The 144,179-nt window shown below is 39.4% G+C and overlaps 1 protein-coding gene and 1 pseudogene across 3 annotated transcripts; one reads left to right on the forward strand and one right to left on the reverse strand.

Moving 5' to 3' along the window:
• Positions 1-3,004: 3,004 nt before the first annotated feature.
• On the reverse strand, positions 3,005-119,757 carry GLCE (glucuronic acid epimerase). Of its 3 annotated transcripts, XM_047861786.1 has the most exons (5): positions 119,574-119,757; positions 36,841-36,888; positions 16,389-16,985; positions 12,922-13,167; positions 3,005-6,978 (listed from the first exon to the last, which is right to left on the reverse strand). In XM_047861786.1, exons 3-5 carry the CDS (start codon positions 16,969-16,971, stop codon positions 5,954-5,956), a joined length of 1,854 nt encoding a protein of 617 aa, XP_047717742.1. In that variant the 5' UTR covers positions 16,972-16,985; positions 36,841-36,888; positions 119,574-119,757; the 3' UTR covers positions 3,005-5,953. The 3 variants fall into 3 exon arrangements, with proteins under 3 accessions (XP_047717742.1, XP_047717741.1, XP_047717743.1); XM_047861785.1 differs by lacking the exon at positions 36,841-36,888; XM_047861787.1 differs by lacking the exons at positions 16,389-16,985; positions 36,841-36,888.
• Positions 65,948-71,121, forward strand: LOC125168033 (peptidyl-prolyl cis-trans isomerase A-like; annotated as a pseudogene).
• Positions 119,758-144,179: the final 24,422 nt, after the last annotated feature.

The raw sequence follows: 144,179 nt of genomic DNA on the forward strand, positions 1-144,179 counted from the left end.
GAAAAGCAATATTTTATCCCAATATTGCTAACTATTTGTAAGTTACAATAATGCAGACTTGAGAGTAAAAAAAAAATTGTCATTAAGCAAATCTTACGACTCGCAATTTTGATACACTCTGGATCTATTTATCTATTTTTGATCCCTCCGAGTTCTGTATTCAGAGAGGCTAACAGGAATGGCACTGGGTAGGAAGAATAAAAATCTAGTAGCTAATGTTGGGGTCTGTGTGTGTGTGTGTATATATATATATATATATATATATATATATGTTATGTATATTTTAATTTTTTTAATGTTTATTTATATTTGAGAGAGAGAGACAGATGCAAATGGGGGAGGCGCAGACAGAGAGGGAGACACAGAATCCAAAGCAGGCTCCAGGCTCTGAGCTGTCAGCACAGAGCCTGATACGGGGCTCGAACTCATGAACCGTGAGATCATGACCTGAGCTGAAGTCAGATGCTTAACCGACTGCGCCACCCAGGCGTCCCTGGTCTGTACACTTTTTTAAATGCCACTGCTTAAGTTTAGTGGTGACAGTTTACTAGTTTATAAAAAACTTTAAGATTGATTACTCTTATTAGACTGTATTACCAAATAGTTGAGGTCCATGGGGTAGAGCAAGTTCCTTATGCTAACAGTGGCCAAGCCCACGAGCCCTGTCTCTGGAGTCTCAAGTGTAGATGTCTGCCCACCTACTGTTCCCCAAAGATCTCAGAGTTTTGGGTTTTAAGCTGGTTATCAACTAACTAAATGGCACCCCTGGCTAGTTCAGTTCCTCTGCACTGAAGAGTAAAGAGTAGCAAGGGGAGCCTGGGTGGCTCAGTCAGTTAAGCGTCTGACTTCAGCTCAGATCATGATCTCACGGTTCATGGGTTTGAGCCCCGCATCAGGCTGTTGACAGCTGGGAGCCTGGATCCTGGTTCAGATTCTGTGTCTGCCTCTCTCTCTCTGCCCCTCCCCTGCTTGCACTCTCTCTCTCTCTCTCTCTCTCTCTCTCTCTCAAAAATAAACATTAAAATTAAAGAGTGAAGAGTGGTTTTTATGAGCTGATTGTGTCCCCCTCTCCCCACCAAATCCACGCTGAACGCCTAGGACTTCAGATTGTGACTGCGTTTGGAGAGAAGACCTTTAAAAAAGGTAATTAAGGTAAAGAGGTCATATGAATGGGGCCCTAATTCACTACGACTGGTGTCCTTATAAGAATAGGACACAGGGGTGCCTGGGTGGCGCAGTCGGTTAAGCGTCCGACTTCAGCCAGGTCATCATCTCGCGGTCCGGGAGTTCGAGCCCCGCGTCAGGCTCTGGGCTGATGGCTCGGAGCCTGGAGCCTGTTTCCGATTCTGTGTCTCCCTCTCTCTCTGCCCCTCCCCCGTTCATGCTCTGTCTCTCTCTGTCCCCCAAAAATAAATAAACGTTGAAAAAAATTGTTTTAAAAAAGAATAGGACACAGACAACACACAGGGGGGTGACCAGGTAGGGGCACAGCAAGGCAGCCATCTACAAGCCAAGGAAAGAGGCCTCAGAAGAAACCAAACCTATCGACACCTTAATTTTGAACTTTTAGCCTCCAGAGTTGTGAGAAAAGAAATTTCTGTTGCCTAAGCCACTAGTCTGTGGTATTTTGTTATGGCAAACCTAGCAACCACAGTGGTCCGGACTGGGGGGAAATGTATGTAGAATTTACATTATACATTTCTCTATAATGCAGACACTATGTTATTAACTAGGGCTTGTTATTCTAGGTAACAGAGGTCAAATCTGGCCAACCTAAGCAAGCACACATTAGGAACGCATCCTGAGGAGACAGCAGTATCTCACGGAACTGGAGAAACGCAGCGGGCCCCCGAAACGCACTGCATGCAGGGCCCGAAGCAGTGACAAGATTCTGTTCTCATCTCTGCGTTTCACGATGTATCTACTTCGGTTTTCTAATCCATCCCAATTTCGGATTCCCGGGGCAGACATTCATGGGCCCAGCTTGAGGGACTCACCCCTGGTCTCACAGTCCTGGCTCGAGGCAGCAGGGTCACGTGGCACAGTGGCTGGCAGAGTCCCGTGGAGAAGGAGGCATTCTCAGGTCACACGAGCTCCTCAGACTGTGGAATAAGTCCTCTGGGGCTTGGACGGTCTGTTCCCGCTCAAGGACAATGGCGGAGGCGAACAGAAGAGGTTTAGTGTGCTAAAGCAGAATGGCCGATGGGTTAACAGTTTGGCTCTAAATAGCAAATCAAAGCAAGAGCAGCCTGAGCCCTCATCCAGACCAAGAACTGCTTGCAACCCGTGGCTGTCTCCCAACTGAGGATGAGAGAGAGAAAAAAGAGATGCCAAGGATGTGGAGTCGTAGCCTGTGCACCCATCAGCTAGAGAAGTTGCTTGGGGATCCACCGGTAATCCGTCACACAAACGGTGTGCAATGTGTCTAACCCAAAAGATAACGTGCAGGGAAACACAACATAAACCCGGACTGGTCTCTGGTTTTACATGTACTGGGGAGGGTAGATCATTACTGAGAAGAAGGGAGGGGCGGAGATTCAATACTGCTTATTGTTCTGGAGAAGAGGCAAGGACAGAAAATACAGGAAGGACAAACTTTCAAATAAATCTAAGTCAGACGAAATTGGTTACCAGCCTGAATCAGCATGGCAAAGGGCACCCTGATTTTGCTCGTTGCCCTTTCCTCTTCTTCGACTCGGCACCGGGAACTGAAGCCCCCAGGGAGGCACTGTCTCCTCCACAACACCTTTCCTGACCAACCACAGAGTCTGGCAGTTTACTTTTCTGAAACTGTTCTGTGGACACCGTGTCCCCCTGTACAATAAACCTCCCAGGGGTTAAGACCCACGGGACAGGCCCTTCCCCACTTTGTCTTAAAGGGCCCGATACACCTCTGATGAATATTTACTGCCTAGTTGTCACCGGTTGAACAGAAAATCCTCAGAAGTCCACTTGCTGGGCTCAAAAAATCTTAGATTAGAGAAGGAAGAAATCTCCAGAGATATTCCTTTTAAGATAAAAACTTTATTTTACAATTTTATAAAGCAGCTTTACATTAAGCACAAACAATCCATTTACTTTGTATAGAAACAAAATACCTTTCCATCTGCAAAAAATCCAGTTTTGCTGTATAGAAAACTAACATGTGCACATTGTGCTTAAATTGCCAAGTCTGTACAGCTTTACAAAGGACCGCCCTTCAGAAGGGCGTCCTGTAAACACTTTATTGCATATTTAACACATGGCATCTAACCCACATGGACAATGGAGGAGAAACAAGAAAAACAATTACAACAAGGATGAAAATAGCAGCTTTCAGTGAAAGTTTGCACACCGACAAAGAAAAGGCCTCTGCCACATCTGGAAAGTTGTGCTTGTGTGTCACTTCTGTATTTGCTCACAGACACTGGGTGGTTTTTGGGTGAAGCCTTTATGTACAATAATCCTAAAGGGCCAAACTTGACCTTTATCTGGAAACTTTTGGCTGGTTTTACAACTGAAGTGGCAACAGATTTAATTTAACATCAGAGCTAACTCAAGATGAATGCAAAAAACAAAGACCCATTATCTTGAAACAAAGACAAATCAAAAGAAACAAAACAAAACTAAAATACCTTCCCCATTCTTCTAAGCTGAGAACAAGTAAACATTTCACATGGTTTAAAACCCTAGAAAACTCTGTAGGTGTTTCGGAACAAAAACGCAATCGATGGTCTTGGGCAGTGTTCCTCCACGTCTGCCCCGCAGATCACCTGCATGAGAATTATCCGAATGCTTGTCAAAAATGCAGATTCTCATGCTTCACGGGCAGATTTAGTGAGTAACCGGCATCTGAATTTCAGGAAGCTCCCAGGTGATGCTGAGGCACCCTGAAGTTTGAGAACCACCGGTATATGCTGGCGGGGCTGTCGCAGGTTCAACTCATCCTCTTAGAAAATTCTGGAATCACGAGAAAAATCAAGTTGCTGTTGCAACGTGGAAGGCAGTGTGAAACCAACAGCAATGAAACAGCAATGCCATTTCTAGATCAAAATGTCTTTCCTTTTTCAGTGGAAAAGGACAGCCACATCGTTAAGGCACTGGTATCTGTCACGGAAGCATACCATGCTGTTTTTGCTGATTCCCTTAGTCTGAAGTACCAGTATGCAAACACAAGGCAGAAGTCTGGACCGCTCTAGATAATAACAGAGAAGATGAAGTAAAAAGGGTTTCCAGATTGGAGAAAGTTTATTTTTTGAGCACTGAAATTAAAAAGAAAAAGAGGAGTCCAGGTATTTTTGTTGAGACATCTGATGTAGAACTACAAAAGTCAAATGCTAGGGGGAAACTGAATAACCCGCAGCTCTTCTGTTGTGGGAAAATAGAGTTGTGGCCACATAACTTGGGAGTTGAAGCTTACTTTTCCGTAATATCGTCTTCAGTGTAGATCTATATTGTTTTCTCGGCTCCTGCTCCCTTTGCCACTAATATATATACTTTGCCTTTATGTTACACTCATACACATGTATACATTTTCTGACTTCTAAGTTGTGTTGGTAGGCTGAGTTCAATTTAAGATGCAGTATGTGGGCAAGTGCCTTCGTGGCTCTTGATGTGCATTTAATACAGGTCACAGACAAATTGCAATGTGTTTGTCAGACTCAGTCTCCTGAAAGTGTGGGGTCTCGTATTTCAATCTGTGTAAGTTACAGTAGTGATTTGGTGTTCATCACACACTAAAACAAAAACAGCAAAATCAACCTCGCTTGATATTGACAATGCCGGAAGCCCTCTAGCAGACACTGCCCGGGGTGTGAGGGCTGTGAACCTATTTATGTGAGGTATGGTGGGATATAAAACCAAAAGAAAGGTCTGGTTACACACGTACAGCGCATGTGGTAGCATCTACCCAATAGCTGAAATAATTTAAAATTAAAATTGCAAAAAAAAACCCACTGATGTGCAGAGTCAATGGTCTGGAAAGTTGACAGCCAAGAATGACCTAAAAGAAGGGAAAAAACCTGCTATGGTTCTTGTGTATAATATCTGACAGAGTATGTTTCTTTACAGAGGGGAAAAAAACCCCTGGAAGGGCAGCGGGAGGGGACTAGCTCCTTAAAGAAAATTTCCCAAATGTCCCCCCAAAACAGATAAAACTCTCAAGTGTAGTCTGAAATGAAATACAGAATTCTAGACAGTGACAAAAAGAAAGCATCACAGGGGGAGTGGGGAGGGATAGACTGATTATCAAATCTTTACTGATTGTAGATCGAGTTTCATAAAACAGAATAACATTTTTGTGATTTCTTGTGCAGTCAACAAGTTTCATTTTAGTTGTGCTTACATTATATAACTGTGAAGCCTGAACACTGGTTGTGTTTTTAATTTACATGTTTCAAGAAAACCATACATTCAAAATATTCTCCATATATAACAAATTCAACAAACGCAACACGAAATTTGCCCAGAAATTAATCTATAGAAAAGAAACATCATTTTAAAAAGTTGCACACAGTCCACTATTCAGGCTGCGAGTACACACTTACTGTATTACAGCACATAATTTTTTAAAGTTTGCTTCCAACATAAACATAAATAGTCACATTTTAAGAGAGGCCCATACTAAGTTTTCAGGTAAGCACTAGACAGCTGGCCACTAACAGCCACTTACCAGTGTCTTTCCCAAACCCAGAGGGATGGGACTATCTGTGGAACCGCAGAAGGTGATAAGCAAGGCAAAGTTAAACATCTTTGTTCAGCCATCGACTAACACTTTTCTGCTCCAAGGGCCACCGAGGTTTCAAAACACCCAACCCACAGAATGCAATGATCTCCGACGACTGGTTTCATTTATCACTTTGATGTAATCCACAAAAACCTAGTATACCACCTTTTAAAACGTGCCTATGCTCCGCTGACGTAGAGCCCATAGTTGTGTACGACAGAGGCTGAAAGACGATTTTGGTTCTGAGCTCTAGTTGTGCTTTGCCCTGCTGCCTTTAAGGTAGCTTTTCCACCTCTTGACAAACTCTTTGAAGATTGGGGACTCATCGATGGTGCTGAGTAGCTGCAGCTGATTGATGTGGGTGGTGTGGTAGTCCCAGCGGGCCAGGTTGGGGGCAATGCCAAGCATGAAGTGGCGGAGGTCATAGATGGTTCCTGACCCGGTGTCATACAAGGGGAGCATGGCTTTAAGGGATTCCATACCACGCTCATACAAGGACCTCGCTTCTTTCCCGAGTTTTTCCCCTGCAGTTTCTTTTAAGTCATATAGCCCAATTAAAGAATACATAAAGCCATTTAAAACGAAAGAGCTAGGTGTGGTGGGATATTCTTCATACCAATCGTGTTTATTCATAAACACAGCCCTAACTCCATGCTGTTCTGACAGAAACTTGTAAGGGGCTGTTGCCCTTAAAGCTGAACTGAGGAATAAATGGTCTTTTGTTAATAGATAGGCCCTGACTAAGGTAGAAATGGCTTGCCCTTGGGCCATGGCCGAGTACCACCCTGGCTCTAAAGACTTGAACCCCTCCCCTAACTTACGGGTCACCATAATTGGCCAGCCACCTTTCTCATCCTGGTTCCTTACCAGCCAATCGCTGGCAGCGAAGAATGCAGCCATGTGGGCTGTGGTAGAGATGGTGATGTTGTCAAGGAATCCTTTCCCTTTTGCAATCAACCTAACCACCTTTTTGGGCATGATTTTGGTTGGCTTGACAGCTTTTGTGTTGGAAAGACCCACTCCTTTCCTGAGGTCAGTGACCAGGTCCCTTGTGACCGTGCTCCATGAAGTTCTAGGCCCAATGCCATAGTATATGTCTCTTTCTTTAAAAGCAATTAGCTGGGTATTTGAGACATAATGTACAGTGAAGAGCTGATTCTTTTCTGTGGTCTCTAGAACCACGGACACACTTCCATTTGTCAAGAACTTGAGGTCAAATGAAATAATAAAATCTTTTGTGTTCCCCAGTTGCAAGGATACACCTTCACTGGTTTCTGTAGGGGGAAAATATACCAACAAAGACTGGTTAGAATAAAAGCTCTTTGTATTAAAAATAAATCGCAATTCATCCTTGATAACCACTAACCATACAAAATTAGCATTTCGATATTTTGGTTAACCATATCATCATCATCCTCATCATCATCATCATTTTACTGAAGTAACCAAAAACAAATGATACAAATGATGAGCCCATCCATGATGGCTCATGAGTTTCAGGCCTGTCTAGTTTATGTTAGCGGGCTAAGAACAAATGATTACGGTGTTGTTGATCAAACTGCCTTTTCTAGATCGAATGCTGGCTGATCGATAATCAATGGCTGCTCTAACATACCCATTCTATAAAGAGAAAAAAATAGCCAAAATAGGCTTAGCACATAATATTGTGAGACGTTAGAAGAATGGCTGCACATGAATTGAAATTTTTTAATCTAATTAACATTTAGTAAGTATTTACTATGTTCTAAGTGCTTTACTAGTCGCTTTTTTTTTTTTATGTTTTTATTTTATTTTTGAGAGAGAGAGACAGAGTGCAAGCAGCGGAGGGGCAGAGAGAGAGGGAGACACAGAATCGGAAGCAGGCTCCAGGCTCCGAGCTGTCAGCACAGAGCCCCATGTGGGGCTTGAACCCACAGACCGTGAGTTCATGACCTGAGCCCAAGTTGGACACTTAACCGACTGAGCCGCCTAGGCGCCCCAGTGCTTTACTAGTCTTAACTCACTTAATCCTTGTAACAATAGTGCTATTGTTGTAGTGCTATTAGTGCTACTGTAATAATAGTGCTATTATTGTAATAATAGTGCTATTATTACTCTTACTTTATGGTTGACAAACTGAGACACAGGGAAGTTAAGTAACTTGCCTGATGTACAAAATGTGAAACTCAGGTTGCCTAGTTTGGCTTCACAATACACTTTTTTTTTTTTTTAAGTTTATTTTTAAGTAATCTCTATGCCCAACATGGGACTCAAAGTCACGACCCAGAGATCAAGAGTTGCTCACTCTGCCAACTGAACCAGTCAGGCTTCCCTTTTAACTGCTGCTAACTGATGCTGAAAACGATAGGTTTGCTTCCAGATATCTGCTGGAGTTGTGAATAAAATTTCTGAAAATTCAGCAATGGGTTCATGTAGCCCACAAAAAGGGAGGGAAACTGGGGGAGGTCGAGGGGGAAGCATAGAATTAAAACCCCACAAAACCTTGTTTGAACTGTTACTCTACCACCTACTAGCTTTGAGATGTTCAAGACGATATAACTCTTTGAACCTCAGTTTCTTCGCATGTTAAATAATACTTTGCAAGGTAATTGTGAGGATTTAAAAAAAAAAAAGATAGTGGCTTGGAACAAAGTAAAAATTGATAGTGATTATCATTATTATTACTCTGAAGCCACTGGCCTTCAGAGGCTGATAAAACAGTAACAGCTGTTTTATCTGGCAAATCATCAAATAAGAGATTTCTCTTGCGTATCTACAGTACAATGACAGCTGACTCCCAAAAAGTTGCCTTGCTGAATATGGCTGGTCTAGATCTACCAAGGAAAGAAACAGAGCATATTAAAGAGCAGCAGCAACACGACTACCACCACTAGCAAAAATATACGTACTGCATATTTTATATATGAATTTACCTTCCCATGTGTTATCTCACAGGATCTTTATAATAATCTGAGGCCGGTAGAGCAGGAATTACTACTTCCATTTCAGAAACAAAGATATGGAGGCTTTGCAAGGTTAAAAGGTTTGCTCAGAGCCAAATGCCAATTCGTGGTAGAGTAGGGACCAGAAACCAGGATTCCTGGACCCAAGATCAAAGACTATGAAAAAGAAATGGTATTGGAAATGGCATCCTCATGAGCATAATCACTGGAAGAGTTATTTCTCTCAAAATAGCTACAGAATCAGATCTGCTTTGAGGAGTCCTTTGAAGAAATCTTCCGTATATCACCAGGGGCAAAGATGAAGTGTGGATTGATGATGGTGTATACAAGTGTAATTAGCCTGGAGAGCCCTAGCATGTGGAGCTGGCTGTTAAACTCTCCCAACACTGGACTCTACCAGTGTGGACATAATTGGTCCAGGGCTCTTAATTATTTCATTTGATGGAACAGACAATCATGGAAATTGTATAAGGAATGAGAACATCTTGATAGACTTACATGTCAAATGATGCTTTGAGTGACTTTTTTTTTTTTAACTTTATTTTTTATTTTTTAAAATTTACATCCAAATCAGTTAGCATCTAGTGCAACAATGATTTCAGGAGTAGATTCCTTAGTGCCCCTTACCCATTTAGCCCATCCCCCCTCCCACAACCCCTCCAGCAACCCTCAGTTTGTTCTCCATATTTATGAGTCTCTTCTGTTTTGTCCCCCTCCCAGTTTTTATATTATTTTTGTTTCCCTTCCTTTATGTTCATCTGTTTTGTCTCTTAAGAGTCTCGAGTGACTTTTTAAAAAGGGATTTCAGAAGCCTATTTCTAATAAAGATCCATTTTATCTGGAAAAATGTCAACATGCAATCTCTCTCTTTACTAGTTGTTTTCCTACATCTACGGTAAAATGGAATCTGATGCTCAATACAACATTCCCAAAACACTGCAGGGATTCTGAATTGACTGACAAATCACTCAAGTTTAAATTATATTCAGCAGAGAAGACTGTCTTGAGTGCTTATTTTTTCATTCTTAGGGTAATGCCTCATTAAGAAGACAATATTATTAAGTATGACCAATTCATTCTCATGAAACTGAATAACAGTGATCCATCTTTAGAAGTTCAAATGGGGGGCTCCTGGGTGGCTCAGTTGGTTAAGTGACTGACTTTGGTCTGGGTCATGATCTCACGATTTGTGGGTTCAAGCCCTGCATCGGATTCTGTGCTGACGGCTCAGAGCCCGGAGCCTGTTTCTGATTGTGTCTCCTTCTCTCTCTGCCCCTCCCCCACTTGCACTCTCTTTCTCAAAAATAATAGATAAAAATTCTTAAAATTTAAAAAGTCCAAAATGGGAGGAAGCTGAAGAATTATCTATTTTCCTCCCAGAATTCCCTTCTTTCACTTTATCAATACAAATCTAATGAAATGATATGGCCAAAATTACCTGATGTTTCACTATAACAGATTAATTGATGTCATGGGATACAACCTTTAAAAAAAAAAAAGACTATTTTCCTAAAACGCTATCACCACCAGAGGGAGCTACTGAGCCACACAGAAGAAGAGAAGAAGTCCCAATTCCCAACCCAAATCAATCAAACAAAAAATGGTAGTCTTTACAACAATCTTCCAAGTCTTTTAATTCCCAATTTATAGACATACAGAGTGGTTACATAACCTGTCAACACCACTCGGAAGGATCCAAATGGTAGCAAAAGGGATGTGAGTGTGGTTGTGGCAACCACTCTGGAAATACAGCAGGCGAGGTCTGAGCTCTACTGAAGGAATTCTGTATCTATAGATGCCTACTTTCAATCTATTAGTAGAAAGTTCTGGGTTTCCCATTTTTTGAAATCCATACTCGTCCTCTCTCTGAGCAGTTAAGCCTAGGAGTTACTATAAGTGTTTATTCTTGGTTTATGTGTCCTTTAGGCCAAAAAAGGATGATAAACACTTAAGAACAGTCTTCAAATCAATGTTTTCACATACAACACAAACCATCATCATTCATTCATTTTAATCCACAGACTTATTAAGCTCAGTGAGAAGAGGCCCTCCCTACTCAGAACCTTGAGGAACAGTGAGAGATAAGGGCCAGGCAGAACAGGCGAAGCTCACAAGAAGTCTGAGAAAGAATGGCTGCACAGAGAGAGGTGAGAAAGTGAGGTCATGCAAATGAAGTGAAGAAAGTACATCAGGAAAGGGAAAGCTAATTTAATTTAATGGAGTATGACAGGTATAAAGTTTCAGTTCATTCAATATTAAAATTAGGAAGAGGAACTCAAACATTATTCAACAAACAAAACAATAAAATATGATGTAGACCCATGTTCTGGTTCTTTCTTCTAGAGGATTTTATTTCCTTTCAAGGAAAAAAATTAAAGGCCCCAAAAGAAAAACTAAAAGGCCAACAGCATTCAGCCCCTGGTCCTCTGAGACTCACCTCATTGAGGCCAATGTTTCTATACAAAAGTTCCAAATTCTTCTCAACAGGGATTCTCTGAATTTATCCCCCAGGAGGTCTATACCCTCTGAAAAGCCTCATCTCCCCATCCTGCGCTTCAAATACAACAGTCTCACTGCTTTGATTTCCTTCTCCCGTGCTGAGCAACAACTTCCATGTAACCCAACTCACTTGCCCTCATAACCTAGATCAAATACACCTCCACACATGCCCAAGATAGCAAAACAAGGGCCCCATTCCCAGTTAGCACACTCCACCAACAAGGAGTTCCAACTGTGAGTAGCTTGTGTGCCATTGACAGAGTGACCGTCCCAGAGTTCTCTCCCCCATATACTGAAAACCACCTTAGAAAGCAGTTCTATCTCTAGCTACGGGCTGCAGAATGAAGAGCTGAGGTGAGGGTCCCTCACACAGTATGAGGAGACTTATCTTTTGTTATCACCCGGGGCATCCAAAATGAGCAATGAAATCTACTGCTGTAAATAGAATAGAGTTCAAAAGAGCACTCTAGACAACTTCTCAACATTTGAGATCAAGATGAGAGCTGTTTCTCACCCTAATCCAGACAACATTATTAATTAGTGCAAAAGTAAGTTCCTTGGGTACATACAAAAACAAATGTCCTTTTGCTTAGTCTAATCATTTCCTGCTACAATAACCTCTTTGGTATCACAAGCTAAATACTCTTGAACATCTCCTTGTACTTTCTCACCAGTCAAGCCTGTGGTTTTACAATAAGCAGAGATGCTCTGTGTACTGGAATATCACAGAATACCATAGGAGAAAAGAAGTTCTAGTCACAATAAAAACTAAAGGTCATTCATTATTTGCACTGCATTAAGCACTCATAAATCCATTACTTAAGGTCATCTAGAATGAGTAGATTTGTATTGTGGCTTTCAAGGTCTGTGAATTACACAGTCATCAATAAAGGACAAGGAGAGAATACAGAAGAGGTCTTATAACCTTTTCTCTCGTTTTATTTACTGACTGCAAGGTTGGTGGGAGGGGGGAATCAGTTCTGTTCTTGACAACATTTCCCCCATAGAGAATTAAGCCTGAGGTGCTAACTGAAATTATTTCATTGTCTTTTTAAGTAATCGACTCATTAATTCTCATGGATATTGATTAGAGGAGAAAAATACATTACATCCTAATTAATGAGACTGTCTTACTAAAAGGGGAAATGTTGCATAAAGTTAATTTGATTTTATAAATGATTTTATTAATGAAATGGTTTTATATGAAGTTTGAGACAATCTAGTACATTAACAAAACTCAATACGAGAAGGAGGCCTGGTTGCTAATGCTATAATATTTTGAAAAAAAAAAAAAACAAAAAAAAACAAAAAAAAACAAAAAACAAAAATAACCATGCTGGTAAAAACCAGACAAAGGAAAGGATGGCTCTCTATAAAGAAAAATTTCTACCTTAATGCAAAACAGTTTAAAAGTTAAAGAATCAATGCTGCACTGAAATACTAAAATAAACCAATGAGGGTCATTCCTATGGGACATAGATCCCTGGAAGGAGACACATACCATGTAGCCATGTAGTAACCCGGATCTTAATGTTCAATCTATGGCTTGGTTTTCCACGCAGTTTTTGTTTTTGTTTTTGTTTTTTAATAACCTTGAGTTTTTAGCTGTTCTTTTTCTAGGGATTTCACTTGGGTGACACCATGTCTCTTTATATAGATACAATATAAAGGGTCTGCTAATGTGCTTTTTAAAACCATAAAAGCAATTTTAAAGGAGTTATCAGGTACCATAAATCAACATAAAATTAGCAGACACATATAATAATCATCACTTACCTGGAGTAATGAACTGCTTAACATTGGTGAATCTAGACTTATCAGCCACACTAGCCATAAAGCAGCCCTTTGGCACAGTCCAGTCATTCGGCTTGCTGTTTCTGTCTCTGTCTTCTGCTGTTTCATATACCTCTACGTGAGGGGGTTTCTCAGTTAGATTCTTGCTGTAATGACTCAACCCATATTGTGCAATCTGGATTGGGTAGAAATAGCCTTGAGGTCCCCATTGTGTAGATAAAGGTACACCTACAAAATAGAGAAACTAAATAAATAACCACATCTGGACATTTCCAAGCGTATTCTGAACAACGCTCTCCACTGCTTTACCTCTGGGGCACGTTATAGGGTTATCGGCAGCTTTAAAGCTTTGGTATTACGCTACTTTCATAATGATTAAAAACTAGTAATGAGGCAATCAGACATGAAAAACAAAATTGAGGCTTATCCACTCTTGTTCAGTATTTGACAGACAGCAATGCAGTGTGGTAGAAAACCCTTTAAGAACTGATGTTTTACAGAGCTACAGACGTCCCGTTTTCAAAACCCCGTTTCATACATTCATATTTTGTACAATTTAAGTACATGTAGATAATGTTACCACAGGTTTATCCTAAAATATTAACTCTGAAATTTTCTTACATGTTTGTACTTCACATTCAAGTTAGTAACCTACTCCTCTCTCTCTCCAATGTTAAGATGTGGTCTAACTATATCAGCTGATGGTTAAAGTATTTGCTTAAGGAGCCGGGTATGACCAGGTAACTTCAAGTATAAACGCAGTTTGCAATTCTTCTTCATATCCGGCATGTCAAAATGTGACTCTTGAGAATGAGGCGTGTTTTTTAAATGAGTTCAAGTTGTATATCTAACTAGAGATTTCTGACATAATTCATTAATGGATGATCTCTTGTAAAGTTCTAAGCAAAACTTTGAAATGTTTATTAGTGTTTATTTTAGTAATTCTACATGGGGAATACAATAATGCCACATTGCACAGAATATTGTATTGCTGCATCATGGTCTATGTGTTTAGAAATAAACTCCTTTCTGTAGTCCTAAAATAATTTGATCAACATCAGATGGACATAGCAGAAACCAAGAACCTACAAAACTGTATGTGTGATGTAGTTTCAAAACAGTTTAAGGAATTAGGAACTATAAGGGCTAAGAAACCTAGGCTACAGATATGCTTTTAATATAAAGACTGCATCATGAATTGGTGGGGACAAAAGATTATTCAATACATGTGAGGGGAAGAGTCTGAAATTATACCCTGACTTTGTACCATTTACCAAAATATAAATCAATTAAGCTGGCCTAAAAAGCTTAATGTAAAAAACCAAAACCCTAATAAAACTATTAAGAGAAGATACAGATGAACAGCTGACCACAATGTGCCAATGACTTTCTAACCATAAAAGTAAAAACAAAAAAGTCTGTAAGTTTAGTAAATGAAACTAAAAACTTCCAAAACAAATCATAAGATGAAAGATAACCAAATTGAAGAAAATATCTTTAATAAGTGTAACAAAGTATTATTAACCTTACTATATATATATAAAAGTTCACATAAATATTTTAAAAGCCCACTTAATTACATTAGAGAAAGAGGGAAACAACATGAAGATCATTTTATAATGATTGAAAGCATATGAAAAAGATATCTGACCTCACTAATTGTTATAGAAAGCAAATCATGAGATCCTTTGTAAACAACAGATTAAAAAAAAGAAAAACCAATGTTCCTTGGGGCCCCTGGGTGGCTCAGTCAGTTAAGCATCTGACTTTGGCTCGGGTCATGATCTCACGGTTCGTGAGTTCGAGCCCCACACTGGGCTCTGTGCTGATGGCTCAGAGCCTAGAGCCTGCTTCAGATTCTGTCTCTCTCTCTCTCTCTCTCTCTCTCTCTGCCCCTCCCCCACTCACACTCTGTCTCTCTCTCACAAATAAACATTAAGAAATTAAACAAACAAAAAAACAATGTTCCTTACAGAAAAACAATAAAAACAAAAAACGATGTTCCACGATGTCAAGAGCTGGGTGACAAGTGTGCCCTCACACTCTGCTACTGGAAACATGAGTGGTTCAACCTTTTTTGGAAAGCAGTGTAACTAAATAGATCAACTTCTATTATTTGAATGACAGTTTATTTCCTAGGAAACTACTCTTAGAATATAATTAAAACAGCAAATGATTAACTATAAATATCTATACCATTATGTATAAAAGCAAAAAAAAACTGGAAATGACCTAAGTGGCCAACTAAGGAGAAAGGCTGAATACATTACACATATCATGGCATATTCTTACTATGAATAGTAGTTGTTAAAATATTTGGTAAATATTTAATAACAAGGGGGAATAATCAATATATTTTAGATGAAAAAAGGAGAATATAAAATTGACTACACAGTATGATCTCAATTTATTTAAAAAAACAACAAAAAGATCAGGAAAACACATCAAAATATTAACAGCGGTTATGGGTGCTTTTTACTTTTTCTTTAGCATCCAAACATCTATTAATTTTATACATTTTACCTAATTTACATGAAAAGGTTTGACGATGGGTATCTCTGAAATCTCTAAGAAAACATTACCACCCTGGACACTGTATGGTTAAGTATCATTACAACTATGTTAAAACATAGACCTAGGTACAAAGACCTCCAGAGAATATACAAAATGGTAATAATTATCTTGAAGTGGTATGAATATAAGTGAATTTGGCCCTTCCCTCTTCTGAACATTAGGTAAAGATATTATAAAAAACTTAAAATATTGTATTAAAATCACTTTTTAATAGAATGAAGAAAATAAAATAAAATAAAACTAAGCAAAGCAATCTGAAAACACACTAAGTTCTTTCCTCGGGTTAAATGATGTGTTTTAAAGTCAAATTCAATTTGGCTTTCAGATCCATCTTAGGTTTGAAATACGAATTCCAAAATGTACTAATGACACTCATAACGGGCTCCTACTGCTTCAGGTTTTAAAGACAATATGCAATAGACTATAGGAGTGTAGCATAAAAGTTCTGAGAAAATGGTGTCTTGTTCTGAGGACTTTAAACCTCCATCCAGAGATGATACCTGGTTAATCTGGTAGCAAGACTGCATTGGTACACAGGTCTATTGGTCTCCTCTCATAGGGCACTAACTGCATATTTTAATGCAAAATTTTTGGAGATGCTGTGCCTCTACTTTAGAGGTGATAATTTTAGATTCTGAGGCGGGTTCGTGGAATAATCCTATTTGATCAGGTATCATCTTGCAGCCCCCATATCACATCATCTAGAATGATGCCTCAGGTTTAGACTTAACCCGGTCCTCCTTGCAAAGTCAGAGTGATGAATGGTCTCCTGACAGTAAGCTATGTATGTACTTGCTATATCATTAACACCTACAATTTCTTATTCCTCAACACAATCAAGATAGAAAAAGGCAGTGGAGCAGACAGATACCAACCTTCAACCCCACTTATGCACTTGACTCTGTCTCGGACTTCCACATTGTAGCCTTCAAAGGACATAAACACGCCATCAGGGTGATAAGGGGCTCTCTGTGCATAGACTTTGGAATAGCTATGAGAGAATTCAAACCGATCGTAGCCATCATACTGAACCACCTTTCCATATACGTCAAAATATTTCTCTACCCAAGTGAATGGAAGAAAGACTTCATTCCCCTCTCTTCTCCCTTTAATTGTGTGTTCATCATTTATGAGACAGTCAATTTCTTCGTATTTGAGCCCTAACACCTTGCTTCCCCCATTGCTGTTGAAGCTCCCAACAACAGGGGGTGCTTTCTGCTGTTCCTGAGGGAATGCCTCCTCAGACTGCTTGGCCATGTGGTTCACATAGTTGTTACTCTCAGATGCTGCTGCTCTTTTTTCTAATCCATCCACTCTGAAGCCACTACTCAAGTGCCGTGGAAACTGGATCGCTTTATCGCTGGAACATTTATTCCACAAAAGTACCGTGACCAAAGTGAAGAGTGTGCAGATGATAATCAAAGTCTTATAGTTGACCCGAGCTGCCAAGCAACGCATATTTCAGACCATACCTATGGAGGCAAGAAGAAAAATTCATGCAAAGCTGTACTGCAGACATTTCATAGGATAAGGTTTTCCTTATTTTTTTTATACTGAACCACATTCGGGCAATTTTATTCACTGTAGTAATCTGATCAGATTTAAAATGACTAACTCAAACTTCTCAGCAGAGACCAAGAAAAGGCAAGAGGAGCTTCCCCCTCTTAAAATACTTAGCATGATCCTCTAAAGTAGAGACTCTCAAACTTTCTGTTTGTGGCTCTCTTGGTATCTTACTAATTGTTTCAAAGTCCCTAGGCCAAAAGAAATACCTGACAGTTCCATTTATTAAGTCCTTGGGCCCAAATAACTTAATACATTATTTTTGTCTCAACAAGTTAGCAGCTGTCGGAAAAAACACAGTGGCTTTTGTAAAGGTAAACACTGATATCCATGCTGCCAAACCCAACAGTGAATTTTCGGTGCCCCTCCTACTTGCTCTCTCGGCAGCATGAATAGTCAATGACTCTTTCCTACTGGAAACACTTTCTTCTCATGGCTTCCGGGGCACCATCCTCTCATGGATTTCCTTGTACGCCACTGGCTGCTCCTCCTCAGTCATCTCTGACCATTCTTTCTCATCTCCCTGAACCGTAAGTGTTAGCGTGCCTTAGGGTCTCAGGCCTCATACCTCTTCTTGACCTCTATTCACTCCTAGGCGATCTCACCCAATCCCATGGCTTTAAATACACTTTATATGCTAACTACTTTCACAATTTCCTCTCTAAGCCAGAACTTTCTCCAGAACTGCAGGCACATACATCTCAGTACCAATCCAAGTAGCTGACATCTTTACTTGGAGACCAAATGAACTTTTGAAACACCCCAAACTTAACTCATCTTTCCCCCCATCTGTTTCTCTTTTCCTATTGCTCAGGCCAGAAACCTCGACTCCTTTCTTGCTCACCCCATATCCAATCAGTCAGGAAATGCTGTTGGCTCTATCTTCAAATTATACCCAGAATCTGACCTCTTTTCACCAACTCCACCATCACCACCACATCAGAGCCACTGCCATCTTTCACTTAGAATACTACAATGATGTCCAAACTGGTCTCTTCTTATTTCTATCCTTGCTCTACTATTCTACCCCAAGTCTATTCTCAACATAGCCATTAGAATGATGCTTTTTTTTTTTTTTTTTTTTTTTCAGTTTATTTGAGAGATACAGAGACAAAGTGAGTAGGGGAGGGGCAGAGACAGAGAGAATCCCAAGCAGGCTCCGCACTGTCAGTGCAGAGCCCGATGTAGGGCTTGAACTCACAAACCACGAGATCATGACCTGAGCCGAAGTCAAAAGTCGGATGCTTAACTGGCTGAGCCACCCAGGTGCCCCAGAATGATGCTTTTAAATGTAAGCCAGATCATGTCACTCTAGTCACAATGGGAAAGGAATCTGATGCTGTTGCCCCTGCTGGCCATATAATATACTAGCCAGTTGTGACTGCAATTAAGTAGTCCCGAATTACCTGTTGCTGAGGTCACTGGGAACTATGGGAAATTATGGGATTAGTCTCCTTAGTGTTTGCTACAGTAGCTCTATAATTCATTTTATGGTGTAAATCCACAACTACTTATTTTACTGTTTGAAATTATTCATCCCCTTTTTTCTTTCCACAAACCCTTTTGGGAGCGATGAGATTTTTTATGTTATTATTATTATTTTTTAAAGTTTATTCATTTTTGAAAGACAGAGAGAGACAGAGCACAAGCAGGGGTGGGGCAAAGAGAGAGGGGGACACAGAATCAGAAGCAGGCTTCAGGCTCTGAGCCGTCAGCACAGAGCCTGATGTGGGGTTTGAACCCATGAACCGTGAGATCATGACCTGAGCTGAAGTCGGATTCTTAACCGACTGAGCCACCCAGGTGCCCCACAATGAGATTTTTTTAAAAAAACCCCAAAATGAAAATGTTTAATGAGAAATTACACAATAATTTTTTATTTTTTAAAGAAAGGTGATGGTGAGGGGCACCTGGGTGGCTCAGTGAGTTAAGCATCTGACTTTGATTCAGGTCATGATCTTAATGGTTTGTGGGTCTGAACCCTTGCATCTGGCTCTCTGCTGTCAGCACGGAGCCTGCTTCAGATCCTCTGTCCCCCCGCTCTCTCTGTTCCTCCCCAGTTTATGCTGTCTCTCTCAAAAATAAATAAATTAAAAAAAAAAAGAAAGCTGATGGTGAATGTGTAATTCCCTATCTATTTATCTATCTATCTACAGATTGAATTCATGACCCCAAGATCAAGAGTCACATGCTCTACCAACTGTGCCAGCCAGGCACCCTCACTCATTTAATTCCAAAAGAAGGTGCCTTTGAGTTCTTATGTGTCTAAAATCAACTTCAGTCTGCTCTCTCCTTTGATTTATAGTTTGGCAAGATATAGAATCCCTGGTTACACATTATTTTCTTTTGAAAAGTTGTAGGCAATGTTTTATTGTCTTAAAGCATTAAGAACTACTGATGAGAGGGGCGCCTGAGTGGCCCAGTTGGCTGGGTGTCCAACTCTTGGTTTAGGCTCAGGCTCACGATCTCGTAGTTTGGGAGACTGGGCCCTCTGTCGGACTCTGCGCTGGGAGCACGGAGCCTGCGTGGGATTCTCTCTCTCCCTCTCTGTCTGCCCCGCCCTTGCTCACTCTCTCTCAAAATAAAGAAATAAACTTAAAAAAAATTTTTTTTAAAGAATTACTGATGAGAGGTTTGACTTCAGTTTGATACTTGTCACTCTGTACATGAATTTCCTCTGGATCTTTTATCTTTAGAATTCTGCAGCTTCCCAAGAATGTATTGCATTATGATATTTGACTCACTATTTCAGCACTTGTTGCGCCCTTTCCATCTGAAAACGTGTGTTCTCCTATTTTTGTTTAATGCGTGAAGTTCTCTTCCTACAGCCCTAGAGTTCCTTTCTGGTTAAGTTCTCTCTGATTAGCTCTATTTTCTCCAGTAGCAATTTTTCTACTGGAGAGAAAATTTTAGTCTTTCATGCCATCAGTTTTCCTCACATGCCTGGTGATCTTTGGTTACTCATTCGCATTTACATCTGAATGATTCATTTTAGCCCACACAGATTTCCTCTTATCATTGTGAAGATGGTTTGATTTCTGGTCGGACTGCTCTCCTGAGGAGGGAGGGCTCTGTGTGGGGTAGGTACAGGCTGACTGGCAGTGTTCCTTTAGGATGAATGGGTGGGGACCAGCAGACCTGCTAAATACCAGAATAAAGATGGCTTTTTTCCCTCTTTTGTTCTGGAGATATAACTTGTACTTTAAAAGCCTTAGCTTTTCCCAATTTCTCTAAACAAAATCTGTTTGATGTCTTGCCTGGGGTTTGTGCCTGCTATCAATAGTCTAAGTGCAGGGAGGAGAGCGGTAAGGAGAAATGAGAGCCTTCTAGGGCTCGAGCAGAGACCCAGAAATCTGTTCAATTACCACTCTTTGGTAGCCTTCCCATTTATTGTTATTGGTTTCTCCATTTCTTATTTCTATACATTTTATTTCAGTAGGGCATCAAGAGGGAAAGTAGGCAAAGACAGGGTTTTGGTCCATCTTGGAAATCATACACAGATTTAAGAGCCAGAATCCAGTAACACTTTATCATCCACATTATTACCATTAGAAAATGTACTGAATGCTAAAAAACCAAAGCGTGGTACAAGCGAACCTTTAGAAGTCATATATTTACAAAGGATTTCCTTGTATTATAGTACCAGCAAACCAACACACTAAATGGCGTTTATTTTTAAAAAGAAGTCCTTTGTTAAAAACACTTATGTGTCAACATTTCAATCATCTGTCAGCTCTACCTAACATTTAGACCAATTAAAATAGAAATACACAGATTTTATCCCATCTTTGAGAAGTGCCCCTTCCTTCACGACTCAAATGAGAGTAAACCCGCCTATGGAAGTAAGCTACCATTATAATGAGATGCATCATGGGAAAATATGGAAAAAATAAAAATAAAAAACTTTCAATAATCTTTATGCACAGATTTTGTTATCTGATCCCATTCTTTAACAAAAGCAGTGAGGGCTTCTTAGAGAAACGGATGACTCCAGGTGTAGGTCCTTGTCATGTCAGAAAACAAAGAAAACTTAAAAGGATCAATGGGTTCATAATCCAGGGGACCAAAAAAAAAAAAAGCAGTAGGAGAAAGATAAAATGAGATTAGAAACACCGATAACGTTGAAACTGAAAGATATGTTGAAGGTTCACTACATTATTCTCTATACTTTCGTTTGTTTGAACATTTCTGTTAAAGAAAAAGAATAGTATCATAGCAAAAAATACAAGACAAGAATCACCCTGAAAGTTCCCTTTCCCCATTAGTCAAAGTTGTGAGAATTATGACTGATCATAACTGAAACACACTGAAACCAGAAAAATCTGAGCCTACAATGATACTCAAAAAGGAGAAAGCCAGAAAAAAACACTAATGTCATCTTCTGACTGGGCTGGTGAAAACTGGTAACTAAATGAAAGAATTTATTTATCTATCTGGCCTTGTAAGAGAAGAAGAAGTCAATAGCCTCAGATAATAAAGAATTCTGTTACAGAAAAAGGGTGGCTAATGATGTAGAAGAAAATTGTTTAAAACATCAGAAAATTTGCATTGTGATCCCTCACAAAATTTACTAATTTAGACAAGTATTATATTTGGGTATATGTTTGACAGGAACCTAGTGATTCATATTACTCAAGGTAACACCAAATACATTATTTTCTAGTAGCAAGAGGAAAAACTTGAGACTCTACAATGAGGGGATCAGATTCATTACCCTAATTCAGTACTCAAATGCAGTCTCATTAATGCTGACTCATCCAGATACTGTGGCTTTTGATGAGTTAAAAGAAAAAGTAAATAACCTATTATATATCCCAGCTAAAAATGTTTAACATGATCTCTAGGCTTTACAATTTGACTTGTAACTAATAGGATATACAAGAGACAGAGGAACAAATTAAATGCAGATGCAACCAGACAAATCTAGAAGGCAAGACGTCCTGCAGGAGAGCTGGCCCTGTTCCTTTAATAAGCCAGTGGTATGAAAAGAAAAAGGGGGACTAGGTCAAATTTTTTGGGATATGACAACCAGATGTGAGACACAGTCCCTCCCTGGGAAATCAGACTGTGGACTTGATAAGACGTGAAGACAGAAGAACATACAGAGATTGTAAATTGGAAAAAGGAGGCTACAAACAGCACACACAGAACGATCTCACTTTAGTAAACAATGCATACATAGGTCTTTATTTTCTCATTTCCCATGAATATATTTACTGGTTTTTTTTAAAGCATTAAAATAGAAAATTAAGGTCAAAGCCACTTTTGTTAAAATATTAAAGTAAATCTAAAATTTAACTTTAAAAACGTCTACAAATATACAGTTTTCGAAATAGGCACGGACGTCTCTTCAGGCGAGAGGGGAAATATGGGAAAAAGAAGGAAGATGGAAAACAAGAAAACCCTGAGTACCGACATGCGCTATTTATTAACTACTAAATAGATTTACCTAAAGGTAAACATGATGATTTTATTATAGTGTTGTTCAGACTATAGAAAACTAAGCAGAAACTTCAAAATTTCAGAAAGTATACTGCACTGACATTTTGCTAGTGCAGTAACAACGGTACTTGTAACAGCCCAAACCAGGGTTTTCTGCTGACTGTTGATAAGCTTCCTACTTTAAAGCTTTTGCCACATCTATAAACCAGATTAACCTTTCAAGTTAAAAAAAGAAAAAAAAGTTTTAAATCAATAAATTCCAAAACCTTGAAACCTCATCTACTGCAAGTCCTAAAGATTTATTTCATTAGAAACATTATCCAATAAAAATTGGTTTTAGTACCTTTGGAGATCTAAAACAGAAAATAACATTCAGTAAGCATCATAAAGAAACGGGAATAATTTCTCTGCAGAAATGGTTAAAAATTAGGGAAAACAAAATATGACTTAGTTTTCCTTTGGGAAAGCAAACTGTTCTCTTCTAAAACGATTTGCAATTCTAAGAACTCTTGTGTGATACTTTACTGAAATTGAATTCATTTTTCTAACTGAGTATTTCAAGTAACCAAGTCATTCAGTAAACATTAAATCATGGATATCACCATGAGTTTTTAAAATATGAAGGTCGTATTTCAGATAAGAACATTTAAATAAATTTGTAGAAGATTTCATTGAAAGAAACTTTCTTCCTCTGAATAATTCAGACCAAGGCTTGCCTGATCTTTATTTTCTCTTATTTACTCACATATCTAACAATTTGTATTTCTCTGGTACCAAGTACATAGGAAGAAAAGTAGTTGTGCAATATATAAACTAACTGACTTGTTCAATCAGCATCTATTCAGCACCTACTATGTAGCAGGTGAGGCACTACTTCTGTCCCTAAAAGCCAGATTACTGGGAGATATGTGCACAAAAACGATAATGCTGAGATACCAACCGAAAAAAGTTACACAGGATCCTACACAGAGGAGGAGGCCTGTAATTCTCCCTTAATGTTTTAAGGTGTTAAGGAAAGCTTTAAGGTGGAATGAATAGAATACTCACAACTAAGCATACTCCCAGATCAAGTACCTGAACTTGCCATGCCCTCTGCCTGGCACCGTTTCCCCAGATATCATTTGGCTTGCTCCCTTACTTCTTCAGGTCACTGCTTAAGTGTTAATGTATCAGAGAGGGCTTCCCTGACCACCTTATCTAAAACAGCACTTCTTACCCCAACATTCTCTAGGTCTTTACTCAGCTTTACTCTTCTTAATAGCATTTATCATACTTGATATCATACATATTAAGCTTATTATCCATCTCCGGAATCTAAGTTCCATGAGGGCTGGGTTTCGCTTCTCTTGGTCACTGCTGGATCCCCAGTGCCTAGAAATATGTCTGCTTCACACTAGGCATTCAATAGAGATTTGCTGAATGAACAAATATTGTTAAGTATGCAATTTTAAAAAATGATAGACAACTTTGTTTTCTTTCCCATATTTGGGTATTCTGAAATCATAATCCAAATAAAAATGAATGTAACTGAGACAACAGAATATGGACTGTGATGCTGTATACTGGCCAACTCTTTAAAATAGATTTACAACTTAATTACTCCTGTTACAAATGTTCCATCTGTTTACCGCTTGACAGACCAAGACTTAAATTACACAGTCAAATGGTTAAGTACTCTGTGACAGCTCTAACACAAAAGAGAAATGCCTAATATTTTTCGTGGTCAGGACTCTTCCAGTAACGTAAAACAGTATTCTCACTATAAAGAACAAAGTGAGAAGGTAACTTTGCCATCCTATTTTTTAAAAATATCAAAGTTAAGGGTGCCTGGGTGGCTCAGTCGGTTGAGCATCCGACTTCGGCTCAGGTCATGATCTCGCGGTGTGTGAGTTCGAGCCCCGCATCGGGCTCTGTGCTGACAGCTTGGAGCCTGGAGCCTGCTTCCAATTCTGTGTCTCCCTCTCTCTCTGCCCCTCCCCTGCTCATGCTCTGTCTCTCTCTGTCTCAAAAATAAATAAAAACATTAAAAAAAATTTTTTTTTAATATCAAAGTTAAAATAATCTCTGATACAACTGGCTCACGATGCTTCAAGTAAGATTATACCTCTAGGCAAATATCCGCAAGAAACTGAGTAGGGGGTATGCAGTACACAGGCATACCTTGGAGATATTGTGGGTTAGGTTCCAGAATACTGCAATAAAGCAAGTATCAAAATACAGCAAGTCAAATAAGTTTTTTATTTCCTAGTGCATATAAGTTTAATGGAGTACAATGTTTAATAGACTAATATGCTAAATAGACTATAACGCAGTCAATATATTAAGTGTGCAACAGCATTATGTCTAAAAAATCAGTGCACATACCTTAATTTAAAAATAATGCTAAAAAGTGCTAACCATCATATAAGCTTTCAGTCATAATCTTTGTACCAGTGGAGGGTCTTGCCTCGATGTTGATGGCTGATCAGGGTGGTGGGTGCTGAAGGGCAGGGTGGCTGTGGCAATTTCTTAAAATAAGACAACAGTGAAGTCTGCCGCATGGATGGACTCTTCCTTTCATGAATGATTTTTCTGTAGCATGTGATGCTGTGTGATAGCATTTTCCCCATAGTAGAACTTCTTTCAAAATTGGGAGTCAATTCCCTTAAACCCTGCCACACTGCTTTATTAACTTACTTTATGTCATATTCTAAATCCTTTGTTGTTATTTCAACCGTCTTCACCAGAAGTAGATTCCATCTCAAGAAACCGCCTTCTTTGCTCATCCATCAGAAGCAACTCCTCATCCGTTGCTAAGTTCTATCCTGAGACTGCAGCCATTCAGCCCCATCTTCAGACTCCACTTCTAATTCCAGTTCTCTTGCTATTTCTACCACACCTGCAGTTAGTTACTTCCTCCACGCAAGCCTCGAACCCTTCAAAGTCCTCCATGAGGGTTAGAATCCACTTCTTCCAAACTCCTGTTAATGTTGGTATTTTGACCTTTTCCCAAGAATCATGAATGCTCTTAATGGCATTCAGAATGCTAAATTCTTTCCAGAAGGCTTTCAATTTACTTTGTCCAGATCCATCAGAGGAATCACTACAGCAGCTATAGCCTTTTAAAATGTATTTCTTAAAATAATAAGACTTACAAGTTGAAATTACCCCTTGACCCATGGGCGGTAGAATAGTTGTGTTCGCAGGCATGAAACAACATTAATCTCACTGTATACTTCCATCAGAGCTCCCGGGTGACCAGGTGCAACCGTCAATGAAGTTATATTTTGAAAGGCATCTTTTTGTTCCAAACAGCAGGTCTAAACAGTGGGCTTGAATACAAAATTCAGTAAATCGTGTTGTAAATAGATGTGTTGTCATCCAGGCTTTACTCTTCTATATAGACGATAGGCAGAGTAGATTTAGCATAACTGTTAAGGGCCCTAGGACTTTCATAATGGTAAATGACCACGGGCTTCAACTTCAGGTCATGAGCTGCGTCAGCCTCTAACCAGGCAGCCAGCCTGTCCTTTGAAGCTTTGAAGCCAGACACTGACTTCTCTCCAGCTATGAAAGTCTCAGATGGCATCTTCTTCCAGTATGAGGCTGTTTCATCTACGCTGAAAACCTATTGTTTACGATAGCCAACTTCCTTAATTATGTTAGCTGATATTCTGGATAACTTGCTGCAGCTTCCGTATCAGCACCTGCTGCTTCACCTTGCACTTTTATGTTATGGAGACCTTTCCTTATACCTCATGAACCAACCTCTACTCGCTTGCTCCAACTTTTCTTCTGCAGCCTCCTCACTTTTCAGCCTATGTAGAATTGAAGGGTTAGGGCCTTCCTCTGGATTAGGCTTTGGCTTAAGGAAATGTTGTGCCTGGTGTGATCTTTGTTTCAGACCACTAAAACTTTCTCCGTATCAGCAATAAGTCTATTTCGCTTTCTTATCACTCTTGTGTTCACTGGAGTAGCACTGTTAATTTCCTTTAAGAGCTTTTCCTTTGCATTCACAATGTGGCTAACTGTTTGGTGCAAGAGGCCTAGCTTTTAGCCTCTCTTTGCCTTCAGTGTGTCTTCCTTACTGGGCTTAATCATTTCTAGCTTTTGATTTAAATGAGAGATGTGTGACTCTTAACTTTCACTTGAATACTTAGAGGCCATTGCAAGTTTTTAATTGACCTAATTTTGATATTGTTGTGTCTTAGGGAATAGGGAGGCAAGGAGAGGAAGAAAGAATGGTCAGTCCATGGAGCAGTCAGAACACATGCAACATTTATTAAGTTTGCTGTCTTATATGGGCAGGGTTCATGGAGCCCCAAAACAATTATAATATTAAGATCAAAGATCACCATAATAAGTAGATAACATTTAAAATATTGCAAGAGTTACCAAAATGTGACACAGGGACAAGAAGTGAGCAAATGCTGCTGAGACCCACAGACTTGCTCGATGCAGGGTTACCACAAACCTACAGTTTGTGAAAAACAAAACAAACAAAAAACCAAAACTGCAATATATGCGAAGCGCGATAAAGCGAAATGCAAAATGAGGTATGCCTGCCTATATTACATGGTTCACATTTTATAGATGAAGGGACTAGGATATCATAGCCCACAAGAGATTCACTGAAGAGGACAGGAACAAAGCCAAGAGAGATGAGAACTTAAACATGGTTAAACATTGCGTTCTTTCTTACTTTACGGATGATGAAACAAACAGGCCTTGTCACGTGAAATAATTTACCCTAAGTTACATGATTATTTGATGGTTCACTTGAAATTTGAACTCAAGTTTGTTTGTCTGACTCCCAACCCTGTGCTCTGACAGGTCATAAGGTATCTTTGAGCAGTTATACATTATATTCCAGAAACTGAATACTATCCTTCCCCAGAACATATTCTAATTTATAACAGGTTACCCCATTGTGAATTGAACTCGGCCATCAATGGGTCTTATTCTAGACAGAGCTGAATTTTGATCTTCAATCAATAATTTGCATCAGTAAAATACAATTTTAGGAAAAGTTATTCTAAAAGTTTATTAGTATTTTTGAATGAAACTACCAGAATTTTGAATTTTCTTCAAATCTAACAGTATAATTATATGACATATTAATATCAGAATAGAAATGAGTCAGAATTATGAGTATTTATGTATATATCATCCAATAAAGCTATCAGCTCTCCACATTAGAATAATTAAACCCATGAAAACAGGATCCCCATTGCCCCCACAAATCTAGCAACAGCTCACAAATGCATTACACTACCTCATCTCTGCTAATAATTATTATGATGTACTGGGATAACTTGTCCAAGCAAAACCTTTCTCTAGAGATAGGAATGGAGCTTAGTAACAGTTTTATCAGTCCATGTTAGTTTGAGGCTCTGAGAATAATGTCGTAAAAACCCCAAGGTGGCAGTATATAAGAAGTGTAGCTAGCATTCATATAAGAAGTTAGAGTACAGGGGCACCTGGGTGGCTCAGTTGGTTAAGCATCCGACTTCGGCTCAGGTCATGATCTCGCAGTCCATGGGTTTGAGCCTCGTGTCATGACAGCTCAGAGCCTGGAGCCTGCTTCTGATTCTGTGTCTCCCTCTCTCTCTGTGCCCCTCCCCTGCTCTCGTTCTATCTCTCTCTGTCCCTCAGAAATAAACGTTTAAAAAAAAATTAAAAAAAAAAAGAAGTTAGAGTATAACAAAGTAGAAATCTTAAGTCTTATTGGGCATCATGGCTGTGTTGTGGCCCAGAAAGAAGAGAGAAAGGCAAAAGAAGGGCAAAAGAGCGTATTTCTCAGTAGAACGTCTTACCCACTTAATGGGAAGTACTCCACAAATATTAAACCAGAAAGGGCCTAATTCAGTCACACTGATCTAGTCACGGTGTTTATGGTTGCATACATTTTCAATTTAATCTATTGGCTTGTGTAACCTACATGGCAACCTAGTCTTCTCACAGTCTATAGCTTGTGCTAAAAATTATCACTAACTAGCAATCACTGATGGGTAGGTCAGTCATGCCACCTCATCTATCCTCAAACCTTCATGGGACATACTTAGGCTTAAAACAAACACCAAATTACATTTGAATGATAAAGGAAGTTTGCTGATTTTTGAGGGGGTAGGGGGAAAGGCTACAGGGAAAGGAAACATTTAAAGACCAGTTTTACTATATGCCAGGTGCTATACATATTTCAGTTACTGAAATCAAACCCTAAGCAGGAGGAGTTCTTGTTATCACCATCATATAGCTGAAGAAACTCTACAGAAGACAAATTATTAGCAAGCACACAGTGGGATTTAAACCTAGATTTATCTGGCTTCAGAGTGTTAGGTTCTTCTTATCATACCACAATAGCCTATTATCTGCTTCCAAATCACTATTTACTTTCTCACCAACTAGATGAAGAGTAGAATGATTTGCCCTTAGTTTGTGCAGACATCTTAAACTACTGACACTATGCAGCAACTTTTGAAACTAAAAATTGTTTCTGAAAAAGAGGTTCTAAATGTATTCAGCTTAATTCTCCCTAACATTGAAAGCAATAATATAAAGAACTAGGGCAGCAGTGTTTTTTAAGGAGCAAAGAGCAGCAGCTTTTGTATCCAGAAAAGTTGAACAGCTATAGTGTAGCTAAAATGTTCTTTGAAGTGCTGTATAATATTTAACTAAAAAAACTGCTTCTTCTGAGCAATGTGTCAAACTCAGCATATGTTATGTAAATAAATCAGTTCAGAAAGAAGTCCTAGGCTTCTCCAGCTGTGTAACATTTCTCCCCTCATTAGGAAAGCAAGAGAAAGAAAACCTAATGATGTGTTTACTCTGCATGGTTCATGCATACGGGGATTTTACAGTACAGATTGGTGGAACTATCCTAAGAAGTTCTACAGAATAGCTGCTAATAACTTTTTATCAAGTTTGACGCACTCCTGCAAAACAGAAATGACAGAAGGGGAAAAGTTCATCAAGTTGCTTGCTTATAGCAATTTTAAAGGTATAAAGGTATAGAGTCTTTGGCCATGCAGAAAGTATGTGGAAGAAATCATATGTGGACACTGGTCCCAGATGATTTATATATATATATATATATATATATATATATATATATATATATATAAAATTTGAGAGAGACAGACAGAGACAGAGGGAATGAACGAACGGGGAGAGGGGAAGAGGGAGAGGGAGAATCCTAAGCAGGCTCCATGTTTGGCATGGAGCCTCAATCCCCAGATCTTGAGATCATGACCTGGGCTGAGATCAAGAGTCAGATGCTCAAGTGAGCCAGCTGCCCAGTGCCCTTAGAATGCAGTGTTGAGTTACTTCACAAGTAATGCAGAATGTATCACTTTGGGAAAAAAATGATTAAGGGAATGTGCTAAAAGGATCATGTGAGAACAATCTGCCAGGCTGTTGGGCTGTACTGTGAATTCTATTTGCTAGCCGAGTTCGTGTTTTTCTAATGTTTACAATAAAAAGAAACATCCAATATACTGGCCTTCTGATATTATATAATCTTTTGCAATTAAAGACATTGTAAGATTAGCACCCATATTTTAGATTTCTCTGAATAAACAGTTAACAGAAGTGCAGGGCAGGAGACAGGGAAAGTGGGACCTTTATAAGAAGGGAAGGAGAGGGGCGCCTGGATGGCTCAGTTGGTTAGGCGTCTGACTTTGGCTCAGATCATGATCCCATGGTTGGTGGGTTTAAGCCCTGCATTAGGCTCTGTGCTGACAGCTTGAACCTGGAGCCTGCTTCAGATTCTGTGTCTCCTTCTCTCTCTCTGTCCCTCCCCAACTCATTCTCTGTCTCTCAAAAACAAAACAAAAAAACCCCACACATTTAAAAAAATTTTTACAAAAGGGGGAAGGAGAGGAAGAGACTGGCAAGTCTGAGTCCTTATTAATATGCTCGCATTTCATTCTCACAACTACAAAAGTGGGTATTATCTTCATTTTCCAGATAAGGAAACTGACAGGGAGTCAACTGTTGACTCACCCACCTTACTGGCTCTGCTCCCGCTGTCAGTTACCTCATTTCTGTGATTCGCAGTTTCCTCATCAGTGCAATAGGACTGGTACTAATCTACCTCATAGGTACCTCCTAGGGTGTCTAAATGAGCTAACATATACATCTAAACGATGTGGAAACCTTAGTTCCATCTTCCTTCTTGCAGAGTAATTATTAATTTGTTCAGTCACAATCTGTCCAAAGTATAGTAAGACATACACAGCTGGAAACAAACCAGGTTAAAGGACTAGTAATCAATTTGCCATTTTACTACATTTTCATTATATTTCATTTCATATCCTTTATCTTCATACTACTACGGCATACTACATTAAAAAGAGTATGTCCCAAATATCAGAGTACCCTTCAAATTTTGAAAACAGTCAACAACTTTCTTCATCCCCTGATTTCTAACAGAGGGCTCAGAGCCCTCCAATGAGGTATCTCATATTTTATGTTATCCATGACTAAATAACCTATGAAGTAGTATCAAGAGAAAGCCATGTCACTCAAGATGATGTCATGGTAACACAGAAATTTTAAAACTAAACAGGTTACTAACATGAATGTTTACAGCATTTATTCATAATATTCTAAAACTGAAAACCCAAATGTCCATCAGCTCAGGTGACTACATAAAGAAGCTGTGGTTCACCCATATAATGGAATACAACTCAGTAATAAACTAATACCTAATATCTGCAATGACATGGATGAATCTTTTTTTTTAAGTTTATTTATTTATTTTGAAAGAGAGAGACAGAGAGAGTGAGAGCAGGGGAGGGGCAGAGTGAGGGGAGGAGGAGGAGGAGGAGGAGGAGGAGGAGGAGAGAGAATCCCAAGCAGGCTCCGTGCTGTCAGCACAGAGCCTGATGCAGGGAACTTACAAACCACGAGATCATGACCTGAACCAAAACGCAGAGTTGGACGCTTAACCAATGGAGCCATCCAGGCGCCCCATGGATGAATCTTTAAAAGCATTTTACTAAGTGAAAGAAGGCAGACACAAAAGGTTACTTAATATATGATCCCATTTACATGACATTCTGGAAAAAAGCAAAATTACAGGGATAAAAATTAGATAAGTAGTGGTGGCAAGGGATTAAGAGGCACTAGGAACTTTGAGGGGTAATGGAAATGTTCTAGATTTTTATTGTTCTGGTACAGGTTACATGACTGTATACATCTGTCAAAACTTATCTAACTGTACACTTTAAAAGGACTGCATTTTGGGGGTGCCTGGGTGGCTCGGTCGGTTAAGTGTCTGGCTTCAGTTCAGGTCACGATCTCACAGTTCATGGGTTCGAGCTCCACACCAGGCTCTGTGCTGACAGCTTGGAGCCTGGAGCCTGCTTCAGATTCTGTGTCTCCCTCTCTTTCTCTGCCCTTCCCCCACTCTCATTCTGTTCTGTCACAAAAATAAACATTCAGGGGCGCCTGGGTGGCGCAGTCGGTTAAGCGTCCGACTTCAGCCAGGTCACAATCTCGCGGTCCGGGAGTTCGAGCCCCGCGTCAGGCTCTGGGCTGATGGCTCGGAGCCTGGAGCCTGTTTCCGATTCTGTGTCTCCCTCTCTCTCTGCCCCTTCCCCGTTCATGCTCTGTCTCTCTCTGTCCCAAAAATAAATAAAAACATTGAAAAATAAACATTAAAAAAAAAAAAAACTTAAAAGGAGTGCATTTTACTGCATGTAAATTATATCTCAATAAATCTGACTTTTAAAACTTGTAATTTATAAAATTAGTCAAGAATAAATGCATTTCAAAGGGTGTCTGGGTGGCAGTTAAGCATCTGACTCTTAATTTTAGCTCAGGTCATATCTCACAGTTCATGAGATTGAGCCCCACGTCAGACCCTGCACTATCTTCTTGGGATTCTCTCTCTCTCTCTGCCTCTCCCCTGCTCATGCTGTCTCTCTCTCCCCCAAGTAAACATTTAAGAAAAGATTTTTTTAAAAAGAATTAATACATTTCTATCATTTTTTTGAGTAATAAATGCTATGAATATACAGAAGTAACTTATAAAATAGGCCATAAACAAAAGGAGAGACTGTATTTGGGGGGTGGGGGGGAAACAAGCTTTTGAGCCCAATACTCCTAGATTTCAATAGTGGTAATCTGGACAATCTTGGACCAGGTAATCTCAATTTTCTTATCTGTAAAGCTGAGATAATACCTTCTACTTTATAAAGCAGTTGTAAGACTAAATGAACACTTAATTTGGTTCCCACCGTGTATCAGGCAAAGAAAGGAAAATGTCAATGGATGAAGTGATACCTCTTTTTGAAGTCAATAAAGAGTAAGTTTCATCTATCTGTATCAGTTCATTTAATCAGCATCTATTTGTTAAACATCTATTATATGGTAAGTCACCATTTTCCCAAATAAGCATTATGAAAAAAGAGAGAATTATATGTCTCTCCCCCTGAAAAGAACACCGTTCCCTAAATTTCTATAATTTTTATTATCTCATGAAAGTTGGTAAGAACAGCAATCAAGAAACAAACAGAATGATATATTAGTAAGGAAAATACATTTTATCAGCAACAAATGTGAATTAAGTAAGACTTAAGCTAAGGTTTCCCAAATGTACAATTTTCTGAGCAAACAGGAAGGTTACCAAATTGAATTAACTTCAGCACTGTAGGAACTTTCATTTAACTCCTACTTAAGACTTTACTGCATGCTGAGCAAAGGGTATGGATACTTTCTGGTGGTTTTTAAAACTGAGATGAATGTAAATTACCACAAAGAAATAAATAAGGTGGCTGGAGTAGAAATGAAACTTATCCAAAATAGTATTTCTTAATGCACAAAAATATATTTCTATACATTTTCTAAGGGTTGAAGCTAACTTTTCACTGACAATTATGTAAAGTCTCAGATCCTGGCACTAGGATCATTTATGATGGTAAATCTGAATTACAAATATTTAACAAAGAAAATTACATCTTCTAGGATTTTTTTCCCCAAATCAAAATCCTTTTCTCCATATACATATATATGTTTATTATGTATATTTCATATACACATACATACATACATATATTTTTTCTTCTGGCAACAAAGCCTATTGTATACCGAAGCACACGCTGCTTCATGTTTCTGAAAAATTATTCCTTCAGAACAGAATTTAAAGTATTATCCAACGTCTCATGAGCTTTAGGTTTCAAAGTGTGGCAAATACTGATTCAAGAATAAGAAATGAAGATAATACACCAATTTTCCCTTTGCTCTTCAGCCAACCATAAAGCAGAGATGGCCTTCCAACAACCCAATATGAATCTCTTCCTATCATGTCCTATGATGCACATTTGTAATAAGGATAGAGATCATTCTTTGTTAGTGCTAAACTCCATCTCTGGGAAGCAGAGTGAATTTATGTAGGCATGTATATTTTGAGAGAGAAAGAGCAGGGTAAGAACAGAGAGAGAGAGTGAGCGAGAGAGAAACAATGACTCCCAAGCAGGCTCCACGCTGATATCACAGAGCCCGATGCAGGGCTCAAACCTATGAAGTGTGAGATCATGAGCTGAGCTGAAATCAAGTTCAGACGCTTAACAGACTGAGCGCCACCCAGATGCCCCAGAAACAGAGTGAATTTTAAAAGCTTAATATTATATACTGAATCTGAATACATAATACCAATGTTTTCTACCCCCTTACTATTTACTGCCTAGGGTACGAAAGGGAGAAGGTGTTCACATTTGTTATTGGCAACTATTTCTTGACTGAAAATTAAATTCTTCTGGCAGTTTCTTGGTATAAATTGATATGGCCTGAATGCAGAAATGAAACAAGGGGACTTTGTTTGTAAGCTAAAAACAAACAAGGTCATTGAAACTTTTATTTCTCATTCTCCACTTTAGTCAGAAAGTGACTAGTGCTCCACAATGGAGCAAAGGGGGTTATAGGAATTTGGGGGCTTCAAGACTTCTGGGGGTCATATGGAGTCTTTTACATGTTTTCTATATACTTTAGACCTAAACTTTCTGAGGTTATGGAGCACCCTAAAGATAAACATGTCCAACCTGAACATACTTTTCTATAAGGAACTCCTTAAGAGAATTCATAAAATTCTAAACCAGTATATCTTCCTGCAGTCTTCCCAGGAAAATGAGAAATTACCCTAAAATGCCCCAATATGGATATCCTACAATCTTTAATAATATCAAATAAGTTATTTCTTTACATTATTAGAAAATTATTTCTCATTTGTATATCCTCTGCCTCATTCCTTAATGTCTACTGCAGCATATCCTCCACCAAAACAGAAACACTCTGAATTTATGATTTTGGACTAAAGTTTGTAACTTTCCAAGGATGAATTTCTTATATACCTTTGCTGTTGCATTTATATCAGAAAATAAAGTTCTAAGAAAGAAAGAAAGAAAGAAAGAAAGAAAGAAAGAAAGAAAAGAAAAGAAAGAAAAAGAAAATTAAGTCCTTGAGGGGAGAAACCATGTGTGAACAGATTTTTCTCCCTGCCAAAGTGCCTAGGAGTTTTCTTTTCACATAATAGCCTAATTATTCCTGAAATACATTTGGATAAATTCCTATGAATGTAATTCCCACCTCAAATTCTACTTTGCTATCTCATCCTAAATATCCACCTAAGGAGAAGTAGCCAGTTTGGGAAGTATAAAGGATCCTAAGCTCTGCAATAATGAAATACACGTTAAAAAATCAACACGTTAATTAAAAAAAAAAAAGTATTTTGAAATCTTTAAGACAACTGGCAGAATAAGATAAAAGTACAATTGAGCAATTTCTACTTTCACAACAAATAAACCTAAGAGGAAGGAAGGAAAATGGGCACATGAGTTTACACACACACACACACACACACACACACACACACGCTTCATGCACTCACACCAATCCCAATGTACCAAGTGATAAATCAAGATCTTTACCTGGAAAAACATTTTGTAATATAGCACAATATTATGTATCTCATCTAAGATGCTACTGCCTAGAAATATCATTGATTATTTTTAGCATTTTCTTTCTTTTTTTAATTTTTATTTATTTGGGGGAAGGGGAGAGAGAGAGGGAGAGGGAGGGGGAATGAAGGAACGAAGGAACGAACAAGCAGGGGAGGGGCACAGACAGATGGAGACAGAATCTGAAGCAGGCTCCAGGCTCTGAGCTGTCAGCACAGAGCCCGATGCAGGGCTCAAAATCACGGGCAGTGAGATCATGACCTGAGCCGAAGTCGGATGCTTGACTGAGCCATCCAGGTGCTCTGAAATATCACTGATTATTCAGAATATAATATTACACCTGGATCAGCTACTGACTGTTAGAAAAGCATTAATGACTGTTCAACCATACTCTCCTATCAGATTGATACTATTGGCTTGACATACCAACATACTAGATACATATAGGAAGTTGTCCTCTAGCTTAAATAATTAGAATATTTTTATGCAGATAAAAGGGAACTATGATCACTCTGTCAACAGTCTGTTTTAGGGGCGCCTGGGTGGCGCAGTCGGTTAGGCGTCCGACTTCAGCCAGGTCACGATCTCGCGGTCCCTGAGTTCGAGCCCCGCGTCAGGCTCTGGGCTGATGGCTCGGAGCCTGGAGCCTGTTTCTGATTCTGTGTCTCCCTCTCTCTCTGCCCCTCCCCCATTCATGCTCTGTCTCTCTCTGTCCCAAAAATAAACGTTGAAAAAAAAAATTTTTTTTAATAAAAAAAAACAAAAAAAAAACCAGTCTGTTTTATTCCATTCAAAGGTTTGTATGAAAGGCAGAAACACCTATATACCCTAAATAAGAAAAACTTGTAAGGCATACATAAAGATATTGAAAAGCTCTTTCAAGAGCTAAAGAACAGAGAACACTAATAACATAAATATGAAATGGGGGCATTTGCTGTGAGTTTCAAGAGTTCAACGAATACTCCACCAATTCACCTGATTTTTTAGGAATGACTGGAAAATAAATGGTAGAAGCAAAAACAAAACCCGTCTCCTTGGAAAAATTTGGTAAAATTTAGATATTTTTGTCTTCAAAAATCTAAAGTATAATAAAATCTGTCTCTCTGTCCACTTATCCACACCCGAAGAGAGCACTAGGAGAAAACTGATTTTTGTCAGAACTGCAAAGTGGATTTGAATTTTTAACCATTTGTTCGCTTTTTCAAATATTTATTTTCGCTCTCTTGTTTGAATTATCTATATATCAAGTATTCCATCTGAAATACAGGCTTTTTTACTTTAGAAGGGAGTCCTGAGCCACAGAACATAGACAGTCTCTAGAAGCTAGAAATGCAAGCAACAGGCAATTCCTAAAGCCTCAAGAGGAATGCAATTCTGCCGATACCTTGATTTTAGTCCAGTGAAATCCACTTTGGACTTCTCACTTCCAGAACTGTAAGATAATTAATAAATTTGGGTTATTTAAAGCCACTACATGGTAATTTGTTACAACAGAAATAGAAACCTAATACATCTAGCAATTCGTAAGTCTCAATAATTATTTTTACTGATCCCTGGTTGTGGATACTTAGACAGAATCGGCACCTTAATACTACTCTGATAATCAGGTTTGGTAGGCATAGTCTTTTGGTTAACAAGACAGAAAGTCTCAAATCAAAGAAAACATTAAAACGAAAAAACAGCAATAAATCATGCCTCTCACGGTAGACTATAGGTCAAACATGTATTACTGAGAGAATGCTGAAGTTTGCAACTATGTGCGTTTGCCTACTTCTCCTTTTAGTTGCACTGCTTTTCCTCCATCTATTTGAAACTCCTGTCATTAGATGCCTACAGATCTAGGACTGTTACAGCCTTTTGACGAACTGACCCCTTTTACGTTATGAAATAATTTTCCTATTTTTTGTTCTGAAATCTACATTATCCAGTATCAATATAGGAACTCCAGCTTTCTTGTGATTACTGTTTACATGGTGTTATCTTTTCTGTTTACTTTTAACCGGTATCTTTATATTCAAAGTGGCTTTCTTATAGACAGTATGTAATTGAGTCTTTTAAAACATCTAATCAGGTAGTGAGCACATAGACCATTTAATGTGATCACCAATATGGATGGATTTAACTGTTTTACTATATCTGTCTTATCTCTGTTCTCTTTTTCTTTCTTTCTTTCCACCTTTTGGTGTTTTTTATGATTCCATTTTAGCTTTACCATTTTTAGCTCTACCTCCTTTTTTTTGTTTTTAACTTCTACTTATAAACACCATAATGTGTTGTTATTCTTGTTCTAAACAATTGTCTTTAAGAATATATGAGGGGAAAAAGAATTTTATATCCACACACATATTTACCATTTCTTATACTCTTCATTTCTTTTTGTGGATACAAATTTCCATCTGAGATTATTTTCTTTCTGCCTGAAGAACTACTCTTTTAACATATCTTATAGTATAAGCCTGCTGGTGACAAATTCTCTCAGCTTTGTTTATCTAAAAAACTCTTTATTTTGCCTTCAACTTGGAAACATCCTTTTTGCCAGGTACAGAGTTCCAGGTTGAGTTTTTGTTTTTCTTCTTCTAGTACTTTAAGGATGTCATTTCTGGCATGCATAGCTTCTGACAAGTCTGTAGTGATTTTTATGTTATTGTTCATCTGTTATTTAAGGTGGTATATTTTCCTCTGGCTGCTTTTAAGGTTTCTTTCAAGATTTTTGTCACTGGTTTCAACAATTTAATTTTTGTGCCTGGTTCTTCTGCTTAGAAATTTGTGAACTTCTGGGGCGCCTGGGTGGCGCCGTCGGTTAAGCGTCCGACTTCAGCCAGGTCACGATCTCGCGGTCCGTGAGTTCGAGCCCCACGTCGGGCTCTGGGCTGATGGCTCAGAGCCCGGAGCCTGCTTCCGATTCTGTGTCTCCCTCTCTCTCTGCCCCTCGCCCATTCATGCTCTGTCTCTCTCTGTCCCAAAAATAAATAAACGTTGAAAAAAAAAATTTAAAAAAAAAAAAAAAGAAATTTGTGAACTTCTATAATCTGTGGGTTTACAGTTTTCATCAAACTTGGTAAATAGTTGGCTTCTATTTTTTGAAATATTTTTTTGTCTCCCGATCTCCTTCTAAAACTTGTTATACTTGTGTTAAATAGTTTAATGTTGTTCCATAGCTCACTGATAGGCTTTTTCCCACTATTTTTTTCTGTTGGTATTTCATTTTAGATAGTTGCTATGTCTTCAGGTTTTAACTAATCTTTTTCTCCTGCAATGTCTGTTAATCTCATCTGCTGTATTTTCCACTTCAGAAATTTTATTTTTCATCTCTGGAAGTTCCATTTGGGTCTCTCTTTTGAAAAACAACTCCCACTTCTCTCATTGACATGTTTGTTTTCCTTTACTCTCTTGAACATACGGAGTATAGTTATAATCACTGCTTTAATGTCCTTGTCTGCTAATTTGATCATATGTGCCATCTTTCTCTCTTCCTATTGGTTGATTCTTCTTCTGGTTTTGGGTCACATTTTCTGCTTCTTTGCATGTCCGGTAATTTTTTATAGGATGCAAGACATTAAGAATTGTTGGGTAATGAAATTTTTTCAGATCTGTTATGGATATTTTTACCTTTCATGCTTCATCCTCACTACTGCATGTTTTTTAAAGCAGAAAATGGTATTTATAGAAAATATGAGTTGACAAATGAATTTGTGCAATTTACTTTTTTGTCTACGACAAAATTTTAAGTGTATAGTACAACATAAGCACAATGTTGTACACAAGATTTCTAGAACTTTTTCAACTTCCATCACTGAAACATTATACTCATTAAATAGCAGCTACCCATTTTCCCCTAGCTCCAGCCCCTGGCAATCACTACTCTACTTCCTGTTTTTCTGAGTTTGACTACTTTTAGATACCTCATATAAGAGGAATCATGCAGCATTTGTCTTTCTGGGACTGGCTTATATCACTTAGCATAAAATGTCCTCAAGGTTCATTTATGTTGCTGCCTGACAGAATTCCTCCTTAAAGGCCAAATAATATTCTACTGTACATACACATCACCATTCTCATCTATTGAGACACTTGGGTTGCTTCCACCTCTTGGCATCTGTGAATAATACTTCAATGAACACAGAAGTGCAAATCTCTCTTCAAGATCCCGATTTCAATTACTTTAGGTAAATACCCAGAAGTGAGATCACTGGATCATTCGGTATTGGATTTTTCTGAATTCCTGTGTTGTTGAGCTTTGTTCTGGGTGTAGTTCAATGGCCTGGAAACAGTTTGATAGTTTCAAGGTTTACTTTTTAAACTTTGTTAGGTGGGACCAGAGTACAACAGTTCCCCCTCATCTGTGGGAGATGTTTTCTAAGACACCCAGGGGATGCTGGAAGTTGAGCTTAGTCCCGAAACCTATGTGTGTTTTTTCCTAAACACATACTTCTGCTAAAGTTTAATCTATAAATTAGGCTCAGTAAGAAATTAACAACTAAAAATAGGACAATTATGACAATATACTATAATAAGTTATGTGAACGTGGCCTCTCTCAAAATATCGTACTATACTCACACTTCTTGTGATGATGTTAGACGATAAAATGCCTATGTGATGAGATAAAGTGAGGTGACTGACACAGGCACTGTGATGTAGCATTAGGCTACTGCCAACCTTCTGAGGATACCTCAGAAGCAGAACCACCTGCTTTTGGACCACAGTTGACCATGGGTAACTGAAACCACAGCAAGTAAAACCGCAGATAAGGAAGGGCTACTACTGTAGCTTCTGGTCTAGAGCAGTGTCCTTGAGACTTTATCCAGTGCCTATTAGGAGGTCGTTCCACTCTGGCTAATGTGGCAACTTACTCTCTGTGATCTCTGAGGGCTTTTCCTCCTACTCCTTCCAGTGGTTCTTTTCCTAGTGCTGAGTAGTTACTTCACATGTATACACAGATTGATAGCCAAAGACTTGAAGAGACACTCTCCAGGTCCCTGGAGTTCTCCATTTCTATACTTCTTTCCTTTCCAATATTTTGCCTTAAAATTTTAGCTTGTCATCTCTGAACCCCAAACTCAATCCTGTGAGGCTCCTGGGCTGTTTAGGTTCCCTCTGTCGGCACTGTGGCTTAGAAACACGGTGGACTCACCCGCATTCATTTCCCCATCTCTCAGAGATCATTATCCTGGATTGACTTTTAGCCAGTATGTCAAAAACCACAACTAAGAAAGAAGTGAAGTTGAGAAGTCAATTCTTACCATTAATACGTTCTATTTGATAATTATGCCATTGCTTTGCTCCAACATAAAAAGCCTCACTTGTATTTATACCTGACTTCATGGAGGCATGTGTTAATTACTAAACTATCTCATAAAATGTTATTATTCTACAAAGTACATTCTTTTTTTAAAAAAATTTTTTTAGGGGCGCCTGGGTGGCGCAGTCGGTTGAGCGTCCGACTTCAGCCAGGTCACGATCTCACGGTCCGTGAGTTCGAGCCCCGCGTCAGGCTCTGGGCTGATGGCTCGGAGCCTGGAGCCTGTTTCCGATTCTGTGTCTCCCTCTCTCTGTGCCCCTCCCCCGTTCATGCTCTGTCTCTCTCTGTCCCAAAAATAAAATAAAAACGTTTAAAAAAATTTAAAAAAAAAAAATTTTTTTTAATGTTTTAATTATTTTTGAGACAGAGACAGAACAAGAGCAGGGGACAGGCAGAGAGAGAGAGGGAGACACAGAATCCGAAGCAGGCTCCAGGCTCTGAGCTGTCAGCACAGAGCCTGGCGCAGGGCTCGAACTCACAGACCGTGAGATCATGACCTAAGCTGAAGTCAGATGCTTAACCAACTGAGCCACCCAGGCACCCCAGTACATTCTATTTTTGTAAATGTTTATCCATTTTTGAGAGAGACAGAGAGAGAAAGAGGGAGAGAGGAGAAGAAGAGGGGAGGGGCAGAGAGAGAGGGAGACAAAGAATCCAAAGCAGATTCTAGGCTCCGAGCTGTCAGCACAGAGTCCAACATGGGGCTTGAACCCATGAACCGTGAGATCATGACCTGAGCCGAAGTCCGACACTTAACCCACTGAGCCACCCAGGTGCTCCTACAAAATACATTCAAAATCAAGCATGACTGAGAAAGAATCTTCCATGGAAATGCAAAGTTTTCTTTATCTCATCTTATAAACTGAACATGTACATTTTTGACTAACTCTCCAAGTATCATTTTCATTTTTTTATTAAAAATTTTAAATAAACTTTTTATCACAGTATAATATAGTAATGAATAGCTTAATTTTCATGAAGTTAATGTGCCTCTGAAACCAATACCCAGATCAAGAAATATAGTACAAGAACACAAGTCTGGTTTAACATTCAGAATTCAAATTAAAAGAAAAAGAGAGGAAACCCATACCATGTCAATAGCTTTTATCATATAAAAGCATTTGATAAAATTTAGTCAGTATTTTATTAAAAATGCTTAGAGCAAACTATCGGAATAGAACTTTCTTAACCAGATACACAGAAGATTCCCTGTTATTTCCCTGTCACATCTTTCCCCCAAAGAAATAATTCTCCTGACTTCTAACACAATAAATCAGTTTTGCCTATTTTTGAACTAAGTGGAATCACAATGTGTACTCTTTTGTGACTGGCTTTTTCTCCTGAACATTATGTTCCTGAGGCTTATCCATGTGGCTGTGTACTACAATAGTTCATTTATCCTCACTGCTGTATGGTATTCCATTGAACAAATAATACCACTATTTAGTTATCCAGTTTGCTGGCTTTGAACATTTGGATGGATTCCAGTTTTTGACTGTATGGGTATTGCTCTATGAACACTCTTACACGTGTGTTTCGGAGAACATATGTTAGCATTTCTGTTGGATATATACCTAAGAGTGAAATTGTAAGGTCATGTGGTATAAGCATGATTAAGTTCAGCTTTAGTGAGAAAAAAATAAAAAAAAGTATTAACCAGAGTGGTTAAAGCAATTTATATTCCTACCAGCTGTGGAAAATGAGTTGCAAATACAATACATCCTCATCAACATTTGATAGCATCAGTCCTTGAATTCTAGCCATTCTGTAGGATAGACAGCGATATCACATCATGGGTTTAATTTATACACTGCAAATGACTAATGAGATTGAGGATCTTTTAATATGTCTGTATGCTTTCTGAAGACCTTCTGCTGCAAATTGACCATTTAAGTGTTTTGCCCATTTTTCTATTGGGTTGTCTGTCTTCCTATTGCTGTACAGGAGTTTTTAATATATTCTGGCTGAGTATTCTGCAAATACCTTTTGTTCCAAATGCAAATATTTTTTTCTCACTCTGTGGTCTGCCTTTTCAATCTTAACTGTAGTTTAGTGAACAGAATTTCTTTTCTTTTCTTTTCTTTTTTCTTTTCTTTTAAGTAGGTGTCACACCCAGCATAGAGCCCAATGTGGGACTTGAACTCATGACCCTGAGATCAAGATATGAGCTGAAATCAAAAGTGGGACAGTTAACCAACTGAGCCACCCAGGTGCCCCAGTGAACAGAATTTCTTAATTTTAATGTATATTCCATGCAAAAGGAAAGGAAAGGAAAGGAAAGGAAAGGAAAAAAAGAAAAAGCTGGGGGAGTAATACTTACATGAGACAAAACAGACTTGCAAACAAACATTGTAACAAGAGCCAAATAAAGGCATTACATAATGATAAACATATAATCTTCCCAGACGGAATCGAGAAGAAACAGAAAATCTGAGCAGATTACTGGCTATGAAATTGAAACAAACAAAAGTCTAGGGCCAGATGGCTTCACAGGTGAATTCTACCAAACACTTAAGAGTAAATGCCTCTCCTTTTCAAACTATTCTAAAAAAAATGGAAGAGGAAGAAATGCTACCAAATTCATTCTATGAGGCCAGCATTACCCTGGCACCAAAACCAGACACTACCAAAATTTAAAAAAAAAAAAAAATTATAGGCCAACATTCCTGATAAACACAGATGTAAAAATCCTCAACAATATATTAGCATACTGAATTCAACAATACACTAAAAAAGATCATTCACCACCATCAAGTGGGATTTATTCCAGAGATGCAAGATGGGTCAGTACCTATAAATCAATCAGTGTGGTACACCATGTTAACAAAACAAAGGATAAAAACCATATCATCATCTCAATAGATGTGAAAACCCCATTTGACAAAATTCAACACCCATTCATGATAAAAAATTCTCAATAAAGTAGGTATAAAAGTTCTCAAAAATACCTCAACATAATAAAGGCTATATATGACAAACCTACAGCTAACATCATACACAATGGTAAAAAACTGGAAGTTTTTCCTTTAAGATCAAAACCACGACAAGAATGCCCACTCTTGCTACTTTTATTCAACATAACAATGGAAGTCCTAGTCACAGCAATCAGACAAGAAAAAGAAATAAAAGGCATCCAAATTGGTAAATAAGTAAAACTGTCACTACCTGCAGATGACATGATACTGTATATAGAAAACCCTAAAGACGCCACCAAAAAAAAAAAAAAAAACCAAACATGAGAACTAATATGTAAATTCAGAAAAGTTTCAGGATACAAAATTAATATATAGAAATGTGTGTTTCTAGACATTAATAACAAATTGCCAGAATAATCCTATTTACACTTGCATCAAAAAGAATACAATACCTAGCAATAAATTTAACCCAGGAGGAAGGAGGAAGAAGGCCTATACTCTGAAAACTATCAGACACTGATGAAAGAAATTAAAAATGACGCAAACAGGGGCATCTGGGTGGCTCAGTAGGTTAAGCATCCAACTTTGGTTCAGGTCATGATCTTGCAGTTTGTGAGTTCGAGCCCTGTGTCAGGCTCTGTGCTGACAGCTTGGAGCCTGGAGCCTGCTTCAGATTCTGTGTCTGTATCTCTTTCTCTCTGCCCCTTCCCTGCTCATGCTCTCTCTCTCTCTCTCTCAAAAATAAATAAACATTAAAAAAAATTTTTTAAATGATGCAAACAAGTGGAAAGATAAACCATGCTCACGGATTGGAAAAATTGGTATCATTAAAATGTCCATACCACCTAAAGCAATCTACAAATTCAGTGCAATCCCTATCCAAATTCCAATAGAATTTTTCACCGAACTAGAACAAATAATACTAAATATTGTTATGGAATCATAAAAACAAACAAACCCAAATAATAAAGCAATCTTGAGAAAGAAAAAAGCTGGAGGTATCACACCCACATTTCAAACTACACTACAAAAACTACAGTAATCAAAACAGTACAGTACTGGCACAAAAAGAGAGACATAGATCAGATCAATGGGACAGAACAGAGAGCCCGGAAACAAACCCATGCTTATTCAGTCAATTAATCTTCAACAAAGGAGGCAAGACTATACAATGGGGAAAACACAGTCTTTTCAATAAATGGTATTGGGAAAACTGGACAGGTACAAGCAAAAGAATGAAACTGGACCACTTTCTTGTACCACATACAGAAATCAACTCAAATGGATTAAATACCTGAATGTAAGACCTGAAATCATACAACTCCTAAAAGAAAACACTGACAGTAAACTCTTGAACATCAGTCTTATTCATATTTTTTTGGATCTGTTCTTCAAGCTAGGGCAACAAAAGCAAAAATAAACTGGGGCTAGCACAGACTAAAAAGCTTTTGCACAGTGATGGAAAGCATCAACAAATTGTAAAGGCAACCTACTAAATGGAAGAAGATATTTGCAAAGGATATTCTAATAAGGGGTTAAATCCAAAATATATAAATTATAGAATTCATATGAAAAAAGCAAACCATCGGATTAAAAACCAGGCAGAGGACCCGAATCGAAATATCCAAAGAAGACACACATAGCCAGCAGACATGTGAAAAAATGCTCAACATCACTAATCACCAGGGAAATGCAAATCAAAACAGCAATAAAATATTACCTCACAGGTGTCTGAATGGCTAGTTAAAAAAATCAAAAAACAAAATAAACACAAACAAAAACAAGAATAACAAGTGTTGGTGAGGATGGAGAGAAAAGAGGCCCTCATGCCCTGCTGATGGAAATGTGAACTGGTACAGTCAGCATGGAAACTAGTATGGAGGTTTCTCAAAAATTTTAACGTCGAAATACTGTATGATCCAGCAATTCCACTTCTGGGTATTTCCCACCCAAAATGAAAAAAAATAAAAAAAAAATAAAAATACATGCAGTCCTATGTTCACTGCAGCATTATTTGTAATAGCCAAGATAAGGAAGCAACATAAGTGTCCACTGATAACATGAATAAAAAAGATGTGGTATATGTATAAAATGGAGTATTTTTTTTTAATTTTTTTTCAACGTTTTTATTTTTATTATTTATTTATTTTTATTTATTTATTAAATAAATAATATTTATTTATTTATTTTTGGGACAGAGAGAGACAGAGCATGAACGGGGGAGGGGCAGAGAGAGAGGGAGACACAGAATCGGAAACAGGCTCCAGGCTCCGAGCCATCAGCCCAGAGCCTGACGCGGGGCTCGAACTCACGGACCGCGAGATTGTGACCTGGCTGAAGTCGGACGCTTAACCGACTGCGCCACCCAGGCGCCCCTAAAATGGAGTATTAATCAGCCATAAAGAAAGAATTAAATCTTGTCACTGTGACAACATGGACGGACCTAGAAGGTATCATACTAAGTGAAATGTGTCAAAGAAAGACAACTATGATTTCATTCATATGTATAATCTAAAAAAAAAAAAAATGAACAAAAATAACAAAACAAAAACAGACTCATAGATAGAGAAAAATGGGTGGTTGCCAGAGGGGAGAAAGGTAGGGGGTGGGCAAAATAGGTGAAGGGGATTAAGAGGTACCAACTTCCAATTATAAAAGAAATCAGTCAAGGGACACCTGGGTGGTTCAGTCAGTTCAGCATCCGACTTCAGCTCAGGTCATGATCTTGCAGTTTGTGAGTCTGAGCCCCGCGCCGGACTCTGCGCTAAGAGCTCAGAGCCTGGAGCCTGCTTGGGATTCTGTGTCTCCCCCTCTTTCTGCCCCTCCCATGCTCATGCTCATGCTCCGTCTCTCAATCATAAATGAACGATTAAAAAAATTGTTTTAAATAAATCAGCCACAAGAATGTAAAGTAAGGCATGGGGAATATAGTCAATAATTTGTAGTAATCTTGTATGGTGACAGATGGTAACTACACTTATCATGGTGAACATTTTTTTTAAATGTTTGTTTATTTTTGAGAGAAAGAAAGGGGGAGACAGAGCGTGAGTGGGGAGGAGCACACAGAGAGGGAGACACAGAATCCGAACCAGGCTTCAGACTCTGAGCTGTCAGCATAGAGCCTGACGTGGGGCTCGAACCCACGAACCATGAGATCATGACCTGAGCCAAAGTAGGACATTTTTAACCAACTGAGCCACTCAGGCACCCCCATGGTGAACTTCTTAATGTATATAGATGTTGAATCACTATGTTATAGACATGAAGCTAATATTTATCAATTACATTTCAATTAAAAATTTTTAAAGATGTTTTCTTCTAGAAGCTTTATTGTTTTACTTTTCATATGTATTAACTCATCTATATTTATTTTTTTGTGTGATTTGAAGTCAAGGTCAAGATTCATCTTTTTGTTTTCCCCACGTGTATGTCTAATAAACCCACTACAATTTATTAAAAAGAATATCCTTTCCTTCTGCACTGCAATGCTATCTTTAATATAAATCAAATGACTATACATGCATATATCTGTTGGGCTCTGTTTTATTGATTTGTCTTTTCTTGTGGCAGAACCACACTGTCATTATTATAGTCACCTTATAACGTCTTGATATCTTGTAATATAAATCCTCCAGTTTTGTTATTCTTCAGTATGATTTTGGCTATTCTTGGCTCTTTGCATTTCCATAATTTAAGAATCAGCTTCTCCATTTCAAAAAAAACTAAACTAAGAAACAAATCTGGGATTCTGTTAGAGACTGCATTGAATCTACCTGGGGAGAAGTGTAGAGGTCTTTTGTTAGATGTTTGGATATTTGGTGTTTTTGATATATTGATAGGGAAACATTTAAAAAATTTCATTTTTGGCTTGTTGCTGGTATTCAGGCCTAAAACTGATTGTTATTATGTCAATTATGTATCTGGTCAACCCTGCAAAAATTTCACTTTTTAATTCTATTAGTTTGTAGACTCTTGAATTTTCTTTGTAACAATCATGTCATCTGTAAATAACTGTAGTTTTCTCTCTGCTTCCTCCCTTACTGCACTGAGTAGGCCAGCACTGTCCAACAGAACTTTCTGTGGTAATGCTAATGTTCTATATTTGTTGTGTTTGGTGGCCACTGGCCACATGTGCCTAGATGTGGTATGCGGCCAGTTTGATTGATGACCTATAATTTTAATTAATTGAAATTTCAATTGCGAAATAAGGTATTAGACAGCTTAGGTCTAGGATCTCCAATATAATGGTGGACACAAATGGTTATAGCAGTCACCCCTGTTTTATTCCTGATCTTGAGATAAATGTTTTCAATATTTTACCACTATGTGATGCTTGCTATAGATTTTGGGGGTGGCACGGGTAGAACTCTCTATCAGATTAAGGAATTAACATTCTACTGATGGTTTACTATAAGCATTTAATAAAATCATGAACAAATAAATTTTATCAAATGCTTCCACTTGATAAAACCTATTGAGATGATGTAATTCTCTCTCTTTTTTGTTAATTTGGTTATATTCACTGAGTTCCGAATGTTAGATCAAATTTGTGCTCCTGTATTAAATTCAACTTGGTCATGACATCTACTTCTGTACCTACCTATCTATCTACTTAGACTTGATTTACTAATATATTGGAATTCGTTCACCTATATTTACAAGAAAAATAGACTTGAAATTTTTTATAATGTCCTTATCAGGTGTTGACGCTAAGGTTATACAATCCTCAGAACAGGTTGAAAATATTTTCTTTTTATTCTCTGAAGGAGTTTTAGTAATACTGATGTTAGTTCTACTGAAAATTCTTGGAAGAATTCATTTGTGAAGCCATCTGAGCCTAGAAATTTATGTGCGGAAACATTCCAAATTATAGACTCAATTTCATTAATTAATATGAAACTATTCAGATTTCTAATTTTTTGAAAGTTTTAAGGGGTGCTGTTTTCCTAGGAATTTGTCCATTTCACCTAAATTTTCAAATCCATTGGCATAAAGTTATTTTAAAAATCTTCTTTTTTTTAACATGTGAAGTATCTGCTAAAATGTCCCTTTTTCATTCCTGAAACTAGAAGTTTAGGGGTGCCCGGGTGGCTCAGTCAGTTGAGCATCTGACTCTTGATTTTGGCTCAGGTCATGATCCCAAGGTCATGGGCTCAAGCCCTGCAACGCCCTGCAACAGTCTCCACCATAAGAATGGAGCGTGCTTAAGATTTTCTCTCTCACCCTCTGATCCCTCCTCTGATGGGTACACACACTCTCCCTCTGTCTCTCTTTAAAAGAAGAAGAAGAAGAAGAAGAAGAAGAAGAAGAAGAAGAAGAAGAAGAAGAAGAAGGAGGAGGAGGAGAAGGAGAAGAAGTAGTAGTAGTAGTAGTAGTAGTAGTAGTAGTTTATGCTTTTATTTTTTTCCTTCATCAATACTCTGGCGGGGGGAGTTACTGTTTTTATTAAAGGTAGTGATTGTGTTGATTTTCCCTTTTGTACTTTTGTTTTCTACTTTATTAATTTTGGCTCTAACTTTTATTGTCTGCATTCAACATTCTTCATTGATTGCTTCCTACAAGACTTTGCTTGGTCCTAAGTCTTTGCTCAAAAAAAAAAAAAAAAAAAAAGAAAAAGTTATCCCGTTTTTTTTAGTGTCTTAGAAAAAATAAGTTGCTGGCTGCCCTGATTAAGCTACCTAACAGTTCATTCTATTGGCTGTGTTTTTAGAAGTTTCCTCTGCAATACCTACTCTAGTATCAGCTCTATAACGAGCAATTAATATTTAAGACTAGTGAGTTGTGTTGTTATAGGGCTTCACTAACACTTCACTAATACTGATATTTTCTCTCCAAAGTATGCTTATATATAAATAGGGGGCCCCTAATGATTAATTGGATACCCTTACTGTAGAACATACAAATTAGGCTAGTCAGGATAATCAAGGCCTGGGGGAAGTAACAAATATTCTTGATACTTTTAATGACTTTAGCAAAACAAATTTATTTCTTGCTCACACATGGTCTCCTAACTCAAATTACATTTAAACAATCAATCACCATTGATTTAAGTAAGCAATAATTTTATATGTGAGGTGTGTGTGTGTGTCTTTTTTTTTCCTATTGACATGCATTCAAGAATATACTCATTAGTTGGCATGCTTACTCTGGCTGAAGACAGGAAATCTATATTTAAAGTCCTGATTTACAGATTAGGAATATACATGAACATGAAGTCCTTATAAAGTTTCTATGCAGCCATGTTTGGATTTTCACTAAGGAGTTGGGATTCTTCGTAGTATAAACTTTCCTGCTTGGCAATTTAGCCTTACTCCAAAGACCCCATTATTTCTATACTGCTATGCAATAAACACTATGGACAAGGAAAAAAACGCTACATTTAAAGGGACTGATTGGCTATATTATTGCCTTGGATTTTCCTATCTTCTGCATTGTACATCTATCTGTGGGACAGACAGGGCTTATACAGACTAGGAGGCTTATGAGATCTTTAGAAAAATATTCTATTTTCAATGTCTATCTTAGTACAGTATCCAAAATTCTATTTAGCTTGACAGTTCCAACAATAGCAGTGTTTGGAACTTTGCCAAAATCAAGTTTATTACTCATGAAATAGTTCTAAAATGTTAATAGTTTGGAATGAAAGTGTTATTTGTGTCAAAGAGCTAATTTTTATCCAACTCACCTAAAGATAAGGAGTTTAGCGGTCACAACCACAAGATTGTCTAATCACTATAATAACAAAGAATTGAAATGGGTGTGTGTGAGGTCTGATGAATTTAAAGCCCGAAGTCCAACAAAATTCTGAAACTTCACATATATAACACTGGGAAGCTGTATAGCATAGTAATTAAGGATGTATGCTTCCAATTGCTCCTTATGGGTTTGAATCTTACCCTGTCACTTATTAACTCTGTATTTAAGAAGGTTATTTAACTTGTTTACATATCAGTTTCCTCACATACCATATGGGTTTAAAGAGTAACTACTTCAGGGGCACCTGGGTGGCTCTGTTGGTTAAGCAACCAACTCTCGATTTCGGTTTACGTCATGATCTCATGATTCGTGAAATTGGGAGATCAAGTCCTGCACAGGGCTCTGCACTGACAATATGGAGCCTGCTTGTATTCTCTCTCTCTCCTCTCTCTCTGCCCCTTCCCCCACTCTTGCATGTTCCCTCAAAATAGATAAACATTAAAAAACAAAACAAAACTACTTCACAGATTGGGATTAATGTGTTAATGCATGTAAAGGGTTTTAGATCAACGCCAGGCACACAGAAAGTACTCAATAAATGTTAATAAATCCACCACAACCCACCATCTTAAAAAAAAAGTGAGAAAGAGAATTTTTAATTAAAAAAGTCAAAGTTCAAAATTTTAAACCTCACAGCAAGTTGTTCATATACTTTCAACCTAATGTCTACCAAAGTTTCAAAACCTTTATCATCCCCCAAAACATTACTATTCCTTATACATGACGATCCAACCAACAGTGTTTATTGAACACCTACTAGGCACTTGGACATAAAGACAAGAGGCATTACAACTGCTATTAAAAACCTTATAATCATATTAAAAAATTTTTTTTAATGTTTATTTATTTTTGAGAGAGACAGAGACAGAATGCGAGTGGGTTAGGGATAAAGACAGAGGGAGACACAGAATCTGAAGCAGGCTCCAGGCTCCGAGCTGTCAGCACAGAGCCTGACGCAGGGTTCGGACTCCTGAGCTGTGAGATCATGACCTGAGCTGAAGTCGGATGCTCAACCGACTGAGCCATCCAGGTGCCCCAGAACCTTATAATCATTTTAACAAATTATTTAGAGAATTAGACCATATATAATCAGATGCTGAACTCTGTGGTAAAGAACATACATCTTGACTAAGATGACAAGGAATTCCATGAGAGCTGATACAAAGGTGCCTAGTGTACCGCAGGCATTCCCAGTACTAAGGGCTAACTCCACATTATGCTAAGCATAGAAAGGTCCAAATAATCTAACCCTTCCCTATCTCCCTCCTGCAAAAAAGAAAAAAAAAAAAAAAAAGGTTAAAAATATTTGGCTAATGTTATAGTCTTTTATTCCTAATGGCAAGAAGCATATTTTTTTTTTTTTTACATGTACTGTATTACTATAGGTATATAGAGTAATCTAAGCACTTAAATTCACGAGCATAGTTGTGCTGGGCTGCTCATTCTGAAAACAAAAAAACAAAACAACAAAACAACAAAACAAAAATCCCTATTTATTGGTTAGAACCAGAAAAGAAAAGTAGACCAACTATACTATTTACATTAGTTTTAGTACAGACATAATTTCTGGCCTAAGAATCACAGACGTGGAATTAATCTTAGAAACCACAGTCTAGGGGCCCCTAGGTGGCTCAGTTGGTTAAGCATCCAACTTCAGCTCAGGTCATGATCTCAAGGTTCATGAGTTCAAACCACGCGTCAGGCTCTGTGCTGATAGCTCGGAGCCTGAAGCCTGCTTCAGATTCAGAGTCTCCCTCCTTCTCTGCCCCTCCCAGGCTCTCTCATGCTCTCGCTCTCTCTCTCAAAACTAAATAAACATTAAAAAAAAATTAAGAGAAAAAAATGTTTAAAAAGAACCCACAGTCTAATTACTTTACAGACAAAAGAATTTAAGATCTAGAGGAGTTTAATGCTCTGTCCAAAGTCACATGATTAGTATTGGCTGTACCAACATTACAATTCAACTGTGCTGATTCCTAATGGTGTACTTTCCTTTCCAACCTACTGCCTGTATAGATCTTCGTGTAACACCAAAACAAATAAGTAAATAATAAGTAAATAAACAAGTAATGTTTTTACATCATCCTACTTAATATTATACTTTTCCCTAAAATATTAACAAAAGAATAATGAATTCTTACCAGATGTCAATTAACAGCACTTTTAACAAAAGGTCTGTAGGTTGACTGCTTATATATACTGAAACAATTTCCCATACAATTTTATCATATTTGAAGTATTTTCTATATTTATTGATTTGAGAATTTTAATATGCTAGAAATAAATACTAAATAACTAATGACTCGCGTATAGATGGATTTACACTAAATGTACAATAAGATCACTAATACGATGAAAATGTTAAGGAAAAACTCTTACAACTGACACCAATTCTACATATAGTCGTTAATTTTGACAGTATAACATCACTACGGGGTAAAATACCATTCAGATAAAGACAGCTTAATCACTGCACAAATAGAATTTATTGATCTGCCATAAAATGAATTTATTGACCAAACAATCTAAAGCATTATTTGCAAGCTATACAACAGTTTGTTTTGCAAATGTTATACTAAGTATCATTTCTAGTTTAATCAGACTACTAAAAAGTTACTAGTTACTAGAAGTGTGAAGTTTTGCAATAATTTTTTTTTACTACTAAGCAATTCATACACGTATTATTTCTGATTCACACACGATTTTTATCAAGAAAGCTAATTATCACTAACATCACTAGAATCCTTTTTGAGACATAAATTGGAGACTCAATCGTCATGAGCATTAACATGTTTTATGTATTAACATGTATTATGTATTAATTAACATGTATTATGCTGGCAGTTCCCTCATATAACCTGTATAAAATAAGTCTTCCAAAAGCGAGGTCCCTTAAGGTTGAAGAAAACACTACCAAGGTTGAGGTAATCTCAGTCTTACCTAATTATTAGTTTCTCTCCCAGAGGTTTAAATGTTTAGAGATTTTCTAGTAATTTCCATTATTTTCTTCATTTTAGGAGAAGCAGTATAATGGGTAAGCATAGGCTTTTAGCTCAAAAAACAAAAGGTTCAAAATCCGACTCTGCCACTATTAGCTGTTACCTTGGATACATTTTATTTGTTAAAATGTGGGTAATTATACATACCATGTAGGCTATTGTGAGGACTAAGTTAAATAACGTGGAAATTACAGCACCTGATTTGGAGTCAAGCAAAGAAGAGCTGCTCAGAAGTTAAACTATGGGGACGCCTGGGTGGCTTAGTTGGTTAAGCTCCCGACTTGATTTCAGCTTCAGGTCGTATCTCACAGTTCGTGAGTTCTGTGCCCACAAGCACAGATCCTGCTTGGGATTCTCTTTCTCCCTCTCTCTCTGCCCCTCCCCTGTTTGTGCGCGCGCGCTCTCTCTCTCTCTCTCTCTCAAAATAAATAAATAAATAAACATTAAAAAATAAAAATAAAAAGAAGGGGGCCGCCTGGGTGGCTCAGTTGGTTAAGCGTCTGGCTTTGGCTCAGGTCATGATCTCATGGTATGTGAGTTCAAGTATGTCGGGCTCTGTCCTGACAGCTTGGAGGCTGGAGCCTGCTTTAGATTCTCTGTCTCTCTCTCTGCTCTTCCCCTGCTTGTGTTCTGCCTCTCTCTCTCAAAAATAAACATTAACAGTTTGTTTTTTAAAAGTGAAACTCCATACTTCCTCAATTCCCCAAATTCAGAAATGGTGATTTCTTTCTTTTCTTTTCTTTTTGAAGTTTATTTACCTTGAAAGAGAGAGACAGAGTGGAAGGGGAAGAGAGAGGGGGAGAGAAAGAATCCCAAGCTTGAACCCACAAATCTCAAGATCATGAACTGAGCCAAAGTCAGAGGTTTAACCAACCGAGTCACCCAGGCACTTGAAATCGTGATTTCGATACTGGAAGATAAAGCTGATACTGTCAACTGTCACACATGCACCACTGCTTGTGGCTGCCACTTCTTGGAACCTAAAGCAAAATCAACCGAAGTCACAAAGTTCACCTTCCTAATCTGTAAATACGGAAGAAGCTACCATCAAAACATTAGAAAACAACCCCCCCTTCCTCTTTTTTCCCTGCTGTTCCAAGGAAAATGGAAAGAAGGAAATAAAATATATTTATAGCATAAATATATATAGCACACCCCCCCACACACAAGGCTGCTTCTTCTTATCTAGAACTTATTTACAAAGAAAGTCTGAAAAGGTAGGTCAATATAAGTAATATACAGCGACCAGAGCAGCCACTATAGAAAGGTTAAAATTTCCAATTTAAACTTTGCTGGTTTAGGGGCACCTGGGTGGCTCAGTGGGTTGAGCATCAGGCTCCATGCTAGGCATGGAGCCTGTTTGGGATTCTCTCTCTCCCTCTCTGTTTGCTCTTCCTCTGCTCTCTCAAAATAAATTAATTAAAAAAAACTTGCTGGTTTAAATTCAAACTGCCATGATCATACTAACAACAACAACCCAGGTTCAGCTACTAGAATCATCAGTAATGTAATCACACTATCAAACAGGATATTTAAAGAGACAGACTCATTCTAGTGGTGCCTGGGTGGTTCAGTCAGTTGAGCATCCAACTCTTTATTTTGGCCCAGGTCATGATCTCGCAGTTGGTGGCATCGAGCCCCACACTGGGCTCCATGCTGTCAGCTTGGGATAATCTTTCTCCCTCTCTCTCTCTCTGCCTCTCCCCTTCTCATGCTCTATTTCTCTCTCAAAATAAACTTAAAAAAAAAAAGAAAAGAAAAGCCTCATTCTAAAGCTGACAAGAAAGGCATCTTTCCATTTGTAATAAGTTCTAATAATAACATTATTTTCATAATCTGAATATGTAAATAAAATACTGCTTAAGTTGGCTTTTTCTGCTCAAACTGGGGATAATTCATTTTGTTAACTAAAAATCCATATCAACAGAATCATCATAATTAACCAAGTGATTGACAGCAATATTATCCTTTAAGGCTTACATAATTATTTTCCCAACTTAAGCATACATTTTATGAAGTATACTAAGTTCTTAAAAGGACTTTATACAGCAAACAAACAGAAAAATCTATTTAAATAATCTGGCATCCGTGCATATAGTCTAATAGATCAAATACAGGCCTTTGCAAAACAGAAACAGTAAATACAAAGCTTCAATAGGGTAAAAATCACTCAATAAAACTTTATATGTTTTTACTTCATTCTGATAGAAGCTAAATTTAAACTAAGAACTTAGTTACTGAATTACAGCTTTTTTCAGCAGTAGTCTTTGAAATGCACAAACGTAGGTGACGAGTATTCCACACATTTTTATTAATTCAGCTCAAGGAAGCAACATGTTATTTTTAAGCTGTCAATTTAAATGTTTATGTAAATTGGGGCAAATTTAAAAACATTCACTTCTAATCTCTTTCACCTAATATTAACCGATTAGTTTATAAGAATGTAACAAAGGCTGCATATCTTGACGGACATCCCAAGAGAGTATCAGGTTTGTTTGTTCATTTGATAGTCAAAGGGGAAAAGATCTCACCAAAGACCCTAAGATTTCTTTTTCTACAGTGACATTTGTCAATCCAAAGCCAACCTTTAGCACTAGCAGAGAATTTATTATGTTTTACCTTACCTTGCATGTCTATGTAGTTACAGATGTAATCTATGAGTAGATTCTTATAAAACAATCTAGCTTTAGACAACAATGAAATTATCATTCAAATACTCAGCTACATAAACACATTTGTTCCACTGTAGTGAGTACAGAAAGCCAAAACTCATAATGGAAATGTGCACTTATTATAAAATATAGCCAAATCGTCAAAGATAATAGCAACCAGTTAAATCAAAACTATATTGGAAAAGACTATCCACCGGGTTGATCATAAAAGGAGAAAATCAAGAGAAATAAAAGGGACCAGCTACCCATTTACAAACATGGATGGCATATTAACATTACTGGACATTTGGGAAACGCAAATTAAAACCACCACACAGGTATTAGAACAGATACAAGACAAAAATGGACTGACAATACCAATGTGCTGATAAGGATACATACAGAGCAGGAGAAACTCTCATACTCTGGTGGCGGGAACGCAAAATTATATAGCCACTTGGAAAAAAGTCTGGCAGTTTCTTAGAAAGTTGAATATGTACTTATAATAAAGTCTGTGATCCCACTCCTAGGTATTTACCCAAGTGAAAACAAAAACAAAAACAAAAACCACCTTCATGTAAACGTAGCTTTATTTGCAATCACCCAAAAGTGGAAACAACGCAGATGTCCCTCAACAGGTAAATGGATAAACAACTCTGGTAATACAATGGAATGCTACTAAGCAATAAAAAGGAACAAACTCGTGATTTGTGTAACAGATAGATGAATATTAAATGCATTTTGTTAAGTGAAAGAAGCCAGTCCTAAGAGGCTACATATTCTTTGATCCCATTTATATGAAATTCTGGAAAAAGCTAACTAACTAAAGGCATGGAAAACACGTAAGTGCTTGCTAGGTTTGGGAATGGGGCTGGGTAAAAGGGTTGACTATGAAAGGGCAACAGAAGACATTTTGTGGATGATGGAACTCTTACTGGTAGATACATGACTCTATGCATTTCCATAGAACTGTACAACACAAGGAGTGAATTTTATTGAATATAAATTAAAAAAAAAAAACAAACCAGAGTGTCGGGGAAACTGACGATGGAAACAAACTGTGAAAAAGTGGATCTAACTGTATTACAAACGAATGACATAGGAGACTGAAGGGGGTATGGGAGAAAAGACCTGACTTAGCGAGCTTTGGAGCATTTTGGCTAGACTCTGCAAGAATAAAGATAAAAAGAACTGTACACAAACACTGTATTCTATTTAGTAAATGTGTTTCTCTCAGAAGTATAGGACTGAGCAATTCTGAAACTACTACATACATGGATAGCAAATAAATAATTAAACTGCAGATAATGAGAGGTTTCTCACTGTGGGCAAAATAAGTTACAAATAAGCAAAAGGAAATGCGAGAATAATCCTTATGGTGCTAGGTTGGAGTTGGAAGTATCAGTATCAAATGTTTTATATATATACAGATAGTACATACAGAAATAAACATAGGTGTGTGTGTGTGTATGTGTGGGTTAGTATACATGCACACATTTTCTAGGTCTGAAAGGCCTAGAAGCAGTTAATGCCTCAGTAGCAATGAGCACACCTAGCACCCAGATGTTGGTTTGTAAAGACTATTCTCCAAACAGATGGACCTGGGCTCCTTGGAGATGTGAGTGATTTCAGGCCTGGGGCAGGAAAAATAGAAGATGAGCCTAGAGCATCGTGTAGAGCCATAGAGTAAGAAATTGCTGGGGGGGAAAAAAAAGATGCTTTGAAAGGACAAAGATGCAAACTTCAAAGGGCTCCCAGGGGCCAAAACTGAAACAATTTGGGCAACAAAAGAAATCAACACTAGTACTGTTTCTAATCCAGAGAATAAAATAAAAATCCAAGAATGTGTATAGATATAAACAAATGATCAAATAAAATAAGTTAATGTGGGGAAGGACAACTCTTTCTTACAGAAGAAATGAAATTAATAAATGTAAGAGAAAGAAGTGGAATAGAAAATCACCATCAAACCATCAAAGGAGGGGCAACTGTGTGCCTCAGCTAAGCATTCACCACTTGATCTCAGCTCAGGTCTTGATCTCACAGTTGTGAGTTCAAGCCCCACAATGGGCTCCACACCTACTTAAAAACAAATCAGGGGCATCTGGTGGCTCAGTTAAGCGTTGGACTCGATTTCAGCTCACGACTGGTGAGACCACATCCCATGAAAAATATACAAAAACGATATACTATCTTTAGACTTATTTCTACACCTAAAATTATTATAAAATAACAAGTTGAAGAAAATCCCATAATGATCAAATAAAGTAACATTTTTTGCATTATCTCCTATAAGGATAAACCTTAAAGGTTTATTTCCAAATTACTGTCTTTACTGCCCTAAAGGCTATACAATGACATTATCAGGGTCTACAAAACTAAAAATTTGAATGTTTCTGTCCCCTGGAAATTCACGTTGAAACCCTAACCCTCAGTGTGACGGTACTTGGTGGAGGGACCTTTGGGAGGTGATTAGGTCATGTGGGCAGAGCCCTCGTGAGTGAGATTAGTGCCTTTATAAAAGTGGTCCCAAAAAGCTCCCGCGCCCCTTCCACTACATGAGGAGAACAGAGGGAAAAGACAGATGTCTACTGATCAGAAAGCAAGTCCTTACTAGAAACTAAATCTGCTGGCACAGATCTTGAATTTTCCGGCCTCCAGAACTGTAAGAAATAAATTTCTATTTAGCTACCCAGTTTATGTTGTTTTGTTACAGCAGCCCAAATGGACTGATATTGACATTCAGAAAAAAATTCCTAACTTGTCCACCCAACCTTTCTTCTCCAGACACATATACTCTAAAAAACAAGCAGCATATTCCATTTAAAGAAGAAATTCTGTGTCTTCAACCCATGCATCTAATTGCGGTGATACTGTCAAATTAACAGTGGCTCAGTATTTGATTTTTAAAATGAAATATTTTATGTTGACCTAGAAAAATCTAACTAATCTAAGTCTGTATGGAAGGACTATGACAAAACATAAATCAGAGAAGTTAAAAAAAAAAAGACATCTTAAGATATGATTTTGATAGAGGCAAAAAGCTTTAGCAGTACCTTCTTATATCATCCATCATTTAAAAGGGAATTCTTATCCATAAGTCTCAATCTATGAATCAGATAGGTACTTCCCCAAACCAATTCAGTTTAGACCACAGCTAAACACGCATAATACTAAGATGGCCTCATTCACATATTCAAGCTACCAAGAGTCCCATCAATTCTTCTGTAGCTTAATGTTATCCATCCTTCATAATTCAAATGTGTAAGTACTCTAAGTCTATACTGATTGAAGTATAAAATGATATAAAATAATGCAAAATACACTCTTTCAGATAAAATTCCAGATTCCTCCTTATTTAAAAGTTAATTTTAAAAGTTTTAAATTCATTTTATAAGAACATAAGCAAAGATACCTCACACAAGTCTATTAGAAAGTCAAATGTATCTCAGCTTTATGCATGTTATAAAAGAGACTATTTTTCAATTTTTTTTTTCAACGTTTATTTATTTTTGGGACAGAGAGAGACAGAGCATGAAGAGGGGAGGGCAAGACAGAGAGGGAGACACAGAATCGGAAACAGGCTCCAGGCTCTGAGCCATCAGCCCAGAGCCTGACGCAGGGCTCGAACTCACTGACCGCGAGATCATGACCTGGCTGAAGTCGGACGCTTAACCGACTGCACCACGCAGGCGCCCCAAAGAGACTATTTTTCAAATCAAATAGTTCTTAGGACATAAAGATTTTAGAAGCTTATTTTGTTAACATTACCTAGAAAATAGCAAAAAAGAATTTATTTTTCAGATTTTGGTTTCCAAAAAAGCAAAATCCCTTTGTTTGATATTGCTTGGAAATTTATATGTCCACGTATTAAGAAATATGTTTTTCTGTGGTACCTGGGTGGCTCAGTTGGTTAAGTGTCCGACTTAGGCTCAGGTCATGATCTCAGGTTCATGAGTTCGAGCCCCACATCAGGCTCTCTGCTGTCAGCACAGAGCCTGCTTTGGATCCTCTGTCCCCACACCTTTCTCCCCTGCTCACACATTTTCTCTCAAAAATAAAAAAATAAACATTAAAAAAATATATGTCTTTCTTTCGCCAAGAGATTCCTGAGCAGCCTAGAAAACATTTTATTAACTATGTAGGCTCATATTTTAATTTTTCCTTCTATCTTCCATTTTTAAAATACTCATAATTTCAGGAATCACAAACAAGTATAAGTGATTCAATACAAATTTCAGAGAAACTAATTCCAACTTTAACCACTAAAACACAGTTTTATATTAGAATCAGTTTTATTTCATTAAAAAATTTATGTACTCTAAAATACTTCTGTTACTAGGACAGATATTAAAACACATAATGATTACTTCCAAAATGTTCTGTTTAAATTTACTAGGAAAGAAAACAGAATTAAAAACATTTGTGTGCCTTTTATTTTTTTTCTTTAGAGCAGGAAGTAGCTTGACCTTTATCACATAAACTTTAACTTTTTTTTAAATCTAAGCAAAATTAAGACTTCTACTGGAAATAAGAACTTGGCATTTAACTGCTCACAGCATTGTCTTATTTTTAAATATTTTTAAAATTATTTTTTTTTTAAAATTTTTTTTTTAAAAAAATTATTTTTAAAATTTTACTTCAGAAAATTAACACCTCTTTCTAAAAAATAATCTCTTATTTTTAAATATTTTTAAAATTATTTTTTTTTTAAAATTTTTTTTTTAAAAAAATTATTTTTAAAATTTTACTTCAGAAAATTAACACCTCTTTCTAAAAAATAATCTCTAATTAGTTTTCATACAGTTGTCTGTCACTTCACATATAATTACACAGCACGGTTAAGATACTCTCGATTCAGTTTTCGAAGCCAAAGGTCAACAAACTTTTCTTAAAGGGCTAGATTTTAGGGTTGCAGGCTCTACAGACACTGTTGGAACTAGAGAACTCTGCCACTGTAGTGCTAAGACAGCCACAGACAATACATAAGGAATGGATGTGACTATGTTCCAATAAAATTTTATTTAAAATAGGTGAGTGGCCTGTGGGCCATAGTTTGCTGATTCCTGCAACCAGGCAAACAGATCTGATTATCAATATATAATACCCTCAGTAAACAAATGATCACATGTTCCCTTGTTTCTGAAAGTTATTATGTCCTCTTAAATCTAGAAGTGAAACATCAGTTATTTATATGATAAAGAAATCATTAAAATACTTTGAGGTCAGAATCTCAGATAAACTGAAAAAATGTGCTAATAGAGAGCACACATTAAAATATAAGTTTCAAAATGTATAGTGGGGATATGATTAATTTTAACTAAGCAATCTTACATTAATCAAATGAAAGAATTTAAACTCTATTATTACATGTCTGGTTTCAAACTCAAAATATATTTAATCAAAACTTCAGTTTTTTGGTCAAATTCCTAGATAAATAAAATTTAAAGCTTTTAAGTCAGGTTCTAGTTCCAGATAAAATGGGTTAAACATACTCCAACCTGTCTCTCTGAGTAAAGGTAGCTACAAGACCTGGATAGAATACATGAATAGCTACTTTGTTTTATTATAATTATTATTATTTTTTTTTTGAGAGAGAGAGAGAGACAGACAGAGTGTGAGCAGGGGAGGGGTAGGGAGAAAGGGAGACACAGAATCTGGAGCAGGCTCCAGGCTCTGAGCTGTCGGCACAGAGTCCGACGCGGGGCTCAAACCCACAACCGTGAGATCATGACCTGAGCCAAAGTTGGACACTTAACCAACTAAACCACCTAGGCGTCCCTTGGAACAGCTACTTTAGAACTCTGAAAAGTAAACAGGAGCACAAAGATTGGGTTAGAAGACCAGAACTTGAAGTACCACTGAAACATCATTTTCCAGTATGTAAACCTCCAGTTCAGGTATCCTCTAGCCTGAACCTAATACCACCCCAAAACTAGAAGTGGGCATTAGTGCTGGCTCTAGGAGAGGGAAAGGGATCTTCCAACTAAAAGGAAAGTGTGGAAATCCCTCCCCCATTCCCTCAAGCTCAGCCTCCTGCAGCAGCTTTGGCAATGGAGGCCCATTAGGACCCTAAAACTCTGAGGAAGGGAAAACCTCCCTCTGATTAGAGGAGCTGTGGTCCAAAGAGGATGTGGTGAATCCCTGTTGCTTTCTCTCTGTTATTCTGCCACTTGGCGCTGGATATGGGCACAGTTGTAGGGACTGCACATTAGAGAAGAAAAAATAAAGCTCTACCTTTCTTGTCAGAGAAAAGGGGAGCCCTGAGGAATCAGAAATTACTGGGAGATCCCAAAGAAGGAGCAGCTTCGGAAAGCAATGCTTCAAAGTTGTTTATGGACTCCCAGGCTCATCTCAAGCAGCACATGTGTGTATCTGACCCAGACAAGCACAGACTTTGAGACTTAACTATGATATAGACCACTACCCAAGTTCCAGAATGGCCATGTGTGGTGCACATGTGGGACAGATCCATAGAGCATGGCAAAGGCTCTGAAAATCCAACTAATGTTGTAGTCACAACTCACAGGAACTCGCATCCTTAACCAAACTGGGCTATTTGCCTACTAAAACAAATACATCAACATTCTGCACAGGAACTGAACAAGACCCAAAGTCTCATAACATACTAGTCAAACTCTCCAGGATATAATCCAAAATTACTTGGCAAATGAACAACCAGGAAAATCTCAACTTGCATGGGAAAAGATGCCTACACCAAGGAAATACAGTTGCTAGAATTGAGGAAGATATTAAAGATATTAGAGCAATCCATCATAGAATGCTTCACCAAGTAAAAGCAAACATTCTTGAAACAAACGGATAGATAGAAAGTCTCAAAAAAGAAACAGAAGATACAAAAAGAGAACCAAACTCAAATCTCAGAAGTGAAAAATATCAATAACCAAAATTAAAAGCTCACTAGATGAACTCAACAGTAGAAAAGAGATAACAAAAGATGAAGTCAATGAATACAGAGGAACAGAATTTATCCTCTGTGAACAGAGAAAAAGATTAAGAACAAAACAAAACAGGAAGAGTGCCTCAGATCCCACATTAATGACACCAGAATCCCAACAAAGGGCACCTGAGTGGCTTAGTCGGTTAATGGTCTGACTCTTGATTTCGGCTCAGGTCATGGTACTACAGTTCATGAGATCAAGCCCTGTGTTGGGCTCTGTGCTGACAGTGCGAAGCCTGCTTGGGATTATCTTTCTCCCTCTCTCTGCCCCTCCACCCTCCACCTACACACACGCTCTCTCTCAAAAATAAATAAACTTTTAAAAAATCCTAATATGAGAGGATTTCAGTATTTGTTGAATTTGTTGAAAGACAAAAACTTAGAGTTTCAAGCAGCCCAGCCAACTCCCCAAAGAGAATAAATATAAAGAAATCCATGAATAGCCACATTTAGAAAACTTTAGACAAAAAGTCTTGAAAGCAGCCAGAAAAATTTAACATTACTTAGAGGGGGAAAGTGTTCAAATGACTGTGAATCTATTTTCAGAAATCATGCAGACAGAAGGAAGTAGAACATTTTTAAAGTGCTGAAAGAAAAGAACTGTCCACCCAGAATTCCATAACCAGCAAAAATATCCTTCAGAGATGAAAGTCAAATAAAGACATTCTTAGATGAAGGAAAACTTAGAGAATGTTTTGACAGCAGGAGTGCTGTAAAAGAATTGCTAAAGGAAATTCTTCCAACAGATGGTAAATAACGCCATAAGGAAACTGAAACATCAGTAAGGAAGAGCAATGTAACTGTTAAATATCGAATTAAATATAATGGACTATTCTTATCCTCTTGAGTTCTTTAAATATGTTTGATAGTTGAAAGCACGAAGTATAACCTTCTGTGGTGGAGCTTTCAATGCATGTCATACAATACAATATATAACACAACTACAGCATAAAGTGGAGGGCACAGTAAAGGGACTGACTGTATGATGGTACAGTTTCTATGAGCCACATAAAGTAGCAAAATCTTGATGCTAAGTAGACTGAAAAGTTAAGCACATTGTAACTTGCAGAGCAATCACTATAAAAAAAAACCGTAAAAAGATATAATTAAAAACAATCAATAAATTATCATAGAATACCTAACCAAAACACACACACCAACACACACACACGCACGCACACAGCAAACACTCTAAAAGAAGGCAGGAAAGGGAAAATTGAGAAATAAAAACAGGGGTAACAAATGGAAAGAAAGAATAAGAAAATAGTAAATGTATGAGGCGCCTGGGTGGCTCAGTCAGTTAAGCGTCCAACTTCAGCCCAGGTCATGATCTCACAGTCCGCAAGTTCGAGCCCCACATCAGGCTCTGTGCTGACAGCTCAGAGCCTGGAGCCTGCTTTGGATTCTGTGTCTCCCTCTCTCTCTCTGCCTCTCCCCTGCTCATGCTCTGTCTCTGTCTCAAAAATAAACATTAAAAAAAAAAAAAAGGTAAATGTAAATTCAAACATATCAATAATTACATTAAATGTAAAAGATCCAAACACATCAATTAAGGGAAAATCAAAAAAGAATAGTAGAAAGAAGCATTCTTTAAATACAATGTCATAAGTAGTGAGCCACTCACGAAAGGGGCCACGAGCCAAGGAAAGTGAGCACCTTTAGAAGGTGGAAAGAACAAGGAAACAAATTATCCCACAGAGCTTTCAGAAAGAAACAAAAGTCTTGCTGACACCTGGAATTTAGCCCAGTGAAACTGGCTTCAGAACTGTGAGACAGTAAATTAGTCCTGTTTAAGCCACTGTTTGTGGTAATTTGTTAAAGCAGCAACAGAAAAGTAATGCACTGGATCACAAAACAAACCTCTACAAACTTAAAAAAAAAATAAAATCATACAAAGAAATCAAACTAAATTATCAGTAACAGAAAGATAACAAGATATTCTCCCAAGAGGAGGAAATTGCAAACACACTTGTAAGAAATCCATGGATCAGAGGCAAAATAGAAAATACTTTGAAATCAACAAAAATAAGACACTATATCAAAATTTGTGGAATGCAGCTAAAGCAATCCTTAGGGGATAAGTTTTGACATTAAAATACATTAGAAAAAAGAAAATCTAAAATTAACAATCTAAGCTTTCAGCTTAAGAGACTGGAAAAAGAAGAGCAAACTAACAAGTAGAAGGAAGGAGATAATAAAGAGCAGGAATCAATGAAATTGAAATTAATATTTAAAAAACCAATAAAACCTAAATTAGCTCTGTGAAAGATCAAGACAAGCAAGAATGATAAGACAAAAAGGGAGAAGACATAAATTCTCAGTACCAGTACAAATGGGGAAATTTCACAATAGACTGTATTGTGAAACATTTAAAGAATACATTTAAAGAATAACAAGGAAATACTGTGAGCAAGTCTCTATGCACACAACTCCCTGAAACCATAAACTACTAACATTCACATACATTAATATGGATAAGCTGCACAGGCTGTAACTATTAGATAAATTGAATTTGTAGTTAAAAACTTGCAAAAGAAGAAATTTTCCAGGCCCAGATGTCTTCGCTAATGAAATCTACCAAATATTTGAAAAACAGATTAACTCTAGACTGATAAGACTAGCAAGTAAGAAATAAAACTGTCCCTATTTGCAAAAAACATTATTGTCTACTTAGAAAATTCCAAGGAATACAAACAAACAAACAAAACCCTCCTGGAACTAATAAATGAGGTTCTCAAGGTCAAAAGATACAAGGTAAACATCAATTATATTTATACATACTAAACAGTGAACAATTCAGAACCCCCAAGTTTTAAAATAATGCTATTTAAAATAGTTCCACAGAAACAAAATACTTAGGTATAAATCTGATAAAGCATGTACAGGATCTGTATGCTAAAAAGTACAACATGCTGATGAAATACGTCAAAGATGATGCAAGTAAGTAGAAGCATATACGGAGTTCACAGACTGGAAAACTCAAAACAGTAAAGATGTCAATTCTTTCCCAAACTGGTCTACATATTTAATTCAATTCCAAAAACAATCCCAGGATTTTTTGATGTTGTAGAGAAGCTGATTTTCAAACTAATATGGAAAGGCAAAAAATCTAAAATAGCCAAAACTATCAAAAAACAAATTTAAAAAAAAAGAAAAAAAGTTGGAGGAACTATACAATCCAATGGATCAGCACAGTGTCCACAAATAGCTCCACAGAAACACAACCACCTGATTTTTGATAAAGGTGCAAAGATAATACAATAAGAAAAGGATAGTTTTTTGACAAACTGTGCTGGAACAACTGAGTGTCCAAATGCAAAAAAAAAAAAAAAAAAAAAAAAAAAAAAAAAAAAAAAAAAGAATGAATTTTTACCTAAACCTCTTATATAAAAATTCACTGAAATGGATCATAAACCTAAATGTAAAATATAATACTATAAAACTTTTTACCTACCCCCCTCCCCAAAATAGGACAAAATTTTTGTGACCTAGGGCTAGGTAAAGAGTTGTTAGACATGACAACAAAATACAACCCATTAAACAAGATGGGATACATTGGATTTTATCAAAATTAAAAAATTTTGCTCTGGAAATTTTTTTTTTACCATAATATAAAGACAAGCTATACACAGGGAGATAATGTTTATAAATTAAATATGCAACAAAGAATTTGTACCCAGAATAATAAAGAACTCTCAAAACTCAGCAGTAAGAAAACACTCCAATTTAAAAGAAAGAAAGAAAGAAAGAAAACAATCCAATTTAAATATGAACAAAAAGCATACTGATCAGAATGGTTAAAATAAAAAAAACATGGTAACACAAAATGCTGCCAAAAATGGAGAACAACAGGAACTCACATGCGCTGCTGGTGGGAATGAAAAATGGCAAAACCACTTTGAAAAACAGTTTGGTGGTTTCTTATAAAGTTAAATTTACACTTACACAACCCAGGAATCAAACTCCTAGATATTTACTCAGGCCAACTGAAAGCATATTCACACAAAAATCTGCATACAATTGTTTAATGGAAGCTTTACTCAAAATCACCCAAAACTGAAGGAACCAAGATGTCCTTCAATGGGCTGTTTAAAAAGAAAATGATTAAAGGAAATAATTTAGGTGATACAAACAAATTTTATTTAACACTTTATGAGGTAGACAGTCACCCTTCCAACAACTGAAAATGGGGCAGAAGGCAGGAAGCTTTTATAGAATAAAGAACAAAGAACAAGGAAGAGAGAAACAGAAAATATCCGACTGGCTAGAGCCATACAGTCAACCTCATTTGGGATGAGAAGGCCCAGAGGTGGCCTGGTAAACACCAGGGACTGGTTGACTAGAGATACTGTGGTTCTGGTCAAACGGAGCTTTCACAGGGACACAGGTTTGCGGATGTGGGACCTAGAGCAGGAGCAGCTCTATCTCGGGCCTAGAAAGTTGTTTCAACGAGATGAATGGATAAAACAACTGTGGTAAATGCCTACAACAGAATATGCTGCAGGAATAAAAAGGAGTGAACCATTTGATTCATGTGACGTGGAGAAAACTTAAACGCACTTTGCTAAGTGAAAGAAGTCAGATCCAAAAAATTACGTAGTATATGACTGCATGTGTATGACACGCTGGAAAGGGCAAAACAGTCAAAATAAAAGAGATTAGTGGTTGTCAGGGAAGGGGGGATGTGGGAATGGCTGACTTACAAAGCAGGTATGTGAAGTGAGTCGTGGGTTGGGCACCCCTATGGGACTGAGCCCTTCACCTGTGGAATCTGCTACTATCTCCAGGCAGATGGTGTCAGAACTTTAGTGCAATTGTGTGATTTATAACAAATACGTACACTTGGTCATTCAGATGACCAAAGTATATTTCTCACATATATTTTGCCTTCATGGTTCCTGGCTCACTGTTCCAAAACTTCCTGAGCAATAAGAGCAACAGGAACATCCTTTGTTATATTTGGTCCCTTGTTATTCATAACAGGCCCCTTTTTCCATCACAACTGGGTTTATGTTAATGAGGTGACTTCCATAAAATAACTAAGTAAGGATGGAGGCTGATTTCTGGAAGAACCAACCCTGTGATTAGGGGGTTGGAAATTTCAGTTCCACTCCCCACCTCCAGCCTGACCTCCAGGGAAGGGATAGGGACTGGAGGTGAATCGACTGCTAATGGCCAATGACTAAATCAATCATGCCTATGTAATGAAGCCTCCATAAAAAAAAAAAAAAAAAAGAAGAAGAAGAAAAAAGAAAAACCAGGAAGGGCTTCAGAGAACTTCTAGGTTGGTAAGTACAAGAGCGTCTGGAGAGAGTGGTATGCTCCTAAAGGGCATAGAGGCTTCGCACCCTTTTCCCATATCTCGCTCTAGCCATCTCTTCCATCTGGCTGTTCCAGAGCTATATTCTTTTTTAATAAACCAATAATCTAGTAAGTAAAATGTTTCTTTGGGTTCTGTGAGCTGCTCTAGCAAATTAATCAAACCCAAAGGAGGGGGTCATTGGAACCTCTGACCTACAGCTGGAGGCTCAGAATCACTGGTGTCAACCTAGACTTGCAACTGGTGTGTGTGTGAACTGAGGTGTGGGGTGGCAGTCAGTCAGATGGGACTGAGCCCTCAACCTGTGGAATCTGATGCTACCTCTGGGTAGATGGTGTCAGAATTTAGTTGAATTGTAAGTCACCCAGCCTGGTGTCTGAGAACTGCGTGTTGGTGTGGGGAACCCCTCTGCCCTCCACACCCACACATACACAAGTTGCAACTAGGTCCAGAACCTTTTAACAGAAGAATATTCAGAGTGATGAAACCGTATGGTACTGGGATAAGCGGATAATGACCCTGTGCCTTTGCCCAAACCCGCAGAACTGTACATTGCAAAAAGTGAACTTTAATGTATGCGAATTTTTAAAAATCCACTACGATATTAGGGAAATCTTAAGATAGAATGCAGTCTGTGACAAATGAATCTGACGGTACTGCAAATGAATGGCAAAACCCCACTGAAGAGCTTAGGAGGATAATGAGCTGATTTAAGTAACTTTGGAAAACCACGTCTTAAGTGGAAACTTTAAGGCTAAATACAAAAGGGCCTATACATAAACACTGTAGTCTAGTTGGTAAGTTTATTTCTCATGAGAGTACTGGTTAATTCTGAATTTGCTTTTTACATGTATACTGGGGTGGAACAAGTAAGTAAATAGGCCAGGTTTCTCGTTCTCAGAGAAGTTACAGATAAGCTCAAAGGAGAAAGCTAGAATGAACCCTATGGTACTGAAGGAGAGTCACAGACGTTGGTATGAACTTAACATATATGCTGCTTAATATATAATACAAATGGATAAATACAGAAACATTAAAGATGTGTAAAGATGCATCAATTAGCATACAGATATTTAATTCCTCTGTCCTCTGAAAAGGCCTAGAAAGAGTGACACCCCAATAAAAGCACCCCGACATTGGTCTCTAAACACCACTCTCCAATACCAGCTCTACACCAGAGCTCAGAGAAATGCCTGATTCTAGGAGTAGGGTGGAGACAATACAAGATGAGTCTGGAGCATCTTATAGTGCCAGAAATCAAGGAAGTACTCAAAAAACGTCAAAGGGACACAGGGGTCAACGATGAAATAATTTTAGCAACAAAATAAATAACATAGCTTGGACTGTAAGCCAATGTATAAAATAAGTGTACATAAGGACGTAAATGACTGAATGAATGACTGAATGAATGAAAGGGACAAACTTCCTTATGGAAGAATTCCTAATAATATATGTAGACAGACCCTCATCGATAAAAAGCATCCCCTTGAGTGCAGGCTAGAATTAGTGACTCACTTCCAAAGATCAGATGATGGAAAGACAAAAAATACTTTACAGTGTAGAAACCTAGCAAATACTACCTTAACCAAGTGATATTATCATATACTCCCTGATATGATGTGATGAGAGGGAGGGCACTTTGCTATCATACCTTTGATATTCTTCCCTAAAACCATTAGCCTTGGTGTAATCATAAGGAAACATCAGATAAACCCAAATTGAGGGACATTCTCCAAAATACCTCACTAGTATTAGTACTCAAAACTATGAAGGTCATTAAAAGCAAGGAAAGACTGAGAAACTGCCAGAGACCATAGGAGACTAAGGAGGCACAACAAATGCAATGTGGAATCCTTGGAACAGAAAAAGGAGACTACTGGGAAATCTGAGTTTAGAATCTGGAATTTGGGTAACATAAGGTACCAAAATTGGCTTCTTCATTTTGGTTTTGTAAGACGTTATCATTACAGGAAGGTGGGTGACAGGTATACGTGGATTCTCTGTATTATCTTTGCAACTTTTCTATAAATCTAAAATTATCCCAAAACAAAGTTTCTATTATTTTAAAGAATGGACAAAAGACGTGGACAGACCCAAAGAGAATACGTGTACGGCAAAAAAACACGACAAAATGTTTGACATCATTAACTATTAGGAAAATGCAATTTAAAACCATTATCAGATATCGTTCCAAATCCATTAGAATGGCTGTAATTAAAAAGAATGACCACTTGCAGACACCGCAGCCCCAGAGCTGGTCATCCGCTCAGTCATGGTCAACCCCACCACGTTCTTCGTTCTTCAATTATCATTGTGGATGGTGAGCCCTCTAGCTGTGTTTCCTTTGAGCTGTTTGCAAAGTTCTAAAGACAGGAGAAAACTTCTGTGCTCTGAGCACTGGGGAGAAAGGATGTGGTTATAAAGGTTTCTGCTTTCACAGGATTTACGTGCCAGGGTGATGACTTCACATGCCATAGTGGCACTGGCGACAAGTCCATCTATGGGGAGAAATGTGATGATGAGAATTTCATCTTGAAGCACACAGATCCTGGCATCCTGTCCACGGTGAACGCTGGACCCAACGAACGGTTCCCAGTTTTTCATCTGCACCTCCAAGACCGGGTGGTTGGAGGGCAAGCACGTGGTGACTGGCAAGGTGAAGGAGGGCATGAATATCGTGGAAGCCACAGAGGGCTTGGAGTCCAGGAATGGCAAGACCAGCAAGAAGATCACCACTGCTGACTGTGGACGAATCTAATAAATCTCACTTGTGTTTTATCTTAAATACCAGACATTCCTTCCGTAGCTCAGGGGAGGACCCCTTCACCCCCACCTGTTTGAAATACCCTGTAATCTTTGTGCTCTTGCTGCCGTTCTATAGGTTCCATATTTTTCCTTACTCCCCTCCAAGTTTAGGTGGACTGCAGTGTCAAGTTTATGATTATGAATTAAAAAACTAAACAAACAAAAAAGAATGACCGTACCAAGTGCCAGCAAACAGAACTAGAACTATCACACATGGCTGATGGGAATACAAAGTGGTGCAACCAATTTAGAAACTGGCAATTTCTTACGAAGTTAAATTATACAATTACTGGGGCACCTGGGTGGCGCAGTCGGTTAAGCGTCTGACTTCAGCCAGGTCACGATCTCACGGTCTGTGAGTTCGAGCCCCGCGTCGGGCTCTGGGCTGATGGCTCAGAGCCTGGAGCCTGTTTCCGATTCTGTGTCTCCCTCTCTCTCTGCCCCTCCCCCGTTCATGCTCTGTCTCTCTCAGCCCCAAAAATAAATGTTGAAAAAAAAAAAAATTAAAAAAAAAAAAATTATACAATTACCAACAATCCCACCGCTATGTATTTACCCAAGAGAAATGAACACTCACATTCATAAAAGCCTGTACACAAATGTTTATAACATCTCTATTCAAAATAGCTACAAACTCGAAACAATTCAAAGTCCTTCAATGAATTAAGGGATAGTGGTACATCCATACATAACTACTACTCAGCAATAAAAGTGAATGAAATAATGTTATACAAAACAACTTAGTTCACATGAAATCTTAAGGCACTATGCTGAGTAAATGCATGTGTAACAGTGTCAAATAGCTAAATACTCTATGATCCCATTTAGTGTCATTTTTGAAAAGACAAAACTAAAATGACAAAGTGGTTGCTAGAGGTTATGGGTGGAGTCGGGAGGGTACAAGCACAAAGGGAGAGCATGAGGGAGTTTATGAACTAATAGAACTGTCTGGATACGGACTGCGATGACAGTTACACTAACTTATACACGATAAAATTCATCATCTGTTCACAAAGTAAACTTTACTGCATGCTCACTTTAAAAATTAATTTCTGATACTTAAACAAATCATCTTTAAGTCATCAAGATTTTTCCAGGATGTTTAGTTTGGATTTTACTATCTGTAAAAATCCTCTTGTTAATTCTGGCTATTTTCACATAGAACAAATGACACATTTCTCAGCTCAGTCCTAACATGTAGAATCACTGGGGGATCAATAGCCTAGAAGACAATTCCTCTAGTCAGTGCATCACCTGCAAAGGAGTCTAATCCACCAACAATCACAATCTCACCTAATTGAAGAGTAAATCATGACGTGCACTTAATGGCATCATAAAAGAACATTCATTAATTTTTTAAAGAGAATACTGATTTATGGGGCCCCTGGGTGCCTCAGTCAGTTGAGCAACTGACTCTTGATTTCAGTTCAGGTCATGAGATGGAGCCCTTCAACAGGCTCTTCGCTGTATGTGGAGCCTGTTTGAAATTCTCTCTCTCTCTCTCTCTCTCTCTCTCTCTCTCTCTCTGTCTCTCTCTCTCTGCTTCTCTCTCCCCCTCTGTTTCTTTCCCCTGCTCATGGTCTCTCTCTCTCTCTAAAAAAAACAAAACTAAAAACAACAAATTAATTAATTAATTAATTTTAAAAAAGAATATTGATTTATAGCCAGAGAATTCCACGGAGGGGAAAAATGGGATTAATTCTACTTCCAATGTATTGAGAACATTCTAAAAATGAGAGAGTAAAACATAATCATTTGTTCCCGCATTTATTATCAGGGAAAATTAATTGTTTTATTTGAATAAGAAGAAGGTGAAGGATATAAATCAAGTGACATAATATTTCAGAATTCTACTCTTCTGCAAGAGTTTTGCCTCATCTAATATAGTACTACTGTAAGCTTCCATTATACCATCCATACACATAGCACAAAACATTCAAATGCATCCACTCCAACAATTGGTTTAAATTTAAAAATCTAAGTCAAAAGGTACACCTTTCTGGAAAACACCTTTATTATTATTTACTCTATTTGATTCCTAGGTTTATCTCAGGTGTTATTTTTAAAAATCACATTTTGGCAACTATTTGATTTAAATAAAACTCACTGACTACTTGTTTTAAAGGATACAATTGCTCTCAGTTGTGCTAGTAAATTTAGCAACAATCTTAAAGTATAAAATTTTAAAAATATAAAATCTTAAAGTATAAATTTCACTTTATACTTTATTTTCAAAGAACCAGAGATTTTTTTTAAAAAGCCAATCTCCAACTGCACTAATTTCAAGTGGAAAACAAAAAACTTTTGGGGCGCCTGGGTGGCGCAGTCGGTTAAGCGTCCGACTTCAGCCAGGTCACGATCTCATGGTCCGTGAGTTCGAGCCCCACGTCAGGCTCTGGGCTGATGGCTCGGAGCCTGGAGCCTGTTTCCGAGTCTGTGTCTCCCTCTCTCTCTGCCCCTCCCCCGTTCATGCTCTGTCTCTCTCTGTCCCAAAAATAAATAAAAAAACGTTGAGGGAAAAAAAAAAAAAAAAAACTTCTGTGAGGAACAGTGTTTGCCTTAAGGCTTTTTGTTTCCCTGATATTACATTCAATTAGAAGTGAAATGGCCTGCTTCAAGAACTTAGGTTTATTTTCCCCAGAAACACATTTGGAAAAATATATGACTTACATCTGGAACCATATCCTTTCAAACTGAAGCCATTTGTGTGCAGTCACTATAATAGTTCACTGAGGCCAGTTTAGTTTTAACACCCATTGACACAGTGCCTACTGCAAATCAGTCTGCTTAGTCCTCCATGTAATCTTCTCAGTAAATGTTCAATATACTAAACAAAAGGCTGCTTCAGTAATTCAGGTCTGACTTCTAAAGATGCAAATATACCTGTCAAAAGCTTTCAGTAAGTCAGTAAATTTCATCTCTGTGGCATTGCAAGTATTTAAGTCATTCCTATATGTTAATGTCCAAAACCATAGAGGGTTTTCCCCCTCTTCTTAGAAAAATCAACAGAACCTCAGTCATTTTCATTATTGTAGTGTTATACTTCCAGCTCTCTTCAAATTTCCATTTAATAAGTTTTTGCATGTGAACTAAATCCAATAGGACACCACAGTTTCCAAGACACTGAAGCATCAAAAAAAAAAAAAAAAAAAAAAGGCTCACAGAAATCAACATTATCTATTAATACTTTAAAGATTACAGTGCACTGGGGCACCTGGGTGGCTCAGTGCGTTAAGCGGCCGACTTCGGCTCAGGTCATGATCTCAGGGTTTGTGAGTTCAAGCCCCGTGTTAAACTCTATGCAGACAGATCAGAGCCTGGAGCCTGCTTCGGATTCTGTGTCTCCTTCTCTCTCTGCCTCTCCCCTGTTCACGCTTTGTCTCACTGTGTCTCTCAAAAATAAATAAATGTAAAAAAAATTTTTTTAATAAAAAATAAAAATTAAAAAAATAAAAGGTTACAGTGCATTAAACCACGTCTATAAAATAAAAGTAGCTATCACCTACCTAGACCCACATTAATATCGCTCAAACTTAACAGGACAATAGCCATCTCAACTTAAGCAAATGAAATGAATTTTCTAGCCACTGTTCCAAACTTTCTTTTATCAGAAATGAAATTTTGTATAAATATACTTAGGCTACTTGTTTGGAGACATGAAGAGTCATATGGATAAGAAATCATCCATAAGTAATGTTAAATTACCAAAGAATCATGAAGGAATTTTAGTTGGAAAGCTGTGTACTGACATGAAGAAGATGCCCTAAGACCCCATATGACATTTACACTTTGTAGTCCAAACCTGTGTAACAAATATATTTAACCACTTGCCAACAGTTCTGATAACAAGTTCTGTGATGATCAAGTTTAAAATTAATGCTGGTATATGATCTATAAATCTTACATACCTATGCTTACTCCAATCCATCATTACTAGAGTTCCTCATTGCTGCTTTGGGATATTATATAGCACAGAATAACCTTGACCATCACTGAAAAAATTAAGAATTGGCTTTAAAAGTCTTTGAACAATTGGTAAGAATCCCATGGTTTTTCACAAAACTTAGACTGACACTTGGCACATAGTGAGAGCACAACAGGGAGTTGTATATGAAGAAGACAGAGCTCTAGGAGTAGTACACAATCTCTCTCATGATTTTAATTTATTTTTACTCATTTATTTATTTTTCTTTCATTATTTTAAAAAGCTATCCATCCCCAGAAAAGCCATATTGAGAAATTTATTTTAATGTGCTTCTGGGTTGGCAATTCACTATCTATTGATGAATATAGGGCTTAAAACAACAGCTGAGGGGCGCCTGGGTGGCTCAGTCTGTTGAGTGTCCAACTTCAGCTCAGGTCATGGTCTCACAGTTCGTGGGTTCGAGCCCCATGTTGGGCTCTGTGCTGACAGCTCAGAGCCTAGAGCCTGCTTCAGATTCTGTATCTCCCTCTCTTTGTCCCTCCCCCACTCATACTCTGTCTCTGTCTCAAAAATAAACATTAAAAAATTAAAAAAAAAAAACAACAGTTGATTTTTTTTTTTTAATTGGGTAAGTATTTCTGGCTGTTGAAACCAGGGGGAAAAAAAGCAAAAGTGCCAATTTGGATGATGACAGCATTTATAAAGCTATCTTTAGCACTTTGAGGTTTTAACTCAGAAAAGATGGAGTACATGATAATTCTTAAGGCCTTTTAAAAAATTCTTCAGCAGGTATCTGATTAAATCTTAAATTGTCATCTGAGTCTGGATTGATGAACTCAAAATTCCTCACTGCTTCTGGAGTAGAAAGTATCAGAAAAGAGAGAGAAGTCAGGTTCCTACCAATGCAAAGGAAAACCGAAGTAAGCCGTTGTGAACGGTATCGGTTAAACCCTATTCTAGTGTGGCATGAGGAAAGGACCACAACAAGGGACACTAAGACCTGCTTTCAAAGAACTTACATAAACACGAAATACATGAAGAATCCTTTATAAAGCACTGCTGTATCTGTTTTGCTTGTTTTTTTATAAGTAAACTGCTGTACACATATAGGCAGGGCAGGGAATGTGTCTGGTCTTTTCGCCACAATAGCCCCAATGCCTACTGCAATGCCTGGCACAGTGTAAGAAATCAAAAATTATTTGTTGGACAGATGAAGACTTTCAACAGTTATGTCAATACTGACATTTGGTTTCCTGGACTCTAGTGACCTAGCCCCTTTTGACAGCCAGAATGGCCCTTCAAAGATGTCCTTGCTCCTTTCTCTCCTATCCCCAGCCTAGCTTCCCTTACATGGCAAAAAGGCGTTCAGTTATAATTAAGATTATGGATACTAAGATGGGGAGATTGTCCTAAATTATCCAAGTGGGTCCAATCGAATCAATCACAAGAGTCCTTAAAAGCAGAAGAGAAAGACAAAAGGTGGCATCAGAGAGGTGAGACAGAAGAGGAAAGAGGAAATACCGGAAGTGTGAAACAGAGGTGACCATTGTTGCTGGCTTTGAGAAGAGGGGTAAGAATGCCACAAGCCAAGAAATGAGGGTGATCTTTAGAGGCTGAGAAGGGTCCTCATCCGACAGCCAGCAAGACAACTGGGATGTCAGTCAGCCCAACAACTGCAAGGAAAAGAATCCTACCTCCAGCTCCAGGCTCTGAGCTGTCATCACAAATCCCGAAGTGGAGCTTGAACCCACAAAACATGAGCTCAGGACCTGAGCCAAAGTCGAACATTCAACCAACTGAGCCACCCAGGTGCCCGGAGAGTCCGACTCTTGATTTCAGCTCAAGTCATGATCCCAGGGTCATGGGATCAAGCCCCACTTTGGGCTCTGTGCTGAGCGTGGAGCCTGCTTAAGATTCATATTCATATTCTCTTTCTCGCTCTCTCTCTCTCTCTCTCCCCCCTCTGCCCCTTTCCCCCACTCATGCTCTCTGTCTAAAATAAAAAAGTTTTAAGCTATAAAAAAATAACCCCCCCTTAACCTCTACTCTAGCACCCTGTCCTCTTGCCATCACCCTGACACTACTCCAATAAAAGATCTAAAATCTTTAAATGCTTCAATCTGATCAAATCTCCTATTAACTTTTATTCATGCTGCTCATACTTTTCACAATAAAGGAAATATCTTGTTTGAAGGAAGGGATACCTTGAAACAAAATGTGTGGTTCACCAATCACAAATTCTATTTTCTAGTTACAATGTTCAGTCAGCATCCTACCAGAGTACATGACTGCCCCCACTGAATGGTTATAATAAAACTGCAAATTTCACATTCCTTGCAACATGCAGTACCAAGGACATATACCGAACTGTGTTATTAAACAACCAGTATGTCAAATCCTGACTGACTTACCTTCGAAGGAAAAGCCTTTTGTTTTTAAATCTGGAACCATTTCTTTGCCTCTTTATATTTATACACTTGCTCTAAAATATTAAAAAAAAAAAAAAACCAACCTCATAAACAATCTGTTTAACAGTAATTAGAATTTTATCTAGTTAAAACAACAGCAGAGCGTGCCACAACACAGATGGCAAAAGACTTTCTCCTTGCCTGATCAGTGTCAAAGAACCATTCTCCTATTTCACGATCAGGAAGAATTTTGTTATAGGCTATCGCATTTATAGCACACACACTAGTGAGTGAAAAGACAGCTTTATTAAGAAAGCCTTTGTTCAGCAGAACTCTTGGCTATTTCTCAATGTAAAGATTTTTCTTACTGCCCAGATAAAACCCAGCCAAATATATGATTAAGGAATCAGAATGGACGGAAGTCTGTACTATTGATTTCATTCTGGTTCCAAGTCCTTAAGCACACTAATTCCTTATGGAACAGGTTCCCAAACTTGGAGCTTTTAAAAATCCCAATGCTCAAGTTATACCCCATACCAATTAACTCAGAACATCTGGGGATGGGGCAGGCATAAGTATTCTAAAAGATCCCTAAGTGGTTCCAGTATGATGATTAGCAGTGTGGCATGGTATGGTGCACTGAACGGAATCAGAGGCCTGGGATCTGGCAGTGGGCCCTGCTATGAGCAAGCTTGGCCACATCAATGACTGGGTAGCCATTTCCTCATCTATAAAAAGGTAAGACTGGGTAACTTATTGCTAATATCAAACATGTTATGAGTCTATGATGAGATTCCTTAGGTCTCTCCTAAAGATTAATAAACTGCCTCAATTTTAAACTCTCCCACCCCCCAACAAATCCAATCCATGATCTGATACTTTTCCCAGCCTGTTAAGAGCTTATTTTTGTAAATAAAGATTATTTTAGAGTAGGGATCAAATTTAGCTCTTCAACTGCTCAGATTCTGATACACCATTATGTCTATCCAGGTCATAACATAGCATATGGACTGGGAATGACTGGGAAGCTTGAATTACCTCAAAATACCACTTGTTATTAGACTTCTTGAATTCCCATTAAGTTATATACACGTATTCTGGTTTTCCTAAATAGCATTCCTGGTTTTGTTTAGGTCACAGAGGTGTAACAGGATTTTAACTTTTCACTGATGTTAGCTCATTTCAAAGAAGGAAAGCATCAAGGACACTGGCCGGAAACATGGGTTGGGAGAACTGCTGAGGAGTGGCTGTTGCTGGACAGTCTCAAGCAGAGTTCCCGCCTTCAGCCAGACCTCTTACAAATGTACGCCACCAGTGATGAGGCTGCTTGAGAAAAGACTGATCCACTCAACATGTCAAGCACTTCATAGAACGAGGGTTTGGGGACTGGGTGGCAGACTTCTAAAACGGTCCTCCAACGATCCCTGCACTCGTGGTACTCACACAATTGTATAATTACCTGTTCCTCTGAGTGTGGTCTGGGCCTAGCGACTTCCTTCGAAAGAACAGAATATGGCAAAAATGATGGGCTATAACTTCTGTGATTAGGTTAAAAATGATGTCCTTCTTGCTAGTATTCTCTTCTGCTGGCACTCTTTCTTGCCCTCTTCCTTTCCTGCTCTGAGGGATACTCAACAGTAAGATCCATGTGACGAGGGACCAAGGGAGGCCTCTGACCAACAGCCTAAGGAGAAAATGAATCCTGCCAATAACCACGTGAGTGAGCTAGGAAGTAAACTTTTAGATGAGACTGCAGGCCCAGTCAACACACCAATTGTAGCCTTCTAAGAGACCCACCTAAGCCATTCCTATATTCTTGACCCACAGTGAGATAGTACATGTGGTTGTGAGCTGCTAAGTTTTGAGGCAATTTATTATGCAGCAATAGACAGGAAATACAGGCACAGAGCAACGAACACAAACACTGTACTGAAGGAACTAAGGGTTGAATAATGAGTAGGACCAAGGTATCAACAACCTAGTAATGGATAAGGGACACGTAAGTAAGCGTGATAAAGTGTGTTAAACACTCTGACAGAAGTAAAAATATGCAGGGTACAGTAAGGACATAAGAAAGGGTTTGTTTTTGGAAGGGCACAGGCAATGAAGTTCTTTAAAACAGGAATGTGAGTTGTAAGCATGAAATATAATGGTCAGTTTGAGAAACTACATGTAATCTGTTAAATCTGGAACATAGAGGGAAGAGATGATTATTAGTCCTCCAACTTCAAAAATGTGCAAGCATTTATAGGTAGCATAAGACTCAAAGAGGTCTCTAGTATTGTATGCTAAATTTATACTAGTAAACTCTCAACCTCCACTAGATTACAGAACACCATTATGGAATATCACTAATTATGAATAAATGATCCATGCTCCAAGACAGGACTTGGCCAGGGCCAATCCTTCCATCCGTATACTAGATCCCCATTCCCTTCCACCTATACAAGGAAACTGCTCCAGCAATGACCTCTTCTCTCTACTGCATTGTCAAATATTCCCTCTCTACTGGATCATTCCCATCCCATATTTAAAAACAAAAATAAACCCGCTCCCTTAACTCTACATGCCATGTGTACATAGCTCCCCCTTTATGATAAAATTCAAAAGTGTTGCCAATACTCACCCTCTCATCTCCTTTTGAATCCCTGTCAACCAAGCTTCTTTCTCCACCTATTTGTCGAACTTGCCCTTAATAAAGTCTATAATGACTCCCACACTGCTAATACAATGATTAAGTCTCAGTCTTCCTCTTATGTGTGGCCAACAGCTGATACAAACAATAACTCCTCCCATAAGAAACATGGCTCCCAGGGCACCCCACTGTCCTGGTTTTCATCTTTCACATTATCTTTTGCTAGTTCCTCATTTCTCTACTCTCTATCTTCTGAATACATAATGTTCTAGACTTGTCCTTGGACCTCTTTTATGTAACTTATAATAAGAAATATATGCTCCATTTCTGGCACAAAGCTCCTAAAACTCCTGGAATTTTGGAATTTTCTAAGAGACAATAACAATAAGGACATCTTTTGTTGTGTTAATGAGATGACTTTTATAAAGCACCTAAAGAAGGGAGTTGGTTACTAGGAGAACCAACCACGAAATCTGAGGGTTGGAACTGCAGTCCCACCCACCTGCCATCTGGGAAAACAAGGGCAAGGGGCTGGAGGCTGAGTCAATCACTAACAGCCAATGATTTAATCAATTGTGCCTATGTAATGAAGCCTCCATAAAACATACAATAGGAAGGGTTTTAAGAGAGCTTCCAGGTTGGTGAACACATGAACATCTGCAAAGAGTGGGGTGCTCCTCGAGGGCACAGAAGCTCTGTACCCTTTCTTCATACCTTGCCTTATGCATTTCCTTCCATCCAGCAATTTCTGAGTTATATCCTTTTATAATAAACCGGTAATCTGTAAGTGAAGTGTTTAAGTTCTGTTAGTCACTCTAGCATAAATTAACCAAACTCAAGAAGTGGGGAGGGGTCACTGGGAACATCTGATTTGTAGCTGGTGGGTCAGAATCACAGGTTAGCAACCTGGACTTGGAATTGGCATCTCAAAGGAGGACTGAGCCTTTAACCTGTGGAATCTGATGCTATCTCCAGACAGAATTGACTTGTAGGATATCCAGCTGACACCCAAGAATTGCTTGGTGTGGGGAAAAAACCCACACTCTGGAACTGAGTACAGAATAGTATAGTACTTCTATCTACATTCACTCCCTAAGTGGTCTCCTCCAGTCTGAAGACTTTAAATACTACCTATAAACTGATGACTCCCCCAATTATTTACTGATAAAGGATTATTCTTTCTCCATAATTGTCCTCTAATACATCTAAACTTTCTACTCAACATTTTTAATTGGACATTTAATATGCCTTTCTTAGTATGTTCAAAACCAACTCCTGGGGTGCCTGGGTGGCTCAGTAGGTTGTGTCCAATTTTGGCTCGGGTCATGATCTCACAGTCCGTGAGTTGAAGCCCCGCATCGGGCTCTGTGCTGACAGCTTGCAGCCTGGAGCCTGCTTCGGATTCTGTGTCTCCCTCTCTCTCTGCCCCTCTCCCACTCACACTCTGTCTCTGTCTCTCTCTCTCTCTCAAAAATAAATAAACATAAAAAAATAAAAAATAGGGGAGCCTGGGTAGCTCAGTCGGTTGAGCGTCCAACTTCGGCTCAGGTCATGATCTCACAGTTCGTGAGTTCGAGCCCCGCGTTGGGCTCTGGTGCTGACAGTTCAGAACCTGGAGCCTGCTTCAGATTCTGTGTCCCCCTTTCTCTCCGCCACTCCCCTGCTTGTGCTCTGTCTCTATCTTTAAAAAATGAATAAACATAAAAAATATGTATAAAAATTAAAAAAATAAAAAGTAAACCAAACTCCTAATTAACCTCACCACCATCCAACCCACAAACTTGCTCCTCTTCCACAGTCTTCCACCTTAGTAAATGATAACTATAAGCTTTTACTAGCTCAGGCCAAACATCTACTGTTAGCCCTGCTTTCTCTCTCCCTTTTAGTTCTTATCCATCAGCTGAGTTCTTATCCAAAAACTGTTGGCTTCTCTTTTAAAATAGAATCATAAATTAAACAAACAAACAAACAAACCATTTTTCACCATCTCCACTGCTACGAAGCACACACAAATTATTGCAACAGTCTCCTAAATGATTTATTTCTGCCTCAAGCCATCCACTTGCCTACCAGTGGTGATCCTTTCCAATCCCCATGCCTCCCAACATTCCCCCTCCCCTTTCCACCCTTTATTGTTCTCTATAGTACTTATTGCTATCTGCCATCCTATGTATTTCATCTGTTATCTTCTGTCTCCCTTCACTAGAATGTAAGCTCCACAAGAACAGGAATTTCTGTAATGTTGTACACTGTTTAGAACAGTGCCTGACAATAGTAGGCATTGTATTAATATTTTTGTTTGATGAATGACTGAACCAACCAAGGGGATTCTCTCACAGATCCATTCTAATATAGGGAAATAATCTCCATAATTTCAAAGGTACCAAAATATTACATTCATATTTCAATCATTGTGATGTAAGTTCTGGCAGTTTTAACTCCCTAATTATATTCATATTGGGCTCCCATTAGTTTGCATTCCCCTGGATGCATACTAATTATGTGGGGAAGAGAAGTGCAGAATGATCTTCAACAACAAGGAGAACCCAGATTGATTTTTAAAACTAATTTTCCAGGGGCGCCTGGGTGGCTCAATCAGTTGAGCATCCAACTTCAGCTCAGGTCATGATCTCGCGGTCTGTGAGTTCGAGCCCCCAGTGGGGCCCTGTGCTGACAGCCCAGGGCCTAGAGCCTGCTTTGGATTCTGTGTGTGTGTCTCTCTCTCTGCCCCTCCTCCACTCATGCTCTCTCTCTCTCTCCCTCAAAAATAAAAAAACATTAAAAAAATTTTTTAATAGAACTAATTTTCCATAGATAATCAAAGTGTAGGATTGCAAAGTGTAGGATTAGAGGAGACGTTAGGTAAAAATTTCAAATTTTACTAGTACCAACAAAAACTACTTTAAGGTTTTATAAATTTTTTCATAAGTAATTTATAACCTTTGCCTAATATAATACCACATGTTTTCCATCTGTACTCCAACCTATATTTTCCTTTTTCTAAACTATCTGTGGTAAAATAAATAAATAAACAAATAAACTATTTAGATGAAACTAGACTTACAGATTCTCAAAGAAAAGAACAGGACTTGACTGAGCTAAAATAATATATTATTACACTTGTATTTGTATAATGTTTTATACATTTTCCAAAATGCCTTCACACCTCTATGATGATCTTCATACTGATATGTACAATAAGCAAGCAGATATTAGCTCACTCTCCCCTACCTCCCACATACTTAAACATACCATACAGATGGAAAATTTTGAGTTTTAATGAGATTAACTGACTTGCTCAGGGGCACAAAGCTATTTAAGTGGTTCAACCTGGACTGTAACCAAGTTCTTTCAAATCCAAGTCTACTGTTTTCTATCACAACATATTACCTCACCCAGTGATTAAAGAAAGGTACCACTGCCTAAGTCTACAAAACTTGACTGTAAAAGCGTCTTCCTTCAGGATTGGGCATTTTCACATTCCAACCTATTATAAAATGCTTTGCTGATGACACAAATGTGCAAACATTCCTACAGGGAAAAAAAAGGAGAAAAAGCCCAAGAACCAATAAAAATCAAGTAAAGAAAACTCAGTCTCCAAAGCAGTAGTAAGATGAGATTAATATTCTCTGCACACAAGATCAAGGTTTTCGAACAGTTCAACTATCAAACAGATACTTAATACCACTCAGCCAGAGGTAGATGTTTAACAGGGGCCATTCCAGGTAAAAATCACTTATTACAGCTAGAACTCATAGTAGGTCCCTATCTGAATAACCCTGGAAATCTGGAATGAAAATAAGAAGAATGAATTCTTTTTGCCCTTCTCCCCTACAGCTTAACTCAGGTTTAGATCAACAAGTGCTTCCATGACTCATTTCATCTGGACTTCTTCCTGGTTTCCTCTAATATTTAAGATGAGGAGAGAGAGGAATTCCTTTATCATTCCAGCTGTACCCTAAAGCAATTCAAAAGTGGGTCAAGAGTAGAACTCAAAAAAGAGTACATTCCGTGTGAGATTAAATGCTTTGTTCTTCCCATCACCAGAACCTAACTGTGTGTCTCTGACCCATATTAAAAGTTCTTCTAGGGAACACCTGGTAGCTCAGTCGGCTGGGCATCTGACTCTTGATTTCGGCTCAGGTCATGATCTTACTGTATTTGAAATCGAGCCTTGCATCAGGCTCTGCACTGAAAGCACGGACACTGCTTGGGATATTCTCTCTCTCTCTCTTTCTCTCTCTCTCTTACTTCCTTCCTCCCTCCCTCCCTCCCTCCCTCCTTCCCTCTCTCTACCACTCCTCTGTTCATGCTCTCTCTCAAAATAAATAAATAAACATTAAAAAAAAAAAAGTTCTCCTAGTAGAAATCTAGATTCATTTCTGAAGCCAAGTCAGGCATACTCGGGCCTCTCAAACTACAAATATGCCTGCAAGCTCAGTGGGCAGTAGCACACAGGAATTAACAGAACCTGGCCTAGGTAGGGAGAGCCACTCCTTTCTACGACCAGGACAGACTAACCTAAAAATAGGTAAGAATTAACCACACACGGTTTGGTTCTATGAAAGAATATTTGCTACCACAGATACTCTCCTTTCTTCCATTTCAGCAATACCTAGGGACTGACATGTCACATCAGACTTTATTTCCAGTTCCTTCAAGAAAGTAATGGCTGGTGAGAAGTTAAAATAATTTAACTATGTAGGTTAAAAAAAAAAAAAGTTAAAACTACTCTAAAAGAAATATGTAATATAGTTAATAGTGATTTGGGACCTACACCCTAAGTAATGAAAACGATCTTTGGTCTGGATTATCCCTTGCAAAGCCTGAAATAGAGTAAGACAAGCTAGGTACCTAGAGCACAATATTTAAGAAGGCAATGGGAAGTGGAGTACTGGTACCTGAGAGTGAGTGCCTCCTTAAATTTTGTATTAAAGGTGCCCCTTTATACTGTGAGATATATACACATATATCTACTGTGAGATATTCACTCATTCATTCATTCAAGGCACAGTGGAATATTCTGCGGCTTTAACAAACACCCCAGCAGAATTTAAAGTCTGAAATCCTGATCACATTTATCATGACTATCTTCTGAATAGAATAAGAAAAGGAGAGGCTTGACATTTTGCACATATTCTGAAATGCAATTGCCTTAGAAAAAGGAAAAGTTTATAGTGTAAATGGAAAAGTTCAGTGTTTACAGAGAGATTTCCAATTTGAACATGAAGGACAGGGATTATTCTTCTGCCTAAACAACTAGAACCTAGACAAAATATGGAAAACAACTGTTTTCAAGCACTGAACAAAGGCAACACAAGACTGTGATCCCAGACTACTGCTCTAAAAGGGCAATAAATGAGAGAAACCTCTAGCTTTCTGCCTGGAGGTAATTTCCAGGCAATGGTAGAGAGAGAGGAGGATAACCCCAAAAGAATCCAGCACTACTGCTGAGTTTAAAAGACACAGATCAAAGTTTGAAGAGGCCAAGGCGGCTAGAATTTTGTGTGGCAGTACCAACTAGCTGAAAGGAGAGATCTACACAAAGAAAGAGATCCAAGAAACTGCATAGGGAACCTAGTGGGTCTTTGGCTGAATACAATTTGTACATGTAGAACGTGAAATCCCAAGAGGTCAGGCAAAAAACAGAATCAACCTAGGGAAAGAAAATTACTAGGAAGCTGTTAGATAAAAAATTGCCAGAACTCACAAAGGGCCAGGAATTGTTAAAGTTCCCCCTCTGCAAAGTGGAGAAATCTTGTGGAACACAGAAGTCAACAATGACCCTAGAAGGGCCATGCCTTAGAAGTGAGGTTAAAATAGTCCTACGGTAAAGGCAAGTCTGGGTTTGCCCCGAAACTGTTTATAAACAAGCCATGAAAAGACCAAACTTACCTGCAAGTAACTTAGCAGTTTACCATAAAAATTCCAACATTCTTTAATGTAATACAACAAAATCCAGGAAACAACACAAAACAATGATGATCACACAATCAAAACCTATTATATAACATACAGCATTAAAATTAGGTTTACAAATAAGCAATAAAATGTGACCCATGAACTAGAAAACAATTGTCAGCATTAACAGAATCAGAAATGAAAGAGACGATCAAATTAGGAGATGAAGATCTTAGAGCAACTATAATATACTTGCTCAACAACATAATAGAAAATCTGAATATAATGAGGAGATAAGGAAATCTATAAAAATTAATCAAATGTAACTATTGGAGATGAAAAATACAATGTCTGAAATAAAAATGTCATTGGGAGGGATTTATAGTAGATTAGCCATTGCAAAAGAAAAGATTAGTATTTAAACCTGAAGACCAGAGAATAAAACTGCTCAAAAAAGTAAAGAGGGAATGAAGATATGCACCCCCCCCCAGGAACAGATCATCAGTCTATCATATGTTTAACCTGAAGCCTGAAAACAAAAGAGGTGTAGCTATGTTGGAAAAGATAATGGCTGAGTAATTTGCAGTTTGTTGAATACCTCAAACTCAGAGTTCCAAGAAGTCCAAGGAATCCCATATAGGATAAACACAAACACACATTCACACATACACATAAAGCATATCATAAGCCAATTACTGAAAACAGTGACAAAAAGTCTTAAAAGCAGCTAGAAAATAAAAGGCACACTACATACAATGGAACAAAGAGAAGAATCACCACAATACTCAGAAGGTATGCAAGCCAGAAGACAATAAAATCTTTAAAGAACAAAAAGATAAAAACAAGGCAACCTAGTACACAGAAGAGTTAACTCAGCAAGCTCAAGACTGTTATCCTTAGAAAACATTCACTAGCTAATACAGGTGGTTCACTGTGCCTACAGTGTTCGTGCAAACAATATGATCTATGCTAAACGCCTGCTTTCCTTCTGGGAGTCTGGTATTTTGGTGCATGCTAGGCAGAGGGTGCTTATGTGACCAAACTCTCAATAAAAACCTTGGACACTGAGTCCCTAATGGGTTTCTCTGTTAGACAACATTTCTCATGTGCTGTCACAATTCACCGTTAAGAGAAAAACACTTCCTGTGTGACTCCACTGGGAGAAGACTCTTGGAAGCTTGTGTTTTGTTTTCTCCAGGCTTTAGTCATGCACCTTTTCCCTTTGCTAATTTGGCTTTGCATCCTTTCACTGTAATAAATCATGAGTAAACTACATGCCCAGTCCTGAAAGTTCTCCTAAAGAAACACCAAACCGGAAGGCAGTCCTGGAGACTCTCAACACACTAAAATTCAGCAGCCAGAAAAAAATCTTTCCGAAATCTTGATAAAATACTTTTTTTAGACAAATTAAAGCTGAGAGAATTTGTCACCAGCAGACTCGCACAATTAAAAAAAAAAAAATGCTGAGAAAAAAAATGGGTGCTTGGGTGGCTCAGTCAGTTGGGCATGCAACTTCAGCTCAGATCATGATCTCACCATTTGTGAGTTCGAGCTGCACATCAGGCGCTCTGCTGTCAGCATAGAGCCCGCTTTGGATTCTCTGTCCCCCTCTCTCAAAAATAAATTAACATCAGGGGCGCCTGGGTGGCTCAGTCGGGTAAACTGCCGACTTCAGCTCAGGTCATGATCTCGCGGTCTGTGAGTTCGAGCCCCACGTCGGGCTCTGTGCTGACAGCTCAGAGCCTGGAGCCTGCTTCGGATTCTGTGTCTCCCTCTCTCTCTGCCCCTCCCCCTACTCATGCTCTGTCTCTCTTGCTCTCAAAAATAAATAACATTAAAAAAAAAGTAGCATTTAAAACAAATAAATAGGGGCGCCTGGGTGGCTCAGTCAGCTAAGCGTCCGACTTCGGCTCAGGTCATGATCTCCCAGTTTGTGAGTTCGAGCCCCGCGTTGGGCTCTGGGCTGACAGCTTGGAGCCTAGAGCCTGCTTCAAATTCTATGTCTCCCTCTCTCTCTCTGCTCCTCCCCTGCTCACGCTCGGTCTCTCTCTCCTTCAAAAATAAATAAAAACATTAAAAATAAAATAAAATAAATAAACATTAAAAAATAACGGTGAGAAAGAATTTCTGCAGAAGAAAAAACGACCATAAACAAAGCATAAATCATAAATCTCACAGGAATGAAGAGTACTAAAGTCGGTAAATACGTGAATAAATATAAAATATTTTTCTTTCTTAAGAAAGATTAAAGATTTAAAGATTCTTTAAAAGAATAACACTCTTATGGAGGTTGTAAAATATATAGAAATAAAACGTATGATAATATTTGGGGAAATGATGGGATAAGGGAAAAAAATGACTACGCTTAAAGTCACACATTATACATGAAGTGATAGATTATTATTTGTAGGAAGACTGTGATAAGTTAAAGATGTTTATTATAACCATACAGCAACCAATGAAAAAGATAAAAAGAGTTACAGTAGTAGTGTAGGCAGTAGTGGAGAGAAAATGGAACACTAAAATGTACTCAATTCCAAAGAAGAGTTAAAAAAACAAAGAAGAGATGGGACAAATAGGAAACAAACAGCAAGATGGCAAACATAAGTCCAATAATATCATATGTAAATGGTCTAAACATCTGACTGAAAGGAAGAGACTGTCATGTATAAAATGCCATCTAAAGAGAACCCCACTTTAAATATAAAAACATAAAGGTTAAAATTAAAGGATTATAAAAATATACCAGGATTATAAAAATATACCAGGCTACCACTAATAGAGTTGAAGTATCTATCTTAATATGAGAAAAATCATATTTCACAGCTAAGACTATTACTAAAGATAAAGAAGATCATTTCATATGATAAAGGAAATCAATTTAATCAAGAAGATAGAAGAATCTAACTAAACAGCTTCAAAATACATAAAGCAAAAACTGACAGAATTGCAACAAAGGACAAATCCATAATTGTTATCAATGATTTCAACATTCCTGTCTCAATATCTGATAGAACAAGTAGATAGAAAATGAGTAAGGACAGAGCAGACTTGAACAATACTATCAACCAACTTAATCTAACTGAATTTATAGAACATTCAACCACCACTGACAGAATATACACTCTTTTCAAGTAACACACTGAACCATTACCCAAGACAGACTACATTCTGAGCCATAAAACCTTCTCAATAAATTTTAAGGATTTTAAATTATACAAAATACATTCTATTATCACAGTGGAATTAAATTAGAAATTAAAATCAGAACATCTTTAAAATCCTCAAACATCTGGAAACTAAATGTTATTCTAGATCTTAAAAAAGAAAAAAGGTTTGAAATCAATGACCTAAGCTTCCACCTTAAGAAATTAGGAAGAGAAGGGCAAATTAAACATAAACAGTAAATAAAGTGTTCTCTCCTTTTCTGTTAAAAACGAAAAAAAGTAAGATCGGGGTGGGGGAGTGAAAATAGGGAAAACAAAACAGAAAATGGGGATGGTGGATGGTGTGGAGTGGGGGTGATAAAACAATCAATAAAGACCAAAAAAGCTGGTTTTTCCAGATTAGTAAAATGCAAAATGGTAAAGACACTCTAGAAGACAGTTTGGCAGTTTCTTATAAAACAAAACATATTCTTACACAATTCAGCAATCATGTTCCCTGGTATTGACCCAAATGAGTTGAAAACATATCTCTACACAAAAACCTGGACATGAATATTTATATAAACCTTACTTACAATTGTCAAGACTTGAAAGCAACCAAGACTTCCTTTAATAGCTGAATGGATAAACTGTGGAACATCAATGGAGTATTATTCAGGGCTTAAAAAAAAAGAGCAATGAAGCCAGGAAAAGACACGGAGGAAACGTAAAATGCATATTACTAAGTGAAGGAGCCAATGTGAAAAGGCTATATACTGTAGGACATTCTGGAAAAGACAAAACTGTACAGTCAGTAAAGATCAATGATTGCCAAGAGTGTGTGTGTGGGGGGGGGGGGGGGGGGGAGAAACGAACAGGAGGAGCACACAATTTTTAGGGCAGTGAAACTACCCTATATAATGCTATAATGGTGAATACACATCATTAAACATTTATCCAGACCCACAGAACATACAACACCAAGAGTGAATCCTAATGTAAACTATGGACTTTGGTTGATAATGATGTGTCAATGTATAGATTCACTGACTGTAAGAAATAAACCACTCCTGTGAGGAATGTTGGTAGTGGGAGGTTTTGCATGTGTGGGAAGCAAGGGGTATATAGAGAAATCTGTACTTTCCACTCAACTTTGCTGGGAACTTAAAATTGCTCTAAAACACAGCCTATTTAAAAAAAAAAAAATCTTAAATCCATTAAAGCAAAAGCTGACTCTCTAAGTAAAATTGATAAATCTCTAGCCAGACTAATCAAGGGAAAAAAAGGAAAAAAGGCAAAACACCAGTATCAGAAATGAGAAGAATTTACAGACATTAAAAGGAGAATAAGGGAATGTTATGAACAATTCTAGGTCAATAAATTTAACAATTCAGATGAAACAGACAAATTCCTTAAAAGACAAGCTACCAAAGCTCACTTAAGAAAAAATAAGTAAATCCTGAATCAGTTTTAAACAAACTGAAACCGTAGTTTAAAATCTTTCCATAAACAGAACTCGAGGCCCACTGGCTTTATTGGTGAATTCTACCAAGAATATAAGGAACAAATAATACCAAAGCTAAAAAACATCCAAAAAAATTGAAGAGCAGAGAATACTTCTCAGTTCATTCTACAAAGCCAGCAGTATCCTGATACCAAAACCAGACAAAGACATTCTAAGAAAACTATAGACCAAATCTCTCATGAATATGGACATAAGAATTCTTAACATTTCCGTAAATCAAACCCAACTAAACATGAAAAGTATAATGCATCAGGACCAAGTGGTGTTTTTACAAGAAAAGCTAAGTTGGTTTAACCATTAAAAATGAATTGATGTTAAAAAAAAAAACCTTTAATATAAGATTCTGTCCTTTAATGTGGAATACATGTTTTCATTTCCTTATTCTTTATTAACTTTTTGAATGCTTGTTTATTTTTGAGAGAGAGATAGAGAGACAGAGTGTGAGCAGGGGAGGGGCAGAGAGAGAGAGAGAGAGAGAGAGAGAGAAGGAGGGGGAGAGGGAAGGAGGGGGAGAGGGAAGGAGGGAGGGAGACACAGAATCCGAAGCAGGCTCCAGGCTCTTAGCTGTCAGCACAGAACCTGACGCAGGGCTCCAACTCATGAACCATGAGATCATGACTTGAGTTGAAGTTGGCTGCTTAACCAACTGAGCCCCCCAGGTGCCCCCATTTAACATAGCTTATTAATATATTCAGATCCCACATGTACATTAATGTAAGGCATGATGAATATATTAAGTAGTATTTTAAGTCAAATTCCTCACCATTATCTTAATTTCATTCAACTCCAAATATGAACTTTTGCTTATCAGAATTCTCACCAATGAAATTAAACATCTCCTTTAGCAATAACAATCAAACTCCACCCACATTTCTGTATGAAATCCTAGGTTTCTTCAAAAGAATAATGTTCCAAGAAAGAAAAAGAAAGTGAATATGAGAAAAGTCAATAACCAAAATAAATAAATAAATGTATCCATCATACCCTGCAAGCCACATAAAACACTACCGTTTACCTTTACTCTACACCTGCTATCTTTAAAAACAGCCTTACCCAAAAAACCAGGGCAAAATTTGAATGAAAAAAATTGTAAAGAATACCTGAAAAGTTGCTACTAGGAGGATACTTACTCGAATCAAGCATTCAAATAGCTGTTTTCTGATAAAACATCTTTTACTCGTTGAACATCTTAATTTCAAAACAGCTACACATCCTTATCTTCTACTGACAGATCTTGTATACTCCAAATCTAAGATCAAGTGTTCACTTTTCAGGACCAGAATCTCCTGTGTTATTTAGGTTTCCTTCCTTTAAATGTACCCACTCTTTAATTAGTGTAAAAATTAAGACAATTTAAAATTGTGTTACTCTATACTTTCCACATTTCTTTCACATCATTCTGACTCCCATAAGAACTTGGTGAAAAGATACTTCAGCTTACAGAGAAGACAGGTGAAGGTCTGAGAGCTGAAGTGATTTGCCCATGATCACATATAACTGGAAAGCGATCACATATAACTGGAAAGCAGTGAAGCTAGAACTAATTAGAACCCTAATCATAACCCAACTCACTTTCTACTTTATCACAATGCTCCAGGCAATTTTTGAAGAGAGAAAGAAAGGAGATACAAATCAAATCACTAAAGTCTCTATGTAAATGGCAGCTAAGTCAATTATCTGGAGGTGAAAGAGGTTAAAAGTTATTGGTTACAAGGAGATACAGATTCAAAACTGCCAACTATCTCTAATCTTTTCACTATTTCAACATTCTCTTTTTAAAGAAAGGAATGCTTAGTAATTGCTATGTTGCTTTATATGATAGAAAACTCTGAACGTGGGCAATTAAATCAATAAAATATGACTAAGCATATTTTGGCTCATTATGAATGTGTAACAGAAAAAGAATGGATAAGAAACCTCAGAGCACTAGGACACAACCAAAGCAGACACTGTGACTATTCCAATCTCCATTCTGCAACTTGTAAGTGGCAGCAACCAGGAAAACTGACTTCAGCTCAAGGGTGGGCTTATCCCTATCCTCACTGCTAGAAATTGAATCAGAAGTGAGGAGGAATCATGCCAATGAGACATAAAAAAAAGGTTCTCTGTAGCTTCTGGTTAAGTTTGTCCTTTCTGTTCAGAGGAAGCTGTGGGGTATCCAATCGGATGGAGAGGGCACCAAATGTGGGGTGCTCTGATCTGGTGGAGGCCAGCAGCACAGATGAAGAATTCATTCACCCAAGGCAGAATAAAATAGATACAAGATTACACTGCAAGGGCAGGTAGGGCAGAGAGCAAAAGAGACCGAGACAAGGCAGTAGTGACGGGCCACATTTATAGAGCAGAGTAAAGGATACAGGGACAGACAGAATTTTCCATTTTTTGGTAATGTGAGGAACTGTGCCTGGTTGTAATTGGTCAGTTAGGTCTATGGTTATTTCGACATGGGTAACTTCATGAGCCTATTTGCACTGCCTGTCTGTATTCAGCTCAGTGATGAGAGTGGGCCCTTTTCTATTACTCAGGTTTCCATCACTCAAGCTTGTTGCCTAAAAGCAGCCCCTACACAAGCCAGACTTTTCTTCCTTGTAGAAGAACATATGGTTCTTTTCTGGCAAGCATCATATAACTACAAAGAAAATCCTGCCTTGGCATAAAGCCAGTACTACAGAGCCTAGAGTAGAACAATGCAAAGAATCTGAATTCTTGGTGTCTTCACGAAGGTACTGACCAACACTGTCCTGAACACTACTGTCCTCTAGTCTTCCAGTTATGTTAAAAGCTAATAAACTACCTTATTGTGTAAGGCTGTTTGCAATGGACCTTCTGATACTCAAAGCTGAAAGAAGCCAGAGCGAAACAGACAGAAACAGATATTGAGATAATACATCTAGCAGATGAATTATAAAATTTGTGTGAGAACCAAACTGAGCTCTTGGATTTTCGAAAAGATTTTAAAAACACTTACTCCATTAGCAGGTAATTTAGACACATTAATATAAAATGGAAAAATATATAGAATAATGGGAAGGAAATGGAAGTCTTTGCTTATTTTTTATAATTAATATTTTTTCCTGACTTGGATATTCCTGAAAGACTTAGAGGGAGGCAGAGTTTGCAAGGTGGGGAGGTGTCATTATTCTGCACAGTTTCCCCACAACTACAACTAAATTGAGGAGGTGACTGGGAGGCTACAACAAAAATCATTTTTGTTAATGGTTCAGGACCAGTCTTGGGAAATATTAACCAGTGTCCTACTAATGTTGGTCTTAGGGCTGACATTCATTTTTACAAAAAAAATTCTGGATGCCAAATGCAGAGAATGCTTATTAATTCTAAGTGCTACTAAAAGAAATAAGTCTAAAAAAGACAGTGTTAAAAAGAAAATGACAGGCCCGAAATGGCATTACTTGGGCCAAGGCAAGTAACCAAACCAGGGTTTTAATACCTAACCTAACCACAGTTTCAAACTCCCACAGAAACAGAAGTCTTAACCTATCAATCAGGAAGTTTTTGCTAAGCACCAGTGAGGTCATCTGTCAATGGCCCCACTCACTCCCCCAATGAAAGAGGAGGAAATCCACCTAATAATACCCCTTGTCCTCCCACCTAAGGGAGGGTGACAGATCCTTTCTTTTCTTTTGCTAGTAACTTTCTTGCCCTACCTTCCTTCCTACAAAAAAACTTCCATTTTGTACAGACCCTCAGGGATCCCCTCTACTTGCTAGATAAGACGTTGCCCAATTCATAAATTGCTTAACAAAGCTAATTAGATCTTCAAATTTACTCAGCTGAATTTTTGTTTTCTAACAATGTCAAACAGGGATACACTTAAATTCCAAAACTGCACTGCAATTTCTGCTTTCTCCAACACTGCATATCTTCTATGCCTCCATGATATTCTATTTGGGATGTTCTTCACTAGCTCAACTAGTTAAGGTGATTCTTGCTCTAACCACCACTTGACTCTCCCTTCACCATTGCTTCCCAGAATCCTTCTCTAAAAGAGTAAGAAGGAAAAGGAAATGAGAGGGAATCAAAACAATACACTAGAAAAAATAAACACAAAAAAAGGCAGTAATGGAGGAACTGAGGAACAAAGGGATATATTTTTATTAAAAAGAAGACCTTTGAATAGTTACTTTAAATGTAAATAGTTTAATTCTTCTATTATAAAGCAGAAATTGGTAGAATGGATTTTAAAAGATGATTGAATTATATGTTATCTACAAGAGACTCATTTTGTATCCAAAGACACAAACAGGTTGAACGTAAAAAAATGAAAAGACATTCTATGCAAACTAACCAACCAAAAGAGAGCTAAAGTGGCTATATTTATATCAGACAAAACAGACTAAGTAAAAAATAGTTATAAGAGATAAAGAAGGACACTATACACCAACAAAAGGTAAATCAGCATGAAAATATATCAAATATAAACATATGGACCTAACAAAAGATTCTCAAAATATATAAAGCAAAAACTAATGCAACTGACAGAAAAAACATTCTATAATAATAGCTGGATACTTCAATATCTCACTTTCAACAGAAAAACCAGACAGATAATCAGTAAGGAAATTGAAGACTTAAGCAACACTATAAGCCAACTAGACCTAACAGATAAAGAACATTCCACTCAACAGCAAAACAATGCATTCTGGAATATTCTCCTCAAGTCCACACAGAACATGTTCAGGATAACCCATATGTTGGGCTAAATACAAACATACGTCTCAATAAACTTAAAAGACTGATATCATACAAAGTATATTCTCAGAACACAGTAGCATAATACCAGAACTCAATAACAGAAGGAAAACTTACAGATATGTGGAAATTAAAAGACAAACTCTTAAACAGACTCAACAACTAATTTACATTTATCGTAATTACCTATAGTAAAAAAAAAACAAAACCAGTTTTCAAATCAATAATCTAACTTTACACCTTTAGGAACTAGAAAAAGAGCAAACTAGTAAAAGAAAGAAAATAATAGATTAGAGTCCTGGAGGTAAATTGAATAGAGAACAGAAAGACAATGGAGAGAACCAACGAAACCAAAAGTTGGTACTTGAAAAGATAAACAAAATGACAAACTTCTAGCTAGATTAAGAAAATAAGAGAGAAGACTCAAACACCTAAAATTTTAGTTGTCTCTTATAACTACTGACCTTAAAAAAATTAAAAGGATCATAAAATACTATGAACAATTGAAATGCCAACAAATTAGATAGCCTAGATGAAACGAGCAAATTCCTAGAAAGACATGATCTACCAAATTGACTCAAAAATAAATTAAAATCTTAACAGATCTGTTAATGGGAGACTATATCAGTAATCGAAAACCTCCCAACAAAGAATTAACACCAATCCTTCTCAAACTCCTGCAAAAAATTTGAAGGAACACTTACTAACTCATTTTAAGACACAAGCATTGTCTTGATAACAAAGCCAGACAAAGATACCGTAAGAAAACAACAGATGAATATCCCTTTTAAACAGAGATGCAAGAGTCTTCAACAAAGTACTAGTAAACTTAATCAGCAGCATATTAAAAAGACTTTGAGCAGGTAGTATTTATTCCAGGCTTGCAAAGGTAGATAACATACGAAAATAAATCAATATAACATACCTTATTAATATAATGAAAGAAAACATGATCATCTCAATTAATGGAAAAAGGCATGACAAAATTTAACACCTTCTGACAATTAAAAAAAAAAACAAAAACTCAGCAAACTAGAAACAAAAAAAGCTTTCTCCCTACCAAACATCGTACGAGAAGTTCTAGCCAGAGCAATTAGGCAAGGCAAAATATATAAAGGCATCCAAACTGGAAAGAAAGAAGTAAAACTATCCCTATATGCAGATGACATGATCTTATTTGCAGATGACATGATCTTATACATAGAAAATCTTAAAGACTCTACAAGAAAAATTATTACAGCTAATAAACAAATTCAGTAAGGTACAGAGTATATCAACAAACAAAAATCAGTTGTGTATCTATACATTAGCAATGAACAATCTGAACAGAAGATTAAGAAAATAATTTCACTTACAATAGCGTCAAAAAGAATAAAACACTTAGGAATAGGGGCATCTGGGTGACTCAGTCAGTTAAGCATCCAACTCTTGGTTTTGGCTCAGGTCATGATCTCACAGTTCATGAGTTCGAGCCCCTCATCAGCAGATAGTGCAGAGCCTGCTTGGGATTCTCTTTTTCTGCCTCTCCCACTTGCACTCACACATGCTCTCTTTCTCTCAAAATAAATTAAAAACAAAACAAAACAAACAAACAAACAAACAAAACACTTAGGATTAAATTTGACCAAGGAAGTACAAGGCATGTAATGTACACTGTAAGGTACAAAAGACTACTGCAAGAAAATCAAGAAGACCTAAATAAATGCAAAGACGTCATATGTACATAAGTAGGAAGACTTAAAATTGTTAATTAAGATGGCAACAATCCTCAAAGGGATCTACAGACTCAATACAATCACTATCAAAATCTCCATAGTTGTTTTTGCAGAAATGAGAAAGGTGATCCTAAAATTCATACAGAATTGCAAGAACCAAACTAATCTTGAAAAGAACCAAACTAATCTTTAAAAAGGCAAAATTAAGTTGGAGAACTCACACTTCCCTATTTCAAAATGTACTACAAAAAGCTACAGTAATCATGAAGTACTGGCATAAAGACACAGCTACAGATCAATATAACAGAATTGAGAGTCCAGAAATAAACCCATTCACGCTATGATAAACTGATTTTGGTGGCAAGGATGCCAAAACCATCAACAGGAAAAGAAACGTCTTTTCAACAAACGGTGCTGGTATAACAGGATATCCACATAAAAAGAATTTGGACCCTCTATGTACAAATATACTACAATATATAATTATACTATATTATTATATATAAATACTATATACTATTATACTATATATAAAAATTAACTCAAAATGGAGAAAAGACTTGGGGCGCCTGGGTGGCGCAGTCGGTTAAGCGTCCGACTTCAGCCAGGTCACGATCTCGCGGTCCGTGAGTTCGAGTCCCGCGTCGGGCTCTGGGCTGATGGCTCGGAGCCTGGAGCCTGTTTCCGATTCTGTGTCTCCCTCTCTCTCTGCCCCTCCCCCGTTCATGCTCTGTCTCTCTCTGTCCCAAAAATAAATAAACGTTGAAAAAAAAAAATTAAAAAAAAAAAATGGAGAAAAGACTTAAACATAAGAGCTAAAACCATAAAACTCCAAGAAAATATGCAGTTATATCTTCATAATCTCAGATTTGGAATGGTTTCTTAGATATGACACCAAAAGCATGAGCCACAAAAAAAAAAAAAAAAAAAAAAAAAAAAAAACAGATCAACTGAACTCTACCAAAATTAAAAATTTTGTGTGTCAAAAAAAATTTTTTTTAAGTTTATTTATTTATTTGTAGAGAGAGAGCATGCACACCAGTGGGGAAGGGGCCGAGAGAGAGAGAGAGAGAGAGAGAGAGAGAGAGAGAGAATCTTAAGCAGACTCCGCACTGTCAGCACAGAGCCTGATATGGGGCTCGAACCCAGGAACTGCAAGATCATAACCCAAGTCGAAGTCAAGAGCCAGGCACGTAACTGACTGAGCCACCCAGGTGCCCCTGTACATCAAGAAATATCATCAAGAGGGGCGCCTGGGTGGCTCAGTCAGTTAAGCGTCCAACTTCGGCTCAGGTCACGATCTCACAGTCCGTGGGTTCCAGCCCCGCGTCGGGCTCTGGGCTGATGGCTCAGAGCCTGGAGCCTGCTTCCAATTCTGTGTCTCCCTCTCTCTCTGCCCCTCCCCCGTTCATGCTCTGTCTCTCCCTGTCTCAAAAATAAATAAAAAACATTAAAAAAAAAATTTTAGGGGCGCCTGGGTGGCGCAGTCGGTTAAGCATCCGACTTCATCCAGGTCACGATCTCGCGGTCCGTGAGTTCGAGCCCCGCGTCAGGCTCTGGGCTGATGGCTCGGAGCCTGGAGCCTGTTTCCGATTCTGTGTCTCCCTCTCTCTCTGCCCCTCGCCTGTTCATGCTCTGTCTCTCTCTGTCCCAAAAATAAATAAACGTTGAAAAAAAAATTAAAAAAAAAATTTTTTTTAAAGAAATATCATCAAGAGTCATTTAAACCTCCGACTCTTGATTTCAGCTCAGGTCATAGCCTCATGGTTCATGAGATTGAGCCCACATAGGGCTTGCGCTGACAGTGCAGAGCCTGCTTAGGATTCTTTCTTTCTTTCTTTCTCTTTCTCTTTCTCTCTCTCTTTCTCTCTCTCTCTCTCCCCTCCCCTCCCCTGCTCTCTCTCTCTAAAGATAAGTTAAAAAAAATTATTATCAGTAAAGTGAAAAGAAAACCTACACAATGGGAGAAAATATTTGCAAATCATATGTCTGACAAGAATCTAGTATCCAGAGTATACAAAAAAATGTTACAACTACAAAAAGACAAACCCAATTAAAAACTGGCCAAAAGATGGGGCACCTGGGTGGCTCAGCCAGTTGAGAGTCCAACTTCGGCTCAGGTTATGATCGTGCCGTTCGTAAATTCGAGCCCCACGTCGGGCTCTGTGCTGACAGCTCGGAGCCTGGACCCTGCTTCGAATTCTGTATGTCCCTCTCTCTCTGCTCCTTCCCCGCTCATGCTCTGTCTGTCTCTCAAAAATGAATAAACGTTAAAAACATTTGGGGGGGGGGGGCGCCTGGGTGGCTCAGTTGGTTAGGCATCCAACTTCGGTCCAGGTCATGATCTTGCAGTTTGTGAGTTCGAGCCCCGCATTGGGCTCTGTGCTGACAGCTTGGAGCCTGGAGCCTGCTTCGGATTCTGTGTCTCCCTCTCTCTCTGCCCCTCCCCAGCTCATGCTCACACTCTGTCTCTGTCAAAAATAAATAAACTTAAAAAAAAATTTTTTTTTAATAAAAAAAATTTTTTTTTTTTAAAATAAAAAAGATAAAAATAAAAACTGGCCAAAAGACTTGACTAGATATTTCTCCAAAGAAGATACACAAATGATAATTAAGCACATGAAAAAATGCTCTGCATCACTAGTCATTAGAAAAATGCAAAATTAAACCAAAGTGAAATGCCACTTCTTACCCACTAGCATTGACGAATTGCTAGAATTTAAAAAAACAAAAGAAATAACAGCAAAGATGTAGAGAAAGTAGAGTCTTCATACATTGCTGGTAGGAATGTAAAATGTTATATAGTCAATGTGGAAAACAATATAGCAATCCCTCAAGAAGTCAATCATGGGGCACTTGTCTGGTTCAGTCAGTGAAGTGGACAGCTCTTGATCTCGGGATTGTGAGTTTGAGACCCACGTGGGATAGAGAGATTACTTAAAAATAAAATCTTAAAAAAAAATTTAATCATATAATTTCCACATTACACAGTAATTTCATTCATACATATATACATCCAAAAATTGAAAACAGGTATTTAAACAAAAAACTTTACACAAAAGTTCGCAATAGCAGTATTCACTATAGCCCAAAGTAGAGACAACTCAAATGCCCATCAATGAATGAATGGATAAAATGTGTTATATCCATACAAGTATTATTCAGCCATAAAAAGAAGTGAAGGGGTGAGACATACTATGACACGAATAAACCCTGGAAACAATACACTAAGCAAAAGAATCAAGATACAAAAGGGCACATATTGCATGATCCCATTACATGCAATATCCAGAACTGGCAAATTCATGGAGACAAGAAAATAGATTAATGGTTGCTAAGGGAATAGGAAGAAATGGGGAATGATTTAATGGGTACAAAGCTCCCTTTTGAGGTGATAAATGTTCTGGAAACAGTGGTAATCGTTGCACAACATTGTTCATGTATTAAATTTCACTTATTTGTACATTTAAATATGGTTAAATTTTATGTTATGCAAATTTTATCACAATTACTTCTTAAAAGACTCAGAACACAAATATTACAATTAGCATAGAACATTAAAATAGTCATTATAACCATACTCTACATGTGAAAAAGTTAAGTAAGGACATGGAAGATACTTTTTTTAATGGAAAATTTTTTCAATATTTATTTTGGGGAGAGCGCAAGCTGGGGAGGGTACAGAGAAGGGGACAGAGGATCTGAAGCGGGCTCTGTGCTGACAGTCTGACAGCAGTGAGCCTGATGTGGGGCTGGAACTCACAAACCACGAGACCATGACCTGAAGCAAAGTTGGATGCTCAATCAACTGAGCCACCCAGGTGCCCCTTTTACCAGAAATTTTATAGATGAAAACTACAATGACTAAGATGAAATACATTAGAGGAAATTAGCATTAGCATGGAGTAGACAATGCAGAAGAAAAGATTAGTGAACTTGAAGGCACAGCAAGAAGCTACCTAAAAGGAAAAAAGAGAGAAAAAAGAATTAAAAAAAAAAAGTGAACTATAAGTGGCTGAACCTATAGGTAACTGGAGTCTCCCAAAAGGAAGAAAGTATATTTTTACATTTTACAGAAATAGGGGTACCTGGGTGGCTCAATCCATTGAGCATCTGACTTTGGCTCAGGTTATGATCTCACAGTTCATGGACTAAAGCCCCACATCAGGCTCTGGTGCTGACATTGCAGAGCCTGCTTGGGATTCTCTCTCTCTCTCTCTCTCTCTCTCTCTCTCTCTCTCCCTCTCTCTCTGCCTACTCCCCCACTCACGCACGCCCACTCACTGTCTCCCAAAATAAATTTTAAAAAATTTATATAAAGTTTTACAGAAATAATGCCTGAAATCTTCCAAACTTAAAGAAAATTATAAGCCTAGCTAGGCTTTTATAACACATATAAAGGTAAAATTCATGATAATAGTAGTGTAAAGACCAAAAAGAGCTTTATAAACAACCTCAACAAAATCCAACCACAAAAAAAAAAAAAAAAAATTTTTAAGAAAATTGCACAAAGGTACATCATCAAACTGCCCAAAACCAATGTTAAAGAGAAAATCTTAAAAGCAACCAGAGGAAAAACAGACATGTCATGTATATTACAATGAGGTAAGGACAACATCATATTCACAGAAACAATGCCAATGAGAAAACATTGGAACATCTTTAAAGCACTGAAAGAAAAATATGTCAATACAGAATTCTATACCCAGCAAAATTATCTTCAAAAATGAATGCAAAATAAAGACTTTTTCAGACACTCAAAAGTAGAAAGAATTCATCACAAGCAGACCTACATTTTTTAAATGTTAAAGGAAATTCTTTAGCCAAAAGGAAAATCCAGACACAAATATGGATCTACCTAAAGGAATGAAGCAGAAATGATTATTTCAAGGGGAAATATATAAGATATTTTATTATTTAAATCTCTTTAAAATTGTTTAAATAAAAATAATAACAGTATACTGAGGGTTTATAACATGTAAATGTAAAATGTATCACAACGGCATAAAGACTAAGAGAAATGAAAATATTCTTTCCTATGGTTCATATTATTATACATAAAATGATATTAACTTTGAAAGTAGAGAAATTAAAGATGTATACTATAAAAATTTATATACTATAAACCCTAAGCAACCACAAACAAGCAGTTACAGCTAAAAAGGCAACTGATGTGATAAAAGAAAATCATAGAAAATACTCAACTAATCCAAAAGAAGACAGAAAAAAGAAAAAAGGAGCAAAGAACAGATAGGGCAAATGAAAAACAAATAGCAAGATGACGGACTTAAACATAATCACATCAATAATCACATTAAGAGTACAGGCACACCCCTTATTGCGCTTCACTTTTTTATATTCCACAGATAATGGTGTTTCTTACAAATTGAAGGTTTGTGGCAATGTGGTGTTGAGACAAATCCATCAGTGCCATTTTTCCAACAGTATTAGCTCACTTTATGCTTCTGTGTCACATTTTGGTCATTCTCACAATATTTCAAACTCTTTTTTTATTATTCTATTTGTTATGGTGATCTGTGATTAGTGATTACAACACTGAAAGCTCAGATGATAGTTTGCAAGTTTAGCAATACGGTATTTTTAAATTAAGGTATGTACACTGTTCTTTTGGAGACAATGCTATTGCACACTTAATAGACTACAGTATAGTATAAACATAACTTTTATACACACTGGGAAACAAAATAACTAACCTGACACACTTTATTGCAATACTCTCTTTACTGCAGTGGTCTAGAACGGAACCCACTGATTTCTCTGAGAAGAGCAATAAAATTAATAAACATCTAACCTGACTGATGAGGGGAACAGAGAAAGACACAACCAATATCAGGAATGAAAGAAGTGACAGCTTTATAGATTCTATAGATATTAGAAGGATAACAGGAAAACATGAAAGCTTTATGCCAATAAATTTGACAAGTTAGATTAAACAGACAAATACAGAATTTGCAAACCACTTCTATAACAAAGGACTCTTATCTAGAATAAAGAACCCTCAAAATTCAATAGTAAAACAAAAAATTCAATTAAAAAATAGAAGACATGAGACATTTCACCAAAGAGGATACGGATGGCAAATATATGTTCAACATCATTAGTCATCAAGGAAATGCAAATTAAACCACGAAGAGTTACCGCTATACACCTATTAGAACACCTAAAGTAAGAAGTAGTGACAATACCAAATGCCAAGGAAGGGCGAGAAACTAGGCCTCTCATACAATGCTGATGGGAATCTAAAATGGTATACCACTCTGGAAAATGGGCTGACAGCTTCTTAAAATATACTTTACACTTTCTTAAATATTTACCATAATGCCCAGTAATTCACACTCCTAGACATTCATGCCAGAGAAATGAAATCTCACATCTTACACAGAAATGTTGATCACAGCTGTAATAGCCAAAGTAGCAACTGCCCAAATGTTCAACAATGGGTAAAGATTAAATAAACTCTGGTACATGCATACCACTGGGTTTTGTTTAGCAATAAAAAGGAATTATTGATATATCCAACAACTGGATGGATTTCAAGGGAATTATGCCAAGTAAAAAAAAAGTCAGTCTCAAAGATTACATATTTTTTGATTCCATTTATATATCATCTGGAAATGGCAGAGTTCAAAAATGGAGTCCAGACTAGTGGTTGCCAGAAGTTAAGGGGACGGATATGACTATAAAGGATCACAAGGATCTTACTGGTGATAAAACAGTTCTGTATCTCAGGTGTAATGTTGATTACACAAATCCACACATGTGATGAAACTTCAAAGAATTATATACACACACAAATGAATACATGTAAAACTGGTGAAATCTGAACAAGATCTGTGTGTTGTACCAATGCCAATTTCCTGGTTTTGATATAGTACTATAGTTATGTAAGATGTGACCATTGATGGGAATTGGATGAGGGTACATGGGACCTCTCTGTGCTAATTTCAGAACTTCCTAGGAATCTGTAATTACTTCAAACAAAAAAAAATTTTTACAACACACTCTTGACCGACCTACACACACACACACACACACACACACACACACACACACACACAGTATAAAAGTGTAAAGTGTACGTAAGCAAACCAAAGTCTTACTGAGATCTCAGACTTCCAATCTCCGAGCCCCTCTCCAGAAGAAACTACTCCTTTTCTTATGTATCCTTCCAGAGAAGTCTTTAACATAGAAGCATAAATGTGCTTATTAATGTGTGCATATATATTTGCATATTCACCCACATACACACAACTTACATTTTTTTCACAGCTTACTTTTTTACAGTAATGTCAGCATACCATAAATATTGTATTGCAACTTACTTTCTTCACTCAATAATGTGTTAAAGATGAATTCATGCGGAAGTACTCCTTCTTTCTTTCTTTCTATGGCTGTGTGACATCCCATTGTATGCTTGTACAATCATTTATTTAACCCATATAAAGAATCATTTAGGGGGCACCTGGGTGGCTCAGTCGGGTAAACATCTGACCCTTGATTTCAGCTCAGGTCATGATCTCAGGGTCGTGGGATCAAGCCCAGCATGGGGCTCATGGGATTCTCTATCCCTCTCCCTCTGCTCCTCCCCTACTTGCTTTCTTGTTTGCTCTCTCTCTCTCTCTCTCTCTTTAAAAAAAAATCATTTAGGGCTTAGGCATTTAAAGATAAATTCTTTAAAATTGAGTCAAAAAGTATGAAAATTTACCATTTTAATAAGTAAAACCAACTTTTCCTTCCAAGAAACTGCACAAATTTACATTCCTGCCTAGAGTGTATGAGTAAGCAATTCTAGACATCCTTGTCAGGGTGGGGTATTACTGAACTTTTTAATCTTTATCAACCTAGCAAGTGAAAAATGTTCTGCTGTTGTTTAACTTTGTTATTACTAACACTTTATACTATATAAGACCATAAGGTTCTGAGAATAAATGATGTACCCAAGAGAAAATTTTACTCTGGGGAATTATAACCAATGAAGAAATAGAAACAAAGATTGGGGGTATTCGCTGGCTCAGTTGGTAGAGCATGTGACTCTTGATCTCAGGACTGAAGGTTCAAGCCCCATGCTGGATGTAAAGATTACTTAAAAGTAAAATAAATTTTAAAAAATCAGAGTTGGAAAAGTCCTTAAAGAATACATTGATTAAACACTACTCAACACACGCTTTAACACCACAGTGAGAAACTGTCCACTCTATTTTCATTCTGATTGTTAAAAATACCTTCATTATGGGGTGCCTGGGTAGCGCGGTCGGTTGGGCGTCCAACCTCGGCTCAGGTCATGATCTCACAGTTCGTGAGTTCGAGCCCCACTTTGGGCTCTGTGCTGACAGCTCAGAGCCTGGAGCCTCTTCAGATTCTGTCTCCCACTCTCTCTGCCCCTCCCCCACTCATGCTCTGTCTCTCTCAAGAATAAATAAATGTTAAAAAAAAAAAAAACCACAAAAAACAAAAAACCTTCATCATATACCAATATTTCCCTTCCTCTAATTTTCATTGTTCCTAGTTCTATCCTCTGGGGATACAAAAGATATGCTTCACTCCCTCTTCCACGTGCCATTCCTTCATGTGTTTACCAGAACCACACATTTGAGTCAGGAAGAATGTTAAAGATCACTCAATTACCAATTTGAAAAGCATTCCCATATACCCCACTAAAGTCTTCTTTTTTTCCTGGCTGAAAATCTCAAATGTTTCAATTATTTTGCAAGTATCTGTTTCAGACACTGCTTCATTCTGATTACCCTCCTTCTGAATACACCATCAACATCCTCCTCAAGATGTGGCAAATAGAACTGAGAACTCAGCTAAAGGCAGAATAGAAAAGGATAATCAACTATGTTTTAGACAAACTACTTCAAAATAATGCTGTTTAAGTGAGTGTGAGCCTTTGGAGCAGTTATAGTAAACCACTGACTCATCGACTTCAGACAAATAGAGAGACCCACCTAGGCACACACCTACTTCAAACAAAAAAATCCCACCTGTTAGCCCTCCAAGCCTTCAATACTGTATTTGTGCAGATTAAAAAAAAAAAAAATTCAATTGTAAGAATTTTTTTGTCCCTATGAACCAGACATATCAAATATAGAATTATTACAAGTAGTTTCTTAGATACAGTCTAATTATTAAAAATTAATAGAGGAAGGATCCTGATTCTGTCACATAACATACTACCCTCATAATTTTGAGAGTAATGGATAAACATTTTAAATAGGACATAGGGGAAGGCAGCATCTTGAGGGACACACTAAGAATGAATTGCAGTTTAATTTTAACATCAGCCCATTGATCAGTCACAAATCCACCTACCTATGCAAGTATTCAGACTACATTTCTCTAACTTGTCTATAAAGATATCATAAAAGGCTGTCAAATGCTATCTGGATAACCTTGGGGGTACCTTACCTCATTTGTAAAACAGTACTAAATGAGGCAATCTATGTAAAGCATTTAACCCAGTGCCCAGCACAAAATTAAAAATCCAATAAACGTGGCTATCATTCTAGACGTACAATGGCAGAGTATCTCCTGATGTACCTACCAGTTTACTTACCCCTATAAGAAAAGAAGTGAGACCAGTGTGGCATGACTTGTTCTCTGGGAACCCACGCTGGCTCCTAGTGATCAGCGTCTTCTTTTCTAAGTACCAACAACACGTGTGTTCAAAAATCTGAGAATTTGGGGGGCACCTGGGTGGTGTCAGTTGACACCACCGAAGTCGGTTGACTTCGGCTCAGGTCATGATATCATGGTTTGTGAGGTCGAGCCCTGCAACAGCTTGCTGCCGTCAGCACAGAACCCACTTCAAATCCTCTGTCCCCCTCTCTCTCTGCTCCTCCCCAGCTTGCACGCTCTTTCTCAAAAATAAACATACATTAACAAAAAAAATTTTTTTAATCTGAGAATTTGTTTAGGAATAACGCCTAACTCATCAGTTTATTATTATCTGCATCCTTTACTTGTTTTCCAACATTGTATATACTTCAGCTAAAACACTCTTTTACATATAGTAGATCGTTAAAAGAAATTTTGTTGAATTTTCTTTTTAAAAATCAGGATGCATTTCTTACTTTTGATAATCATGGTTATATCAAGATGTCAGTTAGGGTAAGCTGAGTAAAAGGTGTATGGAAATTCTCTGTACTATCTTTGCAATTCTCCTAGGAATACATAACGACTTCAAAATTAAACCTGTTTTAAAAATTAAGATGATCTTTTCTGACCTCTGATAAACTCCTTCTTTAAATTCCTCAAATATTATCAACCACTATCAGGTGCAAACTCTTTAGCAGCCTTTACAACTTCATAATTAATCTGGAATGGAAGATATGAATTCCAACAAATAGGAATTCTCATAATACCCCTACTTACCCTGGGCCACATAGAGTTAGTATTCAGTTAGTATTCAATAGCCATCCCCAAATTTTAGTTTTGGAAACAAGAGCCTTAAAAGAAATCTATCCTAAAAGCAAACATTTTTATGCCTAGAGCATTAAAGCTCTGTACAATCCAATTAAAACCTCTGATTCTTATTGCTCAAATCACATATTTAGCAGTAACATTCAAGTCAAGCTCAAGATCTTTGATGTATGAGACCAATTACCACCATATAGTAGCATTAGCATGAAAACTTTTTAAAAACTATACTTTAAAAATATATTTATATCATGGATAATTGGTTTCTGAATTAGCTAAATAAGAGTTTAGGAAAATGATAAATTTTTATTTGTAATTATTCAAGCTCAAGCTTCCAATGTTAAGCAACAAAGTCATGAAAATTCTGCTAAAACTTTAACTCTCAAGCAAAAAAATCCTAACACCAAAAAAAAAAAAAGAAATAAATAAATAAAGTATCTTTCCCCTAAATACCTCCAAATAGGTTTTGTACTTTAGAGTTTCTTTCAGGTATCAACTAATTTTCAAAAACTTGGCTTTGCTTTTTGGAACAGTGCTACAGAATTGGTACCATAAACAGAAGTGCTATTGTCAAAGAATCGATCCAATAATAAAAAGAGCTAAGGCCACTTGTCTTATAGAAAATTACTGCCAAATGCTGCCAGACCCTGCTTTTCTTCCTTCTGGGCTAGTGGCCAGATACTAATCATTTTTAGACCCTTTCTAATTTTTAGTACACAATTTAGTACACAATCCCACATCTGAACTAGACAGTATTTTAATGAATGTTCTCCATAATTTGTCTAATGTTCCAGCATACAAATACACACACACACGATCTACCATACATCTGGAAGTATATACAAGAAAGTGATTAACAATGGTTGCCTCTCAGGCAACTGTTTGAGTCTTCGAATTTTGTATGCTTTTGTAAAAACTATTCAAAAATTAATTTGCCTATTAATTCCAGTTAAAATATTTTGCCTTACAAAATAATGCATGAGGCTTTCTCTTGAAGATATTTTTAGGGGCGCCTGGGGGGCTCAGTCAGTTAAGCGTCCAACTTCGGCTCAGGTCATGATCTCGCGGTTCGTGAGTTTGAGCCCCGCAGCGGGCTCTGTGCTGACAGCTCAGAGCCTGGAGCCTGTTTCAAATTCTGTGTCTCCCTCTCTCTCTGACCCTCCCCCATTCATGCTCTGTCTCTCTCTGTCTCAAAAATAAATAAACGTTAAAAAAAAATTTTTTTAAGATATTTTTAAAATATTTTAATATGTAATTGTGTTAAAAACAACTTACAATGTTCAGTGTTCAACTTCAATTATAATAAAAACAACAAATTAAAGTAAGATCATATCTGCTTACCAAATTAGAAAAGCTGAATACTAGCATACAAATTGTCATAACCTTTCTAGAGAACAATATGACAGTATCTAATTTTTTTAAGGTCTTATCTTTGACTAAAAATTTTTATTCCTATCCTAAGAAAATAAGTATGGAGAACAACTATGCGAAGATTTTCTTCAATGTTAGCAGCAGAGGAAAAATTTTTCAATAATTAGGAATGGTTAAATCACTACACATTCATTCAATAGAACATTGTGCTATTAAAATTTAGGTTTTGAAATAATTTTACCAAATAGGAAATTCTTCATGATATAATGCTTGGTGGGGAATAAACAGCACATTATGAATAAATAATCATCGGAAGAGGAAAAAAGAATGTATAACATAACGTTAGTAATGCTTATATTTGGGCTGAGCTTACATTTTTGTCTTTTGTATTTCTCCAAGTTTTTAAAATGAGTACCTAGAACTTATAAAATCAGGAGGAAAATATAATATTGACCTACAAAACATAAACACATACCTTTATTCTTAAATTTATAATATTGCAAAACTAATGTAGTATTTATTTTTGTTTTTTTAAGTTTATTTATTTACTTTGAAAGAGAGGGGTAGGGAAAGAGGCAGAGAGAGAGAGAGAAGAGAGAGAGAATCCCAAGCAGGCAACATGTTGTCAGCGCAAGCCCAATGTGGGGCTCAATGTCACGAATCGTGAAACCATGACCTGAGCTGAAATCAAGAGTCAGATGCTTAACCGACCCAGCCACCCAGGAATCCCAAACTGATATAGTATTTAAGCAGTTGAAATTAAAAAAAAAAAAAAAAAAGTAGTTGAAACAAATTAAGTCAAAACCTTCTAATTAATAACATTTAGGGAAACCAATAAAGAGTAACTCAAATTACTGTGTATCTTAAGATCATTCCTACCATACAATAAGCACTACCATTCAATACAATAAGCACTAGCAGCTAGCTCATTTTTAAATCAATACAATTAAAAAATAAAAGAAGGGGCGGCTGGCTCAGTCGGTTAAGAGTCCGACTTCAGCTCAGGTCATGATCTCACAGTCTGTGAGTTCCAGCCCTGTGTCAGGCTCTGTGCTGACAGCTCAGAGCCTGGAGCCTGCTTTAGATTCTGTGTCGCCCTCTCTCTGCCCCTCCCCTGCTCATGCTCTGTCTCTGTCTCAAAAATAAATAAAAACATTAAAAAAATTTCTTTAAATAATAATAAAATAAAAAGAAAAGAAAACATCAGACTATAATATGGTACACAATATGGACAAAAATTAAATCCCATCAAACAGGATTAATAATGTAATTATGAGTTAAATTATAATGATAGTTATTAGGATAAATAATATCCCTGAAAGAAAGAACTCCTTAAACAAATATATAACATCTAAACTAATATATATTACCAGGGGCACCTGGGTGGCTCAGTCGGTTGAGCGTCCGGCTTCGGCTCAGGTTGTGATCTCATGGTGTGTGAGTTCGAGCCCCGCATCGGGCTCTGTGCTGACAGCTTGGGGCCTGGAGCCTGTTTCGAATTCTGTGTCTCCCTCTCTCTCTGCTCCTCCCCTGCTCACACTCTGTCTCTCTCTCAAAAATAAATAAAGATTTAAAAATTTTTAAAAATAAAAAATAAAAAAATAGACTAATAAATATAACCAAACTTTTCCTTTAAATAAGCAGAGTCTGCTAGTGGGAAAAGTAGTTATTGATGAATAAATTACCATTTCTCAGACATTAATCTGTACAGTTGCAAATGTAGATGGAGTATATCCCTAAAGATTATATCCACCACTACTGACCACTTAACTCACAAGTTCACTATTACTCTTAGCACTCTTCATTGGGGTACCACTGCCTTAAGCCCAAATTCCTTACATTGGTTGTAAGACTCATGGGATGGTCCTTGCTTTCACTCCCCACTCCTTCCTTCTCACCTTCTTTCTACATCTTAACCCAGCAGTTTGCAAGAAAGTATGATCCTTGAACCAGCAACATTTCCATCACCTGTAAGCATGTTAGAAGATTCATATGCACCAGGAGATTCATATGCACATTAGAGCTTGAAAACCACTGCTGCAGCCTTCCTGAATTACCTGCAGATCCTCAAATCCGCCCTGCTCTCTCTCTCTCTGCTCTCTCTCTGCAAATGCAGTTCCCTAGAGTGTTCTTTCACCCCATTCCCTATGAGGTGTCCTATCCACCTTGTTTCCTATTAGTCTTTCAAGTCAGCTTAGAAATCACTTCAAAAGAAAACTGTAAACTTTTCCAGAATTAGAAAAATATTCCTCCAGATCTCTTCTATTATTGTAGGAGCTCTTATTTGCATTATTCACCAACTAAAGCCACTTCTAGAATTATTTGAGGCCATCAAAGAAAGCCTTTGCTTGACATACCCCAAAACATAACTAACACATGACAAAAATAAAAAACAGACTCAGAGCTTTTTTACCCATGTTATGAACGCATTAGCAAAGTTGATTTCAAAGCATACAGAATATTAAAGAAATATACAGAAGAACCAAATGTCAGAAAAAATGACTTGTTGTTGAAAAATTACAGAAAAATAGCCAACCAGTTCTGAAATTCACATCTTGAAATTAATTAATTTGAATGGTCTCTTTCCTGCACATATTTCTTCTCCCATTTTCTGGAGGAGGAAGAGCAAGTAATAAGGAATACGGCTTAGAAAAAAAAAGGCAAACCCAGATGAAAGAGAAATGTGTAAAGCCTGGATAAATCTATGTTTTATGTCAGATATAAGAAACAAGTGTGGACCAGAAACAGTTCTCCAATATTTTTAATAAGTTCGAGATAATCTCACAGTACATGATTAGTTAATAATTTATCTTCAATCATTTAATGACCATCTAACATGTGCTAAAAACCATGGGGGATTAAGAATTATGTGTATGTCTCTCTATATATGGAGATAAGTAACTCCTAGTTATTTAGCCAAGAACTTAACCATTATGTCCACCAAAAGACAGGTACAAAGTTGTTCACAGCAGCTTTGTTCCTAAGAGCTAAAAACTGGAAATGGCCCAAATGCATCAAAAGAACAGAAAAAAAATATATGTACTCAAACAACAGAATACTACACTGCAATGAAAAAGAATGAGCTACTGTTAAAAAAAAAAAGCATGGATGAATCTCACAGACATAATGCTGCGCAAAGGAAACCAGGTTGATTCAATTTGTATGAAGTTCAGGAATAAACAAAACTAATCTATTATGAAAGAAGTCTGAATAATGGTTACTGTTGGGAAATACTGACTAAGAGAGAACATGAGGAAGGCTTCTAAGGTCCTAGAAGTGTTCTATATCCTGATCTGGCTGGTGACTACATGTTTACACATGTAGAAGTTCATTAAGTTATTTAGAATTTCTGTACTGTGTATGATTTTCTTGAAGTCCCATACATTTTTTTTAGAAAATGGAAGAGAAAAATTCCCCTTCCTCTCTGCCAGCCAGGAAAGAGGAACAAAGGAAGGAGAAGAAGTTAAATCAAATAATTTTCAAATTCCTGCTTTAAAGTTCAATTATCTTATTTATTGAATAAAAATTTGAGCACCTACTTAGTAACAGGTACTGTTCTGGGTGCTAGGGAGATAGCACTGAATAAAATGAGTAAAACTCCCTGCCCTCATGGATCTTATAGTATACTAGGGGTAGAAAGACAATAAAAATACAGAGTATGCTGGATAACAGAAGGAAGAAAACAAAGAAACAAAGCAGGGAAGAGAAATAGGAAGAGAGTGTAGAAAGGATGCTGTGATTTTAAACAAGGTGGCCAATAAAGGCCTCACAGAAGGGGCGATATTTTAACTAAGACTTGAAGGAAGGGAAAGAGACACGGATGTGTGGAAGAACATGTTTCAGGCCTCCTGAAACACAGAGAAGTCCACCATGACTGCAGGGAAGTAAGCAAAGGTAAGATCAGAAAACAAAACAAAGCAAAACAATGAGAGTTTAATGAAGAGTTTGACTCCACCTCCTCATTTAAAGATTAACTTAGGGGCACCAGGGTGGCTCAGTCAGTTAAGAGTCTGACTTCGGCCCAGGTCACGATCCTACGCTTCATGGGTTTGAGCCCCACGTCGGGCCCTGTGCTGACAGCACGGAGCCTGGAGCCTGCTTCGGATTCTGTGTCTCCCTCTCTCTCTGCCGCTCCCCTGCTTGCACTCTGTCTCTCGGTCTCCCCAAAATAAGCAAATATTAAAAATAATAATAAAAAAAACAGGGAGTTTGTTTTAAAAAAAATAAAGATTAACTTAAATCGGGGCACCTGGCTGGCTCAGTGGGTAGAACATGCGACTCTTGATTTCAGCTCAGGTCATGATCTCAGAGTTTGTTAAGAGCTCGGAGTCAGGCTCTGCTCTGACAACGCAGGGCCTGCCTGGATGCTCTTTCCCTCACTCTCTGCCCCTCTCCCACACACAGGCATTCCCTCTCTCAAAATAAACAAACACTAAATAACAAATTTCTTTAAAAGATTGACTTAAGTCAAATCTTTTTTACACAGAAATTTCTGTAACTACTAGCCCAATCCACCCTGATATCTTCTGAGCTCCTACAGCTGTATCGCTCATGACATCTTTACATACTACCTTGCAATCAAATACATACTGTCTCCCACTCCCAAATAAACCAAGCCTCTTTAGGGCAGTGACTAGATTTTTTGCTTTTTTTCTATCTCTACAGTTGCCCTATGGGTGGCACTTAAATGGTTACTGGTAAGGCTGACACCAATAACAACTTCATCAGGCACAAAGTTAGCAAACTGAGGATAGATTTTCAAAAAGATGAAAGAGGGAGGACAGAAGCAAAGACTAGGGAACTACGTGAGTAAAGGCACCAAGGCATCTCCATGCGTCATGATCCAAAGTCCGGATTTTCTCTGAGCCGTGTCCTTAAGACTCTGAGATCCTCGACATCACTTTTTCTAAAAGCCACTCCAGGCTTTTATTCTTGGGGGGAGGAGGGAAGAGGCACCTGGTATTCCTTTCAAGTAATGGTTTTTTTTAACACCTATGTGTACAACTAGCTTAACAAAGAAAATCTTAACCAATTAACTGCATGATCTTGAGCAAGTCATTCAACTACTCTTGCCTGTGTCAATTCCCTCATATGCTACACGAAGGGTTGGATTAAATGATCTCTTAAGTCCAAACAATCTCAAATTCTCTACTTTAGCTTTTGTGAAAAAACTGAATGAATAAACATTACAACCTACTTCTTCAATTTATAAAATGAATAAAATATCTATGAATAATTTTAATACACTAAATAAGCAGTCACATTTCAAAAAGCAGTATAGGATTTGGAAAAGCATAGAACTTGGAGTACAACGGACCTGCATCTAGTTACAGCATGCTGTTTAGTAGATAATGACCCTGAGCAAGTATTAAATCTTCTGCGAATAAACAGACAATATAAAGACACACATGCATTGACAACAATCATGTCCCATACAGAAAGCAGCTAGGTAGGTAAAAAATACCTACCACATCACTGATACCAAGATCTGAAATACCCAAACTAGTTTATAACTTTCTTACCAATTTTAGTTATAGGGATTAGTGGTTGCCTCAAAATCTGCAAGTTTAACAGAGTAACCCTTAACTCCTATAGTGCTGGGAATCTCACTTCTTAAATATGAGGATAAGAACTACAGATCTAATATCAGTTTGTGGTCATAGGGTAAGAGAATAAGATAATTTAAAAAGCCCCAAATTTTAGAAAAATAGGACAAGACTTAGATTTGGGCTTAACTCGGACATTATGAAAATGGTCAATCTTGGCACAGATAGTTCAACCCTGTTATGAGAGCCAACTGTGCAAAATAAGCAATAGAGGTTCAAAAAGTAGTAAGACAAATATAAACTTGGCTTCGAGTCCAGAGGACCCAGCAACAGACATAAATAATTACAGCATACCAGTGAACATAAGAGAATGAATGAACAAGACACAGAGAGTGCATAACTCAGTGAGGTAAGAAAGAGGGACAACCAGAGGACACAGAAGACTTAAAAAGCAGATAGTGCTTAAGTTGTACCTTGAAAAAGCAGCAGACTTTGTCAGCAAGACAGGAGAAAGAAAGGCATTCTAAACAGCGGGGAGAATATATGAGAGGGCTCTGAGTCAGGAAACAGTATGACTCTTTCAGCGAACTGACTGGATTAGTACAGTTGGAGCTTCAGATTTTCGGCAGGGGAAATGCAGGAAATGAGCCAGATGGTGAAGGGCCTCGTAATGATAAAGAGTTAGAACTAAATGTGTATTGTAGGTAAATGTGTACTGTAGGTAAAGGAGAGTATGGATTTTAAGAAAGAAGCATTGAACAGATTTGCATTTTATTTTTTTTTTAATTTTTTTTTTAAAGTTTATTCATTTTTGAGACAGAGAGAGACAGAGCATGAATGGGGGAAGGTCAGAGAGAGAGGGAGACACAGAATCCGAAACAGGCTCCAGGCTCTGAGCTGTCAGCACAGAGCCCGACGCGGAGCTCGAACTCACGAGCCGTGAGATCATGACCTGAGCCAAAGTCAGGCGCTCAACTGACTGAGCCACCCAGGCACCCCAAACAGATTTGCATTTTAGAAGTCACCTTGGCAGGAGCGTAAAGAATAGATTAAAGGGGGTCAACCACTAGAGACATCATTCTACACCCTAAGTTAAATAAGTACATTACCTTATCACATAGATACTCTATTAGAGAACCAGAAATCAGAAATAAAAATAATAATGCTTTAACAGATAAATCTAAAGTATTAAAAAAAATCATTTACCTTCATGAATGTATATTCTGAAATTAAATATGTCCTATATATCTTAAAAAGAAAGAAGTTTCTAAAATTAGGTATCATATGTAAAAATACATGGATCTAGATGTATCCTGAGAACCAGCTACTCTTTAAGGCACCCATTCCTTTTTGTACACAAAATACTGCTGACGGGCAACATCAAAACTAATGCACAAGAATCATTAGAATTGGAGTTTGCACTGATTATTGACAGGGACTTCTCTGTAATTTTATATATATGGAAACTAAGGCCGTAAGAGACTAAGAAATTACCCAAGGCCATATGGTTAATAGCACAGTGAAGATTGGAATTCATATCTTACGATTTCCTTTCTAAAAATTGCTTTAGTGTATCACATTTATCATTCCAGAATCTTGAACGATAACCCATTATAGTAATAATGAAATATAAATAGTAATAAATTATAGTAATAATGAACCATAAAACTATTTTTGTTTCATATGCCTCAGAAGAAAAACAAATCTATTAGATGTGTCCATAGGTCGGACAAAAGAAATCTCTTCCTGAAGTCTGTGCCACAATAAGAACACCTCCATCCACAGAAACACAAAGTATTCTCGTCTAAGGAGTTTATAAAAACTTCCCTTCTCAAACTTGGAAATAGTTAAATTTTAAAATAGAAAGGCCTTAATTTGTTTTATTTTAAGTGTATTTATTTGAGAGAGAAAGAGAGAGAAGCAGGAAGGAGCAAAGCGAGGGAGGGAGAGAGAATCCCAAGCAGGCTGGGAGCTGTCAGCACAGAGCCCGATGTGGGGCTGGAACTCAGGAACCATGAGACCATGACCAGAGCTGAAATTCAGAGTTGGGTGTTTAACTGACTGGCGCCCCTAATTTATTTTTATATAATTAAACATCTAACATCTTTAACATGTGTTAACGTTTTATTTGGAGCTCAGTACTCTTCTTATTCTGTTGTGCTCCCCATCCCCTATAATTTTAGATCCTTGAAATAGATTTTTTCCTTCACTAGTACACGCAATGGGAGTGGCAACACTGACAAAATGCCTTATAAATACTGTACCTTTCACAAATTTGCATAGTGACCAAAAGATTTTAATTTTTAGACTTCTTTAGTTTCCACTTGTTATGTCCACTCATTGAAACATTCAAATAATACAAAAGTATAAAATTAACCGCTCTCTTCCAGGACTCTGCAATGCTCTCTTATTAAAGAATGCCCCAAAGGGGCACCTGGGTGGCTCAGTAGGTTAAAGGTCTTGACTGAAGGTCTTGACTCTTGATTTTGGCTAAGGTCATGATCTCACAGTTCACGAGTTCGGGCCCTACAACGGGCTCTGTGCAGTCAGCACATACTGGGATTCTCTCTCTCTCTCTCTCTCTCAAAAATAAATAAACATTTAAAAAAAGAATCCCTCCCCCAATACTTAGAAGTTTGATATGTATCCTTACAGACTTTTTTATGCTTATATAACAAAAGGTACTAATCCTCAGAGTCAATATATATTTAACACCCAAACTCTACTGATCATTATTCCATCTTTAATAATTCAGAAGATAGATCATTACCTTACTTGGTTCCTGGTTATGACAACAGACATCAATCATATTACTCAGGGGTTATTTTAAAAAGTGAGCTGAACCCCAATGTTTCTTCATTATCAGCATCTTAATTATTTTATGTATTCATTTTATTTGCTGTCTTTCTCTCGCTCAACATAGGTTATATGTGAGCTGGAAATCACTGTACCTCCAATGTTGTGACACCTAGCAGATAATCAAAGATTTTGTTGACTAATATGTTTACTTAGAAATCATGAAAGCTGCTTTTTATTTCAAAGTTACTGAAATTTGCTTAATTTATCATTTGTCTTTCAAAACTAAGGAGGGGAAAAAATAGTCTGCTTAGGGTTTTTTAGCTATAGTTCCACCCAAATATCTGCTCAATTGATCAGTTTCGATAGCCATAAAAGTCAATCAGGCATTTTGGTTTGAATTATAACTAAAGCAAAAAACAAAACAAAACTCTTACACTCTTCAAAGAGTTAAATATTTGCTACGTAGGAGTCCCTCCTTTTTAAAAAAATGATTGCAAAACTCAAGGATTAAGTACACTGTCCCTAACCTTTCTGGTTCTAAGATCAAAAAGAAATGTCAATCTAAAAAAACTGACACTAAGAAAAAGGCTAAGGCAGGCAAAATTCTTTGCTTTGGCAAAGTCAAATTTGTCTGTTTACCCAAAATTACAAAATTACTGTGAATATGGACTCCACTGCCTGCCACATCAGGCTTCATTTACAGGCCTCTGTGATAAAGTAGCTATCTAACCTGAAGAAATGTCAAGCAAATGCAGACTTTCCAAGCGATCCATTTTTTTAAAAAACCCCATACACATACATACAGGCCATTTTATCTGAATTTCACCTAAGACTGGGCTGGTTACCAAGCACTCTCCATTAGAGTCAAGACTAACTCAAGCTTCACAATAAAACTGTTAAAGCAGGATTCTCTAAAAGAGCTGTTAGCTTACAGGTCTCAAATGACGCAGAGCTCTAGCTCTGGGACCTCAAATTCAATACATTACTTGGAGACCAAACTTAAAAGCTATCCCTCTCCACGAACGTTTTTCAAAGGACAGAGAGAAGCCGGAACACACTTCCCAGCACTACTTGATTCTGCCTAGCACTCAGGCAAGACTTCAGGACAGATCTAATATTGCAGGATCAGCAAAGCAGACTATCTAGGAAAGTGAAGCCAAAACCACACAGCCTTCTGTATCTTCAGCGTCTGGCACGCTCCACCTGAGGACACTCGCCTCCTGAAGAACCTAGAGTCTATACCCACCTAAGGCGCTGCCACTCTCACGCTCCCGGAGCAGCAAGACCGAGCACGCCCCCACAGGGATCCCGGGGCAGAGAAAAGCAAACTGCAGAACAAACCCACGATTTCTCCAACTAAGAAACGACACGCATCAATCTTCCCACTGGGCGCTGAGTAAATCTCATCTAGGAAAGAGACCTGGTCCAGGATGCTGGCCAGCCACAGACTGTCTAGCGGGGCTGGCTCGGGACGCCACTAGAGCCCCCGAGCCCACCCAAGCGCCTGCTGAGCCGCGCCCTCCATCCGAGATCACCCGGAGACCCGATAACTCGCCCGGTCGCCCCGAAAAGACTGGAGACCATGCCAAGTTACCGCCCCCCTCTGGGCAAAACAGAAACCCCAGAAAAGACGCCGGGCTCCGCCGAACACCCTTCCGCCCCCAGCAGCCCACCAAGGCTGCCCGACCCCTGCAGGACGCAGATACATCGCCCTCTCGCCGGGAGGCCCGGATAAACAGAACCCCCTCCCCGGAACCCTAATACGCTGCTTCTCCACCCAGGGATGCGAAACAGTCCCGCTCAAAGGACCCCCGAAGACCCCAATGATCTGCCCCTTCAGAGACCTAGGACCTGCTAAACTGAATCCTCTGCCCCCAAAGAGCCTGAGACCGCGGTAAGAGGACTCCCCCCCCCCCCATGTTCCGGAACCCCGCTACACCACCTCGAGGAACCCCCAGGACCCTGATAAATCTCCCTGGACCCTGAGGCGGGACCCTGTGCGCCGCCACCCACCCCCACCCCAAAGTGGAAAGAGCCCCAAGATCCCCAATAAACCGCCTCGCCCCAGGAGCCCCGGCAGCCGCCACACCGCCCTGGGGCGCCCGCACCCGGGTCCCACCCCGCCGCCTCCTGCCCCCCGCGCTCCCGAGCTCCACCAAGCCTCGCGCCCACCAGGCAGCGCCGCGCAGCCCGCGGAGCCGCCCCCGTCTGGAGCCAGCCCGCTCCGGCTGCTCCGAGTCCCCGCTCCCCGACCGCTCCGCAGCCGAGACGCGCTCCGGGCTTCCTTACCTGGGAGCGCCGGAGGGCGAGCGGACCGAGAAGCCCTGAGGAAGAGAAGGCGGCGGCAGGGAAGGGGCGGCCCAGGCCTGCGGCTGCCGCAGCTCTAACCTCTCCGCGAGGAAGCGCTTGTGTGAGGAGAGCCCTCCCGCTTCGCGCGCAGCCGGGAGACCAAGCCACAGCCGTGCCCGCCGCTCTTCCCGCGAGATCCCAGCCACGGCTAGGGGCGGCCGCGGCGGCTCGAGTGACAGCCCGGAGAGCCTGGCGGCGGCGGCGTAGCAGGCGGGACTCGGAGCCCGTTGCGACCAATTGTAAAATAGAAAAGGTGATTCGTCCCGCCCACCGCTTCTCCCCTCCCCCGCCCCTCGCAATTAACTAGGGGCAAAAGTAACAGTGACCTCAAATAGTCACAGGCGGTGGCAGATCGCCGGAGGGCACTTTGCGTGGCGAAGCTGGGCCTGTGTCTGGTCCTGCTCAGCCTCCGTAGACGCACCTGGTTTGGGGAAGAAGCAGGTCTGCACACCCGTGTAGGCGTAGAAGCCGTTACCCTTGGTTACAGCGCGGCCCCAAGTGCGCAGAAGGTTCACACCTTCCCGGTTGAAGGCGCACCCTCCTGGGGTTACTGTAATCCCCCTTCCCCCCATCTCGCCTCTCTTCCCTCTCAACCTCAAACAGGGCGCCATTGTTGAGATGCTCGTGTTTTCTAAACCCCAAGTTGGGACATCTGGTCTGACAAAGGACTCTTCTGATTCGATCATTTATTTCTACTTTGAGCCTTCCAGAAGAGTAAAAAGTGTATCTCACTTGAGTCCCAGTATAACAAAATCCAAAATTACATGAAAAGTTGTATCACTGTAGACCCCAGTGTCTGTACAGACAGGGCACTGAATAAATGAATGAATGGAGAATGTGATATTTGAATATTTGAAGTCTGGCCCAGCCCCAGAAAATTCAAGCTATCTTAGCCTTTTCTTTACAATGACAGCCAATCTCTTCACCCATAAGTCCGGCCAATCACTCCATTATTATGCGTGTCCTGTCGTCTTCATTCATCTTCTTGCCCTCCTTCCCTTACCCACAGCAAGAAGTGCCCTTTCTCCTCATCAAGGTTAACCCCTGCACCTGTGCACTGGATCTCAGCCATTCCCAGATTTTGTTGAATCATCTAACCTTTCGTTCCCCATTATTAACTTTCCCCTCTAATCCAGCTCTTTTCTCCTACAAACACACTCGGTATCCTCCAACATTTGAACAGAACAAAACCACCCTACCTCCTCCACCCTCTGAAGGTACCCTATCTCTTCTAAGAATCACATTTCTTGAGAGACATCAAAGTATGTTTGCTGTCTCCACTTTCTCATCTCTTATTTTTCCCACTACAATGTTGTTTTTCACACCACACCATCTGCTGTTCTCTCAACGGTCACAAAAGACCTCTTTCCCGGGGCGCCTGGGTGGCGCAGTCGGTTAAGCGTCCGACTTCAGCCAGGTCACGATCTCGCGGTCCGTGAGTTCAAGCCCCGTGTCAGGCTCTGGGCTGATGGCTCAGAGCCTGGAGCCTGTTTCCGATTCTGTGTCTCTCTCTCTCTCTCTCTGCCCCTCCCCCGTTCATGCTCTGTCTCTCTCTGTCCCAAAAATAAATAAACGTTGGGAAAAAAACAAAACAAAACAAAAAAAACCTCTTTCCTAATGGGCAAATGTTCTATTTGGGGCACCTTTCTCAATGGCCTCTTTGAAGCTTTTGATAATGGTAGCCATCTCCTCCTTTGGTGCCTAACTATATTCTTCTGATTCCCTAGTTACTCCTCTGACTTTTTTTTTTTTTCCTTTGGGGGTGAGGGGCATGTCCCCTCTCTTGGTCTGAAAAATGTCTATGTATTGGTGTTTCCTTGTCCATATCTTGTCCATAATAAGAAAAAATGGCCATTCGTAGTTGTACACTTTGAATGCCAGTAAGTGGCTCAAATAAACGCAGTTAGAAAAAGCCAGTGGGAAAAGACATGACTACGTGACTATGAGGCTGGGTCTTAAAACAGTAGCTTGGCCGGGCACCTGGCTGGCTCAGTTGGTGGACCATCCAGCTCAGGTGATGATCTCACAGTTCCTGAGATCGAACCCCGCCTCTGGCTCTGAGATGACAGTGCAGAGCCTACTTGATTCTCTCTTTCCCTCTCTCTCTCTGCCCCTCCCCCCATCTCAAAATAAATAAACATTACCAAAAAAGAAAGAAAGAAAGAAAGAAAGAAAGAAAAGAAAAAGGCCTTCTAAACCAGGCCAAGCTGATTTAACTTGATTTTGTATTAAATGGGGAGCCAGAACCAATCCTAAAATTTGTAGGGTCCACAAAAAGTCTACATTTAGAGACCCACATATTAAATGAATCAATATGTAAAAATTATAAAACAAACTAACAAACTGTGAAGTTAAAAAATATATATATGTGTCTGGGCACCTGGGTGGCTCAGTCGGTTGAGCATCCGACTTTGGCTCAGGTCATGATCTCGCAGTTGACGAGTTTGAGCCCCGCTATTGGGTTCTGTGCTGACAGCTTAGAGCCTGGAGCCTGCTTCTGATTCTGTGTCTCCCTCTCTCTCTCTCTGCCTCTCCCCCGCTCATGCTCTGTGTCTGTCTCAAAAAAAAAAAAAATATATATATATATATTTAACATTAACATATATATAAACATATATATAACATATAAATATATAAATATATATTTTATATAAAAGTATATATTTATATATTATATATTTATATTTTAATGTATTTATGTATTTAATATATTAATATATATTAAATAGATAGATAGATAGATAGATATCCTTTCACCTTGAAAATATACTTCCAATACAACTTGGAAGACCAGGTTTGAACTTAGAATTCTGGGACTTCTCAGAGCTCCCTACTAGAACAGAGACAGCTGGTGTCCACACAACAGCCTTCCCTACTTCACTTCCCACGGCCAGTTAGGCCCCACACTCCATGGGCACTCCAGCCCACATGTCCACTTTTTCCTCTACAAAACTGTCATTTCTTGGCCACTCCACAGGTCCAGGAGGATATATCAGAAGATCTAGGGGAGAAGCCCAAGATCTAGGGGAGAAGGCAGGGACTTTTGGCTTCTGGTTTTACCTGGAGAAACGGAGAAATATCTGAAGAGGTGAAACCAGCTCCAAAGGGACACATTCCTTTGGCTCAGAGGACTCCTGCTCAGTATGCAGGGATGCAGCTGGAGAAGGACCAGAGCAGAGTCCCTTCTGGCAGACCCTTCCCACCTGTGCCTAAAGGAGGTACCAGGAGAGCCGCTGAATTTCTTCAGGAGGCTAATGACATATATATTAGGTCCGTACCTTGAAGTATAAATCTGTGTGTTTTCTATGTTTCCTAGTGCCTCTTCTCTGGCTTATTTTAATGGCAGGAATATTCTGGAAAGAAAACTCTTCTCGGCTCTCTTGCCATGTGGCATCTTCTCCCCAGTGCCCAGTTTCATAAATTATACTATCGTATGACTCCCTTATCAATTAGTGTATCAGAAACTTGGGTTTCTTCTCTAAACGTGAGAAAAGATAAAAGCAGTGAAACATCCTTAGCCTGGACTACAGCTTGGAATACTTACATTTGACTTCTAAATTCAAATGCTTTGGGGCTCTTGAAGAGGCCCTATGCGAAGGATACACGGTCAGGATGAGAACTGAAAAGGCACTAAGCCACGGCGGACAGGGGCACCCCTCTCACCATCTGTCTCCATGGCACGATGCTTCACTCTGTGGCCTGACAGTCACGCTCTGCCTCTCAACCTCTCCATCTGGTCCCAAGTGCTCCCTTCCTCATAGTGTACACTTAAGAGCTGCCAAGGAGCCAGAGCCACCATGGTCTCTGTTTTTGAGATCCAAGCCTAGAATTCTGCCCGTGACTCCTCACATCTCTTGATGGTACTGCGGGTGATTCCAGCCGAGCTCTGGCGCTTGCTTGATCCCAGGACTGGAGTCTGTTCACAGCAACCCTCTTACCATCTGTGGCTGGTCTTTGCCAACCAGCAGTAGAACAGAACCAGCTAGCTTCTCACTCAGCTCTTACCATCTGCTGCCTGTATCTGACCTGTGATTAGTCCAGGTGAGTGCAACCAAACACTCCCGTCCCTGTTCAGAACCCGCCCTTCCTGGTGTCCCACTCTCTGAGTGCCCTGGGAAAAGCTACCTCCTGGCCACTGCATATTCATGGGGCGTAGAAGACAGCATCGTTTGCGAAGCTGGAAGAAGAAATCTGGCTTTCTCAGACCCAACCCCCACTCCATGAAGCTTTTGGGGGAGCACCTATATGGTTAGGTTGGAGGCTGAAATTTACATAAATTACCCCAAGAATAAAGGAGCCGTATTTATCTGTTTCTTGGCTGACCATGTACTAAACCTCTGAGTTTGGTTTGTTTTTTGCAGACACTCAGTCACAAAGGGGGAAAATCAAGAAAGTTGTAGTGATTTTAAAATATGTCTACAGGGGTACCTGGGTGGCTCAGTCAGTGAAATGTCCAACTCGATCTCGACTCAGGTCATGATCTCACAGTTCGTGAAATCGAGTCCCATGCTGGGCTCTGCTCTTCCCCCACTCACACTTGTAGGCAGGTGCACTCTCTCTCAAAATAAACTTAAAATGTACATATACACATATATATACATACATATATGTATGTATATATATAATAAATTAAATTAAATATGTCTACAAATTCTTTGATACACATCCCTTCAAGAGATGGAGCTCAATTCCCCTCCCCCTGTGTATGAGCTAGACCTAATGATTAACTCCTAACAAAGAAAATATGGTAGAAGAGCCTGGGTGGCTCAGTTGTTAAGTGTTGGACTTCAGCTCAGATCATGATCTCATGGTTCGTGGGTTCAAGCCCCATGTCAGGCTCTGTGCTGACAACTCAGCCTAGAGCCTGCTTCGGATTCTGTGTCTCCCTCTTTCTCTGCCCACCACCCCCCCCCCCCCCGCCCCAAGCTAGCACTCTGTCTCTCTCTCTCAAAAATAAATAAACATTGAAAATATGGCAGACATGACAGTGTATGACTTCTGAGACTAGGTTGTAAGAGGCATTGAAGCTTCTTCTGTGGTCTCTCTCTTTAATTGCTCACTCTGGAGGAAGCCAGCTGCCGTGCCATAAGGACATTCAAGCAGAGGCTAACATGGCAAGAAACTGAGGCCACCAACCAACAGCTATGAGAGTAAGCCATTTTGGAAACCCCAGTCCCAGTTAAGCCTTCAGATGCCTGCCACCCCAGCCAACACCTTGATATAACCTCATGAGAGACTCTCAGCCAGAACCACCTAGATTCCATACAGAAACTATGTGAGATAATACATGTCTGTTGCTTTAAGCTAGTTCATTTTTTTGACACCATTTGTTACGCAGCAATAGATAGCTAATACAAGAGTGTTAGAGTTGTTTGGTCTTCTCCTATTCCCAGACAAACATCTAAAAACTCACCTCCTGCCATTCATCAGGCACTAACATTACCTAAGAAGCAAAGAACAGTGAATTTGTAGCTATACTTGCTACATCTACAACCCAAGTGGTGCTGATCCAAACGAAAGTGGAAGAAACCATTTCTTGGTGGGAACAAAGATTCCAGCGCCTTCAGACTATTTAGAGCATCACGGCAATTAGTGATAGCAACTGCGGTGCCGTTTGGAGGCAGTTGATAGGAGGCCTTGAACAGTGGAGAAACTTTTCACTCTCAAAAGCTTGGAGTGTTTTACAAACATACTACTGTTATCCAGTCTTATGGGAAAGTATACGTTTCCATGAAAACGGCGGGGGTGGGGGGGGAGGGACCTCAAACATCCTCTTGCCCATCCATATTAACTGAGTATGAAGAGCTGAAAATTCCATCTATCAGGGCCCTGTCAAAATTAAATTGACATCCTGACACCATTAAGAGCCCGTGTGAAAGTAGAGTGTGTTTGACAGCAAGAAGATTGAAATTCTCTCTGAATGAAAAAACTGTGTTTCTGGAGTCTTAACGTTGTGAATTAAGATTCAGTGGGAGAGCAATTTCCCTATTAAAAAAATGAGGAAAAGCCATAGAAAAAGGAGACCAGTTAGCCAAATTACATACACTGCCTGTCTAAATTCGTTTTACATGTGTAAGAACGCTATAGATGGGCCATACATACAAAGAGTCGAGTAATTTACAAGTTGAGGGAGAACTTACAGCCAAGACGATATATCTGAGATGCATCTGCATCTCCATGATCCAAATGACTGTGACACAGATGTGGTGCTTTTCCATTTTCTTTAGCAGTGAGGGCAAAAATTAAGCCTTCAAACAAGATCCCAGAAAGATTGACTTCTTGGCCCTTCTCTCAACCCCTCACCATCAAGTTTTTAAAACCAGCCAATACTCAAAGAGGTGAGAGTGGGAGAGAGCCAAAGCATAAGAGACTCTTAAAAACTGAGAACAAACTGAGGGTTGATGGGGGGTGGGAGGGAGGGGGTGGGTGGGTGATGGGTATTGAGGAGGGCACCTTTTGGGATGAGCACTGGGTGTTGTATGGAAACCAATTTGACAATAAACTTCATATATTGAAAAAAATAAAAAAAAAAAAGAAAAGAAAAAGAAAAAGAAATTAAAAAAACCAGCCAATACTTCATTGAATAGCTACTAAGTGCAAGGCATTGTAAAGATGCAAAGTATAAGCCATAGTTCCTGCCATTAAACAGAAAATGTCATATGGACTAGATGCGAATCAGAAATATATAGCGCCTTGCATGTGGTAAGTTCTCAACCGCTAGCAGATAAGTTGATTAAAAAAAAGTATCCAGGCAGCCACTCTTGGTGACCTAGCCGATGGCAAGGACCTCACCCCTTCCTTCCTTCCTTCTAACAAAACCTCGCTTTTGTTCAGCAATGTGCTCAGCCCCAGGAATGAAACATGTTTGGGCTAATCCAACCTCAGCTATTCCACTCCCCTTTGCCAGATATTCATTTTCCCTGCCTCCTTGCCAAGTGATCCAAATTTCTTGGATGGCCTCTAAGGAAGCTTTCCTGTCTCTGGAAAAGCCCTTTCTCCAACTGCTCCCTTCTTCCTTCTGCTCGGAATACTAGCATTGAGTTGTGGTGGTTGGGACTCTGGCAACCATCTGATGACCATGGGGAAATAAATAAATGAATAGGGTAGACAAAAAGAGCAACAGAAATTTGGAACCAGGAGAGTCCACTCACATTTGGAGAGTTGGAATGGATCTGGGCTGTTTTTGCCTGCCTGGCACCCATCCTTCCTTCTTCTGGTAACCGTATCTCATTGTTCCTTTGGGGAGCCACCCAACTGTCATTCTTCACGCCCGCAGGGCTGACCCCACCCATGGGTCTCAGGAGTAGACATATGACCCAGACCTGGTTAATCAGAGCATCATAGCCGTAGGCTTTCAGGATGGGCATGAGACCCATCCTTCTCTGGGACTTTTGTTAGAACTTTTAAGAAAGATAAGTTTGTTTTCCCGGAGGTTGTTAAGATGATAGGATGTGAGCCTTGAGTTTCTGGGGCTACCATGTGAACCGTAGGTTCATCCACTCCACCCAACTCTGAATGAAATCAACAGGTTAGAAGAATCAACACAATCAGAAGAGATAAAGGTCACTAATGATATTTTATGTAAAGTCATACTTATAGTCTATCATGGACTTATTGATCAGGTAAACTAATATATATATGTACATACGTATATATACGTATGTACACATATATATGTATATATACGTATATATGTATATACATGTATATATATGTACATATATATACATGTATATATATGTACATATATATACACGTGTCTATATATACATATATATACACACATGTGTATATATATACACATGTGTCTATATAGACACGTGTATATATACACGTGTATATATATATACGTATATATATATACGTGTATATATATACGTATATATAGTACATATGCAGAATATGCATAAAATAATATATATAAATAAATATATGAATTATAAATAAACATAAATAAATATATAAATATATTTTTATACTTATGAATCTATAAATTTATATATATATATATATTTACTTAAACCAGTTTGGGGTTTGCCTCACTATTTGCAACTGTAAGTGTCCTAATACAGGTGGCTCGGGACTATTATACAGGGAAAGTGGGATATGAGCTGTACTATCAGGATGGATAGAAGTTTGATAACAGAAGAAGGGGAGCTTCTGGATGGAGCAAATAATGTAAACCAAAGCTTAGAGTCAGTGAGGAAAATTGTCTGCTGGAACAAACAATTCGCTTTAGAAAGCAAGCTGACACAGAAATATAGGTCAGAATCAGATTACAGACAGGCCTGAAGGCCAGGCCAAGTCTGAGCTTTATTGTGTAGCCCGTTCTACTTCAGAGGCTTTTAAGTAGAAGAGTGATCTGGTCAAACCAGTCTTTGGGGAAGACTAATCCAAGAGGATCTCACAGGCTGGACTGAAGTGCGGAGAGCCCAGGTATGAGACAACCTGGGCAGAATCCAAGGACAGAGTCTGCCCAAGATGAGATGACCTCAATAGTAAGTGACCACCCAGCAGAACAGAACGAATCGGTTTTTTATTGCCAAATAGTAAAGGAACTCTTCTTGATGGAGATTTGACTTAGAGACAGAGTCCTTACGATTGGTCATGCATACATTCCACAGACATTTACTATGAGCCCAGCGCTCTGCCAGGTGCTTGGAACATAATAATAGATAGCTGTGAACACTAGTCAATGAGGTATACTTCCATGAAACAACCAAACACAATCACGATAGGTGCTCTGAAAATTATTGGGTGCTGTGCGATCATGTATCAGGGCACCTAATCCCAATCGTATTAGGTTCTTAGGAGTCAGGGAAGGCTTCCTAGAGAAAGCAACACTTAAAAGGAGACCTACAGCAGGAGTAGGAGTTAGCATGGTGGAAGGGATTGACAAGTAGAACACTTCAAGCAGAAGCATGCTAAGCACGCTAAGGGATTTCTACCAAAGATCTGATGAAGTTCCAATGTAGTTTTCCTCCAAGGTGCAGAAAGAGCCTAAAGAGTTGAGCAGGAGGCTTTACCATGCAGGGTCTTACGTGCTGTGAAAAGGATTTGGAGCTTTATCCTGAGAGCCGTGTTAGCATGTTTTTCTGAGATCAGTCAATTCCGTTCTCTGACTTGATCATAAAAAGGGGCCAAGGAAAGGACCAACCCCATGCATTTTCCAAGTGGGTGGTCACTAGACACGGTGGGGAGAGGGGTGGAGGGGATGGGGGGGGGAAGACTCTAAGGTTTTGCAGAAGGTCTTCTACTTTGCAAGTATCTCCCCTGCTTGCAAACTGATGTTGAAAGTTTCATGAACAGGCAACCATTTGATACAACAAGGAAAGATCAAACGTCAAATGCTAATTCCTCCAGGAAGAGAAGCACATTTGCCCGAAGGTGCAAACAACTGATAGCTGAACTTCCCTGGGGATGGTTTTTGAGGTCAAAGAGAGGGAGAGGACAGGAGGAAGGAAAGCAGGAAGCAGAAAAGTCACAGAGAGGGGAGACAGATACAAAAAAGAGACACTGGAGGCATCAGAGAGAATGCCTAGTACACGCTCAACAAATGTTTGCAGGAAGAAATGGAAGAAAGGAAGAAATAAACTTCATAATTCTACCAAGGCTTGGCATCTATTTCAGGCAAGCATGTTGGCTCTTTTCTCCCTGAGTCCACACATGTGATGCATTCGAAAGACCGAGGGGAAAGGAAAGGAGACAAGAGAGACATATCTATTCTCTAGAAGTCCAGAAGCATGCGCGGAGCATGGCTTGTGATCCAGCTCATTCCTGGGACCAGAAGCTTAGAGTATGGCTTTGCCTTCCAATGAGGAGGACATCCGACTTTTCCCCAGGAAGGCCGGGTGCCTGGGGAATGGGCTGGGACCGAGCCCTGTAAGCCAAGCAAGCAGGTAACCGTGACAGACATTGCATTCCTATGCCTGCGAGCTGGAGACCCAGCACCTGCACTGTGGCGAGTCTACATCTAAGGTCTCACTTGCAGAAGCCATTGCCTTTCTTCTGACGTTTCTTTTTTTTTTTTTTTAATGTTTTTTTTTTTTAACGTTTATTTATTTTTGAGACAGAGAGAGAGACAGAGCATGAACGGGGGAGGAGCAGAGAGAGAGGGAGACACAGAATCGGAAGCAGGCTCCAGGCCCTGAGCCATCAGCCCAGAGCCCGACGCGGGGCTGGAACTCACGGACCGCGAGATCGCGAGATCGCGACCTGAGCTGAAGTCGGACGCTCAACCGACCGAGCCACCCAGGCGCCCCTCTTCTGACGTTTCTTTAGTAGCACCTGTTCATTAGCAACACCTAGAGGATTTCTTTAAGTATTTGATATTGAATCATTGTTACTGACCAAGAATCATCCACACCTATAGACACGTTTCCCACGTATGTTGGGGCAGAAGAGTCTGAGACAAACTGTTTTTCGGTAATTAAGGATGGTTTCTTTCTTCCTTTTCATGCGATACAAAAGAGGAACCTCCGACTTTCCTTGTTCACATTTCCACTAAAGGTATATTTTTGCCATATTCTTATAAGCCTCTGCTGTCAGAATAAAAATCCTTCTGGAAGAGCTTAGTAAATGCACCATGTTAATGGTAACTTGACCTTTCACTGATTTCAAATTAACCAACAGGGAAACAGTAAGTTGCCTTAATTAAAGCATTATCTTCATTAAAGATTATTAGATGGGTGAGAAAAGGCTCCCTGAAAACCAGCCATGTGCTCTGTGGTGGTAACAACCCGGCACCTTGAAGGTAGCCTGATTGAAAAGTTGTAATGCGGAGCCAGAGCCAGGATACGGAGTTAAGACTATGCGGCTATGACCTGCTGAGGGGAAGGGCAGCCGTGGGGGCCCAGGTCAAGAGCGAGTGGGAAATGAGAGAGCAGGGTAGCAAGCACCTGTTACTTATAAGGCAGCTGGGGTGAAGGCCACTAAGTTTTCACAGGCTCAACTCCCCGGGAGCAGAGCAGAGCAGAGTGAAGCAGGAGGGCAGGAATCTGCCAAGGAAACTTGGGGGAGGAATCCTAAGCTCTGGTTCCTAACTAAATATCAAGACTCTGGGTATGAGCAGGGTTGTCATACTGTGAAATGCCTCAGCAGCAACTCAAAATAGCTGTTTTTCCATCACAAAGGTCCAGAATTGAATTTGGTGATTGGATATCTCTGCAAAATACAAACCATGTTAACAATGATTCCTTCTCCCCAGTGTGTTCTAAAGATTGTTTCCATGGCAATCTACATTGTTTTGTCTAAATTATGCTTCATGCCATTTTTTTCCCCTCCATCTAGATATTTGCGAAGCACCTATCGCTTGAGTATCTCTTCTGTGAACAAGTCCCCAGGAGGGGAAAGAGAATCTTTCTTGGAAGAAATGAAAGGCTGGCACTTGTCAAAAAGAGCCCAATTTGCAAGATTATATGGGGCCTGAGGTTCTCTGCAGGGAGGCCTCCCCTGCTGGGATCTACCTTGTGCTCTTGTAGTGGCAAGGCGAAAGCCCTTCTCCACGTTTTCCGTCATCTCCGAGATGTCTTCCGAGGAGTCCAATCCTCCTTAGGCTTTGGACGGAATGATAAACTGGACGGGGAGGGGATGGCCCTTAGAAAAACAGCTGTCCCCACTGCGTAGCTGAGACAATGCTACTTGATTCCATCTTCTCCTGGCGCACGGGAGGATTTCACTTTCTAGGTGCAACCAGGAGCAAGTTGTAGCCAATGTCAAGGGCAGAAGCAATGGACACCACTTCTTGGTCAGGCCCTAAAACCTCCTGAGATATCCTTTGCTATCTCTCCTCCTTCCCTTCCCTGGCTGGCTGGACACAGAGGAACCAGTTAAAAATTCCAAGGGCCTGGAAGATGGAGGGGCACCGAATGGAAGGAGTGGTCCTGAACTGCCATTCGGTAGACTGTCAACACTTGAGCGGATGTGAGTGAGGAATAAACCTGTTCAGTCCTAAGCTACTGAGATTTGGGGTTGTTTGTCACAGCAGTTGGCCCACCCTGGCACTGACTGATGATCTATGGCAGGTTTCTGGACAGACCCAGTGACAGATGGCAGCAGGAAGTGTATGCGGGGAATGAAGTGCAGTGGCCAGAAAAATAAGGTGGACAGGAAAAAGGTCAGATTCCAGATCAGGGCCTTCAAAGTGATATTAGCAGCCATAGCCCAACATTTGCTGAGTATAATAAGAGAGACTCTGTGGGATCCAAAGACTTGGGCTCCCACTGGACTCCAGCCTCTGGGACCTGGTTAGCACAGGGAGGGCAAGACGGGGCCTTCATTCCGAAGGAACGAGGTGGAACATTTCGAAAGGAGTCGGGCAGGGCAGGAGTTCGAGCAAGGATAAGACATAGGCCTGGTGACGAGGACTGCAGCACGAGGCAGAGAGGCTTGGACGTGGGAGAACAAGGCAAGAAGTTGTGTCCTGGCCCAGGGACATGAGAGAAATAGAAGCGATGGCCACAGCAAGGGCGACTCAATGGCAGTCTTCTGGGGGTGATATTATCTGGGGAGGGATTGGGTACTGCTGTACTTAGTGGGGGGCACAAAGGGGCCTCGGCAAGCAGTCAGAGGACAGCAGAGCCTGGAGAAAAGGCACTGAGCTCTGTGGGAGATCAGGTAGCCAGAGCTCAGGAAGCGAGAAAAGAGTGAGGAAGCCATCTATGGGATCAGGCAGTGAGAGACAGTGGGAACAGGAAGTTAGAAGAAGAATCTGAGAAAAAGCAACAAGAACAGAGCTTAAGGATCAGTCAACTGCCTGCTAATACCGGGTCACGTAGACTTCAAGGACGGCAACAAGTGGGAGATGAGAAGGGGCGCCGATGAGCCAGCCGGTCACGCAGTACCTGACAGCAATCAACAAGGGAAGGAAACCAGTCACCCAAGGAAACACGCTCATTCGTCCCTGGCGGCACCGTGAATCAACGGTGTCAGCACGGTGGTGAAACCTGGCTTTCCCTGAGCATCGCTCTAACCTACCTGCTCTCGTGTAAATAACCAGCCCTCACCTCATTCAGCTAGTAAGAGGTCGGATCACCACTCCAGCTGTAGGCACTGGACAATCGCCGGTTACTTAGACACCTTAAAGAGTTTTTATAGGCAATGAGCGATGAGACTGTTAACATTTACATTTTGCCACGCGTCTAGGAGTTTGACTTGCCATATGTGAAGGGTAAGAGTTCTGCAGGTTGATCATTATGGGGCACGCTGTATTTCATTGGGAGAAATGGTTGGCAGCTCTTGGGATAATGGAACTCTCATCCAGAATACCGAGGGAGCTCAAATACCCAGATACCAGGGATGGTGCAGGCACACTGAGCTGGGGAAATGGTTAGTTCAGTCCAGGATTCTGACTCTGGTGAAGAGTGGCAGATGTGTTTCTCCATAAGACTCTTAGGCTGGGATTTCACTGGACTGGGAATTATCTCCACGACGTTCTTTCAAACAAGAAAGATACAACCTTTTGTTTTACACGCTGAAATACAATTTCTTTCTTTTTTTTTTTTTTTAACGTTTACTTATTTTTGAGGGAAAGGGCGCAAGCTGGGGAGGGGCAGAGAGCGAGAGAGGGACAGAGGATCTGAAGCAGGCTCCACACTGACAGCAGCGAGCCCAATGCGTGGGACTCGAACTCACGAACTGTTGAGATCATGACCTGAGCCGAAGTCAGGTGCTCAACCGACTGAGCCACCCAGGCACTCCTGAAATAAAATTTTTAACAAGGAAAAAAAAAACCAACCTCTCTAAGAAACAACACATTGACTTATAGGCAATAGATAATCTCATTTATACTATAGTGTATATGACTGATAGCAGGCACTTCCCAGGGCAGATGTTAATTATGGAGAGGCAGAGAGCAGGATCTCAGAACTGGGGTAGAACTACGAGGAAAAGGAAGCTCACAGGAAGGAGGATGGCAAGGAATGCTAATGGTACTCCTTTACAAGGTGACCTCCGCTTACGTCTCTCCCCGCTTGTCTGGCCGTCTCTCACACCTGTCCTCCTCCAACACTGACCAGATACCTCCTTTTTTCAAGACACATCATGGCCTGTTATGTCTCTGTGCTCCTATGTGTATTCCCCATGTTCGGAACTTTTCGCACCCCACAATCTCTGTCTGGACAGCTCTTAAGTCTCCCTCCTAGGCCAGGTTAAATGTTTTCTACCAGGCAGTGCCTGTTGCTGCTTCCTCCATGTTCCATCAGCATTTTTGTTCAGGCTCTGTGTCAGTGCTGGTTGTTTTAGGGATCTCTCCCTTTGGGCTGAGGGGCTTTCGACGGCGGGGACCATCACTTGTCTCTGTGTGGAGCGTAGGACCAGGCATTGTCACGTCCCAAAAGATGGCTGCTGGATCGATGAAAAATTTTTCTGTTTTGCGACTGCCCCCAACATCTAATTCTTTCCTCAGATTCCACCCTGTCTCCTTGGCTCTTAGTCTCTCAGTCCTCATTATTCTCACTGGTAAGTTGGAAGTAAATACACTTAGGTATTGTGAGAATGGATGAAGAGAAAAGTAAGCTCCAAGTAGGAATGATCAAAGCATCAAAGCCACTTAAGAGAATTATTTATATGGCTTTGACTTTGGGAAGGATTTAAAATCACATGTTGATTCATTAAAACACAACAACACAGGGGCGCCTGGGTGGCGCAGTCGGTTAAGCGTCTGGCTTCAGCCAGGTCACGATCTCGCGGTCCGGGAGTTCGAGCCCCGCGTCGGGCTCTGGGCTGATGATGGCTCAGAGCCTGGAGCCTGTTTCCGATTCTGTGTCTCCCTCTCTCTCTGCCCCTCCCCTGTTCATGCTCTGTCTCTCTCTGTCCCAAAAAAAAAAAAAAAAAAAACAAAAAACAAACAAACAAACAAAAAAACCACAACAACACAATCTTTTGCAAAGTACTGGTTATGTTTCAGATGCTGGGCTGAAGGCGAGCCTTTTACCTTTAATGGGATTTATGTACGTTTTCCATTCCAACTTTCCGAGAACAGATGAGACCAAATGTTTCATCCACTAGAAGATATTGTTCTTCTGGGCTGGTCACCCATTACCACGACGAGGCTTCATATTTGAATCAAGTCTATTCACGAAAGTAGTGACCAGTTAATTCAGAAAGATAAAACCCTGAGCTGAAAGCAGCGTGGTAAATAGGACTGCAGATCTGAAGGAATTGGCTTAATAAACTCTGCCCTGAGGAGATGCGTACCAATTCTTGGTCTCTTCATCTTTCAGACGAAGAAGGCTCGGCAGACTGTATTTTCCAACGATGGCCACGATATTATCTCCCTTTCGATCCCTTCTTGTCCTCTTTTTTAACCGTGGCTGAAACCCTGGGACTGCCTCAACCAGTAGAGCACAGAAGCAGCATTTCATGACTTCTGAGTCTAGATTATTCTAAAAACCTTGCTCTCGGGACACCAGCTCTTTGACCTCAGCTGCCATCGTGTGAGGAAGCTTAAGCACGCCCATGTGACACAAACCACAGAGAAAGCCCATGTGTAGGTAGGTGCTCAGTCCATAGACAGATGTGAGTGAAGATACATCCAGAGGAGTCTAGCCATTAGCCATTGAGACACCAACCCCCCCCCCTCCCGCCCCGTCAGCCTTCAAGCCTTTCCAGCTGGGGTCCCAGACACCGCGGAGCAGAGAAAAACACGTCTCATCGCGCCTGTCTGAAATCCTGACCCAAAGAATTTGTGAACATAATAAGATGGTTCTCTCATGTTATCAAGTTTTGGGGTGGTTTGTGCAGCAATAATAACTTGGAATGGGAGCTAATATCTGTCCTGGCTGCCTCATGAAGTTGTGACCGCATTAGATCAGTATGTAAGATCGTTCTCTGCACATTTTCAAGTAGCCTGCAGATCAAATTCAATAAGCTTACGTGGAGGCAACTGGGTGGCTTAGTCAGTTAAGTGTCTGACTTCAACTCAGGTCATGATCTCGCGGTGGGTGAGTTCGAGCCCCACGTCAGGCTCTGTGCTGACAGCGGGGAGCCTGGAACCTGCTTCGGATTCTGTGTCTCCCTCTCTCTCTGTCCCTCCCCCGCTCACGCTCCGTCTCTCAAAATAAATAAATAAATAAATGAACACTTAAAAAATTAAAAAAAAAAAAAAAAAGCTTACGTGAAGTGGCCGTGCCTGGCCCTCGCTTACCTCCCCCGCTCCCTGCCCTTGCAGCTTCTACGGCACCACCACCGTGGACCAGTAAGACGTTGAGGAACCCGGTTTGCAAACCCCTGTTCTCATGCAACCTATTGTTCTCTGGATGAAAAATCACCGGCCCAGAGCGGCTCGTCCCCAATCACCCAGCCAGCTATGTGCTCGCTCCAATTTGTCACGCTGCCTCCCCAAAGAGAACTATTTAAGGCAGGACCATCCTTGCCTGAGAGCCAGAAAGTCGCAAGCAGGGACGAGCAAGATCATTATGCGATATTTCTTTTCAAGTCTGGGGCAGACACTCTGAGCTGTTGCCCAAGCATGCCAAAGACAAGCCTATTTCATTTCCCCCATTCCCTCCCCTGCTCCTCTCCCACTCGGTCCTAGGAGCATAGATCATTTCGTCGGGTAAAACAGAAAGACTGAGAGGCATGTTCTGCATCGAGCTGTGCAGGCTGTCAGCTCAGTGATGAATGGAGAGCTGAGCTAACGCAGAGGTCCGCCGGGGTGCGGGTGAAGCTCTGTTTGATCACCCATCTTTGGCGCTCCCGGAGAGCTCCTAATTGTCACTTGGGGATGGGGTGCTGCGCTGTGGTTGAGCGTGTGGGGTCCTCTCTGGGCTATTAACCTCTGTGTTGTCCCTAAAAGCAGTGAGGGCAAAGGCAGGCTGGCACTCTGATCAAGTCACATTTAATATACTGCTTCTCTTACTCAGCTAATACCTCAACTATTTCAATGGAAGGGAAAAAAATTAATAAACCCCCAAACCAAACCAAGCAGGAAGGATAAAGGTGAAAACTATTGACCTGAATACAGTAATGTCTTTCCATCTGGCGTGATATGTTCCTCTACCTGGAAAGGCCCTGTGGGTATTGATGAAGGACCCCTGACATTCTGAAAGCCACAGATTCATAAATCACTGGGTTTGAAAGAGGCTTTGGTGCTTGTCCCCTGAAATAAGGGTGTCGTTCATTTAGGATTTATGGCTCTGGGGAAGACAATTTATCTAAATGGCTACAGAGAACATTAACGGGAGACTTTAGTGTTTCTGAGCCACGGAGCTGGGAGCTTTCCATGGGGACCCAGGAGTATCAGGTTTAAATAAACCTTCAAAAAAAAAAAAATCTACGGATGCGGTAATCACTGAACGATCATTCGGTTGGAATATTAGTGTCTGCATACGCGAGGAAGAGACAATGAATTATCTTTAAAGGCAAAGCAAGATGTTTATTACAGTGCTTCATGGCAGAGAACAGGGATTTTGAAATTTAAAAAGATTAAAAAATGAGCATTTTTATTACCGTAAAAGCGCATGTTCTCTGAAGAAAACTTGGTAAAAATAGAAAAGTGTAAAGAAAAAATTAAATCGCCCATATCCCCATACCGCAATGATAATCACGGGAGATATGCTGGGTGTCTTTCCTTCCAGTGTTTTTTCTTGTGTGAGTATGTGTCCTCACGCACACACACGTATGCATACACACACTTGATTTTGTCATATATATATACATATGTACATATATATACATATATACACACATATATACATATATATACATATATGTATATATGTGTGTATATATATATAAATTTGTACAAATAAATTCCCATGTAATTCAAAAAATAAAAATAAAGATATATAATTAAAAATGAAGAACTTCCATACTATTGATTCACATTCTGCTTCTTTACTTGACATTATGTGATATTATTATACATTCTGTGTTTTGTGGAAGCCATGTAACATTTAGTCCCCTTGTATGTGGCAAAGCGCATTCAATGACTCCCCCATCACTCGACATCTAGTGCTTGCCAGCTTTCACGCCGTCTCTGAAATTTTCTTTAGGTGAAATCCTAGAAGGGAGATTTCTGGAAGGATATATACTTTTTTACAAGGCACTGGACACAAATTGCCTTTACAATTTTCGATCACTTTATGTTCTCGTTTCTGTTGCCGTGTGAGCCACGGGGCTTCGGCCTGGCTTTTCAACCCCTCCTCCAAGGATGATCACGGGGAGCCTCATCCGCCCCCCCCAACCACTACCCCCCCCACCCTCCCTCCCCAACCCAGCTCCCTAATTCCAAGTTTGGTTGCGTGTGTTTACTTACTCCCACACCTTTCCTGCAAATTTGTTTACTCGATGTTCCCCGGACGTTTGCTGCCTTTGCCACTCGCACTCACCTTCCCCTTTTCTCCCCTTCCACAGACCTCACCCACCCTCGGGGTCTCCCTTAACTCCCTCCTCCCCCACAGAACCCTCCCAGACCACTCTATCCACAGGCTTGTCTCCTGAACGGCCCCATAATTTACTGTCTTCACACTACTCCTCCGACAATTAATCACCACTTACCAGCTGTATGACCTTCAGTAATCCCAGAAGCTTGTCGTGAGAATTTAATGAGATCAAGCCTATAAAATAAATACCTATCACAGAGTGGGGAGCGCACTGCAGCTGAGCAATAAATGGAAGCTCTTATTATTATTACGGCCAGTTCGCCCTGTGACATTTCTTCTGTTTAATGTTACACGCGCCCGTCTCCGCTGCTATTTAACCGCGTGCGACCTGGATTCCAGATGCCCTGAGGGCGGCCGCCGGGTGGCACCTAGAGCTGCGTCCTTCCCGAAGAAGCTCACCGGGAACTTTGCTGCTTGTGACCAGGTAGTTGGGTCACCCAAGTCTCTCTCCCTTGCTTTCCCCCAACTAGCTTAGCTTCTTAGATGACCCTGGCACCCCAAACTCTGAACTCTTCTGCCTCTCGAATGACTGCGGAAGCTGCTGTCGCATGTGGTAACATCAGCGGGGGGGCGAGGGGGCCGTGGGGCCAGTTGGGGCCAGTTTGTACTTAATTTGATGGAGGGGTGGAGATGTGACTCTGTATGTGCATCAGCGTTTCTGAGTTGGAAGGGGGCATGGAGGTCCTTTGTCCCTTGTACCCATTTTCTGGATACGAGATACCTTTTCTCTCTCTCCCTCTGCCCGTCTCCGCGACTCTCCCTCTCTCTCTCTAAAATAAAAAATAAAATTAAATGAGAGCGTTGGCCTAGATAATATCTGAAGTGCCTTGCAACTAAGTTTTACGATTCTATGAAACTGAAGCCCAGAGAGGTTAGGAAACTTTCCCTAAAGTACGAAGAGCAAAACTAGAAATATGACTTACATCCCAGAACTTTGTCAATCCTCCAGCCCATCTCGCCAACCAGAGGCGCTCATCTCGGGCCTCCCACACGCTAGACGCCTGGAAGGATCACGCACGGGTGTACGTCAGGGCCCCAGTTCTCCCAGAGCTTAGAGTCCAGCTGGGAACACGGACGCAAAGAGAAAATTACAAACGTGCTAGTTTGTTCCCCAATATCTACTCCCCCTTTTCACTCACGCAATTAATAGAACTCCCAAGTTTAACTGGCTAGGTAGCGACACAGAATAAAGTTAAACGTCTCAAGCTTTGTTGCAGCTAAGTGCGGGCATGTGATTGAGCTCTAGACAGTGGGACGTGATCAGAATGTTCTGGGCAACCTCCAGGCCACTGCTCTCCCTTCACTCATTTTCCTGTCTCCCACTGGCTGGAATAGAAGCAGAGTGATGAGCTGTCTTGGGCCACGTGAATGAAGGCACTATGCTAAGAATGAGGGAAAAGATAGCAGTCTTGTGTGTCCCTGATGCCCTGGGGCCACCACAGTACTGATCATTCTTGCACTGCTAAGGAAGACAGACATATATTTCTACGTGTTAAATGAGGCAGAAATGTGACTCCGGGTCACTGTTACCGTTGCAAAACTTACATCTTTACTAATACATGTAACAGCTGAGGGTCAAAGGTATTCCTGGAATACAGGTAAGCGGGCCATTCCTGGAAACTGTGGTGGTCAAGGTCTTCAGAGAGGTGACAGGGTGTGAGCTGAGTTAAAGGCATGATGGGGAGAAACAGAGAAGAGCCAATCTAAGTGAAGTCTGTGATGTCGAGCCAAGTCACAGAAATGGGATTATAGGTGGCAATTTCGAGAGGGACTAAAGGGAAGGTTTGTGTAAGACAATGGTTTCGAAACCAACCAGTCACTATAATCACATGGGAGGCTTAGAAACAGATTCCTGGGGCACCTGGGTGACTCAGTTGGTGAAGCGTCTGACTCTTAATTTCGGCTCAGGTCATGATCTCATGGTTCGTGAGATCGAGCCCTGTGTCGGGCCCCCGCTGATAGCTTGGAGCCTGTGGGATTCTCTTTCTCCCTCTCTGCCACTCCCCCTGATCTCCCGCTCCCAAAATAAATAAATAAAACTTAAAACAAAAACAAAAACAGATTCCAGGATCCCAGCGCCAAATATTATGATTACAATAAACTAGGGATGGGATCCAAGAATCTGAATTTTAAAGCTTCCAGGTGATTCTAATGATGGAAGGCACTTTGTCTGCCATAAGGAGCAGCTGGGGTGGGACCAGATCGCGGAGGGTCTTAAATACCATGTGGAGCATCCATCGTTCCCCCAGACTGTGCTTGGTACACATAAACTTCTTAAATTGGGTCTTTAAAGCTAATTGTCAGGTAGGAGGAATTCTAAGAGAGAGCCCACATGGTATCCTAGCAATAAGTCAGACCCGACTCCCATTCCGGCTCTTCCCTTTGCCAACTGTGTAACCCCAAAGCATGAGTCTCAATTTCTTTTATCAGGGAGAATAGAGACGATAAGCGTTGCTGTGGAGATGAAACGGGAAAGCGTATGCACAAATATCTAGCTCAGCGTAAACATGCAGTCAGGCCACTGAAATGTTAGCTGCCCCTCCAGGCACGATGCTCTTGCTCTGCCTGCTGTGCACGAGGTAGGTTGGCAGGAGGAAGCGGGGAGGGTGGTCTAGAGACCAGGGCTTCAGTCCTGCCTCTGGCACCCAATCACCTTGGACCGGGGGACCTTGGGACGCTGGCACTCTGCCAGAAGTGGACTATGCCATCATGAGTCATTGGCCCCTGGATAAATAATTCAACCTTGTTATTATTTAGCACTCTGTGGTCACTGCTGGAGACCCGCCAATGTCAGGCCAGGCCTCGGTGACACTAAAGGGCTCTCGTGGGCATCCCTGCAAGCTCAGCCTTCAGCCTTGATTTCCATTAGTTCAGGATGGAGGAGAAAGGGCACATTCTGGAAGCTCCCAGGGTTCTGCATTGTGACTTGGTGAAAATAAAAGGGCTTAATTACTTTGGGCTAAAGCACACAGGCATTTGACATTTTGAAAAATGGTTTTATGACATTTCTTTAGATAGGTCTGGACCAACGGCAGCTGCTTACTTTTTAGGGAGGTGACAGAAAAGGAGAAGGGAAGAAAGCAAGGGAGGGACCTCAGTATTTTAAGAATACTCCCTGGGGCGCCTGGGTGGCTCAGTCGGTTGAGCATCCTCGGTTGAGCATCTGACTTCGGCTCAGGTCATGATCTTACAGTTTGTGGGTTCGAGCCCTGCATCAGGCTCTGTAGCTGACAGCTTGCTCAGAGGCTGCAGCCTGCTTCAGATTCTGTGTCTCCTTCTCTCTCTTTGCCCCTCCCCAGCTCATGCTCTGTCTCTCAAAAATAAATAAATGTTAAAAAAAATTTTTTTTAAAAAGTATACTCCCTTATATTTACAAAGTGCTTTATACTTTTTAAGGCAGCTTTTCATTCATTACCAAATCATTTGATTTGCACAATTATTCAGCAAGGGAGAACAGGGGAGGGAGGAAATACTGCCATTTACTAACTGGATGAGCCTTGGTAAATAAACTTCTCTGGCCTCAGTTTTCTCTTCTATGACATGGGGATATTGCCTGCTGTGCAGGCTAGTGGTGACAATTAAACTACATGCAAACTGTAAAAGTCCCTAGCATAGCAGCTAGCAGAGTTTCTGTATTCTCCCATTATACAGATGAGAAAACTAGGAAAGAAAAATAAAGTGATAGGAACCAGTGTCTGGGTCATGCCTGGTCTGGGGATTTTTCTTACTATATGTAACATACGGACTCTCAGAAACAGCAATTTCACAAAATAAAACAAAACTCTGCTTTCCATATTTCCCCCTCAGTTCCATACTGGGAGGAGAGCCTGAAATGGAGTCGTGGGGGTCCTAATATACAGCAGGAGAGGCAAATGGCTGGAGAAGAAACTTACCAGGAGGGCAAGAGCCCCGCAGGTGGGTGAGGGGAGAAGGAAGCTCCTGGAGAGTCTGGCTTCGGGCAGGGTGTCTTCTCCGCCAAGCTGCTGGTGGAACCAGCTGGAAGAGGACACAAATGAAAAGCATCCAGAGCTAGAGGAACTTCCCACATGAGGCTGGGAGGACCGGCCGTAGCAATGCATCGCCAAATCACGGCTGGAAATTACCTAGGCAGATTGAACGAAAGCAATGAGACGAAATCCAAAAGAGCCAAAGCCCGGCTCCTGTGCTGGGTTTAAAAACCCAATAGCGCAAAACACTGAATGAGGAAAAACTGACTTGAAAGCGGGAGATCCTGAAACGACAGCCAGCCAGGAGGCAGTCTGATACGGCAGGGAAAGAGCAGGAGATCAGGAATTAGGGGTCCCCGCTCTGCCCTGGTTCTACAGAAGCTGTGAGTCACTTGACCTCTCTGGGCCTCAGTGACCTGCAAAATTAGTGGCTTGGACTGCTAGATAATTCTTACGGTTTAACCTTAGCCTACAACTCTATCTATTTCCCAGGTCGAGAAGACCGGGTACTTTGAGGGGGCTGTCCATTCAATAAGAGCTAATAGTATGCGAAGAAGTGGTTAATGTGAATTTAGGATGCACCAGTAGGAGGGTAGTGGTCGCTTGAGACACGGCTGTAGCCCAGCTGACCTCAGCTGCTGGGCAGACCTCTTTGTAGCAGTCAGTTTGGGAAGAAAGCACATTTTGGGAAGTCTATAGGAAAACTAGAGTCTGTCCAGAGAACGCTCGCCAGGATTGCTAGAGGTCGTATTTGAATTTGGAAAAGTTGAGGAATTGGAAGTACTTGCTCTCAAAAAGAAAATCCTGAAAAGGAACATCATAGCTATAATCCCAACATCGGACAGGCTGCGGCTCAAAAGATGACTTGGGATTATCCTGAGCTCTGTAACTTCTGCAGTCCGGACAAAGTGGGTCAACTTGAGCTCAGTTTCTGAGTGGCACTGGGACAGGGGAACCATTGCGCGGGGCACACAGGCTGCTGCCGGGAGGTGTGGGCCATCGCCCAGGGACCAGCTTCAAGGAGGCAGGCCAGTGCTTCTCCCTCTGAGCTCCAGGACGAGGGGGGCAAGGTGAGGGGAGGTAATGAGGAGAGAGGGCCCGGGCTGTCTCTGGATCTGCTGCATTAATTATGCGGCCACAGCAGGCAGTTAGCGAGCGGGCAGGAGGCAAAGCAACATGGCGGGTCGGCTGCCCCCTGCACCCTAAATGGTAGGCCACTGATGAGGGTCCATGGAGCCAGAGGTTTCTGGTTCCTCTCGGCTTTGTCTTGTAGATTGTTGGACTCCAGAGAGCAGGATCCTGTTTCGATCTTTCTGCTTCCCCCTGGGTTAGCTCCTGGCACCATTTCAGACTCACCGCCAGGGCTCAATACGTGTCTTGTCAAGTGCCTGAATGAATGGATGGAGGAACAGTGGGAGCTCAATAAATAGTTATTGACTTAATTAATTAATTAATTAATGGAGAATTGACCCAGCCTTTCATTCTGATCTCAGGAGGGTGAAGGCCTGAGAGGTAAGCTCACAACGGAGACAAAGACGAACGTGATAAAAACTAATAAAAACTAAGGAGGCAAGGCCCGTGTTGGAGGAAGGTAAAGCAAGAGGAAGTAGGGAGAAAAACAAAAGGCGAATAAAGATTGGTGAGAGGGGACCATCAATCCTGGCACCCAGGAATGGTACTCCATCTATCCTTCCATCCATCCATCCATCCATCCATCCATCCCATTACTCCTTTATTCATTCCTTTGAGCAGCCTTTCTTGAGGGCCTACTGTCACACCAGCTTGTTCTAGAGACTACCTAAGACAGCATGAGGCATAAAATCCAGCGACTGCCTCCAGTGTCTATACGAGATGCTCATGAAAAGAATACTTCTCAAAAAAAAAAAAAATTGGTATAAGATGCAGGATACCTCAAGATCACGCACCAGCTCTATAGGCTTCCTAGGTCACCAGGGGCTGGGCTGGAGGGGATCTCTAAGAACACAATTTTTAAAATGTCTATCTGGTGCCTCCTACCCATTCTGTGGCACCTCAAACTTCCTTCCACGTACTTCTGGGGGTTCCCAGCGGGTGACCCGTTGTGTTCATGGGGGCCGCAGGGCACCTGACAGCAGCCTGCCTCTCTGTTCTCTCTTGCTGAACTGAGGTCTTTGGTTACCACCAGTGGTGCGTACGGCAGCCACAGGAGGTGCCTGGCAAAGCCTGGTGTGCTGGGG

The sequence above is a fragment of the Prionailurus viverrinus genome, chromosome B3 (assembly GCF_022837055.1).
Source record: "Prionailurus viverrinus isolate Anna chromosome B3, UM_Priviv_1.0, whole genome shotgun sequence".
NCBI lineage: Eukaryota > Metazoa > Chordata > Mammalia > Carnivora > Felidae > Prionailurus > Prionailurus viverrinus.

What these genes read in the sequence shown, in the direction of transcription:
- GLCE (XM_047861785.1), bottom strand. Translation starts at nt 16,971, where the DNA reads ATGCGTTGCTTGGCAGCTCGGGTCAACTATAAGACTTTGATTATCATC. An exon ending in GTGCATAAGTGGGGTTGAAG is followed by an intron (nt 13,168 to 16,388) that starts GTTGGTATCTGT and finishes TCTATTTTGTAG; the next exon opens with GTGTACCTTTATCTACACAA. An exon ending in TAAGCAGTTCATTACTCCAG is followed by an intron (nt 6,979 to 12,921) that starts GTAAGTGATGAT and finishes TTCCCCCTACAG; the next exon opens with AAACCAGTGAAGGTGTATCC.